Here is a 113,743-nt window from a genome sequence, read left to right on the forward strand (position 1 = left end):
CAAGTGTGGAACAAAAATTGGCTAAAATACATTTAAGCGCTGAAGAGTAGTTTCTTAAATCATGTTTGGCATCTGCTGTACAAGATTACTTTAGAAGCATTTATTCCGCACATTTAATAAACTATTTGTACTAACATAAAGCATTTCGCTTGTACCACCAGCAACATAACACAGTCGCAACGCAGAGGACTTTTTTCTTATGAATATTGACGACGGTGAGCGGTGCTACTGAATAAAATTAACTGGAAACCAGAAATCCAGAATGTTCGGTTAGCGATTGTTCATTTAGTTAGCAGTGATGTGACTAGCAGCAGTAGTGATTCGTGATGTGATTAGTTAGCAGCAGGAGTGATTCGTGTTAGTACCGCAGAGGAGGAGTACTTTTGTCACCCCGTCATTAGTTTACGCAGATAGTCCTGAGCTTCCAGAAAACAAAAAAGAGCAGCGGATGGCACGAGAAGCAGTGGTGTTTTCGCGCACCGGCAGCGGGAGCAGTGGTGGTATCGCCACTATGCCACCCGATCATAACAATTCTGGCGGCTTTAGCCCGACGGAATTCATCTCGCTGAGTAAATCCATTGTGAGTAACTCGCAAAGCGTCAAGCAGCCGGCTGCTTTTGGATATAAGTTTGTTAAAGTTAAATTTCGGTACGACGAGGGACAACGACACACCGAGGGAAAAGATACACACCGTACAGGCAACACTTAAAAGGATTTCCACGACCAGCAAAGATTTGCGGCGGCTAAAAGTGGTTATGCAAATGTTTTCTATTCTTAATGTACCAAAAAAATAAAATAAAATAAAAATAAAGTGTACCTAACATAAATTTAAAGCATAAATTATAAAGTGTAAAGTATAAAGTGTCATTCAAGTTATTGGTGTTATTGGCTGCCATCAAGCACCTTTTATTCCACCCCTGCTCTTGGTGGTGCTACTGATACGTTTGTACGACGATTATTCGACACATATTCCACAATTCCTCTTAGCAATGCAGCTGATGCATTTGGGCAACTTTCATTCCACTCTTATTCCACACTCACTCTCAGCAATGCTGCTGATACGTTTGCGCAACGCTCATTCCACACTTATTCCACTTTTATTCCACACCTTCTCGCAGCAATGCTGCGCAACATTTATTCCACTGTTATTCCACACTTGCTTTCAGCAATGCTGCAAATTCGTTTGTACAACATTTATTCCACTGTTATTCCACTTTTATTCTGCACTTGCTCTCAGCAATGCTGCTGATACATTTGCGCAACGCTCATTCCACACTTATTCCACTATTATTCCACATTTGATCTCCGTAATGCTGCTGTTACGTTTGCGCAATGCTCATTCCACTCTTATTCCACTTTTACTCCACAATTGCCCTTGACTGACACGTTTGCACAACGTCTATTCGACATGCATTTTCATGGTAGCTTTTAAGCGACCATTATTCCACACCTGCTCTTAGCCGTACTGCCGATACGTTTGCATAACGTTTATTCGACTCTTATTCCGCATTTATATAACAACGTATAGATGTTGATTAGAAGCTTGAAAAAATATAGGTTATGACGTTTAAACAACAGACAATTCAGCAAATTCGCTTATTCAGCACCGAATGCTATCAAACAACTCTTATTCCACACCTGCTTGTTTAGGTGCTGCCGTTTTGTTCCTTGGGTAGGTTTAGATCATCGTAAAGAATCTTTCAACCAATCACGAAGCGAGAATTCTGGTAAAACATAGGCTCATTATTTTCAATTTTTCAATAGTTTAACATCAAGAATCCATACTTTTCTTTATTTGGGTCAATTCTTAGAAGATTTTCCGATCGATTGGTGTATGAATATTGAAAATCGATCGGGAAACCGCTGAGTTATTAGCGCTCAAAACCTTTCATTTTTCGTGACGCTCGCATTTTTTGATTTTTTGGAATGACACCCTATTTCAAAACTTGCCGTAAGACGTAGTCCTACGTCAAAACCTTGTAAAAACCGCATTGCATACATTTGGGATGACTTGTCGCCACTCTGTATATAGTCACTCTAGTACAATGTATGTAGTTTGACAGTCACACCACCCCGCTGGAACCATCAGCCCGCTGTACACTAATCTGTCTAAATCTGGTTTCCTTCCTGGCAACTCTTCTATAGAACGATAATTGTGCTTCAATGACATTTCTCTGCTCTTTTCCCTTTTATCCGACGTTTAGCTGCGTTTAGCTTGTTATTCCGGTTATTCCTTCGATTTATTTTTGTGTTTCCTTTGCTAGACAATTTTCTTCTATCATTATTAGTCTCTTCACGTTAGAACTCCGAACCGAATCGCGTTTCTTAAATTTTAGTCTGTAAATTACGGGCAAATATTAAACAGTTTTTGCTAAGGATGGCAGCGCATTTCATTAGAAAAATTGTAAGAAGGAAAACACTGTGACAGTTTAAAATACCAAGAAAAGCCTGTGTTACGATTTTTTCATTTTGCTTTCGAAAACTCAATAGCAAACTGATGAATTATGAAAATAGTTGTTAAATCTTCAATTTTGTTATTGCTGTTTAGTTACTAACACTAGCCGATTGTATTTCCTTTCTAGTTGGGAGACAATTTTCCATCCCATTGGGAAAAAATTTCAAAAAAAGTGAAGGACAACTGGGTCAAGATTTACATAACCTTGTCCCCTACGAATTCTAAGCATTTAGAAATTCCAATTATCCAAGTAAATAAAATTATTGATTCCTATTTCCATTAGGTTTTTGCTCTCATCAAGCGATTTTAAAGCAGCCATTGGAAAAATTTTGCAAATAACCTTTTTTCATTCCTTTAAACAATATTCTAATTACGTAACATTTTGTCTACCGACATTTGCATTCAACTATAAAATTCATTTATGTATGTTTTTTAACTTGCAGGTTCCTACTTCGCTTGGAAATCGCGGTTACGCTTCCGGAGTTCGTAAAGTTACCTTAATTCCTGGTGATGGAATTGGTCCGGAGATTTCTGCTGCTGTTCAAAAAATTTTCCAAGCTGCTAATGTTCCGATTGAATGGGAGGCAGTAGATGTTACTCCTGTCAGGGTAATTTTGACAGCATTTGTTTCTTTTATGATGATATATTTTATTTCGAACAATTTGTAGAATCCAGATGGTAAATTTGGAATCCCACAAAGTGCCATAGAATCGGTGAATCGTAACAAGGTTGGTTTGAAAGGACCTCTAATGACTCCCGTTGGCAAAGGCCATCGATCACTCAATTTGGCTCTCAGGAAAGAATTCAACCTATACGCTAATGTGCGTCCATGCCGAAGCTTGGAAGGGTAAGCGTGTGACAAATTAAATTTGCATCAATTTAATCAATTACCAAACGTTTATTTATCAGCTATAAAACATTATACGACAACGTCGATGTTGTCACTATTCGAGAAAACACTGAGGGTGAATATTCCGGTATTGAGCATGAAATAGTTGATGGAGTTGTACAAAGTATCAAGCTGATTACTGAGGAAGCTTCCAGTCGCGTAGCTGAGTATGCGTTCAAATATGCTAAAGACAACAACCGTAAGAAGGTTACCGTAGTTCATAAAGCCAACATCATGCGAATGTCGGACGGATTGTTTCTGCGTTGCTGTCGAGAGATGTCCAAGAAATATCCTGAAATTAAATTCGAAGAAAAATACTTGGACACAGTGTGCTTGAATATGGTACAAGATCCCAGTAAATTCGATGTTCTGGTAAGAACATGTTTACAATACTATAAAATGCATCTTAAAATAAGGTATCGAAAGTCGTGATAAGTTTTTGGTTCAATTGTAGTTCACACTGTCCCTTAATCGACAATTTATCCATAAACAAAAATTATTCTTAAGAACTGTACACTAATCATATTCTTTTCTTTTTCAGGTTATGCCAAACTTGTACGGTGATATCTTGTCCGATATGTGCGCTGGTTTGGTCGGTGGTCTTGGTCTAACGCCATCCGGCAACATGGGTCTCAATGGTGCACTGTTCGAATCTGTTCACGGTACAGCACCTGATATTGCTGGTAAGGATCTCGCTAACCCGACTGCCCTACTATTGTCAGCTGTAATGATGTTGCGGCATATGGAGTTAAATCAGCATGCTGAGAAAATTCAAAACGCGTGCTTCGAGACGATCAAAGAAGCCAAGCATCTTACGGGAGATCTTGGCGGCAAAGCAAAGTGCTCCGAGTACACAAACGCCATCTGTGACAGAATCAAGTAAACGGACGTAACTATACTTCATCCGCGCTCAGCAGGAAGAGCAAAGCAAATTACGTTGCCGTTTTTTATTGAATTTTACTCGTCATACCGCCAAAAACTGCAAATATTTATTGTATTGAGTATTTTTAAGATTCTATACTGTAAAGTGCAAGAATCCAAACCGTTAAGCGCGCCGTAGTACTTCAAAACTTTTGAGCAGACAGTATTACGCTATCAAACCGTATATAACCAACCGTTAAGCTATAACTACGTATTCTACAAGAAGCAGCTCTTCTCAGACAATAACATTTCCTGTATAACCCCACCAATGTGGCTTGCTCCTCCGAAAAGGAACTTTTGCCCTACTTGAATCTTCTAACGAACCACGCAATTTTACATTGGCTGTAAAATTAAAATGACCGACTTAGAATGTCCGTTGGCAGTTAATTTATTTCAAATCGTGTAGTACCAATATCGTTACTGATCAATAAAAAATCGTACGTTGATTGTGATATTAATTTCTTTGTGAAAGTTCTTTAGCGCTCGGCTTGCTTTAATCTTGAGGATTGCTTTTCCTGGACCAGGTTTCAAGTCTGGCCTGTATTTTTACACAAATGAAAGACGCACACTAATATGCATGTATGACGGGAAATCCACCATCAGTTCAAGGTCCTGCCAGTGTATGTGGGTAGACTTACAATAGATCCAAATTTGATTGTAAAATGAATTTCACTCTAAAGCTGTTGTAGAAGGACCAAAAGGGATTGGGCGGACCCACAAGCAGAGACACTTGTGCGCATTCCGGGATTATAAGAATTTCCTTCCAGCATTAGAATCCTTCCATGTAATAATCAATTTCGCTGCACTTCTGCTTTAACCCACGCGATGGTTTGTTTGTTCGAAGAGTGCAACATAAATATTGTTTCAGACCTTCAGGAGTTTCCTCCTAGTGATTCCGGTTGACTCCTCACTCCATCCTCCAGTTTTCTACTCATATGATTCCTCTGTATTTATGAATTTATCATATAATGCATATAACGACTTTATCATATGATATATAATGATATGATATTAATATGGATAAAAATATAACGAACTCACCAGCAGTCCTTTGAATCAGACATAGTTGCATCGTTTGAGCTTCCATCAGTCCTATAATTACATCAGCCCAACAATATCCATGTACATTATTACTAAGTTCTACGGTCAATGTTTCCATTGTATAGTAGGTGTTTGAAGAGCTAGAACGAAACAAATGATTAGAATATATGTTGGGACTTACCTACCAACGGGGCCGAGTAGATCGGCCGTCTGCACAATTTTGATATCAGACAGCCGGGATCCACGCAGCATCGCACCTCCTAGCTTAGCTACTCAATCTTAAGGAAAGAGCATAACCGGGTATGACTACGTGGAGGTTCTAGGTAAGAACTTGCGTTGGCTAGAGCTATGTTGGATGCATCTTCATTGCCTTCATCCTTTCATACCCTAAATGAAAGACGCGCACTGGTGGTCTGAGGCTTCAGCTAACGAATCATCATGTTATTTTTCTATAATTTCAGTTCTTTTAGCAAATATCCCTCCCATGGGTAGGTGGTTTGACGCGCACTTCGGCTTACACCTAAAGCTTAGTTCCGCATGTAGAATGTAATATAGTTTAAGTTGGATATATGTGTAGTATGTAGTATTGCATAATTTACCTTTACGTGTAGCATGCGTCTCGTAAAGCGGAATGGAGCGGAATTGAACGGATCTGATTTTAAATCAAGTCCATTTAGGCCGAAGCACCGGGAGGGCTTACTCAGTTCCCTAGATGAAATGCTGGTATGCACAGAATTTTCTCTAGAAAACTGAAACCAAATCCTACCCACCATTCATGAGATTTTTTAATTTATTTATTTACTGGTCTTCGACTATGTCGCACAGACAGTTATTAATAAAGACTTATTCTAAGTTTAAAGGTACTTCTAGCTACATTAAAATCATAACAGTCAGACACAATATTATATTCACGAGAACACGCGTCAATTGGATTACTTTGGGCGAAGAGAGTACGATGTAACGGCAGTCTAAAGAAATCCGCTCGTCGGGTATGCCTAGGTGGTACGTTGAACCGAACTTGGCCTAGCAGCTCCGGGCTATCAATATTACTTTCCAGAAGATCGTATATAAACAAGCGTTGCAACATAGTTCTCCTGTTGGTCAAAGTAGGTAGGTGTATAAGAGCACATCGGTGTTCATACGGAGGCAGACGAATTGGATCATTCCAGGGCAGCATTCGCAGAGCATATCGAATGAAGTGACGCTGGATTCGTTCAATCTGGTTGATATGGACAGTATGGTAGGGTGCCCATACAAGCACACCATATTCCAGAATGCTGCGTACGATCGCACAGTAGAGCGACTTCAGGCAATAGATATCGTCGAACTGCTGCGTATTCCTTTTATTGAAGCCCAGCATAGCGTAAGCCTTAGCGGTAGTAACTGCAACATGCTGAGCAAAACATAATTTGCTGTCCAACAGAATGCCCAAATCTTTAACAGAATTGACTCGGGTAATACTGACAGTTTCCATTTTATAATCAAACAAAATTATGCATCTATTTCTGCAAAATGAGATGACGTTGCATTTTTGAACATTCACGTCCATCCCGTTCAGCGAGCACCAATTTAACAGCAAGTCGATGTCGGATTGTATGGCACTACAGTCAGTTGCCGATGTAACTACTCGAAAAAACTTTAGGTCGTCGGCAAACATATACTTAGGAGACCTTATAGTTGAGCATAAATCGTTTACAAAAAGAACATATAACAGCGGCCCCAGGTGGCTTCCTTGGGGTAGTCCAGAGAGTATTTCAAACGGAATAGAGCTAGTTCCATTTACGCGAACAAATGCACTACGACCAGTAAGGTATGATAGTATCCATCGTGTCAGCCATTCAGGAAACCCGATTTTGTCAAGCTTCGCTATCATCAAATTGTGTGGTACCCTATCGAAGGCTTTAGCAAAATCAACATACACGGCGTCGACTTGTTGACGCTTCTCAAGTGCGCTTTTCAGTGAAGAGACATATGCCATCATATTGGTGATCGTCGAGCGTTTTTTCACGAAACCATGTTGCCATTCCGAAATGATGTGATCAACCTTCGGGTAGAGTGAGTCGTGGATAAGGCTTTCCAATACTTTGGGCAGGCAGCTCAGGATCGAAATACCACGGTAGTTCGCGACATCATGGGCACTACCTGCTTTATGGACAGGTGCAATTGCAGCAGTCTTCCACACACGCGGGAAAATTCCTTCCGTCATGGCCAAATTAAAAATAATTCTTGAAGGAGCTGCGAGCGTCGCTGCACAGTTTTTAAAGAAAAGCGGTGGCAGGTTGTCAGGTCCGGCGCCTTTAGATCCATCAATCGCCTTCAGCTTCAACAATACCTCATTTAGCGAAAAGTTAAAAAGCGGCATGCGCAAATCAAACGTTGGCAAACTACTCAAATACGCTTCAGACGGAGGTGGTAGGTTATTACTTTGCACACTCCGAAGGAACGACGAGAATAAGTTCGCTGACTGTAGCGGGGACTCGGCTGCATTTCCGTTATAATGTACACGTTGAGGGATTCCACCTTGTTGCTTCCGATTTTTCACGTACGTCCAAAATGATGTAGGGTCATATCTAACAGTAGATTCCACGCGTCGAATATAGCAGCGAAAGCATTGTGCATTCAATGAGTTATATTCGCCCTCAATATCACGCAACAAAGCTTTGCTCCTTTCATCTCTCCGGCGGAAGAACTGCTTTCTACCTTTGCGGAGTCTGTTTCGCAGATGCTGTAACTGGTTGTTCCACCACGGCTGCTTACTACCACGCCGGCGAGATTGGTTCTTCTTGGGACAAACTTCGCTAAGTATACCGTAAATGTGCTCATAAAACCTCGACACAGCTTCATCTACACTGCAACCGACTAGAAAATCATCCCAACGAGTGTCGGCAAACCGGCTGTTAACCGATTCGAAATCACATCGATTGAAGTCAAAGTAGAGCGGGTCCAGAACGTTGAAAACATTTTCCATTTCATCACCAAACTCAAAATTTAACACAAAGGGGCGATGGTGTTGATCAATCGTAAGCAGCGGCAATGGCGGATCCAGCAGTTGCACGCGACTATTATCGTTGATGAAAGCTAAATCAAGGAGCCTTCCCTTGAAATTCGCTATGTCATTTATTTGAACAAGTCCAGTTGATAAAATAGATGCGCACGAAGCATTAATTGGCAGTATGCAATTCAAATCCTCATCGCGTGTCCAACATAAGTGTGGAAGATTATAGTTACCAACCACCAAAACTAAATTACGGTCGCCCGCAAGATCGATCAATTTTTGCACGCATAATGCATGCTGTTCATATAGTGCGGGTTCACTGTTCGGTGGCAGATAGACACAGCAAACGATTAAATCAAAATTCGGCAGTACAATTCGAACAATAACTTGCTCCAGCTGATCACTGCCTGCGACACAAACAGCAGTGCTACGAAGTTGTTCATTCACAGCAATGAGAACTCCTCCGCCACGCCTGTGCCGGCTGGTCCGTTCGTTTCTATCACACCGATAAATGTTATAGTTGTGTGCAAATTCCGTTCAGCGAGCACCAATTTAACAGCAAGTCGATGTCGGATTGTATGGCACTACAGTCAGTTGCCGATGTAACTACTCGAAAAAACTTTAGGTCGTCGGCAAACATATACTTAGGAGACCTTATAGTTGAGCATAAATCGTTTACAAAAAGAACATATAACAGCGGCCCCAGGTGGCTTCCTTGGGGTAGTCCAGAGAGTATTTCAAACGGAATAGAGCTAGTTCCATTTACGCGAACAAATGCACTACGACCAGTAAGGTATGATAGTATCCATCGTGTCAGCCATTCAGGAAACCCGATTTTGTCAAGCTTCGCTATCATCAAATTGTGTGGTACCCTATCGAAGGCTTTAGCAAAATCAACATACACGGCGTCGACTTGTTGACGCTTCTCAAGTGCGCTTTTCAGTGAAGAGACATATGCCATCATATTGGTGATCGTCGAGCGTTTTTTCACGAAACCATGTTGCCATTCCGAAATGATGTGATCAACCTTCGGGTAGAGTGAGTCGTGGATAAGGCTTTCCAATACTTTGGGCAGGCAGCTCAGGATCGAAATACCACGGTAGTTCGCGACATCATGGGCACTACCTGCTTTATGGACAGGTGCAATTGCAGCAGTCTTCCACACACGCGGGAAAATTCCTTCCGTCATGGCCAAATTAAAAATAATTCTTGAAGGAGCTGCGAGCGTCGCTGCACAGTTTTTAAAGAAAAGCGGTGGCAGGTTGTCAGGTCCGGCGCCTTTAGATCCATCAATCGCCTTCAGCTTCAACAATACCTCATTTAGCGAAAAGTTAAAAAGCGGCATGCGCAAATCAAACGTTGGCAAACTACTCAAATACGCTTCAGACGGAGGTGGTAGGTTATTACTTTGCACACTCCGAAGGAACGACGAGAATAAGTTCGCTGACTGTAGCGGGGACTCGGCTGCATTTCCGTTATAATGTACACGTTGAGGGATTCCACCTTGTTGCTTCCGATTTTTCACGTACGTCCAAAATGATGTAGGGTCATATCTAACAGTAGATTCCACGCGTCGAATATAGCAGCGAAAGCATTGTGCATTCAATGAGTTATATTCGCCCTCAATATCACGCAACAAAGCTTTGCTCCTTTCATCTCTCCGGCGGAAGAACTGCTTTCTACCTTTGCGGAGTCTGTTTCGCAGATGCTGTAACTGGTTGTTCCACCACGGCTGCTTACTACCACGCCGGCGAGATTGGTTCTTCTTGGGACAAACTTCGCTAAGTATACCGTAAATGTGCTCATAAAACCTCGACACAGCTTCATCTACACTGCAACCGACTAGAAAATCATCCCAACGAGTGTCGGCAAACCGGCTGTTAACCGATTCGAAATCACATCGATTGAAGTCAAAGTAGAGCGGGTCCAGAACGTTGAAAACATTTTCCATTTCATCACCAAACTCAAAATTTAACACAAAGGGGCGATGGTGTTGATCAATCGTAAGCAGCGGCAATGGCGGATCCAGCAGTTGCACGCGACTATTATCGTTGATGAAAGCTAAATCAAGGAGCCTTCCCTTGAAATTCGCTATGTCATTTATTTGAACAAGTCCAGTTGATAAAATAGATGCGCACGAAGCATTAATTGGCAGTATGCAATTCAAATCCTCATCGCGTGTCCAACATAAGTGTGGAAGATTATAGTTACCAACCACCAAAACTAAATTACGGTCGCCCGCAAGATCGATCAATTTTTGCACGCATAATGCATGCTGTTCATATAGTGCGGGTTCACTGTTCGGTGGCAGATAGACACAGCAAACGATTAAATCAAAATTCGGCAGTACAATTCGAACAATAACTTGCTCCAGCTGATCACTGCCTGCGACACAAACAGCAGTGCTACGAAGTTGTTCATTCACAGCAATGAGAACTCCTCCGCCACGCCTGTGCCGGCTGGTCCGTTCGTTTCTATCACACCGATAAATGTTATAGTTGTGTGCAAATTCCGAATTGCGAATATCGTTGTTTAACCAGGTTTCTGTGAGGGCGATGACGTCATAATCGCATTGGGACAAGGCTAGCAGTAAATCATTTGTTTTTGTGCGAATCCCACGAACGTTCTGTTGATAGAGAGTGAATGAATGGACGGCGGGAGTGACCTGATCACGTCTGTTCGAAATCAAAGAGCGAATGGCATGGCATGGTGCGCTGTTGTGTAAAAGTGGTTCGTTCGGAGATCGTTCGTTGCTAGCAGTAGAATATTCCGTGCGGCGAGGAGTGGATAAGGATAATACTTGATTATTGCGATTGGTTCTCTCTTGGTGTGCAAAGAAAACGAAAGGGAGCGCGTGTGTTCGAGGTGTGTTGGAAGTCGAATTGTCGAAAACTAATTCCTTTTTGCCAGGTCGATTTGGACAGCGCTAAATCTTTTAGTTCAGTATCGATGCCGGCTTTAAAAGAGACAAATGTAAGCTCGTCAAGTGATTTGCCCTTAGGGACCAGTTTAACGACGTGAACAACTTTGTCAGTTTGCAAATTGTTTCTGACAAGTTTTTCGACTTGCTGCACTGTTGCCTGAGGATCGAAGCCAGATAGATACAGCCAAAACAGCTGTTCTTTTCGAGCAGCGGCTAACGGTATTGCTTCATGTGGTTCGATGTCCCTAGTACCCTCAAATGCATTCTCACGTTGCGGGGGTTCGTCCGGGATCAGCAGCCCTTTTCCGCAAGTTTAGCGTGTGTTGGGATCTCGGCAGACGTGGAGTGCTCGGTATCGGTGTGCGTTCAAGTATTGTATTGATTTTGGTAGTGTTCAGAGCGACTTCTTTCCGTATTTCATCCAGCACCTTGTTTTGCTCATCGACCATTGTCTGCATTGCCATATTTGTGGACGATATAGCTTGACGAAAACTAGCGTTTTTCATCATTTGCGTACAGGCTCTACACATCCAGAACAATTGGGGACAACCAGCAACAGCATCGCGCATTTCAGCAGACATATGAACACACTTTAGGTGGAAAGCCGATTTTCAAAAGCCACTGCAAATAATTTCGTCTGGCTTTGCTAAATCGCAAGCACAAGCACAACAAACCGACTCCATTGCTTTTTTGCACGATCGAAGGTTAGTAAAACATCAGTATAAATTTTGGTGATTTTTCACTAGTAACCGCAGGAAGATGATGCACTCCAAATCACTCCGATGCGATGAAATAAGCGGGTTCCGATACGTTATAGGCAACAATGAATTAAGATCCGGAAAAACGTAAAAAGTGTAAATTAGCACTGAGCGAAACAACAGCAAATCGATTTGCTTACCTTCACACACACGTTCTTGATTCATTTTGACTTACTCATGAAAATCTAAATTTATTGCTAGTTAGAACAAACGAGTGTTTAAAAGTGATGTGATATCTTTATTTGCGTAATCAAGACATTTTCTATGCGATTGTCATAGAATTTGTGACTGTTATGCGATTATGGACAGCACAGCACTGAAAAATATACACACACATGCATGTATATATGTGTATATATACGCATGTATGAGTGTGCATGGGTGTATAGGTACGAATGAATATATGTTTGAGTGTTCTATGATGAGTCGGAATTTTTTCTTATACCTGTGCTGCCAAACTACAATTATTAATGGGCAGGAAGTTATAATCAGTAGCCGTGTTTCCTGTGTCATTTTCCTGTGTTATTACTTCATTATTATTATTGTTTTTGCTACTGATGTTACAATTATAATCATCTTCAATATTGCTATCATTGTTGACTGAATCATTGTTGTTACTGTCACCTCTATTGTATTAATTTTGATGTAATTAATTATAATTATTATTGTTATTTTCTAATTTCCTTCCTTTATTAGAGTGATTTGCATGTCTTGTGACTAATCGCGTTAACGGTATTCAACTAACAATATAAAATTATCATGAATGACGCTGTTTGTCTCCCAAAGCCCCTCCGAATGCTGATGAGCTACTGTCGAAGAATCCATCAAGTCGGACGGTGGCAACTCACCGGCGGCCTGCTCCTCTCCATTCTGGCCCCTGTCGTCGCAGTCGGACTCAGTGGATCTCTCGAAAAGCTTTATAGCCTCGATATGCATTTAGTTCTATCCATTGTCCAATCCTGGCAGACTTCAAATGGAATTCCACTTCTACCTAGATCTTTTTGGAGTATAGCTCTTCAAGTAAAAGCTTTCTTTTGCTGATTCAAGGGATAGCGGAAGGCTATCCTCAATATACCATCATTCCCACTTCTTAAAAGATGGTCATAGTGCTTAAAATATTGCCATGGAATTCGGATTTTGTCGCTTCAATACCATCCTCACAGTTTACACTTAATACGGCGTATATACATACAGGTATACCTCGATAGTACGTACACCTTTGCTTCGTTTAGCGTACGTACTATCGAATCACAATTTTAGGCTTTGAGACATTGTTGTATTACGTTTAATATTGCATGAAATTTGCAAATTTGCATGCACTATTGAATAAATATACATTTTAGTGGTATTGATTTAATATAGCAATTAATTTTTAATTTCTTGGAATGAAACAAATAAAGTGTTGCTGAAAAATGTACGTACTATCGAGGCAAAATGTACGTATTATCGAGGATACGTACTATCGAGGCAAAATGTATGTATTATGGAGGGTACGTAGTATCGAGGGTACGTACTAACGAGGGTACGTACTATCGAGGTATACCTGTATCTCCAAGGGAAGTTCTACATCAGGGGTGCCCAGACATAGGTGTGGTGTGGGCCAAATCAGATCGTCCCAAGAGTCCGCGGGCCGCAATGACCTCTGGCCATTCTTGCGCATAGCAAAATGTAAAATAGGCGGCAACAAAAACCGATTTCCAGAAATCACCACAAGATTTAAACCGGATAGCCATAAGATCAAAAATTATTAATAAGATCTACAATATGCACGAGGTACTACGATTAAACTGAGTGACCCCTGTGTCATCAAAAATTATTCATAAGTCTTCTTCTTCTTCTTCTTCTTCTTCTTCTTCTTCTTCTTCTTCTTCTTCTTCTTCAGCAGCATAGAGCCGGGGTGGCTCGTGCTGTTTCAAGCACTCGTCTCCATTCAACTCGGTCTTGGGCCACTCGTCGCCAATTTCCTAGTCGTCTCAGAAGTTGCAAATCGCTTTCGACCTGGTCGAGCCATCGTGCACGTTGGGCCCCCCTGTTCCTGGTGCCGCACAGTGGGACGGATTAAAAAGAATACGGACATCGATATTTGTGACGAAACTACTAAAGATATCAACTTAATGTCTTCTGCAAAGTTTCTTCGCTTTATAAGAACTTTTTTATGGTGTTGGAAAATTTGGGATTAAGGGGATAACACAACAGATAGAAAAAATAACTTTTTAGTTTTAAGCTTAACGTCTTCGATTGGTAAGAAATATTTGTAGATATTATTATATTAAGCAACTTCACTGAAGAAAGAAAGTGGCTATCTCTTAAGGGAAAAAAGTTACGGAGCGAATCTTGCGGGTACCCCCTTAATATTGGTTTTTTTACATAGCTCTTTTATTTCAACTCTTATAAACATGAAATGTTCTGCAAAGTTGTAGACAATGCTAATTTGCATATTTTTGTAAAATATTTGGAAATTCTACAATTGCCGGTTTTCAATTTGTTGAAATTTTTTGCTTTTTATTTGCAAACTTTAAGGCGATGTATCTTGAGTAGTAGCAGAATGTAGCAGCTGACTTATAATGTTTTTGCAACATCCACTCTTTATGTATAAGAGCATGTATAAATGACAGTGGGATCTCATGGGCCAAATGAGTAAACTGCATTTTAGTTTATCAGTTTTACAGTACAAAAGAACGTTTAAAGTCGTACAAATCTCATGTTACCTTAAATTAGCTGATTTCTTTTACTAAACATGTCTTATATATACAGAAACATAAAAACAAATTAAGGCACGAATGCCATAACCAGGGTGAAAGTAAAGTAAAGCCTAGATGCTATTTTCGAAACTTGGCACTTTGTTTTCTATTACGACAGACTTCACAGCCAGTTGTAGGAATTCAGGGCAATTGTAGGGATAGTGCTGCGATTCTATCGCAGCATCTCCCAGTCAAGATTCGAACAGGCGACAAGTTGTTAGGTACATATTATTTACTTTGATTCTCTAACAGGTAACATCGAAAAAAAAACCGTACGTTCGAGCTAATGACTTTTTTCCACGATTCCCATGTCTCCAGCGGTATATCTAAATATTTTTTAAAAATCAAATGTATTACAAAATTTAAATAAAGCATATGAACAACTCACAAAAATGATGAGGTCGATTAATTTGTTCTAAATGATCTTTTCTCTAAAAGTAAAAATGACGGAATAATCTTTTTACAATTCTCATGAATTCTTGGTTTTGAAAGATGAAAACTCTCGAGCGCATGGTCAGAATGTTGTAATCTTGTTTCCAAAATGCCAAGAAGTCTATTGTAAACAAACTTTTTATATTGTTCGTTCAAAACAAATTTCATAAGTTGCTCTAAGGATCTAGGTCAGCAGGCGGTCTTTCTCGTTGGAGGGTTAAATCTTCAAAACTGAAAAACTTAAATGCAATTTACTCATTTAGCCCATGAGATCCCATTGTCATTTATACATGCTCTTATACATAAAGAGTGGATGTTGCAAAAAAATTATAAGTCAGCTGCTACATTCTGCTACTACTCAAGAAACATCCCCTTAAAGCTTGCAATGAAAAAAGCAGAAAATTTAAACAACTTGAAAACCGGCAATTGTAGAGTTTCCACATATTTTACAAAAATATGCAAATTAGTATTGTCTACAACTTTGCAGAACATTTCATGTTTATAAGAGTTGAAATAAAAGAGCTATGTGAAAAATACCAATATTAAGGGGGTACCCGCAAGTTTCGCTCCGTAACTTTTTTCCCGTAAGAGATAGCCACTTTCTTTCTTCAGTGAAGTTGCTCAAAACAATATTACCTACAAATGTTTCTCACCAATCGAAGACGGTAAGCTTGAAACTAAAAAGTTATTTTTTCTATCTGTTGTGGTATCCCCTTAATCCCAAATTTTACAATACTATTATAAAGTTCTCATAAATCGAAGAAACATTGCAGAAGACAGTAAGTTGATATCTTTGGTAGTTTCATCGCAAATATCGATGTCCGTATTCTTTTGAATCCGTCCCACTGTGTGCCGGTGGGGTTGTTGAAGAGGACTATTTTCGTCGCACTGTCGTCCGGCATCCTTAAGACGTGTCCGGCCCACCGTAGCCTGCTAACTTTCGCTAGATGTACGATGGTAGTCTCCCCAAGCAGTGCCTGTAGTTCGTGATTCATACGCCTCCGCCACTCTCCGCTTTCAGTTTCGTCAGTCAGTCAGTCGTCAGTCGCGTCAGTTTGTCCGGAAAACCGTATTCGTGCATTATCTGCCATAGCTTGTCTCGATCGACTGTATCGTATGCTGCTTTGAAATCAATAAAGATGTGATGCGTGGGCACGTTGTATTCCCGACATTTCTGCAAGATATGTCGGATAGTAAAAATTTGGTCCGTAGTTGCGCGAGCCCCCATGAAACCCGCCTGATAATTCCCTACGCAACCTTGTGCTATCGGTGACAGCCGGCGTAACAGGATCTGGGAGAGTACTTTGTAGGCGGCGTTGACCAGCGTAATACCACGATAGTTGCAGCAGTCTAGCCGATCACCCTTTTTGTAGATGGGACAAACCACTCCTTCCATCCATTCCTCCGGTAGCTTTTCCTCCTCCCAAATCCTAGAAATAACCCAGTGTAGAGCCTTTGCTAGCGTTTCTCCGCCATGTTTATAAAGCTCTGCCGGTAGGCGGTCCTTCCCAGCGGCTTTATTGGTCTTCAGCAGCCTGATTTCACGTTTGACTTCTTGGAGATCAGGTGCTAGGACATCACTATCTTCCATGGGCGCTCCTAGGTTAATTTCCGTTCCGCCTCCTTCTGCGACTTCGCCATTGAGGTGTTCATCGAAGAACTGCTTCCACCTGTCGACCACCTCGCGCTCGTTTGTAATTAGATTCCATCCCTCGTCCCTACACATGTCAGGTTTCGGTGTGTAGCCCTTTCGAGTTTGGTTCACCTTCTCATAAAACTTGCGCGTGTCATTAGCTCGGAATAGTTGCTCTAATTCTTCACGATCTCTGTCCTCCTTTTGGCGCTTTTTTCTCCTCAGGATCGAGGTCAACTGGTTCCTAGCTCGTCGGTACTTGGCCAGGTTCTCTCTAGTGGCAATACTTAGATAATTTCTCCTAGCATTTTTTTTTCTCTTCCACCGCTTGTTGGCATTCCCCATCAAACCAATCATTTTGTGTACTCCGAGGTTCAATACCTAGTGCCTCTCCGATGGCCGAGCGTATTCTGCCCCAACCGTCTTCGAGGTTTGAAGCACCTAACTCCTCGGAAGAAGGCAGTGCCTCATCCAGTACTCGCGCGTAGTTCTCGGCAGTTTGTGGGTTGTCTAGCTGCCTGATGTTCAGCCGAGGAGGGCGGCTTTGACGTGTCCGGTATACGGTGGACAGCTTTGAGCGCACATGTACTGCTACTAGGTAGTGGTCAGAATCAATATCCGCACCCCGACGGGAGCGTACGTTCGTGATGTTAGAGAAGAATCGGCCCTCTATGAGAACGTGGTCAATTTGGTTCATTGTACGTTGGTCAAGTGATCTCCAGGTGGCTTTGTGGATATCCTTGCGCGGGAAAAAGGTGCTTCGGATCACCAGGCCTCGGGAAGCTGCGATGTTTATACATCGTTGGCCGTTATCGTTTGTGTCGGTGTGCAGGCTATGGGGTCCTACCACCGGTCTATACATTTCTTCCCTACCGACCTGGGCGTTCATATCCCCGATGACGATCTTGATGTCCCGTGACGAGCAGCTGTCGTACGTTGCCTCCAGCCTCGCGTAGAACGCTTCTTTCTCATCGTCGGGTCTACCTTCGTGCGGGCAGTGCACGTTAATGATGCTATAATTGAAGAAACGGCCCTTTACCCTCAATACACACATTCTCTCGTTGATCGCCTTCCAATCAATCACGCGATCCTGCATTCCGCCCAGCACTACAAAGCCCGTCCCCAGTTCGTTGATAGCGCCACCGCTCTGGTAAAACTGGGCCTTTCCGCCACGGATCTTCCATACCTTCTCTCCTTTGCGACAAATTTCCTGCAGAGCTACGATGCCGTGTTTGCGGGGTTCCAGCTGTTCAATCAGCACCCGCTCGCAACCTGCGGAATTTAGCGATCTGCAGTTCCAAGTCCCGAGTCTCCATTCGTCGTCCTTATTCCGTCGCCTAGATCGATGCCGAATATTCCGCTCCGTATATGCTTGAATGTTGTTAGTTTGTGTTGTTTAGGTGTGTAGCCGTACTGGGGCAACACTACCGAGTCTCGTGATGGGGCTGCCATCTTATAGTGCCGAGACTCACTATACCTCCTTTCCGGTTAGTATACGACCTTAGTTTCCACCGGGGTTGGTTACCCAATCTCCGCTAAGGTTGCTCGTATTCCGGCTGGTACCACGAGGAGGTCGGGATCGGAGTGGCTGGATAAGAGGCTAACGACCACTATGGGGTCTATATTCCGCATTATCCAGCCGTTTACCAACCATAATCATAAGCCGTTTGCCAACCATTCATAAGTCTGCCATCTCTCAAATCAGTTCTCGGGTCACACGAATCATCACGAAGGACCGCAGTTTGGCCATCACTGTTCTACATGATCCACCATATCCTTCTTAGTTACAGAAATTCTTCAATTTGACGACTATCTGAAGAGCATACCAAAAAACCGGTTGACTACCGCTACAAATAAGCATTTACTGCCACCGGGAATAATACGAGCGAGTGCCAGTCCCCATTATATCGTATCTGCTCTATTATTCGGAAGTTTAAATAGTTTTCCGATAGTGCTGAGCGATAATATTGCTCTTGAATAATATTCCGCACAAAATATTCGAAAATTAATGCCAACAGCTACAATACTGCAATGATGACATGTAAAGAAGCGACTGTGGCTTTTAATGAGCGTAGGTGGTTGAACAGCGCTGGGTTGCCGACCGTAATGACATGGGTAGTTAGAGAGATGAGTAGCGTCCTTCCTAGCGAGTAGTTAGTAGTAGCATAGGATATGGGCAGACAGAATTTTGGAATCCTCGTGATATTACTAACCCGAAAATTGCAATCAACATGTTAACTAAAACTTCCCCCTTTTCTTTTTCTTTTCTTTTTCCTTATCTGATCTCTGTCGTTGCTTCCCACGGTGACCCGTACGTTGTCGTGGGGGGCCACGAGGGATCAGCCATAGGTTGAAGACGTTGGAGCGGACGACTCAACGTAGGCCCTAAGTTATTACGAATATACGAACAAGACTGACACATGCAGAGAAGCGGATAAACAAAAGGAAGCTGTAACTCTGAACTTTCAGCGAAGTTCAGCGCATCTGCTCTGCAATCGCGGGGCTCTTCCTTTATCTAGGCATATCTTCTTCAGAAGTTTCCTTATCACTCTGTACCGAGTATATAACCCAAATCCCAAAAAGTCATTGATTTTATTAGCCATGTAGAACCGAATTGGGGCACAGGATTACAACTATCTAGGCCAATTTCATCAATGAGTTTGAGCAGTACGTAAACCGTGACACCAATGGAAGCCTGTCTCAAAAGACGATCTATAAGACTATCACAGAGGCGTTTTAAGCCAATTCCCTTCTGGCATGCAAAAAAGGCCTCGCTGCTTAATCTGCACAGGGCCTCGCGCGCTGTAACGCCGGCCTTGAAAGCACCTAACTCCACAGAGGAAAGCAGAGCTTCATCCAGTACGCACGCGTAGTTCTCCGCAACTCACGGCTTGCCTAATTGCCAAATGTTTTACCGAGAAGAGTGGCTTCGTCGCGAGGTATATACTGTCGATAGTATTCGGGGAGAATTGGTTATAATTGGCTCCCATTATAGTTTGGTTTAATCCGCGGATCCCTCAGCGTGCGCAAAGAGGAATGTTATACAAACTTAGTAAGCATTGCTGCAATGACCTAGCATTGGGTAATAAAACATAGGTGGGAGTTTCGAAGGGAATGGGACAATACGGGAAGACAAATAGCGCAAAATTAGGTAAGGGACAGTCATGGAAGAAATGCTTAAAAAGTTTTGTACCGTTCCTCTTTACCCAGGAATACGATTTCTCTAAAAAAATTCTCTAAATCTTTTAGCGACAGAAGTGAGAAGTGTTGACGAACAGAGTAATCTTTGCCGCATGCTAACCTTCTGCTTTGCTTCCGTGCGATAGCGATGCATAAAATGGCAGAAATCAAGGTAGGAATCCACAAGATTTTCGGATGGAAAAGAAATGATTGGATAATCCAGTTTACATTCATTCCATTTTATTTTAATCCCTAAACCTATTTGATATAACAAAACAAAATTAACCCAAGGGATAACAAAGTAAAGTCCTAATGTAAATCCAGAGTAAAACAACTCATTGCTCCTTGCTCTTTACCATACAACCGCTTCGATTTAAATTGCTTCTGTTTCAGTTATTAATATGTTTGGATAAGATATTTTTGTGATCATATTACGGCGGTAACTATTCTTGCTGCCATATTTTTTACCAAACGAGGGTTTCAATCGTTTTCGCGTAACTTACTAATAATCCACTCCTGTGTTTATGGTAACCGCTTGATCGTAAGCATTTTTAAAAGTTTGATATTTTACTTCCATGATCGTATTTTTTATCACAGGCACATAACATGTGCAATACAGCTTCAAATTGTAATAAATGCAAGCAGTTCTTTTAGATGGTTATGAATTTAAATCTTTCAGCTATTCGATCCTACTTGGATGTCCAACTCTGCAATCATGCAACTTTATCATAATATTACTCCCTTCGATATAATTTTGCAGCTACCATGCCAAAACTTTTCTGCAGTTATGCATAAGCAAAAATAACAAAATAACTTATGTTTGTAACATAAAGTTTGTACACAAAAATGGTTGCCAAAGCAAACAACACAAATAAAAAGTGTTAGGATAGGTATTTAGGATTGATGTAAAAAAACGTTTGAATTGCAAACAATAACAAATTAGGTAGCGATTTTATAAATCAAGCAGTGCCATGAAAACTTTATAAATTCTAGAAAGTGCATCACTGGAAGTCTCATAACATAACACTCGAACACACAGTGGGATTCGTAAATGAAACATTTTCCATTTTTGCTCAGAATTTCTCGACGTATTTTCATTGAAAAATAATGGATTTTTTTTTCAGCAACAAGTTTTAGTATTCTCATTTTGACTAGTTTATTTTTTCTTCTTTAATTGATGGAGTATCCTATCAGGAAAACATAAAACACATTGATCGTAATCAGCTAAGCTGGAACAAAATATACCTTTCTTATTAATTTCTTCAAAAAACCTGCTTTACAGGGTTCAACGCACAGAAACAATTACTATGTAATTAACGGTCTAATATTTGCTGTCTTTTATATACCTGATAGATGCTTCCAATTTTACTTTAACGGTCGAACCAGCGTGCACATTAGCTTTGTATCGGGTTTTTAATTTTTGCTACGCTTAAGGCTACGCTTCAGACGTTCGGAAATAAATAACTTAAATCAAATATCACGATGAAAAATAAGAAACAAATCGAGGAAACCTACAGGCTGCGAACACAAAACATACACTGCTGGCTGGCTACGTTGCGACAGTCGAGGGTGTTTCCAGGAGCGTACTGCCCGCAGACGGTGATGTATCGCCAGGATGCGAGTCGGAGAGCGCTATTCCGAATCGTTTAGTGGAGTCGTGCAGTAGTATGGACAAGGTTTCCAAACTTTTTCGAACCTAAAACGAGGATAGATAATTGTTTTATTATTTCAGTTATAAAGTTGCATTTCATTTAGGGATGTTATAAAAAACAAAAAATTACCTTGGCAATTTGTTCAAGATTGGAGTTAAGAACTATCTGAGCCTCTACCGTACTTTTTTCCTGCATTTGTTTCTGCCATTTAAGCACTTCTGCATACACATCCATGTTATCATCTTCTCCCTACAATAACAACATTAACGTTCCTTTAATACTGTGTCAATAACTCAGCATATAATCGAACCTACCCATCGAAAGTTGTTAAAATTATATATGCGCGACTGCAAGTAGTGTATTTTGTACATGAGAAAACAGGAAAACAGTGCTAGCACTATTGCCAAAATTATCCCTACGTGTATAACACCAAAATCGGAGGGAAAGATTTGTTGTAGCCTAGTCCTAAGTCTTGTCAGCATGCTATGGTTACCATTATTAATATTAACACTATTATTACTAGTTTGATGGGGGATATCACTAGAGCGGGGAATCTCTTTGAGAGTGTTGCCCGGTGTCTTCAAAATTGCTGCAGATGCTATTAATGCGACCGGCGATTTAATAATAATTTCTTTTTGCACCGATTTAATACTTTTAGAAGCTGTAAAAAAAGAATATTCAATCATCAAAGCTGTATTATGGATCTGACAGATTCTTACCGTCTAGGGATCGCTTAGAGCCATCTATTACAGTAAGCTTATCATTAATAGAGTCACCCGAATCAACTACGTCAGACTTTTTATCTTTCACATGGGAAGAACTTTCGTTACCACTAATTGAGCAGCTACTATCATCCTCCGCCGAACATTCGGACACCTCCACATCCGGTGCCTTCTGTGCGATTGGTTCTTCCACTTCGGGCGGTGCCACCGGTCGCCAAACACTACACATCAACCGGTACGCAGCCTCGCGGCTCATAAAACTACCGAACACGTGTCGATCGTCGCAAGTCTGCACACCGACCGCGTTCGGAAACATTTTGGCTGTCTTCTCCTTGGAGATTTTTATCACGGAAACTGTTGGGATCAAAAGCTAAAAAAACAGAGTTTATTTAGTAAGAGTCCAAAACCAAACAGTAATCGGAACACACCTTTGTTACGTAACCGAAAACATTGGAGTAAAATGCAAAATAATTCTGCGTAATATAAAGATGCCCTTGTAGCAGAATGTCACTAACTAACGCACAGGAAAAATCTGCAGTAAAAAGAAGAAAATAATTTCCGTTAGTCAACTAGACGCACATGTTTTCTATATTATTCGAAGAATCTAAGAAATATAATGGCTAATGTTATACCAGTATAAGATATTGAGGATTGTTCCTTCTACTAGCTCACTACTATGTTACTTGTAGATCCAATAAGCGGAAAAGCCTACATTTGCCCAGAAAAACAGGCGTCATTGCATTGCACAGCGGGCAAAATTAATCGAAAAAACAGAGCTTTTTGTTACCGCTGTTTTGAAGGGGTAAACAGTGACTTTTCTTATGTAAAAATAACGAGAAATTGATTAATGATGGTCTCAACGCGCGGAAATAGCTAGAACGAGCCCATTTGCACCAGTCACCCTCTATTCCTTAATAGTTTTGAAAGAATCATTTTCCTGTTTTACTTTAATGATGTGCACAACTTAATTGATTGCTCGCGACTGGCGTTGGCAGACGATTTAAAGTTATTCTCAAAAATTAACCGACATCCTTTACATCCAGAAACAATTGGACATGTTTGCGATGAAGGCAGATCGAGATTCCATTCGCCTAATGTCTAGGTTGATGTTACTGTCACTATAACCACAACTCGCAACTCCGGAGTATTGGGGTTTCCAATAGTATTCATTGCGTTTGTGAGGCATGACATTAAACACGTGAATTATGCATGTATTGAACGCCATGGTACTAGATCTCAGTTCTTGCACTTGACAATAACTCCAGAACAAAAAAAAGGTTTACATGAAATTTTTATCATTAAAAAATTAGGAATTGACGAACGAGAAAAGAATTTATATGAGGGAAATAACTTATCTGCACACTTAAAATAAAGTGCCGAATTCGGTAAAATTTTGCCAAAATCTCAACACCCGAACGTTCGGTAAAGATGTCGATGGTGCATATCGACGTTTACTTTAGTAACGTTTGGTAACATTAAAAGTTTTACCGAACTGTCGGCTGTTGAGTTTTCGGCAAAATTTTGCCGAACTCGGTGCTTTTTTAAGTGTGTGCGGAGATTTCCAATACCGTGAATATATTTTTTCTATATTGCGGAGAAATTTTATTGCATTTGTTTACATTACTATACCCTTGAAAAATTCAAAAATTTAACGAAATCTCAACAGCTGAACGTTCGGTAAAAATTTCAGTGGTACATAACGACGTTTACGGATCTTTAGTAACGTTTGGTATCACAAAATTTTGTAACGATAAAATTTTCTGGTAAAATTTTGAAACAGTCTGATAAAATGCCCGCCACTGTCAACATTAGCATCGATCAAATTCTACTTACAATTCAACACCTTCTCATCCTCCACCTGGATAAAGTGCCGGGAAAACTTCTTCTGTCGGGAACTGTTGAACTCCTTTTTCTTCTTCTCTTTCTCTGGTTTCTCGGGCTTTTCGTACCCCTCATTTTTGGCGACTACCTTTAGTGGGTAAGGACTGGAGCTTCTTATGTTTGGTGGTACCGATAGTGGAGAAGACGTTAGAGATTTCAGAGATCTGAAACAAGAATGGACAACAAACACATAGGAGAATTGAACAGATGACTCGGCAGTAAATACACAGTCAATAGAGACATAAATATTACATTAACAGCCGCAACTGCAGTGTGTCGGCAAGGTCAAGTGAATTTGCAATGATACACTTGTTTCTTATTCATATAATTTTCCCACACATATGGCAATTACGGACACGTTATTTCTTCAACGTGCGCGACAAATAGTACGGCAGAGACCGTAAAATGAAATTGACTATAAATCGATTAGCGAAATGAGCAGGGTGTGACAATTTCTATTGACCTATTACTATGTCTTCGTCACAATGACCTACCACCATATTTTAACTTTTAAGTGTAGTATATACCACACATTTCGAGATAAATATAAGCTAATCAATCTTTATGAATAATTCACCGCAAATTCATTAACATTTTTGACAAATTATCAAGTTTGCAAAACATGAACAAAATATTTAAATTGTAAACAAAGTATATCCTCTGAAGAGTTGGGACAGCTAATATATTCTTGATCTATTCGCTAATCAGTTGGATCGATAAAACTTATCAGTCAATTTAAGTATTTCATTATCATTCTGTACGGTAATGACTACGGTAAATAGTATCATTCGTAACGTTGAGTCATTATAATATAGTAAAAACACGACGCCAAATTTAGTTTCTAAGCTGTGTTTTATCAGGTTGTAACCTTTAACATCATACGGTCAATTCATAAAATCTCAGAGAAAAGATATCCAACGGAGATCAACTTCTTTTGAATATCTCATGTATAAATTTTCTTGCATACTAGCGCCAATATATATCAATTGAAAATAGTACCTACTACAAAACCTGTTGAAATGTAACTATGAGTTTCATAGCAACTATATTTACGCCATGAAAATTGCATGCGATATGGCTTTCCAACTAAATTTGGCACATGTTTTACGCAAGTTGATACCGGTCGCATGAATATCTGTGCAAAAAGCACTCATTTACCATAAAAGTAGGACACGTAAAATCGTATTATTTATAGTTTACCGTTAGCGGAATTGAGCTAATCAAAAGTTCAAATTTGGCACCTTGATTTTTTGTGTACTTAATCAAGCAACACTAATGTGATAAATTACAGAAGTTCAGTTCAGACTAATTAACTCACCCATAGTAATACACGGAATGCTTACGCCGGAAGACGACACCTTCCTCATCACTAGAGTTGATGGTTGCCGCCATATTTGGCGTCGAATATGCTGATGTCATTGGCATGGTTAAATTTTACCGAGCACTTTCACCGAATAAATATTTCTTAAACTCCAACTGTTTTAATAATTAACTGTGACTAAGGACCACCATTTAACTGTATCAGTCTTTACTGTCTATGTACCACTGTAACACTGTGAACAACAATCGATCTTTCACTCCTCAACGTCAACGCATAATCGTAGGTAAAGCATACTTTTGTAGGTTTAAAATACCTGTACAGTAGGTAAACATGTTCTAAAACAGACCCAATTCTCTTAGTACGTTGGCCCACGAATAATACTAGCAGTTCAAAAATAAACATGGATAATACGTTATAGTTTTTAGTTAAATTTGTTACATATCATAGAATTATGACGATTAAACCTATTATCGAGTGGTTCAGAAACCATACCATTTAACCCTCCAATGTGCAAAATCGGTAAAACGATTAGGGATGCTATACCGGTTTTACCGAAACCGGTTTTACCGGTATTACCAGGCTATTTTCCAATACCGAATTACCGGTTTTTCCAAGACCAAAAACCGGTATTTTCGGTATTTTTTTGCATGATCAAATAACAACTCAAGAAGCCTGAATCGCTGGTAAAAAGTTTAAAGCAAGGGGAAACTTAAATTCATGATTGAAGGTTCTACAAATAATAACTCAATTATGTAGTTCTTCCAAAGGGAAACCCCTGAAATACCTCACCGCTGTCAGCATAGAGCCGGAGTGCCTCATGCTTTTTAAGCAGTCGTCTCCATTCAACTTGTTCCAATACCTGGGCTACTCGTCGCCAATTTCTCAGTCATCTCAGAAGTCGCAAATCACTATCGATCTGATCATGCCATCTTGCATGTTGAGCTCCTCTGTTACTGGTGTCGAGGCGGTCGTTGAAAAGAACTGTTTTCTTTGCTGAGAAACAAGGATACGCTTTATTTAAGCGATGAGGAATTAATGAAGAAATAAGAAATTGTCGCAGTGCTAAAACCAGCCTTGGCTGCTGTCGAATTACTGTACCGGAAAAATTGCAAACTCTACGAACTACGCACTCTAAAACTACTCTCGGAACACCTTTCAAGTATCGCACAACTGCTGTTCGAGTTACTGTATTGATAGAATTTCCATATATTTAAATTTATTCGTTTTATAATTAGCCGCGCTATGTGCAATGACTTTGTAATATTCTTCAAGGCATCAAGGATGTTTTAATAATAAAATTCTGCAAGGTTTTATTATTTTAAAAGTCAATGGAATAAACTCAGAAACCGAGCAGGCAGAGGAACCAAAATCAACTGAACCTTCAGTTATAATTTATCATAAATGTCAGTATCTAAGCAGCTTATTAAAAGCTCTTGAACAAGGGTTTTCCTACGCTACATTTCTAATTTATCACTAGGAATTATTCTTTCTTTCTCTGTGGAGACCGAATGAAGATTCTCTGTCTCCGGAAGTTTTTCATTGAAATTTGTTCTCGTTTAAAAGATGACATGGTAAATTCTCTTCGCATTGTTAAATATTATTTTTTTAATGAATTAACTACGCGACAGAAATTGAGAATCGTTTATTATGGAAGGAACTTCTTCAAATCATATGATTTTTGAATATAGTTTTCAAGAGTTAACTTTTACCGGTTTTTTACCGGTTTTACCGGTATTGCATTTATCAATACCGAAAAACCGGTTTTCAAAATACCTCCCGGTATTGGCATCTCTAAAAACGATGCAATCAAGCTAGTGGCTATTTTTTCATGATAGTACAATCAAAAGAAGCTGAAGTTTTGATTGTTAGGCCAAAATAAGTAAATCTAGACGAGCGCCTGGCAAAAAATAGTAATAATTTTCATGTTCAATCTTATTTTCCACATTCAAATAAAGCATGTAAATTACTCACAGAAAAATTTCGACCTTTTTTCTAGATGTCCTTTTTCTTCAAAAGTAAAAATGACGAAAATCTGCGAAATAATTTTATCTGCTATTTTCATGATTAGCCTCCCAGTTGGGTTCCAGGTATGACGCTGGCCTAATAAGCCAGTCGTCGTATGTTCGAATCTCGGCCGGGAGAGGCTGTTAGAGTCAATAAGATCGAAGCAACTGGCCCTGCAATTGTCCTGTTCTCTAAACAACTGGCTGCGAAGTCTGTCGTATAAAAACAGAAGGTCAAGTTTCGATCACGGAATGTAGCACCTAGGCTTTGCTTTGCTTTGCAATTTTCATGAAATCTTGCTTATGATTGATGATAACTGTTGAGCGCCTGGACAAAATATAGCAGTTTTGGTATTGAAAAAATGTCGCAAAAAATGCCTTATGCCCAATACCGCGCACCTTGACCGATCAATTTCCATTTGCTGCGCCGTCCATATAAATTACACCAGGCGAGTTTACTGGCTGCTGGTACGCGAATTTGCTAGCTGATTGTATCCTCGCCCAGTGTCATCATGTCTACTTGCTAACATACCAACTAGTGGGTATAATAACACTGGACGTAGTAAACCAGCCAGTAACCTTGCCTAATGCAATTAAGGCTTGAGTCACTCGAAATGTAAAATATTCAGCAGACTGTAAGAATGGACGAATTAATTGGGGAAAAAACAATAATACTACTAAAAGTATTAAGAGTTAAACACCGGCACCGCTTAAGCAAGCTACCATGACCTCGAAAGAAATGTAAACAAATTTGGGCAAGCTTAATGATCATTCTGCTCTGTCATCAACATTCTGCTGACATCACATACTTCAATAATATTACCAAGGGGCTTGCGCACGCAATAAACACTATACCTTATGTGGACCTTAATCCAGGGTACTTCGTGATAGGCGATAAGAAAATATGACTGGACAAAACTTTTTTGTCGAATCGCTTAATCACTACAACAAAAAAGGCAGTAAAAAAGCGCAAGCTTAACCCATTGTTTGTATTTTGAAGTCAATTTGACTCCAGACACAAAACGCTAGAAACTTTTTGTAACTTTTCGAAAATTTCAAATTTTCTAGCTTTGTTGTTTTTTAATGAATTAATCGACTTATTTCCAGACTAGGTATGTGCACCCGAGATTTTTTGTAACAGAAGCTATTTGATAAAAAATTTCGAAAATTCGTTTTGCATTTTGCAATAATTTTATGGAAAAACTTACGTTGTCTGTACATGGGGTTCAATTTGACTCCAAATTTTAAATTGCTATATCTCAGCAAAAACTTAACGGATTTCCGAATTTTTATATATTTTTGAAATGATAAATGGAAGAACTAAATGATAAAACTATGAATTACGATTTGGAGGGGCAACTGACCTTCTGCACGCAGGGGTTGTTGTACAAATGGATCGGAATCGTTTATATAACGAAATCCATACCACCTAGAACTTTGCTTCCTTCTACAAAAATATACGAATACGAAATCTTCAAAATAATGTTTGCTATTTTACGATGTTTGCTCATTAGATGGCGTTACTGCGGAAATAATGAACTTTTTTTTGTCTTAAATTTATGAATTCTACTTGTGTAAATCAAGAACACTCGAAAAACAGATAAACAAGATCTGCGGTCAACATTATCTTGAGATAAAACCTATGGTTCCATTTGTTTTTAAATGTTGTTAGCGCAGCTTAGAATACAGACTAGATGTAAGATTTTTGTCTTCGCCATAATTGCTCAAACAGTCAAGATCCATTCTATCCTGAATATTTTGGTGCAAAATATACTCTCCAGGTGACGCTAGTGACGTAATCATTTTCATCTAGCACTATTCCACGTACTGCGTTAATTATTTGCATAAACAGAACTTGTTTTGAGTATACTTTCATGAAAAAATAGTCATTAGTTTGGTCGCATCATAGTCACGTTATTGCCCGTGGGTGAAATGCAATGGGTAAGGCAAACAAGAAAGCGACCAACATAGCTTTTACCATCTCAAGCCTACCTAGCGCCTCCACGCGGCCATACGCGGTAATGCGTGGTTCCCGGTTGCCTGATTTCAAATATGCGATTATGGGCAGACGGCTGAGCCACACGGCCTATGTTGTAGGGACGTGCGATATTTTATCGATACCGGAGGTATCGATATTTTCATTCGATATATCGAGCATCCGGCATCGATATTTTACCATGCGATATTATCGGATATCGATACCTTTTCAACCGATATTATAAGTATCGAAAGCTACAAAAAGGCCAGGGGTGGCATTGCGATTCTCGTTTCGAGTGATTTTGGTTCGTTTCGCCCATTCGTTTAACGTGGTCGAAACGAACCAAAATCACTCGAAATGAGAATCGCAATGTCACCCCAGTTCTTCACGCATAGCTTTTTGCCAAATTATCGAACTCGCGTTATTCAGTTTTCAAGCTTCCAAACAGGCATGTCTAAAAGCTGAACCATACTGCATGCCGCATTTGAAAAATACAAAGTTTACAAAGTTACAAAGTTTATTTGAGGCGGTACGCTGCTGCCGTGCCTGATAAAATGAACTGCACGCTCAAACAAGCAACCGCAACTCGTTTCGGTGTTGTCTTTCAGACGCCGGTTTTTAGCACTTCGGTAACACCCGGGATTGCGTGTGCGAGCTTCGTAAAAGATCCTCGGATATATGCTAGATGTGTGTCTTTTTGCTAGCGTTAGGTTTTCGTATTCCCTTACCTATTTCATTGACTCACACGGCCAACTGAAATAAATATGAAGCACCTTCATGTGTGTTTTTGCAAACTTGAGAATACTTTTCTACGGTGGATGCCGATATCAACGGACTGTTAGGTTAATTATTTCATAAAACCACCACCGAACATCGTATCGCTGCAAGCGCAGATTGATTTGCAAGAACCATTTATAAAGTGAACTGTGAAGCGAGCTACGTATGATAATTTGCTTTACACCGATCGTGCTCCTGATCAGCTATTTATATTCTCTGCCTTAAAATGCGAATCTCATAATCCAGCCATGCCTTGTGTCACTCAAAATATTTCAGGAAATCGAAAAACATTTTTATTACTTAACATTAGTTTATAAGATGTTTCCGGACTTATAGGGTTTTACCGAAATTAGCTGAAAGGAGAGCTTTCAACTTGGACCCCAGGACCAAACATTTCGGCTTCACTCAAATTATATGCAGATGACAGTCTTGCCAGCGCGTTGGCCGATATCAGTTAACTCGGAAATCTGTTAACCGGGTGCATTGAAAACTGGTGCAAAACCAATTCAACACCACCGATAAATTCCTAGCCACACTTCGTGTTTGTTTGCATGTATGAAAAAGAGATGAACTTGGTTGCGTCGTTTTAGGAAACGGTAACGGCCGTATAAGCTACGCTCGGTGTTTTGCCAATGTCTGATTCTAATTTGGAATTTTATTTCTTGAGATGTGGATTATCTTTAATATTTTCCCCCCTAGAATAACACAATGTGAATAAATAATATGAGAAGATAAACTTATGCGAATCTAAATTACATCTAACACTTTTCTGATTATAGGAGTTAATGTAAGCATTTATGATGCTGCTTCTGTTGGAATATAACAAACTATGCAGCAAATCAGCGGGGTTTTCAAAACAAATTCTTGCCCGGATATTTTGTTGCATTTTAGACCAATCTGTTGAAAAATTGTTTGATACTGATCAGTTCTAGTCCTGGTGTTTCTAGTTAAAAAGCGCCCACCTGACCAATAAATCTGCAGCGAACATTGTCGAGTGGAACGTATCTTAGAGGTGCGGAGATGCCGGCGACATAAACGAGGCAGGTGGCCGCATCGCAAGCCCGTGACGGATCGTATCTGAAAATTTTCTGGATATTTCGGGTTTCGATATCGGTGAATATCGAAGTATCGATATTTTGGTTGCGATATGCTCATTACTCAGTATCGGATCGGTCCGATATATTGCGATACCTGATATCGATACTTTGGCTTTCGATTCCCATCCCTAACTATGTTGGCAGGTAAGCCTAATATGTTTCTCTAATGATTTGGTTCGTTTTAGCTCATCAAGTACCTTCTACTGTACAGTGAAAACTTTGGCGGTGACAAGTTTAAATAATGCACATGGATATCAGAAGGAAAAATTAAATTATTTATTGGATATTAGATGCACTGATAGAAACTCAAATGTCGCAATTATATTTCATTTGACGGATTGCTGGTGAGATTGTTCTACTTTTGCCCATTTGATTTTATTTTTACGCTTATATATTCATATTATATGTATTTATATCATACTAGCTGACCCGACAAACTTCGTATTGCCACAAATTAACCTGTGTTGTACATAAATCATGAATCTCGGATGATCTTTGTCACTATCTCGAGTTTTGCAAGCCCCCCAGTGGGCGGCGCTTCCGACGGCGGGTCACCGGCAACACTCGCGACCGTCTCGTCCTGAATGATCTAGTGTTACTATAGATAGTTTTTGTGGTCTTGTATTGACTAATGTTTTATGGAAGAGTCTCGAATTTCTCGAGTTCGATTAGTTTTTGAGTTTCGCAAAAACTTCTGTTTTATTTGTATGAGAGTCCATATCCCCCTACCACAGGGGTGAGAGGTCTCTAACTATCGTAAAATAAATTCAAGACTCCAAAATCTCCCACATGCCAAATTTGGTTCCATGTGCTTGGTTAGTTCTCAAGTTATAAGGAAATTTGAATTTCATTTGTATGGGAGCTTCTCTCTTAAAAGGGGAAGGGGTTGTAATTCACCATAGAAAAAATTTCTGCCATCTAAAACTCCCACATGCCAAATTTGGTTCCATTTGATTGATTAGTTCTCGAGATAAGAGGAAATTTGCATTTCATTTGTATGGAAGCTTACCCTCTTAAAGGGGAGATGGGCCATAACTCGCTTTCTAAAGAAGAGAGGGGTCTCAATTCACCATAGAAAAAAATCTTGCGTCCAAAACCACTTACATGTCAAACTTGGTTTCATTTGCTTGATTAGTTCTCGAGTTATGAGGAAATTTGTTTTTCATTTGTATAGGAGCCCCCCCCCTCTTAAAGTGGGGAAATCCATAGAAAATATACCATAGAAAATATCCTTGCCCCCAAAAACACCCACATGATAAATTTGGTTCCATTTGCTTGATTAGTTCTAGGGTTATGAGGAAATTTGTATTTCGTTTGTATGAGAGCCCCCCCTCTTAAAAAGGTAAGGGGTCCTAATTCATCATAGAACAAATGGTTGCCTCCAAAAACACCCACATGCCAAATATGGTTCCATTTGCTTGATTAGTTCTCGAATTATGAGGAAATTTGTATTTCATTTGTGTAGAAGCACCCCCTCTTAAAGTTGGGAGGGGTCCTAATTCACCATAGAAAATATTTTTGTCTCCAAAAACACCCACGTGCCAAATTTGGTTCCATTTGCTTGATTAGTTCTCGAGTTATGAGGCAATTTGTATTTCATTTGTATAGGAGCCCCCCCTCTTAAAGTTGGAAGGGGTCCTAATTCACCATAGAAAATATTATTGCCCTCGAAAACTTTCACATGCCAAATTTGGTTTCATTTGCTTGATTAGCTCTCGAGTTATGAGGGAATTTGTATTTCATTTGTATAGGAGCCCCCCCTCCTAAAGTGAGGAGGGGTCCCAGTTCATCATAGAAAAAATGTTTGTCTCCAAAAACACCCACGTGTCAAATTTGGTTCCATTTGCTTGATTAGTTCTCGAGTTATGAGGCAATTTGTATTTCGTTTGTATAGGAGCCCCCCCTCTTAAAGTTGGAAGGGGTCCTAATTCACCATAGAAAATATTATTGCCCTCGAAAACTTTCACATGCCAAATTTGGTTTCATTTGCTTGATTAGCTCTCGAGTTATGAGGGAATTTGTATTTCATTTGTATAGGAGCCCCCCCTCCTAAAGTGAGGAGGGGTCCCAGTTCATCATAGAAAAAATGTTTGTCTCTAAAAACACCCACGTGTCAAATTTGGTTCCATTTGCTTGATTAGTTCTCGAGTTATGAGGAAATTTGTATTTCGTTTGTATAGGAGCCCCCCCTCTTAAAGTGGGGAGGGGTTCTAATTCACCATAGAAAATATTCATGCCCTAGAAAACTTTCACATGCCAAATTTGGTTCCATTTGCTTGATTAATTCTCGAGTTATGAGGAAATTTGCATTTCATTTGTATAGGAGCCCCTCTTCTTAAAGTGGGGAGGGGTCCCAATTCATCATAGAAAAAAATTTTGTCTCCAAAAACACCCACGTGCCAAATTTTGTTCCATTTGCTTGATTAGTTCTCGAGTTATGAGGAAATTTGTATTTCGTTTGTATAGGAGCCCCCCCTCTTAAAGTGGGAAGGGGTCCTTATTCACCATTGAAAATATTCTTGCCCTCGAAAACTTTCACATGCCAAATTTTGTTCCATTTGCTTGATTAGTTCTTCAGTTATGAGGAAATATTTTATTTCATGTGTATAGGATCCCCCCCTCCTAAAACGGGGAGGGGTCCCAGTTCATCATAGAAAAAATTTTTGTCTCCAAAAACAACCACATGCCAAATTTGGTTCCATTTGCTTAATTACTTCTCGAGTTATGAGGAAAATTGTGTTTCTTTGGTACAGGAGCCCCCCCTCTCAAAGTGGGGAGGGGTCCTAATTTACTATAGAAAATATTCTTGCCCTCGAAAACCTTCACATGCTAAATTTGGTTCCATTTGCTTGATTAGTTCTCGAGTTATGAGGAAATTTGTATGGAAGCCCCCCCTTTTAAAGAGGAGAGGAGTTGTAATTCCCCTTATAAAGAGGGGAGGGGTCTCAATTTACCATAGAATAAATTCTTGTCACCGAAAACACCCACATGCCAAATTTTGTTCTATTTGCTTGATTAGTTGTCGAGTTATGCAGAAATTTGTGTTTCATTTGTATGGGAGCCCCCCCTCTTAGTGGGGGGAGGGGTTTCTTACCATCACTAAAACCTTTCCTGGCCCCAAAAACCCTCTACATGCATATTTTCATGCCGATTGGTTCAGTAGTTTTCGATTCTATAAGGAACATACGGACAGACAGACAGACAGACAGACAGAAATCCTTCTTTATAGGTATAGATATTACTGGGTACACGAAGTCCTATGAAGATTGCGTTTTTTCTGCGCATCCTGTTAAAGTAAGTGTTCAACTAACGTACCCATTTCTACAATCGTAAGGACATGGCCAGGTGTATGGTACAGAGACTATAGATTACAGAGGCGCCGAGACATTCAAAATCCGCTAAATTTTGAACGAAAGCAGAGAATTACGTTTATTAATGATGGTACTCTCCGTTTTGTTTCAAAATTTAACGGATTTTGAGTGTCTCGGCGCCTCTGTAATCTATAGTCTCTGTAGTGTATGGTGTACTTATGCGTACACCATATCAGCCATCCATGGTCTGTACGGTTGCCTATGCTATGCTATATGCTATGCTATCATAGTTACGTTATTGCCCGTGCACGGGTTAACTATAGTTACTATATATATATAGTTCGGCGGCTAGAAAACCAGGCGAATTGGCAACCCTGATATTTGAAATTAAATTTGAAATTATGGAGAAATGTGCAAGTTTTTACGGAAAATAATCGCTAGTGGGTGTTGAAAATGACCAGTTCTATGAAAATAAAGTGTGTTTATTAACATTAGTCCCACAATTCGAATTTTGAAAAACGTTTGGCTCCGCTTTTGACGTTTATTTGGCTCCCGATTTTTGTATCCGCCGAACTATATATAGTAACTATAGGGTTAACTTCGGAGCAACATAAAACGTCATCTTGAAGTTTTTATCATATTGCGTCCAAATTTTCCACTGTCATCGAAAATTTCCGAATAATTCCATTATAGCTTTACCGGCGAGATTCTGGGACCCATCAACCCACTTTATGCGATAATTTAAAAAAGTTAATGTTCTTGGAGTCAAAGTTTTTTTTTTCAAAGCATAAGTTAGAGTTTCCGACCATCTATAACTATGACGGTGATTGGGTATGAAATGGGGAAGGCAAATGAGGAACGTCCAATATAGCTCTAGCTATCCCAAGCCGCTACCTAGCGCCTCCACGTGGCCATACCCGGTAATGCTCTATTGAGTAGCCAAGCTAGGAGGTGCGATACTGTGTGGTTCCCGGCTGCCTGATCTCATAATCGAGGTTTTGGGCAGACGGTGGAGCCACACGATCTGGTAAGCATAATATAAGTTATTTTAATTATTTTTTTCGTTTATGAAGCATTTACTGCTTTATAGTGAAAACTTTGGCCAATACGAATGTGTTAATACTGCACATGGATATTGGATACCAGAAGAAAAATTAAATTAATTATTAGAAGCATTTATGGAAACTAAAAGGACGCAACACTATTCCATTCGAAGGACTGCTGGTGAGATTGTTCTATTTTTAACCATATATACCACATTTCATAAATAAACTAGAATCGGGAAGAGGGAGGGACCATCAGAGCACTTGTTTGAAGCGGTGGACCTAGGGAGAGTGAAACAGTCAACTTTCTAGGATTAATCTTGGCCCGATTAACAACAGACCGTGGATAATGAGCGGGCTCTTCTCCCCACCTGCTGGAGTCATTCTGCATTAAGACGGTTTATTCAACGATTGACTCAGGTGACTTAGCCCTTGGAAGGAGATTCTCTAAATCCCTGGTACGTGTAAGTGATGTTGCTTATCGACCAATTCCCTTTTGGCCTTTCATACAAGAGTTGGGAAGCATGACCAATCGTTGAATATGTTCAACTCTTTTTGACATGATAGGCTCATTGCTATGAACGGATGTTCTGCTAAGGCAGGTGGTATGACCATATATTCATATTCATACATCTGTAACTATGACGGTGATTAATCAACGGTATACAGATTACTTATAGGTTTTGCTGCACTGTTAGTATGAAAATTTGAATTATAAAACTTGCAGAGATACTCTACCGCTACTCGTATAACAGTAACAGAAGTTTATAAAAATACCGGAAATTTTAAAAAATTTATTTACAACCCTGAATCGAAACGCGAAAAATCACTGCGACGACCAACCTAAGGTTTAGCTCGGCGTAAGACCCTGAGAAAAATCTAGACATAGAGTAAGGAGGGGTAAAAGGGCGATGCGGGTAAAAGTGCGATTCAATGATTTATCGGTGCAGATTCCGAGTAAGTTGACTACATTGGCATGGATGGGTGACTACTTTGACAGTTTGAATCTAACGTAAACTTTGGTTGCCTACGAAGCATAGTTGCTGAGTTATGTGCAAATGTTATTTTAGGGCGGTTTTGATGTAATTTTCCGTTGTACGGTAAACACGATATTGACAGGAGGATATTACTTGTTGAAAATTTGTGCCAGCGTTTTACATCACTCACATATATGTTTTGAAAATACGGTGAAAAGAATTTACAAAATAATTTCGCTTTTCCGTAATTTAATCTAACGCCGTCAAGCGCCTAGCGGGGTAAAAATGCGATTCACGGACGGGGCAAAAGTGCGATTCATGAACGAGGCAAAAATGTATAGCTAATTATATACAACTTTAGGCACTATATTACAGATACTAGAAATGGAAGATCTGCAGAAAACTGCGTGCTCTACAGATGTTGGCCGAAGGAAAACAATGTTTTTCCGCTGATGAAACAAAAAACAAACGTTTGGAAAAGTTTCGATCTAACGGAGGCTGCAATACACCAGTGCAAAATAGGAAAGGTGCAAATTGAGAAATTTCCTTACCAAAACAAAGCGCATATTGAAGATAATATGGTTTTGTTAGCTACTGTTGTGCAAATTTCATGGATTCGAGCTTCGCACTTCTGCCCCGCGGTATTCGCACTTTTGCCCCGCTAATGGCGTAAAAGTGCGAATTGGGACTGGATCAGAAGAAAGAAGAATTTATTTTGCAGAACACTATTACCGCAGATGATTTATAGTTGAATGTGAAGACATTGAGTTACTGCATCACTATAAAATATATTATGTTGCTACGCTTCTTTTTATCTCACGAAAATCGATGACAACATCAAACGTCGTACTTATGCCCCGCCCCACTCTATTAAAAAAATGCGAATGAGCAAAAACTTTCCTAAGACTTTTTTGTTGCTTGTTGCTACAGATAAATCTACAACATATGAAATATCTCAGATCTGAAGGCATACGCACTAAAATGTGAAGTCTACATAGACAGCCAACATTCCCATATCAAACTATATAGAATGCGATGAAATTTTCCATTTCCCATTACTTAGTTTTTCAGTAGATTATAACCAAAAATCGGCAGAAGAACTTGGCATGTGGATAAGTGCAAACTTAGAAGTTTGCAGCCAAAAACCAGATAAACCCAAAACAAAAGTAGCCAGTAGACAGTGCATTTATTCAGAGAACTGGGTTTTGTACATTTGAAAATGGTTCTGGTAATTCCACCCTAAAAGATCCGTGACTGTGTGTAGCATAAACTATCAAAATCTCTAACTATCTGAATGTCACGTATAAGCCGTCCGCTAAAGTCGTTTCAAACAATGTTAAATTAGCGTCACGTCAAAGTGAAAGTTGATTTAGTTGACATTATGTTTGATTTTATTGAAGCTTGACAAGTGAAGGTGAGCTATTGATTGGTCTCTTATGTTTTCTTTATTTTAAGCTTCTTAGGACTTAAAGTATCAGCAAGGATGCGTAGGGGGACACGGTGTGACCATGTATTTAGTAAATTTTCGAGGAAACACAGTTTCGTTACATTTTACATATACGAAGATGTACATGGCTTCTTCCGATAAATAGGTTACGTGAGTAACTCACGTAAACGAAACGGTAAAGCTTTGATTTGCGCGGAAAAAGCGAATGGAATGTACATTTGTGAGGTTCATCGCATTTTGCAGATCCGCGGATCTGAGATGGATCATATTCTGAGCTAATTAATGATATTATTTTTTGCTGATATTACATAACCCCTTTCGAAAAAAAATATTTAACTCAATTTTGTTTATGCAACTGGCCGATTTCACATGACCCTGTTAGCATGATCCTCTAAGAATTCAATGAAACTTTGTGTGTGTATAAAGTTCATTTAAATAAACAACTTTGCATAATTATCTAAATTGGTCCACAACACTGAAACAAGCATTTTTAAAACTAAAAATCGATTTGCCAGAATAAGCCATCTCAGAAATTAAAAAAAAAAAATTTTGAGGGCAGATGATTATGTGACTTACAATCTTCCATACATCGCAAGATGTACATATTTAAGGGAAAGTGTTCTAACAAAGTGTTCTAACAAAAACTGTTTCATGCTCATGCTGAAAAATATGGCATTTATCGACGAAAATAAGAGAACTATAACAAACAATTGTTTTGTTCGTGATATTTTTTTGCCGATTTTTTCCAAAGAATCTATATTTTCAATACTAGTAAATAAGTGTTACAAATTAACCCCTCATGACGATAATCCTCTGATAACTGCTCAGAATACTAGAAATTACTTTATATTGATGAAACAATTAAATGGAAATACTTTAACCCGGTAGATATTAATTGTCATGCAAAATGTTGTTAGCAGCTATAGTCATTATCTGATTAGATTTTTAAGCAGATGCTGTCTGTCAGATATAAACCGTTTGAGAGCTAATATCTACTACTAGCAAAGTAAAATAAACTCTCACTCTGCTCGTTTATGTGTTAATGCTGGTTGTTTGGTACAAAATATAGTTTTGAGAGTACATGAATCTGAGAGCGCTTACAGTAATAGAACATTAATGCCATCATAAACTCTATTGAAAGAGTGTGATCTAAAATATATTTTTTTACTCTATACATCAACTTTTTCTACTTTGCATGAACTGTACTCCTATATAGCTGTAAGTATAACCTCGAATCCGCAAGTAGTAAACAGTTTTCACAGTGAGGTATGCAAATCGTTATTTATAGCTTTTAAATAGTTCCTCGAACCACGCATCTTGTATCTTGTTTGTTTGATGGTTTTTCCAATCAGCTCATCCGAAATTCTTTTAATCACATTAACCAGGAAAGTTTCCCACATGTGTATATTTTCATTGCCCTTCAGCACTTTTATTCCGGTGTAAACAATCTGTCAAGTAAATACGCACACATCACATGATACTTTGTACACTTTGGTATTTATCGTCACTTGCTTGCTATTTTATTGCATCTGTTCAGAAGAGAAACACTGGCGAGCAACCTTCAACAATAAACCACATGCCGTCAGAGTAGTAACACAAATGACAGTCAGATTCACTACTAGCGTTACTCTAAAGTTGTAAACGAAAGGTTTAACAACAATGCACTATACGGCACCCGAAATGTGACCAGGAAGTTCCCCTCGGCTGATAAGATAGAGCTTATCAACCGGTCTCACTCCGATGTACATCACCCGTAACGTAGGCAGGCAGCCAGAGAATAGCTTAATCTGTGATTGGAGCGATGAATTTCGAACGAACGGAGCGCACACCCCGTGTCAACGATTGCAGCAGAGCAGAGAATATCTAGACACAAATTACCCATCTAAAATGGCCTACTTATCAGCAATTCTGTGTACAGTGGGAAGCTCTATCTATCTTGTATCACATGCCGTAAAGAAACACAATTGGCACCATGATAATAATTGAAGTGCTGCACACCTGGCAGAATTTATTGTACTGTTTTACTGGGACAAGTATTGCGTGGAACATTTTGCAATATCTCTTCATAGGTCGAAATCAGGGACAGACAGGCCTATATGAAAAATGGCAATGAGAAAAAATGGCCGGAGGGCTCGTCGATAATTTTAATCAGTTGAAAATAAGTGAGCTTAAAATGCAGTATTTTGTTCATATTTTCAGAATCTTCTGATAGGAACGTCATCTTGAATCACTTGATTATAGATGCAATTCATACAAACACTTTGTTTTCGACAAGAAATATGTTGTCAAAAAACTTAGAAAAAAAATTTTTTTAGCTGCTGAAGAGAATCGCCATCTCGTTACTTTGAACAATGACTACAGCATTTCTAAGAGTCAAGCACCTATAACCGTGATAATTTGGGACAAGTTTGCAATGCATCAGTAAAATTTAGGGCTGCCTAAGAAAGCACCTTGGCGATCAAAATGCGTGGCTGTTTAAAACTAGTTCCAGCGCCTGTAGTGTAAAAAGTAAACACTTAATAATATGTAGTAACTTATAGTGGAAATAGCTTTAAGAACTAATGTTAACAAGAAGAATGGTATGCTTATATTCCCCGCTTAGTCCACGCTTATAAAGCAATTCGCAAAAGAAAACAATGATAAACAATGCAAATCCTTGTCTAGTTATGCATAGTAGTTGAATCCAAATTTTGCTACTTACTTTTGATCGCTTTTCACAGACGTATTATGACTTGGACTACGAGACAATTGATTACTATTTTGGCTCTGAACATCAGAAGAGCTCAGCAGCTCTATGGTGGATGAGATGGGAAGCGGACGAAATCCTGCGCCTACGCTACTCGTAGATCTGAAAAGACAAAGAGAAAAAAACAAGTCCAATAGTATTTGTATTTTGTCATAAAACTTTTCACCTTATGGATAAAGCATTATACTAATTAGTCACCCATAGTTCACCCCAAAAAATAACGAAAATATTACTTATCTATTATTGCATCAGAAAGATAATAGAAAATCACCATTGGATAACTCAAATTCGAGACTGAGTTCCCGGAATCCCAACATATTATGAAAGGAAAGGATAGAGATAGACTAGGTTGAAAAAAGACAACCATAATATGAGATAGCGCACATAAACAGTCATATTAGAAATTTATAGGTCTCACAGATAACAAGCAGATGTTTAGCAAGCAGATGTTTAGCATTGCACAAAAAGTGACTCATAAAGAGGGATTTCAATATTCTCGGTTTCGAAAAAATATGTTTTCGTGTAATTCAAGAAGTGAAAGACAAATATCGCAACATTTAACAGAGGCAGAAGACAACAATATAGTTAAAATGCTCTCTGCCTTTCGTAAAACTTAACAATTAAGGGCGGTTATGATTAAAATTTGGTAGATTTAAAGTAAGCGCATTTTATTTATTCTTGCATTTAAAAAACTGAACACTCCTCATTTTGTAGTGTGTGTGTGTGTGTGTGTGTGTGTGTGTGTGTGTGTGTGTGTGTGTGTGTATGTGTGTGTGTGTTTGTTTGTGTGTGTTTGTTTGTGTGTGTGTGTGTGTGTGTGTGTGTGTGTGTGTGTGTGTGTGTGTGTGTGTGTGTGTGTGTGTGTGTGTGTGTGTGTGTGTGTGTGTGTGTGTGTGTGTGTGTGTGTGTGTGTGTGTGTGTGTGTGTGTGTGTGTGTGTGTGTGTGTGTGTGTGTGTGTGTGTGTGTGTGTGTGTGTGTGTGTGTGTGTGTGTGTGTGTGTGTGTGTGTGTGTGTGTGTGTGTGTGTGTGTAGAAATTTATGCTCCGGCATTGCTAAAATCTGAATTCTGAACTATCTAATCCACACGTCGAGTTAGCAACATCGTTAATAAGAGTGGCCAAATTAGACTAATGACTAATGACAAATGAAGTCGGGATAAAAAACAAGGCGGAACTGTCGACTAATAAGAAGGTAATAATTTCAAATCGCGAAGAGAAACAAAACACTGGTGACGAAGTAGTTCAATACGAATCTTATGTCAAGCCAGACCTCCAAATAACCTCCCAAGTAGCACACATTAGGTCCATTTAGTTGAAACAACCGGATTACAACTGAAATTAGTCATAATTCGGTTATCACAACTACTTTGTAACAACCGTGCTAGTAGGGCTCATGGGTAGAATTTTTATACGAGAACCCAAAGGGAACAATGACATTTTCAAACATATGAAATTGTCGAAATTCGCTAAGAAACTTCTGATTTGGCAGGTAATCTGTGGCTGTGGCTTGATAAGCTTTTTTTTAAACCGGGACCATAACCGAGAAAATGACATTAACCCGTTAGTGGTATGCCACTAACAACGCACAGGGCGTGCCCAAGGACAAGAACGTTCCCAAACATCAGAGCTTCTCCCAATCGAGAAATATTGGGCCATCATCAAACGGAACACGAAGAAAGCCCAAAAAAGCAAAAGGCCCAACAATTGCTATATTTTATATTAATGTAACTTTGAGGGAACACCGCGAATTAAAAATTTTGGGGGCTGCTTTGACAAGCGAGTGGTCGTGGGGTCGAATCTTAGTATAATCAGGCCATTCATGGGTATAGTAGAGCAAGCTTTGAAGGAAGGGTAAACCCAATACACACCAGCACGCATAGAATTTAATAAGCATATCGCTCACAAAATGGCGATTATAGCAAAAAGAAATGCAGTGCAGGCAGCAAACACCCGGGTGTTATCACAATGATGAGTTGCAGGGATTTTTTTTTTGAGAGAATCATTAATATTTCTATTTCTAATTTTGATTGTATTGATTATGCCGCTTATTTTGATGCTAATTTTGTAACGATCCGACCACGGGACATGGATTCGGAAACGAGATTCGGAGAAGACTTTTTTCTTAGGTTATGGTTTGTTTAAAAAGCTCAAAAGTTATAAAACTCTTCTCCAAACTTCTACCAACATCACAAAAAAATTGTTCCAATACGTTGAACGATTTCCGAGAGAAATAAAGTACCGTAAAACGGGATAACAGTGATCATCGGGGTAACATTGATCAGTTAGACCATTCTCATAAATAAGTTAAATAAACAATCTCTGCTAACTTTCCTGAACTGATCAATGTTACCCCGTTTTAGGGTACGTAAAAAACACATCCTTCTTTGACTAAATTTTGATCAAAAACACTTCAAATAGAATGACTACAAAACGAGCAGCTAGAACCCCCGAATTTTGGAATCGTGACACTGCAGAACATCTATCGCAAAAAGGCTTTGAAGATCCGCCAAGAGCCAATTTTACTGTTGAGGTGTGCAGCCTTCAAAGAGCTGGGTCGTAAAATTGGGCAGAATACAGGATTGCGTGGTGCACCGGAAGGTGGTCATCGACAGGTTGTGCAATCTCTTGAAGATAGAAGGCCGTTGCTTCAATCAGAGTTTCGTCAAGATGCACTATTTGCACGAAGGTAGAATCGATGACGAGAAGAAAGCGTTGTCGACGTAGTTGGAGGCCCTTTGCTTCTCCGCAAAACATCTACGAGGATAACTGTTACAGGGTACGGACATTCATTTGGACCGTTACCAAGAAGTAGTAAAAGGGCGCTCAAAACTAACGATGGTATAGTCACAGACTAACAGGTGTAACACTTTGAACAAATTTTCTAACAAAACATCGTTTCATTGACACCTCTAAAACTTGGTAAAAATACTAGCATCACCTGGTGCAGTCTTCGCGCTACGCAGAGTAGGTTGCTATAAATTTAGCAATGCTATAAATTTACTTGTATAATATCTGACATTAGCGCCAGCGCAGGTGAGCGACGTTCTCGCGCAGCGACTGTTGTTTGAGTCTTGACTTACGCGAAAATTTGAAATGATCGTTTTTATTGACGATGGAATGAGGCTTCGGTGTTACGTCTGTTAGTCTGTGGTATAGTATTCAAGACAAAACCGTCTCAACAACTGAACTGACAACTGAACAACTTACCGCAGAGAAAGAGTTCCTGGAAAAGAGGGATGCTATTTAAAGGGGAATAGATGATAGCATTCAGAAGGTCCAAGCGCTGAAGGATAACACGGCTGCTGGTGCGGGCACAGTCAGTGGTATTGCAGACGAGAAGTTGAAGCAAAAAAATTGAAATTGGCGACACGGCTCTAGGAGAAAATAGACACTGAATCAGTGGTAGGTAAAAGTCGGGACGCTATTCCGAAATCAGGACTGCGGCGTAACCTAAAGGCGGTTTCTCAACCAGAAAAAATCGGTACAGAATAAGGCAACACAGTAGACAGTAACGAGAGTGTATACCAGAACTATTCGTCTGAATCCGAAAATATTGCAAGAATTTATGGCAACATTCATATTACGATAGATTAGTCGGGGCGCAGTCTCAAGGGATCAGTTGACCATTCAGAAAATTGTATCACATAGTCTTCCCAAGTTCAGGGGGAAACTAGTAATGCTAGACTCTGTTCCTGACGTGAATTCTTATCTGCGAAATCTATTCTACAAACCATAGAAATTGCTTATGACATTGTTGGCGAAGGTGGCGAAAAATCCACCATCACCAAGACCGGTTCGCTTGAAAACAGTCTTCCAGTTTGGGACCTATAGTCAAGCAATTGTGCGAACAGGGTGTGAAATTGGGAAGGCAAATGAGGAAGCGCCAACATAGCTCCAGCCATCACAAGCCCCTACCTAGCGTCACGTGGCCTTACCCAATGCTCTATTGAGTAGCCAAGCTAGGATGTGCGATGCTGAGTGGTTCCCGGATTCCTGATCTCAAAACTGCGCGTTTGGTGACGGCTCAGCCATACGACATTATCAGTAGGTAAGTTTTTATGCCTGTTGGAGAACAAATCTGAAAGAGGTTTACTCTAATGGCCTTTGCCCTGCTCCCGGTAAAATGGAAATATATAAACTCAATTTTAATTACCGTGACCGCGGGTAATTCCGATCAGCTCCATAATTCCGATCACTCAACTAAAGTAGTCGATTTTGAGAAGATTTAATCAAAAACCATAGTTTATAGGAATCCACATGATCAAAGCTTGCCCTTGAGCTATGAACTTTAATTCAATCTTTTAAAAATCGGCTACTTTAGTCGAGTGATCGGAATTAGGAGCTGATCGGAATTACCTGCATTCACGGTATTTATTTCGTTTTAACTTATGAAGCACCTCCTACTACATCAGTATAAACTCTGGCCGAAAACAGTATAAATAATGCTCAAGGATACCAGAAGAAAAACTTAAATTGATAATGGAAGCACTTGGACGCTTTAAATGAATAATGGAAACTCAAATAATGCAGCTCCATTCCATTCGAAGGACTGCTGGTGAGATTGTTCAATTTTTGCCCATATATACTTCAGTTCATTTTAATGGAAAAATGCTATATTTAGTAATCTTCATATATTGTATATTTATACAAATATAACATATATTTTATTACATTGCCATACACCATCATTATGGTAAAGGGGAGGGAGCATCAGGGTATCGAATGAAACGAAGACTGGATGAGAGATGTGGTAACCAGCCGAAGTCATATAAGGACGGAGAAGATTTTGACGCGCCCTTCTAGCATACAAATCATCACGCAAGATAAATTTGCACGGTGAAGTTATGTATCTAGAAACCGCAGGTCTATGCTGGAAGGAGTGCCGTGGAATCATGTAAGAGACATTGCTTATAGACCCACCCAACCCCTTGTAGTGCTTCACGAACAGCATTGACATGAAAGTAGATAAATTCGATTCTGCAGTAGTTCTATGGAAACAATAAATACATACATACATACATACATACATACATACATACATACATACATACATACATACATACATACATACATACATACATACATACATACATACATACATACATACATACATACATATATACATACATACATACATACATACATACATACATACATACATACATACATACATACATACATACATACATACATACATACATACATACAGTCAAGCAATTGTACGAACATGTCGAGGCCGTCTGTCTACAAGACCATCTGAACAACCCGATGCTAGTGCAGGAGTTAGTTAACAAGCTACCTCGATTGGCACAGCACAGCAAGATAGAGAGTCCGCTACGAATGTTTACGAATTTCATAAATGTAGTTACGTCTTATGTTTACGAGATGGCATAGTTCGCTAGACGAAGAAACCCCGAGTGCACGAAATAACTGATGACAAGTAATGGAAAGCAAAAAAAGCGTGGCAACAACAAGGTCCGGCGAGCAGACTTCGAAACGAAAGGCACAATTTCTAACAAGAATAACCAACTTTTAACTAGCTTCGCGGATGACTTCGACGTTATTACTAGAAAACCTGGAATTCCGTGAAACCATGAAATTTGTTCTCTTTAAGAACTCCACTAGCATCAGGAACGGAGGGGTGCTAGATGACTCGACTAGGTCGAAGCCGACTTACGCGTATCGAGTCGCTCAACGAATTGGCCGAGTACAGTGGAGAGGAATTCTTGATACGGCAAGAACCACTCCGGCTCTCTGCTGGTAGAAGCAAGTAAGTACGACAAGAATAGCCAAGGAGACCGCGCTATATAAACTAAATGAAATAGTATTCTCAAAGAGGATTTTAGAATTAATTTGAAAATATTCCAAACATTGGACAATTATAACATACTGATATATAATGCATACAAGTATGTACGTTATACAATTCTATACAAATGTGAATCCCGATTGCAAATATTATATATCTTTTGTGTAACTAATTTAGTGTATTTAACTTAATTTTAATTTTAATTTTGTATGAATCCACAACATTTATTTGGTTAAAAAAGTTCGTGATAAATAATAGGCATAACCGCTTCTGTCACAGCAACGTAAAACTACCAGACATAAATACCTAGATTTCCGTAACATTCCCCATTTGCCGTTGGTGGTGCTGTCAAGTTTTTCCGCTGACACTCCATCGGAGGGATTAATTTTGCTATTTCTGTCACCGGTCGCCGTTCCGGTGATACCTTGCACAAGACACAACATAGTCGAGGAAATTTTACGAGTCATAAAACGAGCCTTTCGTGTGCTTTTTCTTCTACTCGCCTTTGCTGCTTCTTCCCGACAAAACACTCGGCACTACTGCTAACGGAGGTCGGCAATGCAAGTGTAGCACATCCTATAGAATTGTAATGCCGAACAAAACCGCACAGCCAATGTCGTATCATCTATTTAAATGACGGCTATTCGGTACAAGGATTCCTAACATCGTTACGCTACTGTCTACCTGTTGTACCGGTGCATGTTGACAGCACTTCCGAAATAATGAGAAATGGTACACATTTGATGCCATCTTCGTACATAATTAATACTGACATCACAGAATAAGTTACACTTCTATTCTATTAATATTCGGCATTGATAACTCATTTTTTATACAGAACACATAACACATCAGAGTATAAAAATAATGTATGATTCGAACTGCTTCTAATTTAGAAGATGTACAAAATCACTAATTTCAAACTTCAACACAACTGAACTCATCCTTTCAACTTTGAATTTCACTTAGCTCTGTAATAGAAATCCAACATTATTGTTCGGTCCATTATTATGAACTAAACTTTAAATGATCCCAAATTTAAATTCAAGTATACAATTGATTTTCTTTAGTAATACATATATTTTTTTAAATATGGATACAATATTGACTCAAATTTTAATGGTCATATGCAGATATGTATTAAAGACGAGAAATAAAGAAAAAGTTGTTAGCTCTTCATTATATCGATCAAACCATTGACGTTAAACAGACTAAATCATATTTCTAGTAATTAGATAAGTAACTCTTCAGCACAGTCCTCTAATTTTAGATACTAATAAATACAAATTAACATAGCTTTCGCTACACAAAACAATTTGAAATCACAGCTCTATTCAGATAAATAAATCTACTGGTACCTAGTAATAAGTTTCTCAAAATATTAGAAGGGCATTCTTATTTACGTTCAGAAAATCAATAATCTCTTGAATGACATTTTCACGCACAAGGTAGGTATACATACACATATCTTCTACACGAAAAATAGAACTGACATTGCTACCAGTTCAACGGTAAATTAGCGAAAACAGTAAATGCAAAAATAACCAGAACTCTGTTACGAGTGAAACCGATTAAGATGCTATGGACAACAAAACCAACGTTGAACTAAGGTAAGCGCCGGCCGCGAAAGACCGTTTTGCCTAGCTAGCAGGCCGCACACACATCGAAAACTAACTAACAACTGGCTATACTATGACCAACAACGGCTCGCGATCTTACTATGGCTCTCTTACAGATGCATGCTCAAACAGACACAGAAACGATGACGACGACGACGTCGACGTCGGCAGCCAGCCGGTCTACTATTAGCATGTTTCATGTTCCTGTGTACAGTACACTGAAATCGCTTTTTACGCGGTTTTATACGCGAATTTCGAAATTTACGCGGTTTTTTACGCGAATTTCGGAATTTACGCGGTTTTTTACGCGATTTTCGAAATTGACGCGGTTTTTTTACGTGATTTTCGGAATTTACGCGGATGTGCTCAAAACGTCTATTTTTTCGCGTAGTGTTAAAATCCACAAAGATTTTTTTACGCAAAATTTTGGTTTTTTTATACGCGAATTTTGGAATTTACGCAGTTTTTCTTTACGCGGGTTTTTTTACGCGATTTTCGGGGTTTACGCCGTTTTGATTTACGCGGGACGTCTCCTTCGCGTAAAAAGCGACTTGAGTGTACACTGGTAGCTCTTTTTATTCGATTTCACGAATAAAAAATACAACACTCATACCGAGCCAGCATATTGCCATTTCTTCCACACAGGGTGAACAAACCAAAACATTACCACACGACCAGACCATTTTATGCATATGTGAAGAACTCACCTAGGGCATTGGATGGTATTTTCGGCATACTTCTATTATTGGGCCAACTCTGTTTTCGTGTTACCTGTACCTGAAGAACCAATTTATCACCACAAAATGAATGTGCAACCATAGAAGTGTATATTGTTAAAAAATAGTGATAATTTTTTCCCTAGGATGCGGAGAACAGAGAGTAGGCTCAAAATAGAAACAGGCTGAAGAACTAGTGCCGCAACCCTACATGAAAAAGCTTGCTATTTTTTTTTTGCTCAGTAATTAATCATCTAATGAAAATTATTCGCATTGACTATAGTACTCACATACTCATATACATACTATTAACTATAATTAACATTCAGAGCACTTAACCTCATAAAATTAACGAAGAAAAGCATTTTGTTATCCCAGTAAATAGTAGAAAACAATTTCAATTTTTGCTCGTTAGACTATTTTTATCGAGATTTCTTAACTCAATTTCTAGTATTGTACCTTCGGCATAAATTTTAGAAATATGACCAACATATTGTCGATTGTCTTCTTCCACTTTCGACCCAGATTAATATGAACCTATTTTAGACAAAATCATCTTCAACATTCTGGTCAAATTTTATTCAGTAGGTCTCTCGTTGGACCGACACTAGAGAACATTGAGAGTATTCATGTTAATGGGTACGAATTGTTTACCATTAATTTCTATGAAAGCAATCGTATCTTTAGCATAATGGCACATTGCTAAACAACGTGTTTGCAATGTGGCTTCGAATGAACGACAGAAAGCATTTCTTTAAGCATTCGGTTATGTAAACATCCTTATTGACTGTACTGCTTGTTGCGAAAGCAGAACTACGAGGTCCACATCGACATATTGGTTACCGAACCAGGTATTTCACTTCTAATTTTGCAACTACGATGAAAATCGGGGATTTCGGTAAACTTATGTGTAATGTTCTGCCCTACTCTGCTATTCCGATATTTCGCTTCGTGCTTGGTTGAAAAAGACGCTATCATAGTTTTAACGTGTTTCTAGAAAAAAAAGACAAAACCCCACATCCCAATAGGTCGAAGATTCTTTGTGACGATTGAATCTAGTCCAATTTGATGAGAAGTGCGCCAAAAAGAGTGAAAAAATCTCCTCATTTCTGCAAAATTTCTTACGACCGCGAATAAGCATAGACCAATTTGATGCCTGTGTTAGGGAAAAGTGCTAGAAAAAATGACAAAAGTCCCTCGACCCAACAGATCGCAAATTCTTCACGGCGAAACGATTAAATCTAGGCGAATTTGTATACATCGTATACAAATCGTATACGTATACATCGTATACGTACAGAATCGTATTATTACATGCATGGGTATATACTACTATCACTACAAGGAGACTTACGTAGCCCTACGTCACCTATGCGGTCGTGTCTTGTACACAACCTTTGTGATTTTTTATAATATACTCAGAGAAATGCTACAGGTGAAACAATTTGAAACAAAGGTGTCGATAGTGTTCAAACAGAATGGGAAGTGGAAAAGGCGGAAAATGATAGTGTCACTTGCTTTGCACCGAGATTAAATGGTAATAGCCTAAAACCGACCTTTCGCGTGGATATTCATTATTTTTTGTTATTTTTTGCGCATAAACCTGACGCAGACCAAAACAGAACAACCGAAAAAAGAATCATTCAATTTCGTCGAGCCGTTCTAGAATTTATCCTTTTGCATATAAATACCAACTTGGTTTTATTATATTGGATAGAAATCAAAGAATAGTAATTCTAGACAAAATAGACATATTTTGATAATTACTTCATTGTCCAGCCGTAGAGGACACGACGCAGTTTTAAAAATTAAAGTTTTTTCTTCAAAATCTTATATCTTCATGGCAAATTTAAACTGTTTCGGATAAACAACTTTATCAAGCTAGGGGCGGACTGGGAGCCAAAGGGCCCACCGAGCATTTGAGATTAGGGGCCCCAGTTTGCAATATTCTCATGATAGTAAATTAACACAAAAACGACATCTACTCAAAAGACATCAGCGTTACAAGGACAGTAAATGGAATGAATATGGGCTCTATTTTGTAAGTCATGTCGTGCAACTCGACTCGACTCAGGCACTGTCGAGTGTCGAGTATCGGGAGAACGGGCAGCATAGCGGCTTGATGCTCGAAACAAAATAAACTCAGTCGTTATTAGGACCGAGTTACCAGCTTATAGCGTGTGTGTCATATTAGAGGTTCACGGTACTTTAGTTTGGGTCTTCAACCCAATCTTCGCTATTTTGAGTTTTAGTTTGTTCAGCCACCTCCACAGATGCTGTTCTATCGACAATATCCATTTCATTGGGAAAGCAGACGAACTAACTAGATTTGCTGAAGATTGTGCCTGTGTGTTGCTCCTTTCATAACATCCTGTAACGGCATGTTGAACAGCCCACATGAGGGACCATCACGTCCCCTGCGAGGTTAGAATGGCCATGATTTTACGGTCGATGCTATCATACGCAACTTTGAAATCTATGAAAGAATTGTGCGTTGTATTCTGTATTCATGGACTTTTTGGAGGATCTGCCACAGCGTAAATATTTGATTTGCGTGATAAATGATAGGATGTCAATAGTTCAATATATATGACGCTTACTGCGTCTACACGTCAGAACAGAACAGTTCATAGTGCATAGTGAACTGCTTCTATAAGCAAGGTATTCTGTGCGAATCCTCTGTAGAATTTCTTCACACGATTCCAATGTGAGAAATGCCTGAGACTCTGCGCGAATCTTTTAGGTTCGTCTTGATGGAGCTGCGGAAAAAAGAACCCACCGTCTAAAAACGCCAGTACGAAGAGCACGTGCTCGCCAGTCGAGAGGAGAGATTCGTCAGCAACGACACACGGAGTTTCTACAAAACGGTCAGGTGCAAGAATTTTGCCATGCCTGTGATGTGCAATGATAGTGCTGACAACCTGCTTACTGACAAAACGACGGTAGCAGCCAGGTGGAAGAGTATTTCCAGACGCTGTTGAATAGAGAAGTGAACACGAAGATCAGCAGGTACAGGATAAGAATTTTGAGCGACGACCAAACTGTGGAGCCACCAACACAGGAGGAGGTAAAGGATGGTATCCTGGCTGAAAAACGGGATGCGAGCAGCTGTACGAAACAATTCGCCACCTCATTGTCAGGAACAGAATATGGGAGGAAAATAAACATCGGAGGAGTGGTTGACTGGCCTCATTTCCCATAATTTTAAAAACGGACATCGATTTGAGAGTAAAAACTATCGAGGCTTTATTTTGCTCAATTTTGCCTATAAGGTGCTCTCCCTATCCTGTGTTTTAGACTGAGTCCGCTAGCTGATTTCTTCGTCGTCGAGTATCAAGCTGGTTTTCATGAGGGTCGCTTCACGATGCATTAGATATTTACCCTGCGTCTAGTAACTGACGAGTTCCGGGAGTACAACTTGCAGACTCATCATATTTTTATGGATTTCAAGGCGGCATACGATTCAGTCAAACGAAATGAGCTGTGCCAGTTATCGCTAGGACATGGTTTTCCCACAGAACTAGTTACGTTGATTCGTGTCACGCTAGATGAGTAAAAATTATGAGTCAGAATAGCAGATGAGACCTCACGTGCTTTTTGATTTTGCGGATGACGTCGATATCACCGAAATCAAAAGTAGAGCAGCGAAAGAAGCCTTTAGGTCATTTATTGAGACTTACCATTAACACCGCCAAAACGAAGTACATGGCGTGAAAATCCAAATGGCGTTGGTGTCGAAGAGGAACTGAATATATTTTGGTATGCTCGTGACATGTGACAACGATGTAAGTCGCAAAATAAAACGACTAATTGCAGCTGCGAATTGGCCTTTACGCAGGCACAGGCATTACATTTTGTAGCTGAAGTCCCGTAGCTTGCAAATTCGCACAAAACTGACGCTCTGAAGGACACTAATCCTCTCGGTGGCCCTTTACGGACATGAATCATGGAGAAAAGAAGCTGATCGACGAATGCTTGGGGTTTTAGCGTAAAATTTGGCAAAATCCAAAATGGAGTGCTATATTTAGAATGCAAATATGCTTTTCCAATGAGGATAGCACAGTGTGGCGGTCTGCGCTGGGCTGGTCACGTGTCTAGAATGCCCGACGAAAGAGTAGCCAAAATTATTTTAAGCAGAGAATCAAGAAGAGGTCGTAGACTTCGGAGTAGACATCGCACTGATAGATGTGCGCTATCGAGGATGATGCACGTTCAGCTGGTGTTCGAGGGGTTTGAAGAAAGGTAGCCCAGGATTGAGTGCTGGAGGATCATAATTCATTCGGCGCAGGATCGATAACGGACCGTCGCCACTGAAGTAAACTGAGTAGGGAGCTTAAGCCGACAGTTCAATATTTATTAGGAGTCAAATAACTGCGGATGAAATACTAATTCTACTTTTAAATACTCAGAATTGAAGCTGGTAATATTTTCGAAGCTTGGACCCCAACAGCTCAACTTAAATGATTTCATGAATCACGGGGCATTCGTGAGTCGTAGAAAAAGTTCAATTGAAAGAGAAATTTTGGTTTAAATTTCGGGCCCCAATAATCCCATTTGAAGCTGAATTTTCAATCATCAAATCGGTTGATTTCATAAATCATGGGGCCCCAGCAATTGAACATTCGTGAGTCATAGAAAAAGCTCAATTGAAAGAGAAATTTTGGTTTAAAGGTCAGGGCCCCAACAGTCCCATTTGAAGCTGAATTTTCAATCATCAAATCGGTTGATTTCATAAATAATGGGGCGCCAGTAATTGAACATTCGTGAGTCGTAGAAAGAGTTAAATTGAAATAAAAATTTTGGAAAATCTCATTTTGTGTAACAACGAAATTTTTACTGGGGCCCACCGGGCATTTGCCCGGTTGCCCTGTGAGCCAGTCCGCCCCAGTAATGTTTAGAAATATTACTCCTGTATTTATTAAAAACATTTAAACCTATAACTCATTAAATATGCATCCTAACAATAAACAGTCTTCAGAGAAAAGGTGTGTTTTAACATACTGAATAATTTTGTAGAATATTTGAAATAAATAAAAAAGATATGTGCAAAGTTGTTGAGCAGAATGGATTTTTAAGGACTTTTTTAAAACAAATCATTATATTATATTCCGCAACCAATAAGAGCAAAGTTGACAGCAAGCAAAGCAAAGTAGATTATTTTAATGTGTTGTACAATTGTTTTGAAAAATAATAGTTTTGGACGCACTCAAAAAAAATTGCATCATCCTAATAGATGGATTCACGGTCGCCCTAAAAGTGTAAAAATATGCAGTATATTTTATTGATAAAACTCCCCAAAGATAGTCCTCTTGAAAAATTACGCATTTTTTACGTAAGTACTAGTAAATGAACGTGTTTTTGAGGTTTGGTTCCACATTATGTGATGACATGGCATGACACTTTTATGACGGTAGAAATAACAGTTGTTAGCCATATATATATTGAGTTCAATGTTTTAAAATCACTATGTTATAACAACAAACAAAAGGTTTATATAAACATCCATTGTTGTATTCAATTGGCATGGGAAGATCAAATGTCTAACTGGCATGAAATGTTTATTTGCAAATATTGTAATCTGATCCACACTCCTCAGACTTTTTGCACAACGCTCTGGCAAATCGACAAGTAAATTCCGAAGAGACATGCTTATTCGTTTAGAAATCTTTATCGGCAAATATAGGGGTTTATCTGATGTTTTACTATAAACAAACGAAGATTCCGGATATTATTTTAACTAGATTTTGCCGGTGGGAGCAAAATTAGCGAACGATTGTAATTTGGACGTTATGCATTCGACAGTTCAGCGTATAAAATGCTTTTCTACATCGATGAATGTGATTAATTTCATCGACACGCTACAGGGAAAATTCAGGTCGGTTTTGACACAATAAATTCGCCAGCAACAGGAGATTATAAACTGACTTCAAAACGAACATATACATAAAAATAAATCTTTAGTTGAAAATCACTTTTTGACACGATCTCAGTGCACCCGATTTATTAATGCAACGCAAGTTTGACTTCCTGGTCAGATTTCTATTTAGTTGTATATACATAACAGTAATTTGAGCGACCACTAATGCAGCTGCTTATTTTGTTCGCACGACGACTTCTCCCAACAAAGCAGAACTTTGTTGCAGGATATCTTCTCCCGTTGTTTTCAAAGTATCCATACATATTGCGTCAGCATAAACAACGCAATGCGATAAGCTGCTGTAAAACGCCCCTTCTTTAAGCAGTAACAAACCAGATATTCGGCCTCCAGAGACAGTTGCTGAAAATGGTGGGCTCATTTTGGAGGAAATGTTACCGTTGTTTTGTTGATTTTCAACAGTCTACCACCAAATATAATACGAAGCTGAAAAATTGTTTGAGTGGTGCCAACTGGTATAACGTAAGCAAGTATTTAATTTTCTCGAAAACTAGCATGAACCTTAAACTGATTAGCAATTTAACAAAGTTATCGTACGATTTAATTATGCATTGAGTACGGTTGATTGTTTGAATTTTTGAGAAATTGTTTTTTGTTATCAATAATTAATCAAATGATTCTACAACTCTATGTAGATTAGAAATCGAAACTATTGTTAACCAAAATAGGTGCAGACGAATAGAAGACACACGATATGTAATACAATTTGGCAGGTTTTAACGGTTGGTTATTTATTTTACTGGTGCGATGAAGCAAATAAAATACCCATCACACTAGTCTTGAGTGTAATTTCTTCCGTTCAGTTCAGTATTACTGAGTTGAAACCGATAAAATGTTATATTCCGTAATTCATGTTTTCATACAAACCTCCAATGTAGGTTGTATTCTAACAGTACAAAAGACGAGGAATTGCTCAACAAGAAGTATGTCGTCTATGCCAAAAATATCCGTTTCATTGCAATTAAAAAACACCATGCGGATCCATTGGATCCTCGAAACTTTTTTCTTTAAAAAGTTGTATCTCAAAAACTTAAAATTATACATTCGGGGTTAGCAAAACGGGAGTTAATCCGCACACCATGAATATACAATAAAAATAATATTTTCAAAGCTTTTACAATTTTAGAAAACTTTAAGCTTCAGTCCAAAATTTTGTACTGAAGAGCATAGTAAAACACCTTTCATTGCTTACTGCAAACATTAAAATTGGTTCAATGGTTCCCAAGCTATGTTTTTTAAAGGAACAAAGATTGTCAAAATTGATGAAAAAATGCCATTTAGAAAGGGGCACCTTAACGCAACATAAAAAAAATGAGTGGAAAAGATTTTAAGAAGAAACAAGTACGCAAAATTTGCAAAAAAATCGGAGCATATAGTACATGCTCTTTTCCTAAAATTGCTGATATATCATCAACAGTGGAAGACAACCTCACACCATAATTAAACTGTGGTGCTTAGAAAAAAAAGTCAAAACTTTGCCAATACATGTGGAACAACACACACTCGACGGTATACATAATGGTAAGTAAAACTGCTAATACAATTATGCAAATCTTTTAAACCTGTGTTGAAGAACATGAAGCAAAAAAATCAATGATAAACTCACCTATTATTATTCACAAAAGCTAGTGATATGCAGTACGAATCCGAATTAGTTCGTCGATGGAGCACCCTTTTACTAGTTTTAACATCGAAGTCCTCGTTCAGCTGAATTACTATATCGTCGAAAATATCTCCAGTACTAGCACGTTTGGTAGGCACTTTTTCCGGCAGAAAGGCATCCAATAATGGCATGGCATGTGCGGTATCGTCGTTCTCTTCATCTAACTCGAGAACCGCATTGGAGTCGCTATCGCTAGTACACGAACGGTCCTTCATTTTGGACCTATTCCGTTTGAAAAGATAGCTGAAGCTCTGTCGGAATGAGGAACCCCTCCTAAAGGGCGAAGTAGAAGACTCATTTCCGGAACTGTTGGTGCAATCCTCCGACAATCGACCGTTTGGTTTGCTTTTGACTAACGATTCCCGCTCATTATCTATTCCATTCACCTGATATCCAGATTTCAATATCGACGTCAATCTGACTGTCTGTTCACAGCCCAGACTTATTGCTTTCTCCTCCCTTCCATCGCGACGTTGCTCTTGCACCGTTTCATTGTGTTTGATCGTTAGTGGTAAGGTAGATGGTCGATCGTAATTCGATGAACCAACACCATCGCCATTAATGAAATCTATATCATTACAATCGAACGACACCATCTTCTTCCTGAGGCAAACTTCATCTTCCAAATCGTTCCGAATTTTAATCATAGTTTTATTTTTGCCAATTCCCAATCGGCGCACCAACTGGGGCAAAAATTTCGATTTTCGTTGTGTCCCGTTAGAGTCCTCTGACAACGAAACCATTTTGCAACCCCCTGATGGAGTCACCAGCTGTACACGTACACGAAAGGCACTCCCACACTACCGGTCAACGGCGATCGATATTGGCTCGGTTTCAAAAATTATACCGTTTCTCACTGTGCTTCGCATTATAGGAGCAGTGCAACTTGTCCGTAATTGATTTTTCACAACATCTTCGCCCATTTCCGGCTGCTTCACTAACGCCGCTGAGATCAGTGCGCATTTCGAGGCAATACTTTAAAGAGAGAAACGTTCGTCCACTATTTGCATATATTCATTGATAACACTCTAGCACAAATCGGATTTTAGCTTTGCCAGTCAGCCCCGAGGTAACACGTACGATGAGCACGATACATACTGAGTATAGCACATTGTGGCCGACACATGTGTGCGGCGCTGCACTACGCGGCTACGCTTTTTAATGCGTGTTTCATGAAACCTTACACTATATTTAAGAAATTAGATTCTTAACACGCACCGATGACCGTCTACTGCACTTCTTGGGGTCGTAAGGCAAGAATCAGTATTGGGTTGATGGTTGTAAAAAATTAAAACAAGAAAAAGAGGATGATTCTAATTGCTCCAAAGCGAAACTATTTGGTTCAAATAGCTTAAGGCGAAAATAATAGCTAGCGGAAAAAACTATAACTTTAAATAACACAATTAAGGAATTAAGGCCAGCCTGCTTAGTTTAATCTTTTATCCGTTCTCATGGAAAGGAATAACAGTCTTTACACTGACCAACTTTCTAAGCGAAGTTCAAAGAACCGAGTATTATATGCCATTCAACTTGCTACAATCTACCATTCTATGAGATTATGTATATATAAATGTTAAACTTGCTTCAGTCGTATGCAAAAAGATACCTACTCACTACTCAGAGCCAAACCTGGCATCTGTTTGCATGTATAAATATTACTCGTATTGGAAAATATATGTGTATTAGAATGTATTTACCTACAGAAACAGAAATTCCGCCATTTTTTTACTAATGAAAATATTACAACGAGATATGTCATATGTACTTCATAAGTTTTGAGATTTGCAACACTTTGTAAATTTACAAAGAGACAAAGTTCTGGCGCTACTTTTGGAATTAAACCTTCTGATTTTTTGTCCGACGAACGTCAAAGCAAACTGTTAACGTAAAGAACAATTCCAGAGCTAGTACTACGATCCTATTGACTCTAACATTTAACAACCTTTCCCAGTCGATATTTAAAAATACTACGATTGACTTGTTAGACTAGTATTGTACCGTGAGGCAGTAAAGTACGCTGAGTAAATTTATTGTCGCGCAAAATAGGGTGGTTTTCAATATGTACAATATGCGTTACCAAGTAACGACATCCGTTGTATTCAACAGGGAAACATTGATGGTTTCAAGCATACTTTCACGCATGGCGCATGATGAAACACTAGCGCCAACTTCTGTTTTTTATTATCAGAAACTAGAGGTGTCCTATTGAATTGGGAAGGTTGAATTTTACGATCAGTGCCGATAATATCAATTTTGAGAAACTCAAATAGACCAATTTTGATCCAATTTACTATGGAAGTTTTTGTTGCTTAAAAAAATATTCTGGGTTAAGAAAATCCAAAATTTTATATTTTTTGCCGATAGGTATGGGCTCTATTACAGTCTTATATTAAAATTTTGGAATAGCACTATCATCCAATCGACATTAGACAACTGACAGCTGGATCAAAGTGAAAGTCTTAGGTCAACACTTGGATTTCGAATTTGACATGGTTCGATTTTGGCGTGCCTCGATTTTGGCAACACAAGATATTTCACTTCTAAAAATATGCTTAAATATCAATCAGTTTCCGCATACATGGTTTAAATGGCGAAAAAATGATGCCCTGAGTATGTTCATGAAAAAAAGTTATGTGGTTTTGAACAATAATATCTTTATTGCCGTAGGACTCCGTCTTGCCGCAGCGTGTCAATAATTTATTTGCACCGGACGGATAGCTCTTGGTGGACTTTTTAAACATAAAATAGATGCAATCGTTGATTAATGATATTTAGTCAATTTCTAAAGCATTTTTTACATTAAATTTTTTCATATCGAAAAAGGGTCTCGGTTTTGGCAACATAGGCGACACGCATTTGTTGCAAAATTCGAAACCCTACTGTACTTAAAAGTATCCAAATCAAGGCATGGCTCCTCTGTTATACAACGAAGCTGATAAGCAATAATTTGATGCAAAACACTTAAAATGCAAAACATAGTAAAAAAACAAAACAAACAAGAATACCACAATAGATCAAAATAATGGTCGCAGTGGTCAAATCTTCCGAAAAAAAAAACAAACAAGAAATATTATCTTAGGTACTCTCAAAATGCTGACGGTTTGTTTAAAAAATCTGCAAACATTTTTAAAAAAAGCTTAAGTAGCCGAGAAATGTGAAGTGGAACATAAGCGCAAGTGAAGTGGAACTTGGTGTCAAGTGGATATGCCCTTTGAAAATTTTTGAAAAAATCAGTATTTTTTACTGCAGGCTTATATTTCGAATACATTTCCGCTTGTTTTGGTACTACTTTTGTAGCAAAACAATCACAGAAAGTGGATGAAAAACAATCATCCATTCAGGTGAACTTTTTAACGTCGCTGTAAAAACATGTTTTTTAATTTTTTTATTGTGATTATCTTCGCTATAGACCAAATCCCCAAATCATTTAACATTTCGATGGATATTAGCGCCCTTGTTTACATTTTCTATTACTACTTACGTCATTTAAAGCATGTATGCGAAAACTGACAAATATTTAAGCATATTTTTGTAAGGGAAATATTTTGTGTTGCCAAAAACGGATACTTTTGTTGCTAAAATCAAGGCATGCCAAAAGCGAACCATGCCAAATTCGAAATCCTACTGTAGTATATTTTTTGCTCATATCGAATCTCCTGTGTATTTTACAACGATACTGCTCAATTCGTCTTCTGGGACCGCTTCACAGTAGTTTGAATGCTTGAAATAGTGAACAGTTTTAAAAACTTTTTAATACTGATTTTATTTCATATTTCAGCTGTCACATTTTGCAATTTTCAATCTATACGAGTACAAAAGTGCCAATTTTTATACTAAAGTACAGACTGGTAGTCTTTTGCAAAACTGTGTATTTTCACGATAATCAAATACCTGTAGAACAATGGTGCCCAGGCATAGCCATGGTGCGGGCCAAATTATATCGCCCCTTGAGTCCGCGGGCCGCAGTGACCTCTGGTCATTTCTGCGAATAACAAAATGTTACATAGGCGACAGCAAAAGCCCATTTTTAGGAATCACCACAAGATTTAAACTGAAAAGCAATCAGATCCACAATATGCACGAGATATTACGACTGATCTGAGTGACCTCTGTGTAATCAAAAAAATTATTCATACTCAAACCAGTCCGCGGGCCGCTCGAATCATCACGAAGGGCCGCATGCGGCCCGCGGGCGGCGGTTTGGCCATCACTTCTGTAGAACATTGTTGTTATCTGAATCCTATAGTTTTGAAAAAATACCGATAAAATATTGATTTTTAGGGGGCTGTCATAAATGACATCTAATATCTCAAAAACTGTGATACTTAGTAAAATGGTGTCTTCGACAGATATTTTTACTATAAAACTATCTACAACTTTTCAAACAAACAACAAAGTTTGATTTTGCAGCGGTAGAGGAAGACTGTCCAGAATACACCAATGGGTTAGAATGGCCCATGCTATTAATTGTTTAAACGCGGAAACTACTTTATAAAATCATGAATACTCATTTTATTTTGGTGTAAAACAAGCTACACTCTTTAACTTACAATTATTTATCACACATCATATTATGAACCCATTATGTTCCTAGCGTTGAGCAAACACGGCCGCCATTTTTTAGCCTGGTTGTAAGCGCTTATATAATGCGAGCATACTTTCAACACAAATTATATGAAATTGTGTGTGTTGCGTTTAATGCCTGGCTGTCAAAATTTGGTGGGTTTTGTCCACGGATTTTGGCGTTTTGCCCCACATAATGATTTTGACTCTTTCTAAAAATCATTAAAAATGACCCGTTTTTATAATGAAATTTATTCAGGCATACATATGGAAAAAAGGACCCAAAGACATTTAGAAGTAAGGACAACGGACATTTACAAGACATGTTAAAAAAAATGTAACAAACACGCGGTAGCTCTGCAAAATTATGTTTTGCTTGAGGGATGCGTTCTGCACCACTTTACCCTACTTGTGTCGATGAGTTCAGAACTAAACCTAATGATTAGCCGGTGCGCCTATTGATATACAAAAATTCTTCCAAAGACACTATACACTCAAGTCGCTTTTCACGCGAAAGATACGTAGAAATACGTAGAAACCGCGTAGAAATAAATCGCGAAAATTCTAAAATTTGCGTTAAAAAACCGCGTAAATTCCGAAATTTGTGAAAAAACTGCGTAAATTCTGAACTTTGTGTAAAAAACCGCGCAAAATCCAAAATTCCCATAAAAAACCGCGTAAAATCCAAAGCTACGTGTAAATTCCAATATTCGCATGAATGAACCGCGTAAAATTAAAAACTACGCGTAAAAATAGATGCGCAGGTCATATCCGAGTAAATTCTAACAATCACGTAAATTCCAAAATTTTCGTTAGAAAATCTTGTAAATTTCAAAATTCGCGTAAAAAGCGACTTCAGCGTATCAGTTAAATCAGTATTAAGAGATATTGAAAAAGTTCACGGTTTCGAACATTCAAACCACTGCACGTACAAAGTTTCTCATATAAGGTAGCGGCCAAAATTGTCGAAACAAAAACTTCACATTGCTTATGCATATACCTAAGGTATTTTTGGAGTCTATATATTTTTATAAAATTTTTAAATGAAATTGCAGTAGATAAAAATTATCGTTTTTTTACAAACCTTAAAAATTGCCCATTTTAGAAATTTGAAAAGAAAGTTGTTTTAAAAAAGTTCAGTCGTGTATATATATATTAGTATTGCATAGCATTTTAAAACTAATTTAACTAATCTGCATAAAACTGAAATAAAAATGATTTTAAAATCAATTGGGTCCGTTATAGACCACCTATAATAAAAAAAGCAAATTTTCATAAATTTTATATTGAAAAACAACTCTTGTTGCCTCTTGTCGTTGCAGTTTCGTATGGTGCACCTGAAAGCTTCAAATGTGATGCTTCAAAACATTAACGATTTTTGAAAATAACCTGTTTGAAAAACGTTATTTTTTCCGTTATATTAATCCTATGAAATCTGATGCGTGAAGTCACCCTGGTTTGGTCAATAAACGAAGGAAATAGTAGAAGAAAGTAATGAAACAAAAGATTGCATAGTATCCTTAGGGTAGGATAAGACGTAAAAGGTCGTACAAAATTGTGTTGTGTTGGGGAACTAGTCAGTCACCCAATAGGCCTCGAGGTACGGCACTGGTCTAACAAGCCAATCATCGCATGTTCGAATCTAGTCTGAAAGAGGCTGTAAGATTTAACAGCATTTGTAGTACTAATCCCGTAATTGTCCTGTACTTTAGTTAACAACTGTCTGTAAAGTTTTTTAAATGAAACAGAACATCAATTTTAAATAACTCAGTAACGTGAGATAGGGAACCGAAATATTTTGAGCCTATTTTACTCAGGAAACTTTCTACTGGTCTTTATTAAATGTATATTACCGTGGAGCTAACTTATACAGGCCTCAATACAGGAAACAAATCCGATAAAAAGGTGATTCAAGTAAACTGATAAGAACAAACACAAAAGCAATGGCACAAAGCATTATACGAGTGCTCACAGCACTGGCGAGCATTATCACAATTAAAAGCTAGAAAATATGTTACTAAAAGACCCGCCGTGAAATTAGCCAATGCCCATAGTTTTTTTTGATACACATTCACTAATCAAACACAAACACTACCGCACAGAAAGACTTTCCAGCACAGCATTATTTGAACAGCCAAATAAAATCCGTCAACAAGAGCAGTTCCACTAGGATTGTATAAAAAGAGTTCGGCACTAAAAATAACCACCTAAATTTTCATCTTTCTTCATACACCACGAAAAAACTACACCTCAGCGAAAAATAGATCACTTTCGTCGATTACCTTCATGGTTTTATTTTGCGAAATTCCACTAGACCGCGCGATATATCGATGTTTTCCCGCATGATAGATGATAATAATGGTGGAGCTAGCCTCTAGACCAGACTGTGAGAGAAAAGCAAAACGACACGTTGTGGATGCGAGAGCGCACGAAATTAAGAGAAAATCATAGTGAAAAGAACGAGTGAACTGTGACACACGGGAAAATGTAGGTAAAGGAAATGTAATGTCCACACAGCAGCGGCCCAGCGGCAATCTTGTTTTTTTTTCTTTTAATCGACCAATTTAGCAAAAGTTTTACCGAAAGAGCAACTTCAGCGCGGATGAAAACGCATTTCATATGATGGGACGCGATACGATACTGCTGCGAGTAAATATTTGCGAATTTCAATTGAAGTTTCCTTCCCGTTCAGCAAACGCACTCTCTCACACATACATCTTCGTCAGATGTTGCAGAATTATTGAGCATTGACTTGACACTATTCGCGTGTAGGGTGACCTTAAAAATCGGAGAAAAAATACTGTTGATAACTGCGGGATGGTTTGATGATAAGTATCTGAATGTGCTGAATCAATATCACACAATTTTAATGCCGACGTGGTTAAAAATTAATTTTCCTGCCTTCTGAGTACCTATTTTGAAAATTACACGAATCATTCTCCTGTGGACGTCAGTTGGTCATACAATTTTATCTACGACTTGAGCATCTATTAAAATTTAGTAATTAGTAACTCTCGATAATAAAACCTTCAATAGCAACAACTGCGCAACTTCTATTCTCAAAATATTCTGCACATAATTAATGGTAAATGTGCATATGAAATTCCACATGATTTTCATGTGCCACATATAAACGAAATCGGCTTACTGCAAGACGAGCCAATAGATTTAATCGTACGCATGCCTTCATACCAAACTCATTAGAAAATAATTTGGAGTGAATGATCGTTAAAAGGTTAAAACCCCGCCAACAAAAGAAACAGAAAAGATTAGAAATATGTACCTAAGAGAGCTTTCTTATTATCAACGGCAAGATTGTCGAACGTACGAAGCAAGCTTAAGTTTTAGACACCCTATTGAAGTCGAACGCGCCTGACTATCATCATTGACGTTGTTGATGGACAAGCTGCGCCGATTACGAAGCCAGCTGTGTATAGTACGGGTACGCGATAAGATACACGAGCATTATAATTACTACATAGCCGTGCGCAAGAGGGGTTAAACATATTTGAAGTTCCGCTCGCCAACGGCCAGCATAGATACAGTATTCCAATGTTTTGGCTTTTTTGTGATACTACTAGGTAGTATTGTCACAGACATTATCATTGCAGTAAGAAAGGCTATTCAGAGATTATTCTAATTTGTAAAAACCATGGTTACGAAGAGATGTTTAGAACTCAAAAATTAGACAGAATGGACGCTCAGAGTCAAAATGCAAATGTTTTTGCACTGATTCGTATAAACATTTTACTCTACAAAGTGCGTGTTTAATTAGCTTATTGTAAAAATAGTTTAATGGGAAATTAGCAGTCATTAACTTTTCGTCGGAGAACCCAATTTCGGAAGCAGTTTTTGTGCCCAAAAGCGCGATTCTGTTTATAAAAATGTAAATACTGTATACTTCTTACCAATCTGAACACAGCGCATATATTTTCATGAACAGACTTTTTGTTTCAAACAAAAAAACTGCTTTTGAAATTGACAGAATTGATGATGACTAATTTCACCCTAAGCTTAGATGACATTGATAATTTGATTGCATACAGACTAAAGTGCTTGATGATGCAGAATTTAAATTAGAATTTAAAATTACACATAGCTACATCCCATTTACGGAAGTTGACCTTCTGTTTTAATTCGACTTCGCAGCCAGCTGAAAGAGTACTGGATTGAAAAATTGCCAGGTTAGTGTGATATTATTGACTCTTACAGCTTCTCATAGTCAAGATTCGAACATGCGACGACTGGCTTGTTAAAGCAGTACCTCGAGGTCAACTGGGAGGGAACACTTATACATAAGTGTCTAATCAATTTACTATTTGCTAATTTTTGGTTTCATAAGCAGATAAAAACAAAACTACGACATTAACATTAATTATTCACAAAATCGGTAACCCACCTCCCCTCAAAGGCGAACCTCGCGCACGCGTGTGATTACTACCTACCGTTTTAAGCAGTCAGATGAGCTATAAAATATATCTACTCCATTTTTCGACGATCTCTCCATTCGATGGTTGTGTGGCCGTTGCTATATGCTGCTGTGTTCGTGCGCTCGTACCAGTCGTATTCTCGCGAACAGCTGACTTTAGGCTAGCCATTATTCATTCGAGGATATAGAAGTAGACCTATACCGAACTTATCTGACTTAAGCGCCCGCATAAACCAGTAGGTCACGCAGAAAGATGTTGCGTTATTGTATTTTAAATTTTGAATGCAAAACTTTTCAATTATTTGACTGAATTTATCACAATGTCACGATTTATAATATGTTCAATTTTAAATATTTTCAATTATCTTTTATATCCAAGATGTCTATTCGGTTTCGAAAAAACAGGTTTCTGAAATTTCTAGGTTTTTCAGGAATATAGGAAAAATCAGAAGGGTTGTGTTGAGGGTTTTGATTCAAAACCTTAAATAAGAGAACAACATTCAGTCATGTTCTGCCTATATAGCCTATATAGTATTCTTGCTAAACTATCAATAGTAATATCCATTGCTCATGCTTACCATGAAACCATACGTTTTCATGTTCTTTAGAACACATGTGTTAAAAGTGCTGTCCAACTATCATATGGTCGATGTTAAATCAGACCGGGCCAAGTCGCCAAATTTTAAAAAATGAGTAAATGACAGCAAACAATCAAAAATTTTCTAAGCTACATTTTGCTCTAATCAGACTACATAAATGTTGAAAACAGTCAGAGTTATGAGATGATTTCGAACGATTGTTACTGGTGTTAAGTCAGACCGAACCAAGTGACAAAACTCTGATTTCGAGAAAAACGCGTTCAAAGTTTGTTGCTTTGTATGGTTTACCCCTATCAATCGTTCGAAATCTTCTCAAACTCTGTTGTTTGCAATATTTATGTAGTCTGATTAGAGTAAAATGTAGTTTAGAAAATTCTTTATCGTTTATCGTCATTAACTCATTTTTTTAAATTTTGCGACTTGGTTCGGTCTGATTCAACACCGACTTATGATTTCTTATGATGCGACCGTCAAGGCACAAATTTCACTTCACTGTAGTCAAACCGTGTACAGTTATAACGTCCGTGCTTGGAAAGTTGAACAATCGTGGAGAAAATAACTATAAAGGAGATTTCAACAAAATTTTCAAAAACAAGAAAAATTAATTTTCTCTAAATAATTTTTATAACGAAGGAAATATTAGAAATAAAGCAATGAAACAGAGGTATTTTATAGTTCTATGGTTCTTATTGTTGTTCTAGCAGCATAAAGCTGGGCTGGCTCTTGCCGTATCAAGAATTTCACTGTACTCAGTCCTAGGTTATTTGTCATCAATTCGAGGAACGTCTCTACACACGCAAGTCGGCTTTACCATAGTCGAGCCATCTAGCACGTTGGGTCTCTCTATTCCTGGTGCCGGTAGGGTTCTTGAAGAGAACAGATTTCACTGCACAGTCGTCCGGCATCCTTGAGACGTGGCCAGCCCACCGTAGTCTCCCAAATCTCGTCAGGTGATACGTTGGGAATCTCTCCAAGTAGTTCCTGCAGCTCGTCATACACCAAAAATAGTCCGCAACACTTTTCGTTTAAATACGCAAGTGCACGTATGTGCACTGTAAGCTTAGTTGCGGTCTCAAGTCCGTAGAGGACTACCGGTCTGATTAACGTTTTGTACATCATTTGTGCGGTGCTTTATACTCCTTGATCGATGCATCTTGTTGAGAGACTTCAGCATGAATGCGTCGTTGAATCTCCTCAACAACCACTGTGCTTCGCCGTCAATAGTCACTGTCCGTGGGAGGCGGGAGAAACGTTGTTTTCTCTGGAAATCCTTCCTAGCATATATTTGGTTTTCGACGCATTGATTTGTCACCCAATCCTCCTAACTTCCGTTTTTAGTCTGGCGTAGATTACCTCCGCTGTCCCAAGGTTTCTAGTAATGGTGCGAAAGTTATCGGCAAATCCTAGAAGTTACTACTTTTGCTGAAGATCGTTTCAATGCCCGCTCGCCAGATAACACTTTCAACAGCGATGTTGAATAACATACAGGACAGCCCATTACCTTGCCACAACCCTCTGTGCACGTCCCCGAAACACGTACGTAGCACATCGCTCGTTCCAGGGCAGCTTTGATCAGCCGCATCAGTTTGTCCGGAAACCGTTCTCATGATTATCTGCCATAGCTGTTCAGGCTCGACTGTATCGTATGCTGCCTGGAAACCCACGAAAATATGATGCGTGAGCACGTTGTCCGCCCAGTTAGCTTCGGAGTATGATGCTGGCCTAACAAGCCAGTCGACGTATGTTCGAATCTCGGCTGGGAGGTACTGCTATAGAGTCAGTAGGATCGTTGCGCTAGCCCAGCAATTGTGCTGTACTCTAATAACTGGCTGCGAAGTCTGTCGGTAAAGAAGGATCAAGTTCTTAACAGGACGTTTATACCCATGACTTTGCCTTGGTCTTGAGCACGTTGTACTCCCGACATTTCTGGAAGATTTATTGAGATTGAAAATTTGATCCGTAGTAACACGGGCCCCCATAAAGCGGTTTTGATGTAATATTTCGTTATACGGCAAATACGAAACGATATCAACAGGAGGATATTATTTGTTGAAAAATTGTAGCAGCGTTTTACATCACTCAGATATCTCTCTTGAAATTGGTTCTCACCCTAATTTACAAAATATATTTCGCTTTTCCGTTATTTGATCAAACCCTGTCAAGCGCCTAGCGGGGCAAAAGTGCGATTCATGAACCAAGAATCTAAATCGTTTTACTGATGGATCGACGAAACTATGCAGGCCCTTGCGACTTGCAAGGTACTGCGCGTAACACTGTTCGTCTGTCAGCGTGTTAGAGCGATTCTCAACGCAGGTGTTCGGGGTAAGGCTTCGTTCCTAAGGAATGGACCAACCGTCGGTGATCTACAGAAATCTATTAGAAATCTACAGTAGACGGAAACAAAAAAACTTTTGGTAATGTATCGATCTGATGGAGGCTGCAGTACGCCAGCGGTAAATAGGAAAGGTGCAAATTAAAAATATTCCTTACCAAAATACATCGCAGATTGAAGATATTATGGTCTTGTTAACAACTGCTGTGCCAACTTCATGGATTCAAACTTCGCACTTTTGCCCCGCGGTATTCGCACTTTTACCCCACTGATGGTGCAAAAGTGCGATTCAGCACTTGATCAGAAACATGGAAATTTTTGTTGCATAACTCTATTACTCTAGATTATTTATAGTTTAATGTGAATATATTGAGGCATTGCATCAATATAAAATGTATTTTATTGCTATGCATCTTTACATCTCGTGACAATTTCAAACATCGCACTTATGTCCCGCCCTACTCTACTGTACTGAAATAACAAAAATATGTATAACATGGCAGCAATCAAAATCAATATTTTCCGTTAATGGAAATGGAGAACATACGCCGAAGATTTTTCAATCATTTATTGTAAAAGATTAAAAAACAGAGTTAGTCGCGACAATGTTCGTGACAGTCACATTTTGATTTTTTACCTTCCCGTAAGACGTAGTCCAACGTCAATATAAAGGTTACTAAGTTTACATTAAAACAATATGAATGGGATAACAGTTTACGAGTTAAATAGTTGTCTACCGCTGGAAATTAACGGATCCATAACTTTTGTCGCCCATCTCTAACTTCCTCTTGAAACAGGTTCTGAGAAGTGAACGTATTATTTTATTTAATGTTTGTATTGTGGGAAATGTTGTTGAACATAAAAGAAGTGAGAAACTATGGTGGTTTTTGCGAATAGCATCTACACTATGCCCAAATAAGTCGCCTTTTTAGAAATTGTTAGAAGTATTTATTGAGAAGATTTGTCATAAAAATATCTTTGATTATGTTTTCAATAGGATCAACACCCTAAAAAAGTCAGTATAAGAGTTTGTTCGTTCATCTCTGAGTGAAAGGGGATGAAGGAAATAAAACACACATAGATTGTCTGATTTGTGATCATTGGCGGAACTAGTGTGCATTTTCTAAGGGAGGGGAGGCTACAGTCCCCGGCATTTTTTTTCGACGGTTTTATTTCGTTGGCATATTAAAATTAAGCGCACATTAATGCATTGGATCTTTAAATAGTGATACAAATAAAAATTACTATCGAGTTTTTGTTACCTATATTTATCTAACTTTAGTTTTTCCTAAATTTAAAAAACCTAGTCGATTTTTCTAGGGGGGCTAAATCTCTCCTAGGAGGGGCCTAGTCCTTCCTAGCCCTCCCCTAGTTACGTCAATGATGTGATGTCATTCATCCTAAGACATAGTAGAATCGCTATTAAAACCACATATCAGCATTTACTCAAACAACATAAGCTTGTTTCTAACTGACCTACAAACCATATCGCTATCAAGTTATTTTATTTGTTGATTTGGCTTTATGTGGATTAAACTAACATTGAACTAAAAAGCCAGCATTTCAAAAAGGAGTGTTCGAAATATTAATATAAATATTGGATAAATAAATAAATAAATAAATAAATAAATCATTGGAATATATAGAAAAAATCTTTTTAACTATAATAGGTAGCTGAATCATATTGTGCCGGAAGTGCAAAAATTTGATTTATATCTCTTTCTAGATAAAAAAAAACATAAACCGGTACATTGAGTGGCCTGTGCAAAATCAAAAAATCAATTGAGAATAACGGCTTTGAGGCACCAAAGATAAGAGAGCAGCGCTTTATAGCAAATGCCGCTTTTTGAACACCTGCTTCGAGCATACGCGTGTGAACCATGCAACCAATCCCTGTGAGTTGTAGATAAGACAACCAACTCATAATCAAATAACGCAGGTGGTCTAAAGTGTGTCTAAATTTCTAAGCGGGTAGTTTCTTTTGGCTCCACTCAATATAATTCCATTTTGATGAAATATTTCAATAGAAATAAGTACTCGAACCCGAAGTACTTACCCTTCGATATCCAGTCTGGCACATTCTGCAGCGACTATTCCTCCGCGTCCTGGAATTCCCCGACCAATGCCTTTGCGAGGTGATCTAGAAAATACAATGGTAACATGTTGTATTCCGTTTGAACATATCGTTTGAAAAACCAAATTTTAAAATTAGGTAAAATTATTTATCAAAAGTGAGTTCCTTCAAACAAGGGACCAAAGATGCTAGGTTATTTTTTAAAATGGTTACGTGGCCCATACGATTCTATTAACAATATAATCCTATTAACTCCAACAGCTCCTCCCAAGTAAAATTTAAACATGCAATGATTGACTCATTAAAACAGTAGGGATAAGCGAACGGTTTACAGACCGTTTAATTGAACCGCTTAAAAGGAAAAAGCATTCAAACGAATGGCTCCTAAAACAACACAATTCTTCGTTTGTGCTCGAAGGCTACACGAAATTAGTTAATTCGTCAATATGCGAACCGCGGATAAGTGAATTTGTGGTTCATACTTCGTGCCCCTACTCCCCTACTTGCCCTGAAAAGTAGGGTTTGCTGTTTCCGTTTATACTTTCGGAGTTCTTCTTCTTGTTCTTCTAGTTCCATAGAGCCGGGGTGGCTCGTGCTGTTTCAAAGAAATTCTGTCTGATGTACTTGGTCCTGGGTTACTCATCGTCAATTCGATGAGCATCTCGACACACGGAACTTGGCTTTAACCATCTAGCACATTAGGTCTCTACGTTCCTGATGCCGGTCGGATTCTAGAAAAAAAACAGATTTCCCATCACACTCTTAAATGATTCTACCTGTAAATAGGTCAGATTTGAAACTACTGAAAGCTGAAAGCTAGATTGAAACTACTCAAAATGCCCTTAAAGTGTACAAACTCAAACTTTGGGTAAAAATTTCAACCAATTTTGGCTACTTAACTCGATAACTGAATTATTCTCTATGACAAATAGCGCACTTTTAAGTTCCTACTACCAATTTTTTAGTTGTAAAACTACTCAAAATCTGAGTTTGAATACTTTGAGGGCATTTTGAGTAGTTTCAACCTAGCTTTAACTAAATCTGACCTATTTACAGGTAGAATCATTGAAGAGTGCACGGTCATTCGGCATCGTTGCGATATGGCCGACCCACTATAGCCTCTCGACATTCGCCAGGTTGCAATGAAAATCTCTCCATGTAGTGCCTGCAACCCATGGTTCATACGTCTCCGCTTTCCGCTTGTACTTCGCCGTTTATATTCGTTCAAATATAGCAAATGCACAGATGTCTTTCGTGAAGTTACAGTCTCAAGTTCGCAAATTCGTAGAGGATTACCAGTCTAATTAAGGTTTTACATTAGATTTGTGCGGCGGTTGACCGAAGCGTCTTACCCATTGTTACGAGACCCGTTGTTTTCGGAGACCGCCCTTGTCTCTAGCCTTTGTGGCCGGCTCAGAAAGTGAACCAGGAAAACAAAGATTGTATGCGGTGTCCGCAACGTGAGTTATGAAATTTCATGACTTTGGCGACGCAAGCCAGACATTTAGGTCGTTCTCGATCGCGGTGTTTATACCCTTCGTAGGGCTTACCTTGGCGTCAGCGAAATGACGCGTTTTGGCGGACTGTTTGTTCACAATGGCCTACTTTCGCCTTCCGCTAAGAATTGTTTCGCCCTCCTCAGGCGCGTAAAATGTAATAGAATATGCACGACCGTTGCAATGTTTAGTAATATTCTAATGATTATGGGAGATATTCTGGTGCACGCGGGACATGGGCGCTGCACCCATATTCCTACCTCCTAACCTCCGTTTTTAGTCTGGCATAGATTGTCTCCGCCGATTGCTGTCAAGGTCGTCTACAAATACTAAGAGTTGACTACTTTTGCCGAAGATTCCTCTCGTTTCGAATCACATCTTCAATAGCAATGTTATCGTATACTACCCTGAAATCCACAAAATATGATGCGTGGGCATGTTGTACATTTTACATTTCAGAAGGATTTGTCGAAATGTTAAAATTTGATCCGCAGCGGCACGAGCCCCTATAACCTCGCCTGATACTGCCTCACGGAATCTTTTGCTATTAGGGGTATATTACTGAGAAATAAAAAGTATAATGTTTTCAGCCGACGTTTCGACTCAGTTCACTTCTGCCATTTACTACGCATTAAAGATCTATTTCTGCTAACCTATTTCTGCTGACTGCCCCGCGGAGGTACGATGTTGGCCTAACAAGTCAGTCGCCGTATGTTCGAATCTCGACAGGACGGTGCCGCTACAAAGTTAATAGGATCTTTGCACTAGCCACGTAACCTGTACGTAACCTGTTCCTGTACTCTAATAACCGGCTGCGGAGTCTGTCGATAAAGAAGGGTCAAGTAAGCACGGATAATAAGCAGTTCGTTCACTCTATAGCGATACTGCAATAACAACGAAGTGCGGGACAACAGCTAGATAAGATCACAATAGATCAAAATGGTGGTCGTAGTGATAATATCCACACAAAAAAACAAGGGTCAAGTTCTGAAGGACGTTCATACCCATGGCATTGTTTTTTCTTACTAACTGATCATCTAACACTATGTTAGTGTTAAGTACTCTATAGTCAACCTTGGACATCTTCACGATCATGAAAATCTATGCCTAACCTATAAAAATGGATTTCTGTCTGTCTGTCTGTCGGTATGTTCCTTATAGAATCGAAAACTACTGAACCGATCGGCGTGAAAATTTGCATGTTGGGGTTTTTGGGACGGTTCATATGATCGTTAGAGACCTTTTCCCCCCTAAGAGGAGGGGCTCCCATACAAATGAAACACAAATTTCTGCATAACTAGAGAACTAATCAAGCAATTGGAACCAAATTTGGCATGTGGCTGTTTTTGGAGCCAATAATTTGAAGAATTGAGACCCTCTTCAGAAAGGGAATTATGAACACTCTCCCCTTTAAAAGGAGGGGCTTCCATGCAAATGAAATACAAATTTCCTCATAACTCGAGAACTAATCAAGCAAATGGAACCTAATTTGGCATGTGGGGATTTTAGAGTCTTGAATTTATTTTATGATGGTTAGAGACCTCTCACTCCTGTGGTAAGGGGATAAGGACTCTCATACAAATAAAACAGAAATTTTTGCGTAACTCAAAAACTAACCAAACTCGAGAAATTCGTGATGCTTATTGGTTATCTTGGGATGCTTTCATGGTTACGTAACTGCCAAAATGAATCATCTAAGGTTAAACTCCTTAGAAACTTGCAAAACTCAAGATTGTGACATAGATCATCCGAGATTCGCGATTTATGTACAACACAGTTTAATTTGTGGCAATACGAAGTTTGTCGGGTCAGCTAGTTCATAATAAAGAAGAAACTGGTCAAATTGCATTGCAATGTCAGATGGATTAGCATTACAGTACTATCTTTGTAGATACAGTGGGATTTCGAATTTGGCATGGTTCGATTTTGGCATGCCTCGATTTGGGCAACAAAAGTATCCGTTTTTGGCAACACAAAATATTTTACTTCCAAAAATATACTTAAATATCAATCAGTTTCCGCATACATAGGGTAGATGCTCCAGTAGTTGTGGTAGTACCAGTAGTGGTGGAAACTCGAAATATATCATGATTTTGGCGGATTTCGAGACAATTTCCGTTTTTTATTTGTTAAATATATATTTGTTAACAGCTTTATCTAAGATACACAGTTAAAATTCAAGATGTTGGTGCAAAAATTACAAATTCCTTTTCAGCAGTCCAATAGAGTGCAATTGCTTAAGAAATTCGTAACAATCCATAGCATTTTAACAAGCCTACGTTGTTATCCACCTGCTGCCATACTCATTGCAAGCGTTGCTAAGGCGGTAAACAACATTCCACTATTATAGGCAAATTTTCCACTATTATAGGAACATTACCACTACTTTAGGAGCACATACTAATGTCAGGAAAAGCAATATTTTAGATATATTAACCAGTAGAAAGGTATAATTTTGGTATGTATTTAAAGCCAACACTATGGTGCATCATATTATCATGTAGTTCAATTGGAAACTGATAAATTGAGCGTTCAAATTGTCTTTACACACTATCCCCCGACATAATCCCTCCATTACTGGAGCATCTACCCTACTTTAAGGTGAAATTAGTCGTCATCGATTCTGCAAATTTCAAAAGCATTTTTTTTTTGGTTGAAACAAAATTTCTGTGCATAAAAGTTGTTGCCAAACTCGAAACCCTACTGTACTACAACACATACCTTAGATCTGAGGTAATTTTATGTAGCTCATCAATCAAGCGCATATAATCCCCATTTATTTACATTTTCTTTTCACCCCAGCAAACTTGCCAGTTCCAGTCTCTACGAATACCATGGCGTAATTGTTATAATATTATATAAAACTTTTTCTTACATGAACTAACAAACCGAAGCAATAGGACAGCATAATGCGGTCTCTATTTTTTCGTTCATCTTTAGCGAACCCATCTACTGCAATGCATAAACAAAATAAACAAACGCATGCTCCTTCAGCCAAAATATGATTTTTTATCATATAAACATAGATGAGACTGTCTACCGGAATATCAAACTAACCACCCACAAAAATACGCACGAACATGTGGAAAGCGTGAAAATCGATGTAAATTTTTCAGTAATTATATAACAACGCACAACAGCTGAACTATTTAACAAATACGAACCCCTTCAGATCGGCCAAACTACGATTCTTCCGCAGCATGAAATTTTTTCACATAACGGTCAGTTTACACAATTTAAGTACAGCCCACAGTTCATAGTTCACTAGTTCATCGACAGTGTAGTTATTTTGTAGTGCGATAGCCTCACTGTTTTTCTATGATTTGTGCAGAAAACTAATCTGAACATGGAAACTAGCTACAACTTGCTTCACCGTATTTCCTTCCGGCCATTTCAACGCGGTCGTGTTTTAGTTTCGACATACAAAATTACACTAGTTTGCCTGATGAGAAAGGATAGTGGTAAAGGAGATGCTCAAACTGATGGAAAAATGGGAAATAAATAAAACTACAAATAAATAAAACACTAACGGTGCGCTTCCAACGGAAATCGTATAAGGTATGTTAGCCAAATGGGCATGTATAAAAAGCTCCTTTCGCCTTTGCCTATACACTCTTTTGCAAAAACATTCGGCTAAATACCCGAGTAGCGACGAGGGTTCCGAACTATGAACTACGTAATGCTGTAGGTACTATAGCGTGTATGACCATGCCAAGGAAAGCTGTATGTAGATATGTAAATTAGGTGTGATTGACACATTATGCTCGATTTTCCTACATTTTCGCCCGACCCTGTCATGTATTGCTTTCTATTTACAAACTTTGAAATTTGCAACTTTTTTCTCGATCTCGTTCTAACCTGACCTATTTCCATGCCTTTTTCCCAAAGTTTAGAACTCAATCACTGGTCAGATAAGCTGTCTGAGAATTCCATCTTATGGCGCCTTCAAATTCACGATGTGCACCTTTAATTGGCGTAATAACTGTATTGAAAGATATTCCAAATATTCGTATTAATTATTTAAATTTAAGTATACATGCCCCTTGAATTACATTTACATTTTGTAGTAACGACCTTTTGAAAAATTGGTGCAGAACTTTTCAACAGATAATAACCTCTTGTTGATACTGTATTTACCATACAACGGTAAACGTTAATGTGAATATCACATTAAATTCGCACTAAAATGTTACATTTGTACTCAACTCAGCAAACATGCTTCGTAAACAACAATTTATGCTGTCAAAGTAGTTACCCATCCATAGTATTATTATCAAATTACCGGGAATTAGCACTGATGAATCTGGATTTAGTTTTCAAATAGTCGCAAGCCATACAAAAAGGTTGATTATACGACCTTTTGAAAACTAAATCTAGAAATCATTGAATCACACTTTTACCCCCATTGTAGTTTTGCCCCTCCTTACTCAATAGCATTATGCACATTATCATAACAGAAGAAATTTTCTTTAATGTATGAGTTTTCAAAAACTTTTCGAAAATTTTCGTTTGTAATGTTACCTATTGAAAGCATTTGATCTTACACAATTGAATTATGGGAATAGTTTGTAGATTAGTGTTCCAGATACGACAGCACTATTGTTGTTACAAAACACGAGTTACGAAGCAATTTTATCTAACAACATTTCCATGAAAAAGACATCAAAATTTCCATGAAAAAGACATCAACATCAAATAAAATGCCCCAATTTTATTTTTATTTTGTGCACATTCTTTTTCAGAAAATTTTTGACACGTATTTTTTATTTGACGTTTAGTGGTGCCCCGTCTGAGTTAGGGTGGTACCAAAATGCCACCCTTTCTTTCTTTAAAAATTCATAAGTTTTGAACCACTGAGCCTGTTTCATTGATTCCGATGCCAAACAAAAAGTATTTCAATGAGTTATTTAGAAAAAATATTGAACTGAAGCCCAAAATTTTTTCTGATCGCAGAAACATTAGGAATATTTATTTGAGTTTTCATGGTGTGCAAACGAAAGAGACCTGCATTTTTATATTTTTCCTGGAGAGATTTTTAAATAACATCAAAAATTCAGACATGTAAAATTTTTAGTTTTAGGAATATGTATAATTTTTCAAAGATATAAAGTTGCGAAAATGTAACGGAGACGCGTGGTGTTTTGTTTTTAACTGCAATGAAACAGTTTCATAAGACTTAAAAAAAATTTTCTTAAATAGTATCTAATTATTCGCCTGCTTCTATTTTTTAATTTTCTGCTTAATTCTGCATTAATGTAAAATTTATATCAAATTTTCATTGTGGCGCCTGCTTGCGCCGAAATGATCGTTCGTTGAATAGTCCCAAATAAACCCTTTTTAAATGCTTTGCCGTACATTTTTAACAGAACTTGAATATAAACATCTCTACAGAAGACGATATTACAACCATATTTTGAAATACATACCATGTAATTTTGATCAATAAAAAAGGACTGATTTGTTCACAGAGTGTGCGAATTTTTGTAAATACGAGAATATCGATGTGCGATTTTTGTTTGACATTTACCTTGAAACGTCTTAACTGGAGCCTCAAAGAACTAAAAACTATTACCATTTTTACCACTTCAACTACAGGCATTTCCGACTATTTTCACGTTGATCGGCAGTAATAAATATGTCCTTATGAGGCAAATAGATTGAAATAATAAAAAATAACCCGTCGAGGTGGACCGGCACGAGCGGCAAAACATAGCTATTAAAAATCTATACGTCCGGGAATCCTTTGTGGGTCAGCGAAAACCAGGGAAACAACCTTCATGTTAGAAACAACCCTGACCTTCCATGCCTATCTGTAACAAGTTTTTCCATTCAATTTTCTCTGCTTACCTCTTACTGTCCGCAGCTATTTTGAAAAGCCTTAGGTGTCCTGCATTCCTTAAGAATAATTTTAATTTAGGCGCTACTGACCGAAATACAACACTGATGGAGACAATCAAAGTTCTTTGGAAAGCACATCGACAGCGACTCGTTCACATTGGAAAGGTATTAAATCAGCCATTCACATTTACATTAGTTCATTCCATCGAAAAGCACTCTTTGATACTTGTTCTTCCCGAAGGTGGAAACTGTCGAAAGAAAATTGATTTATTGAGCAAATCTCAAATTTTGCACTGTTATGCTTAGCACAATGTTTGAATGGAATTGAAAATGCCGATGATGGCGTTTCTCTGAAAAGGCAAAAGGATATGCACAAACTCTGAAAGCATAATATTTAGGACGACAACACGGAGAGAGATTACATAGCCCTTTAGATGCTCTCGCTCTCTTTTGCGCGGTGCGCCAAAAATGCATTTTTGGGAGGATGAAGAAAAACTCGTAAAATTTTACTTTTGTTGTACTGCCGCAAAGGTAACAAATCGGCGAAAAGCGCGAGAGACGACAGTTATCTGAAGAACTAAAGTAAGAGTCGTATATACCATTACCAGTGTGGTTGTATAAATTATGAACTCTAAATTTGACACATTCAAAAATTAATTCATCATTATTGAATACATTTATTATGAATTATTAATGAATACGATAGCACAATAGTACAGTTTTGACAGCAATTTACCTCAAATATGTTCGTCGTCATTTGTAGGAGGAGAAGATGGCAAAAAAGTAGATAAAATCCAAAAATAATGAATATTTCAAGTACTATAAACAGCTATATTGCCACCAACACTCTCTAACTCTCAGAAAACGTAAATTTTCATAAAAAAGCACAACTGGTGCAAGTTTCGTAGCGTTGCGGAGCAGTACAGAATTGACGTAGAAAAAGTTTGCACAAAGACCTGGAAAATCCAGTGGTCTGAATCAAAGTTAGCTAAAATGCTAAAAATGCTAAAATCAGAAATATGTAATATTCTGAAGGGTTCTAAGGAGGACCTGGAAAGGCGGCAAAGAACTTTCAAGAAAACTGGAACTATGGACCGAGAGCTGCGGAAGATATTTATTGTTTATTCTTTATTGATTAAAAGTCAACAGATTTTTCCATCCTACTGACTACTTAAAAACTAATAGCTAGAGTTCTAAATCGGTTTTCAGCACGTTGCGGCTGACGTCAAAGTCGAAGTACGACACAAAACGATTGAAGTTTCGTTGTAAGCCGGTTATAGTACCGAAAGTACTGTAATTAGTTCGCCGGTGCGGTATATGCAAGAAGGAATTGTTCCGCGTTAAGCGACGCCGAGTTAAAATGTCGACGTCAAGTCTTTCTACAATCCAAGGGCAGTCAATCCGGGATGTCAGAACATCTGATACGAAGACGGCTCTAGTTACGTCCCGACGTGTTTGCAGAGTGTCCAAGTTGATTAATCTGCAGCGCTGTTCGTAGCTTGGTAACCGGAGCGGATCATTCCATGGTAACCTACGGAGGGTAAAGCGGATGAACCTCCGTTCTTCTCCTCTGTTGGGTACTCTTACCACTGCCTCCATTCTTTTGAACTATTGTGGTATGCCCCGCTTTATTGTTTTACTGTACGCTTCAAGCTTACCTATCATTATTGAGAAAGTGACAGGCTGGTAGCTGGAGCGAGACATGTGCCAATCAGGGATGACTAGGTTTATGAACCTAGTCCCCTGATCGGCGACGCCAACCAGATCTCCCCTTTTTGAGATACTGCAGTCTGCGTATTATTTGTGCTCCACGATTGCAGAGCAAGGGTTCCGAGGTTAAATATCATCATGTACGAAACTGAGATTCCGAAGATGATATTTACTCGGGCAATATCCTATCGCAAGACCGGTAAGCTTGCTGAGATCTCTCTTATTGAGACTCAGCAACTTTTGAGTAACCTAGGGGTGGATACTCGACGTTATATATTTATTTAGATTGTTTGAGCGATTGTACAGCCATCCTACTGGCCATAACTGTTCGGCTCTCCTTTTTTTTCAGCCCACCCTCCAGCACACAGTCAGAGATCAGGCAGAGTGAATCTCGACCCGTGAGTAGAAAGTTTTGGAACCACATCTTCGTTTGTCGACTCACAACGAGTCGGCGTGTTGAGGATGGACGAGGATCAGGACTGAACCCCTGCTAGCGCATCGTTCAGGTCCTGCTCCTCCCCTACTCTCCTCTCCACCTCATTCGTTTCTTTGTTTTTCGGCAGAAAGAGCTTGCACGGTAAGAAATCGTCCACTGCATCAGTGACCGGCTTGATGCAGCAAGGGAAAATTGCTGTGGAGGGCGCCTTGGTACTCTACAGGCTCCGTTGCGGCGAGAGAATTTATAGAACCCCTTCCACCATTCATCCCTCGGCACGGGTCGCGTCACACCTTGGATTAGGGGTTTATCCATTAAAGTTTTTACATAATAGCCATGGATAACAGCTTTTACAACCATCTCCTTTAGGGGCTTTGGTTCCTGGGAGTCAAGAGACCCGTCCTGCAGGCGGAGAGTTTACACTTCAGCCTTCGCATGAGTGCCCCCTTCTCTGTCCGCATACGACCCTAGTTTCCACCGGTTGTCCGATTTCCACTAAGGAACGTATCCCGGATGGTACCACGAGGAGGTCGAGATAGGAGTTGCTGAATAAGAGGCTGTGGAACCTCATGGTGGTTCTGGAGCGCATTATTCAAACATTTACCTCCGTTGCACCGACTTTATTCAGCTGTCACCGTTCTGGTAATACGGGCTCTAAAGGGTGCGCAACACTCGAGGTTGGAGCGAACCAACGCACAGAAGAGTGGTTTCAAACAATAAATATCATTGAAGTTTTTGGCGATACGCATAATGAATCTTAAGTTTTTGCAGGCCTTGTCGACAACGAACGAAACATGTAGTTTGAACGTCAATTTAGAGTCCAGCAGTACCCCAAGATCCTTGACGCTATCTACACGGCGTAAAGGTACGCTTGATAATCGGTAATCGAATATTATAGGATTCAGCTTTCTCGAAATCGTTATCACTTCTTATTTGTCGGGGTTTAGTACCAAGCGATTGTGTTTGTACCATCCAACGAATATCAACAGTTGCTCCTGGAATGCGAGAGTGTCCGATGAATCGTTAACTTTCGAAAAAAGTATCAGGTCGTCGGCGAACACAAGCCGAGGACCTTTGAGCATTAAGTTGGCGTCGTTGAAATAAATAAGAAAGACCAACGGTCCGAGATGGCTAGCTTGTGGGACTCCAGAAAAAGCGGTGAAAGCCGGTGAGGTGAACCCATTGATACACACATTAATAGGAAGGTTCGATGGATACGATTTAAACCACTGGAGCAGCGGCCCTCCAATCAGTTTGTCCAGTTTTGCAACGGCGATTTGACAATTCAGCTTCTCGAAAGCGACGGAGAGGTCAGTGTAGATAACGTCTGTCTGGGAACGGTCGTCAAAGCAATCCGTTACGTACGTAGTGAGTGTTAGTAGATTGGTAGACGTTGAGCGCTTGGGTATGAATCCGTGATGCTCGTCAGCGATGTATTACTGGACGAACGTGGAAATTGGCACGATCACAACGAGCTCGAAAAGTTTCGATAATGCACATAAGGCAGAGATCTATCTGTAGTTTTCTATATTTCTTTTGTTCCCCTTCTTATGTACTAGAAACATGTAAGCGGATTTCCAAGCAGAAGGAAATACACAAATAGCACACTTTTATCATTTCTGGTTGCTGCAACCTATTTAGGACTGAAATTAGTCATTAAACGGTTACCACAACTAGTTTATAACAACAGTGCTAGTAGGGTATGCCTGAGCTAATCGAGGAGTTAAATAGACGTCGGATTGGAGCAGCCAAAGCATCGATGCAGTTCTTTAAAAAGATTGAAGGTAAGCCATCCGGTTCACTGGAAGTTGAGCTTTTTAACTTGAAAACGGCCTGCTTGATCATAGAATCGTCAATAGTCAGGTTAGTGAGAGGATCGCCGAGATTTGGAACGCTGTCTAGTGCAGTCGATACTTCTGTTTCGGACAGCCTTTCATCGACAAAGACGCTGGAGAATTCCCGCGAGAACAGTTGATAAAACATTCCCATTTTTGTCGCAGTGTCATTTCCAAGGAACATGGCTGATGGAAGACCGTGGTCTTTCCGTTGAGTACTAACATATTTCCAGAACGACTTGGGGTTACGCTTCAGTCTACGCCCAACATTGTTTAAATATTTGCGGAAGCACCCAAGGAACAATTTTGTTGCATAGCAGCTTATCAGACGCTTGTTCCATTGAATTTAGCTATACAATGGTTGAATAAACTGCTCTTAAACAAAAATGTTTGTTGGGCATTGTCGGGTAAACTTTTTGTAGCGCTTTTTGAGAGCCTGATAGTGGTTTCACAGAGATTGTGTTTTATACCTTGAATACCTCCTCAAGGCAGCCGCTCTTTCAGATTTAAGGCGACGTAGCATGGCGTTTATCCAATGCAGGTGCAGGTCTATGCGTATCGTCTTTTTAGGCACGTGGCGGTCAATGATATATGTAATTTAAAATATGCGAGAAGGTCAAGGCGGCAGCATTTACGTTGTTCTCTCTTCGGCTGCGTTCCAGTCGATACCGTTTAATATACCTTGGGGTCACATCAAAATCGGCACAGATGAAATCGTAATACACGGACATAGGTGAGTCGGTCATTTTGCATGGTGGTGTATGTAATGTTGATGAATCGGAACTAATAGCGGTGGATAATGAGAAAATCTTTAACGAGTGGAGCAGGCGCCAACATACATTCTGAAGCCTGACTGCGTCAGTGAACGGTAAAATTTATAGTACGAAGTGCCTAGCGGAAGTTGCATCGTTCTACAAAAAATACCATAAAGGCGAAGACGCGATGTTCTGGCCGGATCTGGCGTGGGCCACTACTCCAAGCGATCGTTGGAGGCGATGGAGTGGCTGAATATTGAAGTCGGTGAGCCCGCCCAGTGTCCCCCAGCTGCGTCCCATCGAGAATTTCTGGGCAAACCTGAAGCGTAAGATCTACTCCAACAATATTGTCGCGAGAACTGAGGAGGAATTTGATAAATAAAACGAAGAAAGAACTCAAAAACATGTCTACACGTATGTTTTCGTCCGCCATGGCGAATGTTCCGGTTAACTGCTGCAAGGGCGTAGAATTTTTTTTGCAGGTAAGCTAATACAATTATCTTCCATGGGAAATTTATCAAACTCAATTAGCTGACTTAGTTTTTTTCATCACCATCCGAAAAAAGTACATTTTTCTAATGCACACGTTACGTATGGAACAACTATTCCGCGCTAATGACACGCGCAAGTTTTACGAGAAGGTGAACCAAACTCGTAAGGGCTACACACCTAAACCTGGCATGTGTAGGGACGAAGGAGGGATTTAATCACAAACCAGCGCGAGGTGGTCGACAGGTGGAAGCAGTTCAGCGATGAGCTCCTACCTCAACGGCAATATAGCAGAGGGTGACGCAACGAAAGTTAACCTAGGAGTGCCTACAAACGACAACAGCCTGCCGGCTCCCAATCTCGAAAAGACCCGGCGAGAAATCGGTTAGAATAATAGAGCTACCAGAAAGGACCGACTCCCGGCGGAATTCTACAAAAATGCTCATGAATCGCTAGCAACGAAACTTCACTGAATAATTTCAAGGATTTGGGAGGAGGAGAAACTACCGGATGAGTGGATGGAAGGTGTGGACTGTCCCATCTACAAAAATGGCGACCGTCTAGATTGCTGTAACTACCGCGGCAGTACGCTGGTCAACGCCACATACAAGGTGCTTTCTCAGATTTTGTTGCGTCGTCTATCCCCAATAGCAAGTGAATTCGTAGGACAGTATCAGGCAAGCTTTATGGGGGCCCGTGCTACTATGGATCAAATTTTTACTCTCCGACAAATCCTGCTTTTCCCTCTGCAAAACGATTCGATCAAGGAGCATACGCCGGCACACATAGCTGATGATGTACACAACGCCAATCAGACCGGTAGTCCTCGACGGACTTGAGACAGTAACTTTGCTTACGGAAGATATATGTGCACTTGCCATATTCGAACGAAAGGTGTTGCGGACTATTTTTTGCGGAGTACAAACAGATAGCGGAGAGTGGCGTAGGCGTATGAACCACGAGTTGCAGACACTACTTGGAAAGAATCGACGAAAGTTGGGAAACTACTGTGGGCCGGCCGCGTCGCAAGGATGCCGGACGGCTGTGCAGTGAGATCCGTTCTTGTAAAGAACCCCACCGGCACTAGGAATAGAGGGAATAGATGGCTCGACCAGGTTAAAGCCGACTCGCGTGTGTCAAGACGCACAACGAATCGGCGACGAGTAGCACAGGACCGAGTATGATGGTTTCCAATGGTGGTCTTTAAATGAAAATCAGTTGGGGGGCTCATTGCAAAAACGACGATTTTTTGATAAAATCTAATATGGCGACCAAATCCATGATGGTCTCCAAAAAATTTTTACGCTATTTGAATGCCCTGTTCTTTACAGAACTATGCCATTTGTTAGTTGTTTCGTTGCAAATTTAGGGATAATCACACCATATAGATCCCAAAGTTTACTAAAAATTCAACTTTTTTTTTTAATTTCGGGCCCTTTGGCGTAGAAGGGGTCCACTGTTTCGAGGTATTAAAGGTGCAAATCTTATTTTTAAACCATTTTCAACCAATCAAGTGCAAAAGTTCCAATATTTGAAGACCTCGTGTCAGTAGTGGTCCCGTTTCAACGAGAGTTAACTCCTCTGTATTCTTACCCTTCCTTGGATTTATCATATAATGCATATACTGAATTTATCACATGATAAATGGATTAATAATAACAACGTACCAGTCCGCGACCCCTAGGAATTGGCTACTCTTACTGAAAATAATGACCGCTCGTGACCCCCAATAGATAAGTTAAATAACGTACAGGATAGTTCATCACTATGCCGCAACCTTCAATGAGATTCTTAGGAACGTGAAAGTACGCTCGAAAAGCGCACATCACTCGTTCCAAACTAGCTTTTACCAGCCGCGTCAGTTTATCCGGAAATCCGTGCTCCAACGTAACAATATTTAGGAGAGCGGTTTGTAAGCGGCAATTATGGCAATCAAGCCGATCACCCGTTACGCCCGTAGATGGACTCCGCAACCTCCTAACATTCTCAATTGTCGAATCCTGCGATCAATTCTAGACGACAATCTGAAGTGTAACGCAGGCGCATGACGAAATTTACAAGGCGTACACACCTGCTGGTATAGCAAGACATGTAACGAGTAGGTATAGGATATAGGAATTTCTCACAAATCAAAAACCATACAGTAGCACTAGCGATAGCAATAAGGCTCAATACAAAGTTTATTGCTTCCTGCGATATCATTATCAGATTACTATTATCGCTGATTAATTCGAGTACGGTCAATGAAAATGGTAGAAAAATAAACTATCATTAATATAATGACTTTTCCTTCTCTATTTTATAAACAGCTGTGATTCGTAAAACGTTATTTTCGTTCCGTCAATATAATACTCGCGCAACAACCAACAAATGCAGCATTTTCGAGAACTGTTAGTAAAAAACAAGAACATATAATTGTTATTAAAAATGGTATAGAGCAACTGAATAAAAAATCAACGTAACATTGGTACCTAACAAGGCAAATTATTGTTGAAATAAGATTGTCGACTAAAACACAGTAAATACACGAAGAACGGCCGAACTGAGTATTTCTAGCTGCTAGATAAATTAGGAACTATATAAAACAATGTGCTAGGGTCAACATTTGTTGCTGTAAATAAAAAAAGTTCTATTCAATGTCAAAATCTAGAAACAACTTGCACCACATTCTGTGCTGGGGCGTGTTATGACTTTTTTCACACTCTTTAACAGCTCGCAGAAAAGCGCTATCTTGGGCATCTAGTTTAGTAATCTTATTAACCGGTTGGCTGCAGTTTGAATGCGGACTATTTGCGCCGGAAGCGAGAATGCATGATGCTTTACGGCACCAATCAACTATAAATTTGATCATGTAACGACGATGATTCTCAAAAGCTTTAGACTCGCCGTACAACGATTTTAATTCCTCACAGAGCCTTAAATCATAAGCCGCAACATTGAGGCAATATAAAAACGATCGCAACTTGATTTCATGTATCACTTCTCTGTTAACACTGGGAATGATCCACCTGAGCAGATCATCAACATTCTCAATAGTGCACTCCATAAGCTGACCAACATAATGCATTATTTCGCTAAAATCTCGACCGTCGTGCTCGTCAAAGTATGTCCCTTCGAGCATTTTCGTTAGTACAAACTGTCGATGATTGTAACAGCTGTAGTCGTGGATGTGCTTACGTATGAACTTTTCCGTTTTGTAGATTTCGAACTTCAGCAGGTGAGGTGATTTCATTATGACCCACTGACGATGGCACCATGCGTGGTAGTTGGTGGTGCTTTTGTCCGCACATTTCTCGCACAGTCCGATCTCGAACGACCAATCGATGGCATCGAAACCTACGGAATACAAGCTGCAATTAATTTAACTGTAAAAATAACAAAGCAGAAAAATACTGCTAAGAAAATTAAATAATACCTACATTACAGCGATATATAAATAATGTATTGGATCAATAATAACTGAACGTAATAATAAATGACGATAATAATGTTTTTTTTTGTTTTTGAAGCCCAACGTATATAAAAACAAACAAAAAAACACTTTTCTATTTATTTTAATTTTACATGGGTTTATTAGGAGCTAAGATATACCATGAAAAATGAAAGGCCAAAATATATCCTACTTCTAAGAATAATATCGCACTGATCAATCATCACCCTAAAATAAACCAACCAAGTACAGTAATTCGTGTTTACCTCGTCCTTAAAGGTATGCATCAGGATGGATGGTCATGGTCAATGGTTTTGGCGAAGTGATTTATGAACAATCGTTCGATATCGTAGTTCTCTTAACAAGACCTATTTACTATTCAACCGTAACGCGCAATTTTTTTATCATTTGGCTTCAATATAACTTCGAGAAACATTTTCAACATATGTTTTGAGAAAGTATTTCTCAGGGTGCATACCATATCCTGAACAATACTGAAAATATTAACCCTCTAGTGCCCAGCGCCGCCTTTGAGCAGGCTGGGCGGAAATCTCTATAAAACTTTTATCTGTTCAAATACATTGTTTGATTTATTACATTAATTTAAAACATTTATTTCGCGCGAAAATAAAAACAACAACAAAATTGAGGAAAAAATTTGGGCACCAGGGAGCACTAGTAGGGGGACCCGGGGCAAGATGAGCACCCTAAGCTCAGCTTCAGTTTTGGTTATAAAAAGCACGATTTTTCTTCAGCTAACCGTTGCTAAACAGTTGTTCTATTATCCATCTAACTTTCCTACACAATTTTGATTTAAAATATTAGAAACATTATTGAAAAAAATGTAATAAGAAAATAGTTGTTTTTTCACCCGCCAGAAGCATACCGGGGCAAGACGAGCATCCCCACGGGGCAAGATGGGCACCTGTTTAATAAATGAATTTTTTGCTTAAAGTTACGTTCCTAGTTTTTAGTAAAGATTTTATTACTAAACATTAGTTCCAAAAGCGTCGTATTAGATGAAAAAGCCGGTGGTGGGGTAACATTTTTAAGCAACTCGATTAGTTTACCAATAGTCACTTTTAAGTTTCGAGCTTTAGGGACTGAAGATTGTTAAGGGATTCGAGGCTAAAATTGCATAACTGTTTTTGAAATTTATAAATTTGCATGGCTGTTTACGAAAAACCATTGCATTTTTATCGAATGAATGAGAATTTTTGTTTTGTTTTGCTAGTTTGAATGCCAAAGCTCCAAGGGATCACTCCATACTAGCATTTTTAATTTCAAAGATGTGATGGATTATCGCTTTCTCTCGTTTCTTGCTGAATATGATTTTAAATGGCCTCATTTCATTGGTATTCGTTACCTGCTCAAGCATTTTGGGATATCATTCAAGAGTTTACATCGGCAAGCCATAGTTTTTTAGCGTTTCTTCCGTATCTTCTAATGAAATAACCTTTCACATTCAACGTGTCAACGACAGCTCGAAGAACGTTATTCGTTAACCATTTTCCTTTTTTTCCTTTTTTTTCCTTTTTTTCGGGTTATCCAACTGGTCGCTTAATAGCGTATAAAACTCTGCGCTGGGCCCTTTTGTGTTGTCAACAAAGTGTCAGGGAGACCTCAAACATCAATTCTACCTGACGAGACAGGCACTGGCGCCCACTAAAACACAGGTAGAGTCCCAAGCATAGCCGTCACGCCTATACCCGCAGGCGGAGGCGTTTCGGCCCTGCGCGGACTCCACGAACTGACTCTAAGATCTCTCTGCCAAAGGCCGGAATGTCATATTTTAAATATAATGATGATGATGACGATGATGATGATAATGATGATGATGACGATGATGATGATAATGATGATGATGAGAAGAAAAATAATAGATCGAATTTGTAAATGTGCTTTGGACTTTTTGTACCACTCGAGTTGCAATACGCGGTATAGTGAAGAAGTGGAGAATTCGTCAGCCCCGCCTGACACTGGTCTTCAACCGCGCGCACGCTTTTAGTTTCCCAACACAAACAACCACAAATGAACCAATAGATAAGACAAATTTCGGAGCAACTCGGATCAACTTATCAGGGCAAATTTAATCTTTCATCCCCTTAGCATTCACAATGCATTCCCACGATACAAAGTAAATTGAGCGCAGCACAAGCTGGACGTTCGCGGTAGTCGACAGAAGCTTCAAAATATAGAGACTCGCCCGCCGAGACCAAAGTACTGTAAAGCTCTGGGCTTAAACGTCTTTTTAAGACTCGACCCCTTCCCATAGACAGAGCCCGCGGGCAGCCATCAGAGCTCAGGACAGCCACGGGGCCAGTGCAAAAATCCTACTCTATCTAGCAGCACCGCCTAGCCGAAACTTGAACACGCGACACGAATTGACCTAATTTTCCCATCTGCTACCTAAGAAGTGCTATTACCCGTAATCATTACAGAGTGGTCCTTCGGCATCCAATCGGATCTGGTATCCCGCTTACATCCCCTTACTAACCCTAAGCCTCCGACCAACTGAATCAATCCGACATTTTTCGGAGATATTTGTGACAGTTGTTATAAACAGGGATGAATCCCAGAAAACTTCATCTATTGTCAGAGATCCCCATACTGGCATTATTCTTAAACGGAATAAAAGCACTTTCTGAACAACGCAACAATCACATTTGGTAAATTTTTACCCCGAGTCCCACTTGAAATCACAAAAGTATTTTGATATATACCCACATTCAGAAGTAAACGTGACCGCTGTTCATTTACTGATTAGTTAAAAAGCCCTACACCACGACAAGGTTCAGTTTTATCGTAGGGTTATTCGTTAACCATTTTCGTCCCAAAAACATTTATAACAATGAAAATAATTGAATTTGGCCCCAATTTTTGTTTTTGCAAGCTATGTTGTAAAGTTTAAGGGTGCCCATCTTGCCCCGGGAAATGGTGCTCATTTTACCCCAGCAAAACGACATATTTTTAAACTGTTACAAAATATAAAAGAATCACTAGAAAATATTTTTTACCGATTCAATTGGGAAAGTACATGTTGTTCAATCGTAAAACGGCTGTAAGTTATAAATAAGCATCTTTTATTTATTTAAAATGCTTATTTTCTGATGGCAAAATGTTATAAGAAATCAAGGCTGTCAGAACGATATTTTATTTCATGGAATTTTTCCAACAAGCGCGTGATATTTTATGTTCAACGCTAAAACATTACTTCGTTTCGACAAAATTTAATAGTTTGTGGGAGCTTTATAACAAAAGGCTGTTTTGTAGCTGTGGAATGAAGGGGTGCCAATCTTGCCCCGGGTGCTCATCTTGCCCCGGGTCCCCCTACTATCATTGGAGGATTTGAAACTATTCATGGTATAGTGTACATAAAAATCCATTAAAATTATTGTTGCGATGTAAAACTTACTCTGAAACAAATACAACCAGCGCCGATAGGCAAAAGCTTCATTTGATTTTGGCTTCTTGCTCAGTACCAACGCGGCGAACTGGAACTCTCTAGTGATGTCGAGCCTGTTTTTGGCAAACAGTTGCCGGCGTAGATTCCAAAACGTCGTAACATCAGGATTGATGAGAATGGCACAGTTCAGGTACTTGATGATTGAGTTGTTGCCACTGCTGGCGGACATCTGCAGCATCGAGCTACCAGTGGTGCTGTTTATGAGCAATCCACCCGATACAGGACTATTTCCAAGCAAGAGTTTTGCACATTCGGCCTTATGTTGCAGAATTAGACGATGTGAGTATTCGTAGATGTACTTGATGCACCACGACTGCAATCCCAGATTGTGCTCTGCATGAATCACGGGCGATTTGTTTGTATTGGATGGCATAGGAATGATTTCGAATCCTGTTCTGAAATTAAAAAAAAAACAAATTACAAAATTTTGTTTACGAGTATCTGATAAAAGATTAATAATGACGGTGTTCACGAATGCATGGCTTGATAATGATAAAAACCAGTTGTGATTGCACAATAAATCATTAAAATGATGCCAACGAGTGCCAAATTTTTCGCAGAGTGCTACTAGTGTCCGAGAAGTCTTTTGCATATGATATGCATTTCGCAAGTGGCCTATGACCTAGGTACACATACCTCGAGAAATGAACCACTCTAAGGCCTATATCATTTTTAGCCAAATTCAGTAAAATGACCGTAATTTATCCTTGAATATTTTTTCACCAGTAAGTTTTGACGTTTTAGCAATCAAAAATATGAAATCCAATAGAGCACCAGGGATAGATTGCATATCTGCAGAGATGATCAGCTAATGATGAATCAGCTATTTAGCAATATATAGAAAACCATCACCTTTGCGCTGGACTGGAGGCCAGGTATATTGACCAAAGACCCTAAAAAAGACAGAGCTCTCCTCCGCTGGCATTCGTTGACTTTAAAAAAGCATTTGAACAACTTAATCACGAAAATATGCTGTTGTCTTGTCCTACCAACAGGTGGAAGTCCGTCAATATCTGAGTAGCCAAAGAACGCCCGATTGTGGTACCAAGACTGATATAGCCACACGGATCAGAGGAAGGCCAGGGTTGTTTTTGCAGGCTTGTGAAACGTCAGGCGCTGAAACCAGACCGCTTTACAAACCGAAACCCGAAGTTTTAACACAAACATTTAATGCGTTTTATTATACGCCTGTGCAACGTGGTGCATCTCAGCGGAGACAACGCAAAAACTGTACGAATTTATTAATCGCTGTCTGCGATATATCATTTGTGCCTGCTGGTTCGTAGTTCGAGAACGTAGGTGGAAGTCGATAGAATATACTTTAAGAAAAGGAGCCAACGATATCTGCAGAGAAGCATTCCACTGGAATCCGCAAGGGCAAAGAACATCTGGACTGTTGACGAGAACTTGTTCTGTCGACAGAAGAAAGGAGGAGAGGAGAATCTATGATTTTATCCCTTTGTTCTTTGTTGTATGTATAATTACAGCTTTGGGTAGCGATCTAGCATGTTTATGAGCATTAATGTTGTGATGATCTGGATTGGACAGGGGATTCCAATGAGAAAATGTCCATGATCACTCATGGACTCAGCCAAATCGTTTGGGCCCTCTGACATCGGCAGTAGCGGGCGTGAATTCATTAGTAATTCGACTTGAGTTAGGATGGTGCATAAATCTTCAAATGATATACGGGACGGTTCGAGCCGGGCAAGATGTGTTTTTTTGGCGATAGTCTCCTATGGATCGTATAGTCAGGTTTAGTTTCAGATCAGATCAGATCAGATCACTGCGTGTCGGCTGGTGCTTTCACGATACTAGTTTTACGACAGCACTCAACAGCAATGTAACGTCGTTGAAAAATATTTGAATAGCAAAGGCCCCATATTACTACCTTGTGGGACACCAGAATTGTTTGAAAAATTAGTCGAACAGTGATAGTAAACTCTGTGCACTAAGAAGCGAATTCTTTCATTAACAAATAGGTATAGATTGCATCTACTTGAGCCTTCTGATCTATGTGTGAAATGCATTTAGGTGTCAAATCGCGAAAGGCTCATGCAAACAAATCGTCCAGGTATGAATTCGTTTTGATCAGTCAAGATATATCTAATATTTTAGTTTGGGACAAAACAAACGAATTTACAATTATTTCGCATAGCTCATCGCCAATTGGTTGACCGTACGAACGCTTAACTAATCCAAAAAGTATAGGTGAAATCCTCTATGACCGGACACTAGGATTTCTCAAAAACAAAGATTGATAAAAATATTCGTAAAGCATGAAACTACAATAAATTGCGAGATTTTATGGTGTCCCAATTATTTATTGTTTATTTGTATAAAAACATCAACAGGCTTTTTGGCCCTACTGATACACTTAACCTAGCACGTAGATTGCTATTGCCGAGTTTTCAATACCTTGCGGCTGACGTTTAAGTCGAAGATATGTATAAATCGATTGAAATGGCGTTGCAGACCGGTAATTGTGCTAAAGGTGCTATAGTTGGTTCGCCGATGAGGCACACGCAGAATGAATCGGCGCTCCACTGACTCGATTCGGTCAACTCCATTTTGGTAGTAAAGACTCCACACAGGAGCACAGTAGTTGGCGATCCGCATGATAAATCCCAGATTCCTGCAGGCCTTGTCGACAATATAAGCGATGTGCTCTCTGAAGTCAAGCTTAGAGTCAAGCAGTATTCCCAACTCCTTGACACAGTTTTCGCGCCGTAAAGGCACGTCTGATAGCATGTAGACGAAAACGAGAGGGTTCAATTTCCTTGAGAATGTGATTATTTCACATTTGTCAGAATTTAGCAGCATGCGGTTATCTGTGCACCATTTCGCAAAAATCAGTAGCTGCTCTTGCAGAAACGCGGCATCGTACGGACTATCGACTTTAGCATACAGCTTCAGATCGTCGGCAGAAGAGAGTCGCGGGCATTTAAGCAGGAAGTTGAGATGTTGAAGTAGACGAGGAAAACCAAAGGTTCGAGATGGCTACCTTGTGGAATTCCAGTTAGCAGTGAAAGGTCTGGAGGTAAACCGGTCGATGCTAACTTCTAGGTGGCGGTCGCAGAGGTGAGAAATAAACCATCGTAGCAACGAGCCTCCGATTCCGAGTTTGTCCAGTTTGGCGAAGACGATTCGATGGTTCAATTTATCGAAAGCAGCGGAAAGGTCCGTGTAAATAACGTCCGTCTGCGACCGGTCGTCAAACCATTTTATCACGTCGGACGTAAGAGTTAGAAGATTGGTTTTCGTGGACCGCTTGGGCATAAAGCCGTGTTGATCGTCTACGACATATTGCTTAAAAAATGCGAATGTGATATTAAGTTTAGTGCAATTGGATTTACTCGGCTATAGTGAAACCTAGAATCACATACGCAGCATTAGTTTGGTGGCCGAAAACGAAACAAAAAACGATTCAAATTAAACTTGAAAAGCTGCAAAGGCTCGCTACTAACGCTATAACAGGAGCAATGGGTACTACTCCGTCTAAAGCCCTAGATGCTCTATTAAATCTGCTGCCATTATCTCAGGTCATTCAACTAGATGCCGTTAAAAACGCGATAAGACTCAGACGAACCAAAAATCTTTTCAGTGGTGATCTAAAAGGCCACCTAAGTATCCTAAAGGAATTTGAAATTAATCCTCTTATTTTTCAAGCTGAAGATCTAATGGAAAAAAAATTCGATTTTGACCATTTATTTAGCATCCATGAACCAGATCGTAGTGAATGGGAACGAGGGGGCCCCTATGTCAGAGATGGTTCAATAACTTTTTACACTGATGGTTCGAAATTGGCAGACCGAGTGGGGGCTGGCATTACTGGTCCTGGACTGAATAGGTCAGTGGCAATGGGCAAATGGCCAACGGTCTTTCAAGCCGAAATATATGCTATTCTAGAATGTACTTCGATCTGCTTGAAGAGAAAATATAGGTATGCAAATATTTGTATTTTCTCAGACAGTCAAGCAGCTCTGAGAGCTCTAAAATCTGTTGCTTGCACTTCCAAATTAGTCTGGGACTGTGTAAAACTGCTTCAACAGCTATCTACACACAACAGGGTAAACCTCTTTTGGGTTCCCGGGCACTGTGGTATAGAAGGTAATGAAAGAGCAGACGAGTTAGCCAGAACTGGATCTGCAATGGAATTTATAGGTCCCGAACCTTTCTGTGGGGTATCCAATAGTACGTGCAAGATGGAACTGAAAAAATGGGAAGAGAATCAGGTCAAATTGAACTGGAATAATACTCTATCAGCTCGTCATGCAAAACGGTTTATTAAGCCAAATGCCTCAATCACGCAAAAGCTATTGAATCTTTCAAAAAAAGATTTGAGTACTTTTAGCGGAGTGGTTACTGGTCATTGTCCAAGCAAATATCATCTGAAGGTAATAGGAAAGCTTAATGATGATAGATGTCGTTTCTGCAATCTAGAGTGTGAAAGTGCTCATCATATACTGTGCGAATGCACGGCATTATTCAATAAAAGGCGCAAATTTCTTGATAAAGGACTGTTGGAGCCTTCGGAAATATGGGCTAGTTCTCCTCAGAAAGTAATACAATTTATTCTCAACATATTACCGTGTTGGGATGATGCCTTCAATTAAAATAACAATTACTAAACAATATAGTAGCTGTTCATAAGTAAAGACATACAGCAAAAGAGGACACACCACAATAGATCAAAGAACTGGTCGCAGTGGTCCAAGGTCCCCAACAAGGAAAAAAAAAAAAGTTTAGTGCAGAGATGCCGCGATAGTTATTCACCTTTCTCCTGTTTCCCTTTTTATGAACAGGAAATATCCATTTTGTTGGGAAGACACCTGTACTGATTGATAAACTGAGCAGGTGGTTCATCGAAGCAGCCAAGGTGTTGATGCACTGTTGCAGCAGAAGAGACGGAGTACCATCCGGTCTAGAAGAACGAGAGGATTTTAGCTTCGCGTCGGCTGATATGACCATCGCGTCGTCGATGGAAAGGTAAGTGTTAAGTCCGGGGACGCACTGGACGGCTGCGGAAATTTCTTCTCTTGTCAACCTTTCGTCAGTAAATACACTAGAGAATTTCCGCGCGAATAGTTGGGAAATCTGTTCTGTGTTAATGCCTTCCGCGGTTCGTTGACGTGCTTCCAAAAGGATTTTGGATTCCTTTTCAATATGCGTTCGATGTTGCTCAGGTAGTTCCGGAAGCAGGAGCGACGCAATCGTTTGTAACGCGTGTTGATCGACAAGTAGTGGTTACGGAGTGGCAACGTTCTATGTTTTGATAATTTCTTGAGAGCGGTCTTTCTCTCGAATTTCAGATGCCGTAAGGTAGCGTTTACCCAGGGTATCTGCTTCAGTGCAGGCATGGTTCTTTTTGGGACATGTCGATCGATAGCGTAGTTCAGGATATTTGAGAATGTCATTGCGGCAGAATTAACATCTTCCTTGTCCAAAACTGCATCCCAAGTGATCTCAGGGTTCTTTGGATTTCCCTGAAGTCCGCACTGGCGAAATCATAGTAAACGATCGGTGGTGCACTAGTCACGTCATGGCGTATTTGCTGACCGTTTCGTTAGCAATGTTGTTGACTTGTTGCGTGGTGGCAGTGCTGTAACAGTCGAGCAACTCGTTAGTGAGTGGAGATAGAGACGACGAGCTAGAGTCAACGTACATAAAACCATTGCCTCATCCGCGCCACTTTAACCCGGGTTGAAATCGCCCATAACGATTATCTCGTCTACTGGAGACGCCATTGAAGCTATTACATTAGCTGAGTTCAGATGAGCAATCAAGATAATGGGATCGCAGATGCGATCAGGAGGCAGATACAGTACACACAAGAACAGCCTACGGTCTGCAAGCTTTACCGTCACCCACATTTGCTCGACGGGTAGCCAATTGTCGTTTTCGACGATAGAGACTTTGAACTGATAATGGACTGCTATCGAGACGCCACCTCCTGTACTTTTGCGGCTATTGTGTAAGCTGCGGTCGCAGCGAAACACCTCATAATTAGGCCCAAACATCTGCCGAGAGCACGTACGATTGTCAAGCCAGGTTTCCGTCAATACGATTATCTCGTACGGACTGTCGGCGCAAGCGAGCAGATAGTGGACAGCACTCGTGTTCATGCCACCCACATTTTGGTAGTAGCAGTTGGAGTTGTTGGAGTTCTGTGCGGTGCCGTCAATTGTGACGTCTTCGTTTCAAAAAGTAAACAAATGACAATTCTCATTAGCAAACCGACCATACCAAATGGGAACTCAACCAAAAAAAATAATGTACCTACTCCAAACTAAATGGGATTAGCCCTATTTGATGCTACAGATTTTTTTACACAAAATATTAGAATAGCGGGTGGACACCATGCGATTCTCCGCAAAATTTTACATAAGATCACTTATAGTTTATCAGCCGGCAGGCAGTATCATGATTGCGTCCGTTTTTTTGGTTCCTTTTTGCCCAAAGTGCAGTGCTTTAATACTAGGCAGGCAAGCTTGAAGCGTGGTAGATTCAAAAGGAAAAATTATAGACATACTAAAATAGTTCAATTAAGTTGTTCAAGAACAAGTATTTTGTGTTTGTTACCAGCAACATGAAATTTGTGGTTTCATTTCATGCTGTTAAACAAATTTCAAGTGCCCCCAAAGCCATGTCACCATTCTGGCCACGTTCTTGCAGCTGTTGAGGGTGGGAAAAGAATAGTTGTTGCCGAGCCTATACGCCAGCGCGCCTTCACTGTACATCAAACCGCTGTAACTCCAACAATATTAGTCCAACATTTACTTAAGAGAACCGTTGAAAATTCTGCGTGCCCTCACAGATGTCACCGGAGTCGGGAAATACTAGTACGGAAAACCCTAGGATACATCTGGTAGACATTGTGGGTTTGAAATGATTTTTGTTAATTTGTTAATTATTCTCTGAAGTTCTAATACCTGGTATAAAGATTGAAAAGCTCAATTTTTTAATTATGTTTGATTTAAAGATTCTTGATAAAGATTATTGTGTTGCCGATTAATTTATAATGTGCTGATAATTTTTCCTTTTTTTTTCGGGTTATCCAACTGGTCGCTTAATAGCGTATAAAACTCTGCGCTGGGCCCTTTTGTGTTGTCAACAAAGTGTCAGGGAGACCTCAAACATCAGTTCTACCTGACGAGACAGGCACTGGCGCCCACTAAAACACAGGTAGAGCTCCAAGCATAGCCGTCACGCCTATACCCCCAGGCGGAGGCGTTTCGGCCCTGCGCGGACTCCACGAACTGACTCTAAGATCTCTCTGCCAAAGGCCGGAATGTCATATTTTAAATATAATGATGATGATGACGATGATGATGATAATGATGATGATGACGATGATGATGATAATGATGATGATGAGAAGAAAAATAATAGATCGAATTTGTAAATGTGCTTTGGACTTTTTGTACCACTCGAGTTGCAATACGCGGTATAGTGAAGAAGTGGAGAATTCGTCAGCCCCGCCTGACACTGGTCTTCCCGCGCGCCCGCTTTTAGTTTTCCAACACAAACAACCACAAATGAACCAATAGATAAGACAAATTTCGGAGCAACTCGGATCAACTTATCAGGGCAAATTTAATCTTTCATCCCCTTCACAATGCATTCCCACGATACAAAGTAAATTGAGCGCAGCACAAGCTGGACGTTCGCGGTAGTCGACAGAAGCTTCAAAATATAGAGACTCGCCCGCCGAGACCAAAGTGCTGTAAAGCTCTGGGCTTAAACATCTCTTTAAGACTCGACCCCTTCCCATAGACAGAGCCCGCGGGCAGCCATCAGAGCTCAGGACAGCCACGGGGCCAGTGCAAAAATCCTACTCTATCTAGCAGCACCGCCTAGCCGAAACTTGAACACGCGACACGAATTGACCTAATTTTCCCATCTGCTACCTAAGAAGTGCTATTACCCGTAATCATTACAGAGTGGTCCCTCGGCATCCAATCGGATCTGGTATCCCGCTTACATCCCCTTACTAACCCTAAGCCCCCGACCAACTGAATCAATCCGACATTTTTCGGAGATATTTGTGACAGTTGCTATAAATAGGGATGAATCCCAGAAAACTTCATCTATTGTCAGAGATCCCCATACTGGCCTTATTCTTAAACGGAATAAAAGCACTTTCTGAACAACGCAACAATCACATTTGGTAAATTTTTACCCCGAGTCCCACTTGAAATCACAAAAGTATTTTGATATATACCCACATTCAGAAGTAAACGTGACCGCTGTTCATTTACTGATTAGTTAAAAAGCCCTACACCACGACAAGGTTCAGTTTTATCGTAGGGAATTTATAATGTGCTGATAATTTATAACTAAAAGCCTAAAATTTTGTTTCTTGGGGATTTAATAGCTAAACAAGCTATTCAAATTATAATTTATCATTTGGCTTTTAGTAGCAAGTTAAACTCCAAACATTCGACAAAAGCAGTGTTACTACTTCGACTATATCCATAAACTTGCAAGGAAAACTTTTATTATGTGTGTTTATAAACAAAGAAATCAAAGCCACTATTTTTTCAGACAACTCCTGTAGACATTTCCCGGTTTCCCGGTCGGACACCGCTTGTTTAAAAATTCAATAAGTTGTGAACAACGCATCGTAGAAAACAATTATTTTTAAATGGCAAGCAAATTTTCCAACCTAAAAAAACTTTATCGGAAAGACATAAAAAGCATTTTTTTCTTATTTTTCAATTACTAATTTTTAGGGCATTAAACATGTTACGACAGAGATTTTTTATACTGAGTTATGGTGCCAGGTTCGATTCCCAAGTATATTACCAAGTGTGATAATGCCCGTTCAGAAAGAAGATTTTTATAGGCTAAAGATTCTCTCGATCAGCTGTGTGATACGATGTACCATGATGCTTGTAACATATTAATTTGATGGAGACCTGGCTGGCTAAAGGAATAAATGAATAAATGAATGATACAAATTTATACAAAATGCAAAAATATGCCGATAAGAAAAGAGACCGTAATTAGCACCGACTTTAAACACGCGTTGTTAGTTTTTTGGTAAACTAATTTAAAAATAAATAGTAATGTCTGCTGGTCGTATATTCCAGCGTCTCCGAGCTAGTACAAACAAACCAGTCTTTTATCTGAATGTTGAAAATTTTCAATCATAGGGATTTGATTCATGACTCTCGCATTACGGGAAAATTGACTGAAAAATGCGAAATCCGTTCAGGAAACGGAAAGTTGAGATACATTACATAGTTGATTCCGGTTAGTTCGAAGAACCGAGCAATTCATCATTTCTAGTCGAAATGCAAAATGTTTGCATAGACATTTACCCGAATATTAATCCAATCATCTCGGAGCATGTGAAAATAAATAGGTTCATTACTCTTTATAGAGCCACTGATGACCCATTTGAAGGCCACCTCACTTTAAATGAAGAAATGATTTTTTCTCTTACACACCGTACCGTACGAGATCTCAATGCTGACAATTGAAGCGGCTTGCCATGGAGTACATCGGGTTTTTGCACAGATTTTGGTCTGAGTTACCCGTTTAAAAGAAAAATTGTATTAGTCTTTCCACATTGAAGCTAATAAAAACTTAATCGTATGTGCATGGTGCATGCAACTAATCGTTTGCATATAAAAAGACTGAGCAGAAAACTAATTCTTTAAATTTTACTCAATCTACGTCACTTCATATAAGACATCACAACAGCAGTTTTAAAACTATTCTTGCTAACGACGCTAGCATACTTCAAATTTCGCTTTCCCTTTCGCTTTATGCAAACGTTAACGAGCTAAATTGTTGACGACCAATTGCTATGAATTAACGTTAATTTACGAAAAAGATAACGAATTATTCTGACTCGCAGCCGTGAATTTTGTGAGACAAAGTGTCATATACGCTAAATGTGATACATCATGTATCAGTCTTAGGTTAAATCATACATTAAGATAAATTGGTTCTCAAGAGCAACTGCGCATCACAATATGAAAATTCAAATTTCCTTCAGTAACATTGGCTGTGCCGATAAACATTTCATCGAAGCCTAGATTAATGAAGAACGTGCAAACTGTTACAATTCCACTAAAGAATAACACGGAGACACAAAATAATGTCCATCAATGAATAGGAACTTAAGATCCTAGCTGAAAGTCTTAGATTCTGCGCTACAATGCTAACGCTCGCGAAAGAGTGCTCGCTTGCTTCATTTGTAGCGATTATAAAATTCTCACACGGCTCAACCCAGATACGTTCACTGTGCTAAAAACATTTTGTCTTTTGTACTTACAATTCTGTATCCTTGAGAAACACTGCATGAATCTCGTTGATAATCTTCTCGCAGAAAGCATTATCGTCATCTAGGTCGACAGCATCCGAGGTCATCCTGCCGATCAGTTTTCGGTTTTTGTCTTTTAAGGAAGAATAATTCTATCAGCTACCGCAGCACACACGCAATCCGACTCGGGAACCTGTACGGTTGATCACGAACCTCACGACAGCGAATTCTACCAAATAATGAACGACATTGTCGTGAATTTTGCAAATATATATAAGAAAAATACGTTGTTACGTTTCACACGAATATTGATAAAAAGTTACGAGACTCTTTAATTAAAATGACATTTGATTTGTCATTAGAATGAGATCACATTAGTGTCACCTTGATTTTTCTGTTACTTTCACGCGTACAGATGTTGCTCGCAGGATGTTTGGTCCAGAATGGAAAACGGACCGACCTGACGTTTCAATCTCGTGGTCTTCTGCGCAATCAGCTGGAGCAAAATAGAAGTCATAATCGTTGCGAAATTTTCGTCGCTGCTTCGTTACTATGAAGTAAATAAACAAAATTCTAGTGAGAAGTGGTCACTACTTTTTATAAACTGGAATGGCATCGAAAGTAGTAGCCACCGCCACCGTTAGAGCTGTTAAAGGAAAAAAGCTTCTCCCAGCGAGGGCTGCATTAACTTTGGTAAAAGTTTTAAAATAGCATACACGTATAAAATACAATTATTTAATACATTTTTACAGACACCCGCTGCTGTTGCAAGAATAAAACGCCTACTAGATGGAAAAACTGAATATGTAAGTTTAACAGTTCGGCTAAAAAAGTTTTATTATAATGTTTGACTATCTGCAGATTGGATTGAAAGTGGGAGTCCGCCAAAGGGGATGTAATGGGCTGTCTTATACTCTCGACTATGCTACCAGCAAAGGTGAGTGCGTTTCGCTTTAGGGGTAAGCAACAGCTTAAATCTGTTATATAAGTGTTGAACGTAAATGGGGAAAATCATGCATCACATTTGCGCCGTTGATGTTTTGTTTTCATGGCATTGGAAGAAAAAATCTCGCATCAACAATAAGCAGAGCTGCCAGTTAATATTTTAAAATCAGTATTCATGATTTCACCGGTTTCCGTTTCATTCCTTTTACTTAAAATATTTTATGTATTCGATGCAAGGGGTTTCCAATAGCAGCGATTACTACGCACTTTAGAAAAAAGTTACTTTTGATTACTTTACTGATTGCCAGTAATCTATCTCTTGTGATTACTAACAATTAATCATGATTACCAATGATTACTTGAGATTATCATTGATTACTATGCTGATTACCTAATTAATTCGTGAATGATTACAAAAGTAATCTCTGATTACCACGTTCTATACGACTTACTGGAAACCCCTTGGCTCTAACTAGCCAGCCGCATTTTTTGGCGATGAAGAAGTGTGAAGTCTAAAGGACGTTTAAGCTCAAAGCTTTGCTTTGTATTGAATGTAGGATGATATAGTATTTTGGACAGGCGTTACGCGTACTCTATTTTGGACATTTACGACAAAATCAAATGGAAATGTCCAAAATAGCGTACTCGTAACGTTTGTCCAAGATACATTAATCACCCTATTTATTCCATATTCAAATGGCGTCAGTCCCGGTGTAGTGGTTTGCATTCAGGCCGAGGATCTGGGTTCAAATCCCAACCCCGCCAAAGTCACGAAAGATCCATACTGTTAATGTGACTATAAAACAAAAAAAAAATGGTATGATCGTGTATCCAGCTTTTTACGCGCTATAATGGTGGACGCTATAAATTGTGTTCGTAATATGCGAACAATCTCTGACAACTCTGCATACATCAAATCTGACACTCTTCTCTTGCAACACTACTGTGCTCTTTCTTTCGTTTACGCCAAAGAAGGAAAGCGAAATGTAAACACAACTATTGCTCTCCTTCTTTTGCGTAAACGAAAGAAAGAGCAACACTGCCGTACAGGGGAAGAGTGCCCAGTTTTGATGGATGCAGAATTGTCAAAAAGATTGTTCGAATATTACGAACACGATTTATAGCGTCCGCCATTATAGCGCGTAAAAAGCTGGATACTTTGATTCTAAAGCTAAATTGTGAACCACGAAATCAACCTTTTTAATATATTTTTTCAGATAAGCTGGATGAAGAAGTCATACAGGATGGAGTAAAAGTTTTAATAGACAAAAAAGCACAACTTACACTGTTAGGTAGGCACTTTGTAAAACATCTCTTAAATGCTGAATCTAATCGTATTTTCTTCAAAAGGTACGGAAATGGATTACATAGAAAATAAACTAGCGTCGGAGTTTGTTTTTAATAATCCAAACATCAAGGGAACGTGTGGATGTGGCGAATCTTTTAATATGTAAATATTAAAATGCAGTGATAGTAATGCCATAGAAAAACTAAATAGCGTGTCGAATTGCAGGATCTAATTTAGTTAGAATGGCTGTTATTTTATATATTAGAAAAATTTAATTTTAGTTCAATAATGGAATAAATACTGGACAGTATACAAACCGTCTTGCCGTTCATTGAAAGTTTTATGATAGTTTTCTTTAACATGTTTCATACTAATATATTTTTAAGCTGTAAGGGTAGCTCGGGTAACCAATCAAGTCAGACATTATGTCAACATTCATGCGGATTTAATTCTTTATGTGCGCGAAACGATGCTCTTCCCAAGTTTGTTTTATTTGTGAAGTAGGTGCGCAGGTTGGTTTAAGGCTGTGAACCATTTTGCGAAATTTTTAACTTTTTGGTTAAAGTTTGACAGTTCGATGGATTATTTCACCTTCTGTCGAAAATAACCCTGCTCGTGAGCATGGTTAGTTTTGACAGTTCGATGGTTCTTCTGAGAGCCAATGAGATATGCGCATCAGGCAAAAGAGCTTCGATGTGTTTCACTAATTTTTTCTTGTTTTTCTTGTTTTTTTACCTTTGTTTTGGATACTTATCGTATAACAAATTTGTTTATTCAGCCCAAGTTGAAATGAGATGAATTTTATCTATCAAAGGAGTAAAGAACATCAAAAACTCATCCAGTACCAACCCGGACTGAATAAACAAATTCGCTATTACAGAAACACATCTTAATCCTCACTTCATACACACTTAACAAAAAGCACCAAATTCGGTAAAATGTTACCGAAATCTTAACAACTGGCATAGGTATGGTATAGGTGGTCCGTTGCTGCGTTGGTTCCGTTCATACTTATCCGATCGCCACTTAAAGGTGAACATTGAGGGCAGTCTCTCTGGATCGTTCACTGCTCATTCTGAAATACCACAAGGCAGCCATCTTGGTCCTAATATTCCTAATCTACTTCAATGACGTCAACTACCTGCTTAAAGGTCCGCGACTCTTGTTTGCTGACGACCTCAAGTTATACTCAAAAGTCGAAAATCTATCCGACGCCGCTGTCCTTCAGGAGGAACTATCGACCTTTGACAAATGGTGTGTCGACAACCGAATGCTGCTTAACCCCAACAAGTGTGAAGTCATCACATTTTCCAGAAAGCTGAGCCCGTTCGCTTTTGACTACAAGCTGTCAAATACGCCATCACGTCGTGAAAACTGCGTCAAGGATCTGGGGATACTGCTCGACTCTAAACTTACATTCAAACAGCACATCGCGTACATCGTAGACAAAGCCTGCAGAAACCTCGGATTCATCATGCGCATCGGCAAGAACTTCAACGATGTTTACTACTTGAAAGCTCTTTATTGTGCATTAGTCCGCTCCAACCTTGAATACTGTGCTCCAGTTTGGAGCCCATACTATCAAAATGGAGTTAGCCGAATCGAGTCAGTGCAGCGGAGATTCATTCGTTTTGCTCTTCGGAAACTTCCGTGGAATAACCCTTTCCAGCTGCCAAGCTACGAACAACGCTGTAGGCTCATCGACCTAGACCCCCTTCATGTTCGTCGCGATGTAAATAGAGCAACAATTGTCTCCGATTTATTGACCTCACGGGTGGATTGCCCGTATATATTGCAAAACCTTGATATTCACGTCCAGAGTCGTACATTACGCAATAGCCACTTTTTACACGTGCCGAATCGACGGACTAACTACAGCAGCTTCAGCACGATTACCGGTCTCCAACGCCACTTTAACCGCTTTTACTCCAGCTTCGAATTTGACGTCAGCCGTAGCGTGCTGAAAAATCACTTTTTTGACGTAGGACTACGTCTTACGGCAAGTTTTGAGATAGGATGTCATTCCAAAAAATCGAAAAATGCGAGCGTCACGAAAAATGAAAGGTTTTGAGCGCTAATAGCTCAGCGGTTTTCCGATCGATTTTCAATATTCTTACACCAATCGATTGGAAAATCTTCAAAGAATTTACCCAAATGTAGAAAAGTATGGATTCTTGATGTTGAACTATTGAAAAATTGAAAATAATGAACCTATGTTTTACCAGAATTCTCGCTTCGTGATTGGTTGGAAGATTCTTTAGGATGATCTAAACCAATACCAATTTGATATCTGTGCTTGGGAAGCAAGCCAAAACAAGTGACCAAGTTTCCTCATTTCAACAAGATTTCTTACGACCGCGATTAAACCTAGACCATTTTGATGTCCTTGCTTGGGAAGTACACCAGAAAGAGTGACAAAACCCCCTCGTGCCAACAGATTTCTTAAGAAACGCGAATAAACCTAGTCCAATTTAATGTCCGTGTTAGGGAAGTGTGCCAGAAAAAACGACCCAAGTTAATTGTCACAACAGATCGCAAATTCTTTACTGCGAGACGATTAAACCTAGGCGAATTTGATATCTGTGTTGGAAAAAAGTGCTACAGCTGTAGTGTTCGGTTATAATATGACTCTGTATGAATACGCATGCTTGCCGTTTCATTAGAAGTGTAGTGAAAAGATGTGCTGTTGATAAAATAGGATGGAATTGGTAAAAGCCCTTCAACGTGGGGAACCATAGGTAATAAAACAATCTTTAAGTTCTGTAGCAGGAAAGCAATAGTATGTGTTTTTGATTTTGTCAAATTGTTTCCAAATGCACATAAAAATAACTCTGAAATCTTTTGAAGATTGAACGTATGCAATGTTACTACTTTGATAAATGTTACATACAACGCATGTTGCCTAAAGCATGTATACATGAAGAATCGAATGATTACAAGCATGGATACATGCTACTATCACTACCAAGAGGCTTACGTAGTCCTGCGTCACCTATATATGCGGTCGTGTCTTGTGCACAACCCCTCTGATTTTTTCAATAGCGCGTAGTTTTTAGGTTAAATTATCATTTGGGCCACAAGGCCTGTTGATGTACAAATAAATAAACAAATAAACTGAACGTTCGGTAAAAATTTTGATGGTGCCAATCGACGTTTACAGATCAAATGGAATCCGTTTTTGTGTAATTACTGATCAACTAGGACAAGTGGCTTCTATCATAAACTGCAGCCACAGAGAACAGATTAACGGGCTCGAAGGAAGTAATCGATTTTTTGTGTGTAAATCTGTCGGTAGCGCCCTCCAGAAATAGTTTGTCAAAGGCATAAAAAATATCCATGTACCTTTATCAATATTTCTTTGTGCTGGAGTTACATAGCAGCGATGGCAGCGACATCAAGATTTAGTTTGCCACTTACTGCTCGAGAGGTACTCTATTGAAGGATTAGTCGTAGGCTACATAAAAACCTTTTAGGCTGTGAACCATTTCGCGAAATTTTTAACTTTTTGGTTAAAATTTGACAGTTCGATGGTTATTTCGCCTTGAGTGGTTAAAATCAGTTCAGAATGTGAACCATTTCATATTTGACGGATTGATAGTTTTTTTTTGCTCAATGAGAGCATATAAGGTGAGGATGAAAATATTGTTTTTTCTGTCCGAGTTAAAATCGGAGGAATTTTTGATGTTCATTTGCTTTTTTTGATAGATAAAATTCATCTCATTTCAATCCGGGTTGTTTGAACAAATTTGTAATGCGATAAGCATCCATACCAATGTAAAACAAATCTATCGAAAAATCAGCGAAACTTGTCGAAGCTCTCTTCCTCACCTGTGCATATCTCATTGGCTCTCAGAACTTGGTTAAAACTAACCATGCTCCCGAGCAGGGTTATTTTCGGAAAACTATCGAACTGTCAAATTTTAACCAAAAAGTTAAAAATTTCGCGAAATGGTTCACAGCCTTACACACTTTTTGTCAATTACCTTATAGCGAATTCATAAATTAACCTGAGTTCGTGCTAACTCGAACCCGAAATTTATGAACGATACGGGCAGTTTGACAGATCGACCCGTAAACCGTAATGCTAGACAGTTTTAACCTGCGCTTCAAACTGAATGCTGTCAGTTAAACCGAAATGCAATCTCGGTTAATTTATGAACGCTTTGACAGCACTTCGATTAAAACTGAGTGCTAATCGACCTGAGCCAGGTTAATTTATGAATTCGCTATTAGTCTGTTCTCTGTGCAAATAGCATCAATGTTCGAAATAGATTGCGAAATTAAAATCATCTGAGTAAGAAAGAGATAAATTTCGCAATATTATTGCTCAAATATCTTTTGGCTAAAAATTTGGTTAAAAACAAGTATTTGTTGTTGTTAACGCATAGTTCAAAATGTATTGTTGTTGCAGTTGAAAACCGTAATAATCGACGTGAGACGTAGTTGCGACACACAGAACAAGAATAAAACCCAATGTCGCACGTCGATTATTACGGTTTTCAACGGATCATTGGAAAAGCTAAAAAATTTCACAGATGGTTCCAGCATAGACATGTTCTGTCAAACACACTCGACGAACGTCTATGACCGACTGTCATCAAACTGCCTTGCAATCTGATTGGTCCACCTAAAAAGACCGGTTCAGATTAACCGTTATCAACCGTCAACAACAACCGAACGGCAAGAAATTATGACGTGTAATCTGTATCAGCCTTAAAGTTTACTCTAAATATGCCACGTGGGGCTTTAGTGTCCATCTAGCGGCAAGCATGAGCAAAAGCTACCTACCATGATCAACTGCAACAGCATTATTTGTGTTTAAATCTGTGATCATGTTTCGATTTACTTTCACCCTGTATCGTTTGTTGAGTCTATTCAAGGTCTATCTCCCGTCTGTCCGCATCAAGGTCCGCGGGGTGGTGTGGCTGTCAAACTACATACATTATCCATGTCCCACTCATTGTTTTTGGTACTTTTGGTTCTGGTGCCTACTTAAAGGTTTATTCATTTTAAGACTACTGAAACTAATTAGAAAGCAGTTAAACACAGCCTTTCAGCTATAATTTAACTAATATAAACTGTTATTTTCGGTATACTGGCTGGTTCCAAGTTGTCGCCGTCCATGGATGTTTAGTCCGCAAAATTATGGCAATTTCACACCCCTGATCAAGGTCCGCATAGATCTCTTTCCACCTTGTTCCATCCTTTCCGGCAAAAGTTTTTAAAATGTAGATAAAGCAGATTGAAACGTATGTCGGTTACTGCATACAATGTCAAAACTGACAACTTCGGTCGCTTTGGATTTTGACTGTTCTTGTTTTTTTATTGCTGTGCGACGTTCAATATTTTTTTCCGATTAATCATCAAAAGCTGTGCAAATGCGTGAATCTGTGTAAAATTGTTATTTTAGTGAACGAATAAGTTATTTTCGACGTCAAAATGGTGTAGAATTTTAATGTAACCTTCGTACAGAACGGGTAAGTGGAAAGAAAATCAAAAAAGGGTGAAAAAATCGAAAAAATACGCAGCTTCCTATCAGACATTTTATTGACAAACTTTTTGTTGCTTTTGCTGTGTTAAATTTGTTCTGGGTGAAAAATTTTGCATGTTGAATAAATTCCAATATTTTTTTATTATTTGCTTAAAAACCAAATGAATTAGATGATTTGTCTCTGCATTTCCAGCAATTATAAGGTTGTAAAGAGGCTTTGTTGGCTACCCCCTGCTAAGAGCAGAAGCTAGTCTAGTGAGCCCTTGCACAAAGAAGTAGTCATGGCAGATATGATGCGGATGAGTGGAAGTGGGGCGCTGGGAGGGTTTCAACGGGATAAACTCGGTTCGCCTTCCACCGGGTCTGAGGATGGCGGTGGAATCGATCTCGGTGATATTGCACAGGAATTGGATCAGGATGAGTTCGACGGACCGACAACGTTGAACGGTAAGTTTATCTAATTCTCCTTGCTGACCTGTTCGGTCAATAAATATTTTTTTGTTTCAGGAGATCGTCCAGCGATAACTGCTCCTCCGGAAAGTGAATGGTATCATGGACGGTTGGATCGCTTTAGTGCTGAACAGAGGTTGAAATCTGCTTCCAGACTCGGAAGCTATTTAGGTAAGTATTTCTTAGAAACATTTATATGTTTCTGGTACATTTTATATTGATTTTCAGTTCGAGAGAGTGACCGTAAGCCCGGTTCGTACGTTCTGAGTTACTCTGGAAGAACGGGAATCAATCATTTCCGTATTACGGCAGTTTGTGGAGATTTTTATATTGGAGGACGGCAGTTTTTCTCCCTGAGCGATTTGGTCGGTTATTATACATCTTGCAGCGATTTATTGAAAAGAGAAAAGCTAGTTTATCCAATTCCACCTCCTGAACCAGTCAATGACAAGAAACGCGTTGTGGCTATATTACCATATACGAAAATGCCCGACACTGACGAATTGACCTTCCAGAAGGGAGATATATTTTTCGTACATAATGACATGGGAGACGGCTGGCTCTGGGTAACCGCTCATCGAACCGGAGAGCAGGGGATGATTTTCCGTGAATTAGTGGAAGATTTGGATCCTAGCATTGATCCAAATACGGTATTTTCATGGTTCCATCCAACTTGCTCAAAGAACGAAGCGGTCGATATGCTGGTCAAAGCTGGCCCAGGGAGCTTCTTGGTTAGACCAAGTGATAACTCTCCAGGAGATTATTCTCTTTTTTTCCACATAAACAATCAAATTCAACGTTTTCGTATTGAGAAAAAAGGTGTTCGCTACCTGATGGGAGGACGGACCTTCGAGTGCTTGGATGCAGTCATCAACCGATACCGAAAGGAACAGATTGTTGAAGGTCATACATTGATGCACGCGGTAATCAACGGCAGTCAACCGGAGTACCATCCACCTACCAGCGTGGCTAGTGCTGCCGAGAAAATCTATGCTACTTTGCGTGAATGTCGTGATCAAAACATTTTGAAGAAAACAAAGGGCATAAAACATCACGGTTATTTGCTGAAAAAATCGGACAAAACTGCCAAATGGAAGCAACTATACTTTGCTTTGCTGGTTGAAGGATCGGAAACTCATCTATGCTTTTACGACAGCCCGAAGAAAACGAAACCAAAAGGATTAATTGATCTCTCCTGTGCTTATCTCTACCAGGTGAGAATATTTTATTACATTATGTTACAGTTGCCTATAACAAATACAATGTTTCTAATATTTCACAGTGCCATGAATCTTTCTGGGAAAGGCAGCACTGCTTCCAGATTGTTGAGCGTGCACTTCCATGCTTAGCAACGATTTCCTATCTATGTGCCAACAGTCAGGAAAGTTACATTGAATGGGTTACTGCTCTCAAATCCCACTGTGTGTCTCAACTCAGCAAGGCCCAGTCGAAAGTACCTCGACTGCGAGAATTGCGCTGTCTCAATCTTCAAATTCTAGAAGCACACCGATTGCCGTTCAAGTTAGTTCCGCATCCGTACTGCATTGTGTCTCTTAACCAAGTAAAAGTGGGCAAAACACGAGTCAAAACCGCTCCAGATCCGGTCTGGGAAGAGGAATTTGTGTTGGAGTGAGTAGATATTTGGTTTCTATTTAATGAACTGTTATCCTTCTAAATATGTCGGTTTTATCCCTTTTCAGTGATGTCCCACCAGATGTGGTTACTGTGACTATCACTGTACTGAGCAAAGGTAAACGTGGCAAAGATTCGGAGGTTGCAGAGCTGATCGTTGATTTGTGCGGACTTAAAAATGGTCAGGAAACTGAGGAATGGTATCCGCTAATCGGCATGACACCGATGGGCGAATGGGGCTCAATTCGCTTGCGTATACGCTATTTAGACGATTTGGTTATGCCGTGCGAAGAATATAGCCCGTTACAACAGCTACTGGTTGAGCCGGAATTGAACGCAGTTCGCGCGTTGGCTGAAATTTGCCACAATGACCGCATCCCGTTGGCAACGTCGCTGCTGAAAGTGTTTCGCCATGAGAAACGTGAAACAGAATTGCTGAGAATACTCTGCCAGGCCGAAGTGGCACGTGAAAATGAGACGACCACGTTGTTTCGAGGTGCTTCGTTGGCTACTACACTCATGGATCTTTACATGCGTGCCGAATGCATAGTATTCCTCCAATCAGCTGTTTCCGACACAATCCAAAGAATACTTGAAAGTAAGCAGTCAGGAGAATTGAATCCAACAAAAATGGATGTCAACGACGATGCCTGCTCAAATGCCGAATTCCTGCTAATGATTCTGGACCAAGTCACTCAGTCAATCTTTACTTCGCCAGATGCATGCCCACGGACAGTGCGCTATATTTGTAACTGTCTCCAAAAGGCGGTGGTAGCCAAATGGCCCTCTCCAACCGAACGACTTGTGCGTACCCGTATCGTGTCTGGATTCATATTCTTACGTCTTCTTTGTCCAGCTTTGCTCAATCCACGTCAATTCAGTCTAGTCAGCGAAACACCTCACCAGATGGCTACTCGGACACTTATTATGGTTGCCAAATGTTTGCAAAACTTGGCAAATTTGGTCGAGTTTGGCGGAAAGGTATGCTACGCAAAATTTCCATCTCCAAATCCTCCGTATTCAATACGCATATTTTTTTTCTTTTAATTTAATTGCAAAAATAGGAACCCTACATGGAAGTGGTGAATCCGTTTATTTTAAAAAATAAGGAGCGTATGATTGTCTTTTTAGATCAGCTATCCTCAGTGACGGATCCAAATCCACCACCGGGTTGTATGGTAGAACAAAACAACTGTACACTCTCAAGCACAGATGCAGGTATGAAATTTGGCATTATCAAAGTTAAGTTCAAACCACACTAAAAAAAACTGTATATTTTCCAATTGACAGGACGGGAGCTTGCCACTCTGCATCACATCTGCGTTTCGTACCTACCGGAATTGCAATCAATGAGTAAGACTAACAATGCGCTCAAGAAATTGGTCACAGTCACCGATATGCTGTCGAAGCACAAACTTAAGTATCGCGAGATGATCAGCTAATCTGTGAGCAAACGAGCAAAATAAGCGAAGTCGAAGAACAATATGGATGTAATACATTGGTCTAAAATCTTACACTTCCTTTGACGTTAACGTCTTGAACACAAACAATGTCGGGGCTAATTTACCCGTTTGAGAGTATAAATACTACCCGTATATAACAGAATTTCCAGAGTTTGAGCACTCTTAAATTTCCAAGATGTTGCACATTTTAGTTTTGGTTTACTCTGAATTTTTGGAGTAGGTAAAGTTAAATTCTAAAGCTGCTTATTTGTTGTATTGTTCTAACGATAAATTGTATTCTACAGCTACACAATCGTTTTATAGCATTTTACGGTACTCAGGAGAGATATCTTTAGGCATAAAATTTTGACAAAAACGGAGCAAATAAAATGGACGTATATTTCATCGCACAACAAAGAATAGGATATTTTCCATTACCAGTTTGGGTTTTAATATGTCTTAACGAAATAGCAACCATTCTAGACTTGTAAAGTCTGGTTATCTTAGTTGAAATATCCGCTAGAGAAACATGATTAAATAGTAACAATAGATCCACTTCTTGGACATACCAGTTCGTGTTTTGCATCCCAAATGTTTTTTTCTTGTTTTAGCAAACTGCCGAATAATTGAAAAATAAATAAACTCATAGAAATAATTTACATTTGAACAGATTGATAACGTTCTAGACTGTGTAAACCGAAGAAACTACTTTCGTAGAATAGTGTGGTGTCAGCGAAACAAACGAAAATCAACCCATACCATAATAAGAAACGAAATAATTTTAATTCTAGTGGCATGTTGGAAACAAACAGGAACTAAAAAACAGAATATTATACCAAAAAGACGTGGAGATTCAATTCTCAGTGTAGCGTTTAGGAGACTTTGTCTACGTGCATTTACTTGCGTTTTCCGCTCTGCTCGAAAGCCCAGATACATCCTAGGTCACTTGATAAGTGCGGTGTATTTGAAAGTTGATTGCAGGGACGTTGATAGCGAGTGCAAAAAAAACGCCATTTTAGTTAATACACAGATATTTATAAATATGTTATTTTCTACTTTTTATATGCTTTTATTAAAATATTTTCTCTGCTGTCACCCAGATCAATTAGGCCAAGCTTCAGCCCAGACAATTTTCAATGCATTTTTATAATCATATTTAAACGCAGAATATTACAAATAATTAACGAAATAATAAAAAAGTGTACTTTTCTCAAAACAAAAAGAAAGAAATGGCAATATTCAAAGTCTAAGCCAACCCATGCCTAAGACCTACCAAGCAATAACTTCGCTCCACATTAATTTCCGAAGAACTTCATCCTTGGCACCGGGTCTTATGTGCCTGAATATGTAAAACTGTTATTTAAGATGTTGTATGTTCCCGCTGCTACTCATAAGCCTGCCTTATTAGTATACTAGAATCTCTTTACGTCCATTCATTTTACGTGATTTCGTTTTACGTCCAAAATTTGAATAAACGTCCTCTTTTTCTACGACCGATTTTTTTTACGTCTCCCCAATAGTGGACGTAAAACAAGATTTGAGTGTACGATACAAAGTTCTTAGTTATTAGGATTAATATTCTTGCATCTGAAGCCGAGATGAGAATTTTGTTCGCATTATTCGAATGCCTTGCTGTTGAGAAAATCTTTATTCGATACCTTGATCAAGCGAAGAGGGCATTCTTGAATATGGCATCAAAGGCAAATTGGTCACTAAGTCAAATCTCTCTAGTCTCTAAAGCATTCGAACAAAGATGTAAGATTAAACCGGATAATTATTAGTATGAGACTGACAATTATCTACCTGCAATATTGGATTATGAGTTCTCGGGCTCTAAATTATTCAAAGAGTGACACGATTTTGGTACATATATTCTCACCTCTCAGTAATTGTAACATGTGTTAAAATAATTATAATTAATCGCTTAGCAAACCACGAATAGAAATGACTCAAAAAGGAACATCATTAGGTGTAAAACAGTATCGATGCTGCCATCAGTACACACGCCAATCCAACCCAAGGAGATTTTCGCTCGCCAATTCGTGCTAATTTCCAGAATATACCCAGCATCCTGCAGAGCAAAGTTCAAAGAGGAAAATAAA

At 39.2% G+C, this 113,743-nt stretch overlaps 5 protein-coding genes across 11 annotated transcripts; 3 read left to right on the forward strand and 2 right to left on the reverse strand.

Moving 5' to 3' along the window:
* Window positions 1–2,274: 2,274 nt before the first annotated feature.
* LOC128741943 (probable isocitrate dehydrogenase [NAD] subunit alpha, mitochondrial) lies at window positions 2,275–4,705 on the forward strand. The gene is made up of 5 exons (XM_053838076.1): window positions 2,275–2,404; window positions 2,899–3,063; window positions 3,124–3,302; window positions 3,365–3,716; window positions 3,886–4,705. Exons 1-5 carry the CDS (start codon window positions 2,378–2,380, stop codon window positions 4,225–4,227), a joined length of 1,065 nt encoding a protein of 354 aa, XP_053694051.1. The 5' UTR covers window positions 2,275–2,377; the 3' UTR covers window positions 4,228–4,705.
* A 15,481-nt stretch (window positions 4,706–20,186) lies between these two features.
* Window positions 20,187–63,859, reverse strand: LOC128741802 (GRAM domain-containing protein 2B-like). 7 transcript variants are annotated; one of them, XM_053837861.1, is made up of 9 exons: window positions 63,809–63,859; window positions 56,609–57,640; window positions 40,879–41,025; window positions 24,176–24,387; window positions 22,771–22,874; window positions 22,340–22,712; window positions 21,935–22,281; window positions 21,750–21,869; window positions 20,187–21,664 (listed from the first exon to the last, which is right to left on the reverse strand). In XM_053837861.1, exons 2-9 carry the CDS (start codon window positions 57,406–57,408, stop codon window positions 21,518–21,520), a joined length of 2,250 nt encoding a protein of 749 aa, XP_053693836.1. In that variant the 5' UTR covers window positions 57,409–57,640; window positions 63,809–63,859; the 3' UTR covers window positions 20,187–21,517. The 7 variants fall into 7 exon arrangements, with proteins under 7 accessions (XP_053693836.1, XP_053693834.1, XP_053693832.1 ...); XM_053837859.1 differs by having other exon boundaries at window positions 63,511–63,842; XM_053837857.1 differs by having other exon boundaries at window positions 56,609–57,904; window positions 63,511–63,842.
* A 21,571-nt stretch (window positions 63,860–85,430) lies between these two features.
* LOC128741743 (protein prenyltransferase alpha subunit repeat-containing protein 1) lies at window positions 85,431–100,696 on the reverse strand. Its single transcript, XM_053837744.1, has 3 exons — window positions 100,406–100,696; window positions 90,067–90,512; window positions 85,431–86,557 (listed from the first exon to the last, which is right to left on the reverse strand). The coding sequence occupies exons 1-3, from the start codon at window positions 100,498–100,500 to the stop codon at window positions 85,851–85,853; spliced, it is 1,248 nt and encodes a 415-aa protein (XP_053693719.1). The 5' UTR covers window positions 100,501–100,696; the 3' UTR covers window positions 85,431–85,850.
* Window positions 100,697–100,887: 191 nt separating this feature from the next.
* LOC128742744 (iron-sulfur cluster assembly 1 homolog, mitochondrial) lies at window positions 100,888–102,928 on the forward strand. Its single transcript, XM_053839195.1, has 5 exons — window positions 100,888–101,086; window positions 101,146–101,199; window positions 101,255–101,330; window positions 102,556–102,630; window positions 102,689–102,928. Exons 1-5 carry the CDS (start codon window positions 101,003–101,005, stop codon window positions 102,790–102,792), a joined length of 393 nt encoding a protein of 130 aa, XP_053695170.1. The 5' UTR covers window positions 100,888–101,002; the 3' UTR covers window positions 102,793–102,928.
* Window positions 102,929–107,977: 5,049 nt separating this feature from the next.
* Window positions 107,978–112,852, forward strand: LOC128744498 (ras GTPase-activating protein 1). The gene is made up of 9 exons (XM_053841551.1): window positions 107,978–108,103; window positions 108,311–108,564; window positions 108,625–108,738; window positions 108,796–109,781; window positions 109,850–110,196; window positions 110,268–111,180; window positions 111,264–111,417; window positions 111,490–111,882; window positions 111,947–112,852. The coding sequence occupies exons 2-8, from the start codon at window positions 108,399–108,401 to the stop codon at window positions 111,639–111,641; spliced, it is 2,832 nt and encodes a 943-aa protein (XP_053697526.1). The 5' UTR covers window positions 107,978–108,103; window positions 108,311–108,398; the 3' UTR covers window positions 111,642–111,882; window positions 111,947–112,852.
* The last annotated feature ends 891 nt before the right edge of the window (window positions 112,853–113,743 follow it).

Source organism: Sabethes cyaneus, chromosome 3 (genome assembly GCF_943734655.1).
Source record: "Sabethes cyaneus chromosome 3, idSabCyanKW18_F2, whole genome shotgun sequence".
Taxonomy (NCBI): domain Eukaryota; kingdom Metazoa; phylum Arthropoda; class Insecta; order Diptera; family Culicidae; genus Sabethes; species Sabethes cyaneus.

Bases quoted from the DNA above. Each gene is read 5' to 3' on its own strand.
- LOC128741943 (XM_053838076.1), top strand. From the start codon at position 2,378: ATGGCAGCGCATTTCATTAGAAAAATT. The intron at 2,405-2,898 runs GTAAGAAGGAAA...TTTAACTTGCAG, and splicing joins CGCATTTCATTAGAAAAATT to GTTCCTACTTCGCTTGGAAA. The intron at 3,717-3,885 runs GTAAGAACATGT...TTTCTTTTTCAG, and splicing joins CCAGTAAATTCGATGTTCTG to GTTATGCCAAACTTGTACGG.
- LOC128741743 (XM_053837744.1), bottom strand. From the start codon at position 100,500: ATGACCTCGGATGCTGTCGACCTAGATGACGATAATGCTTTCTGCGAG. The intron at 90,513-100,405 runs GTAAGTACAAAA...TTTTAATTTCAG, and splicing joins TTTCTCAAGGATACAGAATT to AACAGGATTCGAAATCATTC. The intron at 86,558-90,066 runs GTAAGTTTTACA...TGTATTCCGTAG, and splicing joins CTGGTTGTATTTGTTTCAGA to GTTTCGATGCCATCGATTGG.
- LOC128744498 (XM_053841551.1), top strand. From the start codon at position 108,399: ATGGCAGATATGATGCGGATGAGTGGAAGTGGGGCGCTGGGAGGGTTT. The intron at 110,197-110,267 runs GTGAGTAGATAT...ATCCCTTTTCAG, and splicing joins GAAGAGGAATTTGTGTTGGA to TGATGTCCCACCAGATGTGG. The intron at 111,418-111,489 runs GTATGAAATTTG...TCCAATTGACAG, and splicing joins ACTCTCAAGCACAGATGCAG to GACGGGAGCTTGCCACTCTG.
- LOC128742744 (XM_053839195.1), top strand. From the start codon at position 101,003: ATGGCATCGAAAGTAGTAGCCACCGCCACCGTTAGAGCTGTTAAAGGA. The intron at 101,087-101,145 runs GTAAAAGTTTTA...ACATTTTTACAG, and splicing joins CGAGGGCTGCATTAACTTTG to ACACCCGCTGCTGTTGCAAG. The intron at 101,200-101,254 runs GTAAGTTTAACA...GACTATCTGCAG, and splicing joins TAGATGGAAAAACTGAATAT to ATTGGATTGAAAGTGGGAGT.
- LOC128741802 (XM_053837861.1), bottom strand. From the start codon at position 57,408: ATGGTTTCGTTGTCAGAGGACTCTAACGGGACACAACGAAAATCGAAA. The intron at 22,713-22,770 runs GTGTGTTCCGAT...CTGTTTTTTTAG, and splicing joins TTTTCGGTTACGTAACAAAG to CTTTTGATCCCAACAGTTTC. The intron at 22,282-22,339 runs GTAAGAATCTGT...CTTTTTTTACAG, and splicing joins CTCTAAGCGATCCCTAGACG to CTTCTAAAAGTATTAAATCG.